Source organism: Chiloscyllium plagiosum, unplaced genomic scaffold (genome assembly GCF_037043375.1).
Source record: "Chiloscyllium plagiosum isolate Xiang-an unplaced genomic scaffold, Cpla_swu_hap1 HiC_scaffold_13, whole genome shotgun sequence".
Lineage (NCBI taxonomy): Eukaryota > Metazoa > Chordata > Chondrichthyes > Orectolobiformes > Hemiscylliidae > Chiloscyllium > Chiloscyllium plagiosum.
Genome location: NW_028270151.1, coordinates 34,699,312 through 34,821,207, shown reverse-complemented (window position 1 = coordinate 34,821,207; position 121,896 = coordinate 34,699,312). Strand labels below are relative to the sequence as shown.

The 121,896-nt window shown below is 40.6% G+C and overlaps 1 protein-coding gene across 1 annotated transcript; it reads left to right on the top strand.

Moving 5' to 3' along the window:
• The first annotated feature begins 225 nt into the window (after positions 1 to 225).
• Positions 226 to 62,540, top strand: LOC122556327 (uncharacterized). The gene is made up of 10 exons (XM_087993956.1): positions 226 to 304; positions 10,956 to 11,081; positions 16,026 to 16,133; positions 18,052 to 18,177; positions 20,047 to 20,295; positions 22,068 to 22,394; positions 24,180 to 24,359; positions 45,042 to 45,131; positions 51,635 to 51,724; positions 62,209 to 62,540. Exons 1-10 carry the CDS (start codon positions 226 to 228, stop codon positions 62,418 to 62,420), a joined length of 1,587 nt encoding a protein of 528 aa, XP_087850082.1. The 3' UTR covers positions 62,421 to 62,540.
• The last annotated feature ends 59,356 nt before the right edge of the window (positions 62,541 to 121,896 follow it).

The window sequence follows — 121,896 nt, the reverse complement described above, 5'->3', positions numbered from 1 at the left end:
AACGTACTGCGATGGTAGAAAAGATTGCCTCTGAAATACGAGAAGTTCACTTAACCCGGAAAAAAGTGTCAGAAAAAGAAATCACAACTGGAAAAATTCCAGAGGAGGGAGGAGTTTTCACAGAGACTGAAGGTTGTTAACAAACTAAAACTGAATCACTTGCTTTAAGAAAATTAATGAAGACTACAATAGCATTCTGTCCAAAGGTGCAAGGGAGCCAGCGCGATGGGGAGAGCAGCAGTGTGGACATATCCCTTTCTTTTGTTGGTAATCAGTGACTTGATTCATGGACAGAATACAACAGGTAAACAAACCGGGCATCTTTGTTGTCAGTGATCAGTTTTAGTGAGATATAAAAAAGTTTCACATGAAACTAAAAATCAAGGGTTGACTGTATTAGATGTTGAAAAATATGTTCTTTATATTTTATTGCACTTTTCTGGCAAGATGCGTGATTTTAGCTGGTTAAACTTTTGTGAACATTTGCAAAGGTCTCTTAAGTTTTGCTATTGCTAACCTGTGCCTGAAAGCTCCTAGGCTTGGATTATGTGTGTGTCTGAAGGAGAACATGCACTCTCTGTAAGGTGAACAGAAACTAAGTGGATTGAAAAATTAAATTGTAAATGTGTACATGTGGCAGTCAGTTTCTCAGCAAAAACATATCTTTGCTGTAAATATCATGTTGAAAACTTCCCCTTATTTGTTCGACAAAGTTGATTTCTTTCTGAGTTCCACCTTCACTATCTTTTACCCTTTCATGGGAGCGTGATCTTTGCTGGCAAGGCCAGAATTTGTTGTCCATCTCCATATATCCTTGAGAAGGTGATGGTGAGTTCCAGCAGCAGTTGCTTCAGACAATGGATTGACATGGATTTATTTTATCCACAATAGATTTATGAGGGGAAAAAATAGACTGTGGCCCGAACAGGTAACACGCCAGCAGTGGAATTGCTCAGTGAGCTGCATGAAGTTTCATTTGTATGGAAACCTTAAATAATGTGGCAAGCAAATAGAGCTTGTTGGTTTGGGTCTGAAATATATGATAGGGCTCCAACATCCAACCACTTTCAGGCTGGGCTCCCAGTGGTGTTTCGGGTTGTTGGCGTGGGATATGAAGCTAAAGGTTGTGAGCCCAGGTTTGGCACAACACACAATATTTTTCTGGAACCAGGAAGAGACAACAGAATCATTACTTTGACAATGTTTTACAGTTGTTTTCAAGGTTTCACCAGCAGTCACATCTGCATTTCACAGTGGTTCACTGACTCCTGAACCCCAGTTTTGTAAAGCAATATTATACATTCTTCAGGTACATGGGCTACTCATTCATTTAGAGACCTGCATATAATTGGACTCAGGTGGTCAATGAGCTTCCACAGCTCCGTAAGGTGTACACTATGTCCCCATCCTCAATTTTGAATTTCTATTTGCCCAAACAGCTCAAAGTATAATTTCTTCCCCCCAGTTCTTTGATGAACTGCCTATTTGTGCAAGACCTACCAATTCTGACATCTCAGGAAATTCCAGCATAACAATATTCTGGTATAACTTGCATTTACAACATTAGGTTCAACTAGCTTGTGAAGGAGATGCGATTTTGGGAGGGACGTGGGGAAAGGTGAGGATCCTTGTCATAGAGTCATAGAGATGTACAGCATAGATAGAGACCCTTCAGTCCAACTCATCCATGCTGACCAAATATCCTAAATTAATCTCCTCCCATTTGCTGGCACTTGGTCCATATCCCTCTAAACCTTTCCTATTCTTGTACCCATCTAGATGCCTTTTAAATGTCATAATTGTACCAGCTTCCACCATCTCCCCGGCATTAATTCAATACATGCACCACCCTCTGCAGGAAAAAGATAACCCTTAGGTCCCTTTTAAATCTTTCCCCTCTCAGTTTAAACATATGATCTTTAGTTTTCAACTCCCCTAACCTTGGCTATTCACAGTATCCATGCCCCTCATGACTTTTCAGGTTTCACAACATCTCTCCTATAGCAGGAAGACCAGAATTGCACACAGTATTGCAAGAGTGGCCTAAACAATGTGCTGTACAGTTGCAACAATGCCAGGAGAGTGTGTCAGGCTTGAGGGACCAGCTGGTGTTACCTTGCCGGTCAATTTTGCATGTTCACCATATTTTATTTGCCTTGATAGACCACTTCAGTTGTATCAATATAACTTGTTCAAGGTGAAATGAAGCCAGCTGCATGTGGGTTGCTGTATGTTATTCAGTGGGGAGTGCATTCAGTTCCTCCTGTTTATTCTGGACTTTCCTCTTTCTTGGTTTTCATCTCACACTCTCATTCCTTTAGAGGTGTGGAGCAGCCTATGAATTACATCAAAAGTTCCCTTGTTTGGGGGGCTTACTAATGGATGGGACAACTTTGATGTGGATTGTAGCTACTAAGTTGATTGACAACTGTAGGAGGTAGCACCTGACTGGGAATGCAGACTCAGGAGGCAGGCACGATTCATGCGAGTGAAAGACTTTAATTCATGTAGAAACTGGTTAATGCAGGGAGACGGCCAAAGGATCTTCCCTGAATCTGGCTTCAATGTACAAGCTTAATTATTCACCTAATCTTTAACTCACATTGGAAGAGAGATCAATGACACACTCTGATTTTACAGTAAAAAAAAGTATTCTTATACATTTTGAGTTACAATGATCACATGCAATTTGGTCACTATGTCCTTCCCTCTTAATCCATATACCCAATCCTATCAGACACCTAATCAATGATTGACATGCCAAAAGACAGCCCCAGGTCCCCCATGATTTTGTGGTGTTTAACAGACACTATCGTCTCTAGGCTTTGGGATCTTCTTATGCATTCTATTTATTCACATTACAAAGTGACTTGCTATTGTTCTTCAGGTCTGTCCTAGACATGCTTATCTCCAAGGACAGCTTGAATTCTGTTATTCATTGTATTCCATGTGCTGCCTTTATTACATTCAGTTACTCCTCATATTTCCCACTGTCCTAATTATATATGTAAAAGTGCAAAAGCAGTTACATAGATTACTTACAGCGTGGAAACAGGCCCTTTGGCCCAACAAGTCCACCCTGACCCTCTGAAGAGCAACCCACCCAGACCCATTCCCCTACATTTACCCCTTCTCCTAACACTATGGGCAATTTAGCATGGCCAATTCACCTAACCTGCACATTTTTGTATTGTGGGAGGAAATGGGAGCACCCAGAGGAAACTCACGCAGGCACGGGGAGAATGTGCAAACTCGGCATAGACAGTTGTCTGAGGTAGGAATTGAACCCGGGTCTCTGGCGCTGTGAGGCAGCAGTGCTAACCACTGTGCCACCGTGCCTTAACAGCACAGAAGAAACCCTGCATGTTATGGTTGTCTGCCATTCGTTGTGCTTCCAGAGCTTACTCCACCCCCACTAGTCCTTTATTTTTGACTTTTGTGTCGAGTTGCCTACAGGCCTGACTTTTCTCTTCTGTGTGTGGTTGTTGTTTTACTCTCAGACATTCCATGCTCTTCCAGCTTATCAGTTTTTGGATCTCCTGATCATTCTTGTCAAATCAGTTTGATGTTTCCTGGTTAGGTGTCTGACTGTATGTTGCAGGCAGTGATGATGGTGGGCTTGAGGGTGGACCAGAGACTATTGGAGGAATCCTGCGACTTGGTGTTGCCAAGGGTCGTTAAGGTTGGGGAAAGGGGCTGGTTGTATGACACTAACTTTTCCAAGCCTTTGACTGCCTCAATGTTGAACTTCTTGCGGCACTTGTTCTTTGTCTCTGTTGTGGCAGGGCTATCTTTATGTGGATTCTGGCTCGAATTAGGCAATGGTCCATCTAGCAGTCGTCAGCTCCTGTCATGGTGTGGGTGATTCTAAAATGTTTCCAATCCCTTGCTCTGATGATGACATTGTCAAGGAGGTGCCAGTGTTTGGAGCTCAGGTGTTGCCATGTTGACTTGTATTAGTCCTTTTGAGGGAACAGTTTGCTTGTCATAAGGAGGTTGTGTTCTCGGCATTCGGTCAGGAGCAGGGTGCCATTGGAGTTTTGCTTCCCTACCCCCTCTTCTCCGACTACATCATCCAAAAGTCTGCACTTTTGCTGACTCTGGCATTGAAGTCACCAAGAAAGATTAGTTTGTCCGCTGCAGGACCCGTGTGAGAGAGAGATTGGTCAAGGCTGGAGTAGAATTATTCTCAGCTGCTGCATCAAACATTACTGCATTTGCTCTGAATACTGTGACATCCAGGTTCCAAGCAAGTCAGAGAACGTGAGTGCTGCAGATGCTGGAGATGCTGGAGAGTCAGAGTTGAAAAGCAGGGCACTGGAAAATGCACAGCGGGTCAGGCAGAATCCCAGGAGCAGCAGAGTTGACGTTTCAGGCATAAGCCCTCAGATGCTGCTTGACCCACTGTGCTTTTTCCAGCACCATGCTTTTAGGTTCTGAACAAGGATGAGTCAGTGAGTCATGGGGCGTTCTGCAGGGGGAGTCTGTGTGTTGATTCATCAGTTTGTTTTTGATGGTGAAATCTCCAGGAATGTGGTGCTCTTCTTCAGCCTTGCATTTCCAGAAAAAGTGTAGCCCTCACGTTGCTTTCTGAGTTGCCCTTCCCCTGTCCACCGGGTTTCACTCAGGGAAGCAATGTCAATATCGTAGCAACTAAGTTCCCAGGCAACGATGGTAGAGCAGCGTTTTAGTCTGTCACTGACAGGATTATCCATAAGAGTCCTGACATTTCAGGTCCCAAACTTCATCCTGAGTGTGTGGACGTGGGGAAACCATTGCACACTTGCTACCTGATGGGTTCAGCAGCGCAAGGTTTTGCTCCAGTGATGAGGGGTTTCTAAGGTAACTGGAGACCAAGCACTACTGCTTGGCCTGGAATGGAATGCAAAGTGTGGCGCTGGGCAGCACCCCCTGCTGGGGCAGTGTGAGCTGTGCATAATGTTTGTTCAGTGACAGTTGGAGTACTCATGGAGTACTGTAGCGACACTATAGGAAGGATATGATTATCCTAAAGACAGTGATAATTATACCAGAGATGGAAGATTCAGCAGGACGTTGCTTGCCTACAATGATTCAGCTATGAAGAAAGACTAGATAAGTTGGCCATGATTTGGAGGTGCTGGTGTTGGACTCGGGTGGACAAAGTTAAAAATCATACAACACCAGGTTATGGTCCAACTATAAGCATTAGTTTTCAGAGCACTGCTTCTTCATCAGGTGGTTGTGAAGCAGGGCCATAAGACACAGAATGTATAACAAAAGATTACAGTGTCATGCAACTGAAATTATATAGTGAACAAACATAGGTTAAATCTTTCATCTTCGACAATGGATCTGCTGGCTTCAATCCTTTAATATGTAGATCCCAGAACTTCTTTTAAGTCACATTCTCAAGACAGCTCAAGGTTCTATAATAAAAGGTGCCATCTCAGCTCAGACAATGCATTAAATGTGTGAGGTTAAAGTCTGTCTGTATCCCAATTTTGAGTCAGAGTGGTTCTATTTCTAAAGTGAAACTTACATAATATTATATGGATTGACTGCCTGTAGGTTATGCATTTTTTCAGCAAAATAGAATATATCTGCGAACATAATTCTGCAAATACAAATTCACCCTACAAGTTTATATCTGTATGCGCATGCAGGAGAGAGACAGAGTACATGTGTGCATGTGAGTGTGTGCGTGAGTGCATGTGATGGAGTGTGTGTAAGCTTGGTAGAGTGCGTGTGTGTGTGTGTGAGTGTGATGGAGTATAAGCCTGTGAGAGGGTGCGTGCATGGGTGTGAGTGTGGCGGGTGTATGTGTGTGCATATGAGAGAAACCGTGTGTATGAGAGAGGGTCTGTGTTCGTGTATGAGTATGTAAGAGTGTGTGTGAGAGAGAGTATATAGTGCAGTGGGGTCACCTGTAGTGTGACATGAACCCAAGGTCCCAGTTGAGGCCATCCCTATGGGTACCGAACTTGGCTATCAGCCCCTGCTCAGCTACTTTGCGTTGTTGCCTGTCCTAGAGTCTGCCTTAGAGGATGGTCACCTGAAGATCCGAGGCCAAATGTCCCTGACTGCTGAAGTGTTCCCTGACTGGGAGAGAACAGCCCTGTCTGGTGATTATTGTGTTATGTATATTTATCCGTTGTTGTAGCATCTGCTTGGTCTTGCCAATGTACCATGCCTCAGGGCATCCTTGCTTGCAACGTAACATCTGAGCTACATATGAGATACACTGCAGGCAAGGTTGCCCTGTGGCATGATACATTGGCAAGACCAAGCAGACACTACGACAAATGTTGAATATACACCGCACAACAATCATCAGACAGGGGTGCTCCCTCCCAGTTGGGGAGCACTTCAGCGGTCAGGGACATTTGGCCTCGGATCTTTGGATGAGCATCCTCCAAGGCAGGCGTGGGGACAGGTACCCATGAGGATGGCCTCAACCTGGACCTTGGGTTCATGTCACATTACAGTGACCCCAACTGCACTATACACCCTCTCTCACACACACATACACACACACACACACATTTGTACATACTCACACAATGACACAGACCCTCTCTCATACACAAATTCTCTCTCATACACACATACATACACACCCCATACTCACCCCCATGTACATACCCTCTCACAGGCTTATATTCCATCACACTCACACACACACACACTCTACCAGCTTGCACACACGCAAATACACACTCTCTCATGCACTCAAACACACACGCACACACACACTCTGTCTCTTTCTCTCCTGCACGTGCACGCAGATATAAATTTATGGGGTGAATTTGCATTTGCAGATATAAACTAATTTGCTCAAAAATTCATAACAGACAGGCAGTCAATCCATATAATATTTCACATTTTAGAAATGGAACCGTCTGAATCAAGTTTGGGATACAGACCGACTTTTAACCTCACACCTTTAAAATATTGTCGGAGCTGAGCTGGCACTTTTTGTTATAGAACCTTGGGTTGTCTTGAGAATGTGACTTAAAAGAAGTTCTGGGATTTGCATATTAAAGAACCAAAACCAGCAGACCCAATGTAGAAGATAAAAGATTTAATCTATGTTTGTTCAGTATATCATTTCAGTAATCTTTCATTATAAATTCTGTGCTTTATGGTCCTGCTTCACAATCACCTGATGAAGAAGCAGTGCTTCGAAAGCTAGTGCTTCCAAATAAACCTGTTGGACTATAACTTGATGTTGGGTGATTTTTAACCAAATAGGCTGGGTTTGTTTTCCTTACAGCAGAGAAAGCTGAAGGGGATCTGTACAAAATTCTGAGGAGCATTGACAAGGTTAATAGGTAAAACTTTGCCCTTGAGTAGAGGATCAGTATTCCTGATGAAGGGCTTTTGCCCGAAACGTCGATTTTGAAGTTCCTTGGATGCTGCCTGAACTGCTGTGCTCTTCCAGCACCACTAATCCAGAATCTGGTTTCCAGCATCTGCAGTCATTGTTTTTACCTAGAGGATCGGTAATCAGGGGGGCACAGCTTTGATGTAAGGAACAAAAGGGTTAAAGGGGATTGGAAAAAAAATGTTTCCACCCAAAAGGCTATGGGTATGTGGAGGTGTCGGGGAACCTGCCTGACACAGAACCTCTCTACCCTCTCTACCTTCATTTCTGACTCCAATTCCACCTCTATTGGGCTGGTAAAATTTTACCCAGATATTCTTGCAATGGAGAAATATCAATTAATTCATCCTCTTGTTTTATTTTTCATAGTTTGACAAATTTTGGTTTGCCTTACTGTGGTTACTTTACACGGCATCACCAGATGGTAAACATGATGATGCTCATTTGAAGGGAGTACAGATAAATAGATTGCATGGCTTCTGTGATAGTTCTGTGGTTCTGCAATTCTATGAATGTCAGATGGCGAAGTTCACTTGATCGACCCAGAGAAACAAACCCATTGTGCAGCATCCATTTTTTTCTTAAATGAGGTTTTATATTCAAAACTGTATCTGGGAGGTTATGTTGCATTGAGGTCAGTATTTCAGTGAAGATGAATTTCCAAAAAAAGTTTTAAAATTACTTAGTTTAAATCTATTTGAAATTAAACTTTTTTAACAAAACCTGCCAAACTGGCTTCATATTCCAGCAAAGAGTCGGTCAAGTTTGTCGTGGTGGCGAAATAGTGTTCATCACTAAGTTACACCATGACCTGACTCCCTTCTCCTCAGGTATGCTCTCCTCCTTTGTACATCTCACTTATCTTATTCCTTTTTCTCATTTGTTTTTAAAAATCACAGTTTCCCAACACCCTCCCAACCGTATAAAATAAATCTTTATTTCTTCATTTAGCCTCTGTGCCAACAGCTCCTTCTCTTCAAGGATTTGAAACTCCAACTCAATTCCTCATGTTCTCCTCCTGGGTTCACTGCCTTCTTTCCTTCTCTATGGCTCTCCCTTCATGTAAACTTTCAAACTCCCTTGACTGTGCCAAACTGTGTCTTATTTCTAGTTCCATTGAATTAGTTTCAGATAAAGCCACCTCTAATTACTTTCTTCTATTACTCCATACTTATTTCCCCAAACCCAATCCCATCTTTTTCTGTACCTGTCTCTGCAAAAAAGTAAATTCAGTTACCATTACAAAATTATAGCCACATAGCCGGGCGGCACGGTGGCACAGTGGTTAGCACTGCTGCCTCACGGCGCCAGAGACCCGGGTTCAATTCCCGACTCAGGCGACTGACTGTGTGGAGTTTGCACATTCTCCCCGTGTCTGCGTGGGTTTCCTCCGGGTGCTCCGGTTTCCTCCCACAGTCCAAAGATGTGCAGGTCAGGTGAATTGGCCATGCCAAATTGCCCGTAGTGTTAGGTTAAAGGGGTAAATATAGGGGTATGGGTGGGTGGCGGGTCGGTGTGGACTTGTTGGGCCGAAGGGCCTGTTTCCACACTGTAAGTAATCTAATCTAGCCTCTGGCTCTTCACATGCCTCAACATTTCTGCAGCTATTGTTTTGCTCAACTGTACCTTCGCCTCCATTGATGCCCTCAATAAAAGCATTTCTCTCTCTCATCATTCCATTAGTACACCCTCATCTCTGCTTCTTAGTTCACATGACACAGACTGAAAAGGGTAATGTGGATGACAGATTTGACCAAAACCTCAGATCTGGATGAACCACCTGAAACAAAGTCTCACATGTTTTTCTTATTTACAAAATCTGCTCACTATTCTAGCATCACACTTAATCCAAACCATCTCCTGTAAACCCCCCATTCCCCCCCCCCCACCTCATCTCCAACAATAGTTGTGAGATGTTCACGGGCGACTTTGTGATCATCTCATTGGTTGCTTCGATCTCCTGTTCACTCACCTTCCTGGCCAAACCTCTCCTAAAAGTGACTATCTTCTCTAGTGCTGAACTCATTGCTTTGTTCTCTCAATCCCACTTCCACTGAACTGATTGCGCTTCAGAAGTTGATGATGGAGCACAATTTGGACTGCTGTAGTCTATGCCATATAAATGCACTCATAGTGCTGATAGGAAGTGAGTTCCCAAATGTTGAACCACTGACAATGAAGAAATGATGGTATATTTCTCAGCTAGATACTAACTACATTGTAAAGGAACTTACAGGTAATAGAAGATAGTTAGAATTTAGAATACCACGTCAGTGGTTCTTGTCCCTGTTGCACGCTGTTCTTTGTCCCCATTTTCCCTTCTCATTCTATAAAACTGTCTGTTCTTTATACTTGCAAACTTATTCTGTCTGAAGAAAATCAATGGTAAATGATGCATGAAGAGTTATATGTTTAAGTATAATTGTTCTTGACAGAGAATGTTGTATGGTACAGTCAATGTGATCCATTTAGTACTTGAAGCTGATGTGACAATCATAGACTTTCAGAATAATTCATTGCAGTGCAGAGTAAATAAACAAGAGAGTGTGCTTCATCATGGAAGTGCCCATTCAAAATTCTTTAAACTTCAAATAAAAAAAAACAGAAGGAGTAACTGGGTCACTCGAAGTCAGGTGGGTACTTTGGCCAGGGGCAATAAGATCAGGAAGAGTCATGTGGGAGTGGGTTGTGATGGTTGGATTGATAGCTGGCTCAAGTCAAGTCAGATTAGGCCGTAGTCAGTTTGAGGGGCTGTGCTTAGTCACATAAGGACTGTAGCTGAGTTACAGGCAATTATGAAGGGGTCAGTTGTTATTGGTAGTTGGCTGGCTAAATACTGAGTTGGAATTATCCTGGTTAAATACTGAGTTAACCCAATAAGGTTAACATTTCCAGGTCTTATATTCTGATTTTCCTTACTGAAGTGGATGATTGAATACTTATCCACATTTTCCTGCATCTGCCCCAATATTGGCCCACTCACTCAACTTATCTAAATCACCGCGAAGTTGTTTTAACACCACCCTGTCTGCTCACAGTCCCACCTTGTTTGGTGATGTCGGCAAAAATGGAAATATTACATCTGATTCCCTCATCAAATTCATTAATATGTTTTGTCCACGAGGATAAACATTTTCTATATGCAGGATTGGGATCTGGAATGTACTGCCTTGGAATGTCATAGAGGCAAGTTGAATTGTGGCATTCAAAAAGAAACTGGATATTTCAGCAAGGGAAAAGCAGCTTCAGGGTTTTGGGGGAAAAGGCACACCAGTGGGATTAGCTGACTTGCTTTTACTTCTTGACCTGCACTCATCAGCACAGGTATTGATAGGATAGCACATTGTTGTTTCTTTGGTGATTTGATGTTTTTTGTGATTCTGTCCTGATGAGTATAAGTTAGAAAAGCTTAACAGCATGCTTCCATTTCAGCAGTACATAACATCCTAACTATGGAAAGGGTTCTTGATTTGAAATGGCAATATTGTATCAGGATATTATGCCAGACTTAATATTACTTTTGGATAGAACAAGTAAAATGCAACCTCAGTTATAATTCAGGATTTAATTTTTGATTTTGTTTACACAGTTACATCAAATGTTTCTATAACTACTGTTGCTGAGACCTCAACAGTTGTACAATCAACGAGTGTGACACCAATCTCTATATCCATAATAGAACCAACAACTGACACCACAACTCAGCCAGTAACATGTGAGTTCACAACTACAACAGCAATAATTCAACTCATGCCAGAGTTTATAATTGAATTAAAAATGATTACATTTTCTTGCTTCATCGTCTGGAATACATAACAACTTAAGTACACAGGTCATTCTGATTGACAAAATACCATCACACCACATAGGAAGGGCATGAGTTAGATCATTTTGTACTTGAATGCTAATATTTAGTTTTGTTTAAGCAGCTTCATTAGATAATCTTATGAATTCAGATATCACATGGCTTATGAAACCAATACTTGCCTTGTTTAAAAATTTGTGGCAAAATCTTGTCATTGATTTAAATAAATCCAGGTATTCATTACTCTCAAAATTCAAGCCCACAAAGGTAATTAAATTTGCAGCCTTATATCATTTCCATGCTTAGCATAAAGAAACAGCATTTTCAAATGAATTTCTTCCCAAAGTTCTACATATTGAATCTTTACAGGGTGGAAACAGGCCATTTTCACCCAACATGTCCATACTGACCATCTGAAAAGTATCCTACCCAGACCCATTCCCCTACTCTATATTCGTTGAAAATGTGTTGCTGGAAAAGCGAAGCAAGTCAGGCAGCATGCTGCCTGACCTGCTGCGCTTTTCCAGCAACACATTTTCAGCTCTGATCTCCAGCATCTGCAGTCCTCACTTTCTCCCCTAATGCACCTAACCTACACATCCCTGAACACTATGCACAATTTAGCATAGCCAATTCACCTAACCTGCACGTCTTTGGATTGTGGGAGGAAACACAGACACAGGGAGAATGTGTAAACTCCACACAGACAGTTGCCCGAAGCTGGAATCAAACCGAGGTCACTGGTGCTATGAGGCAGCAGTGCTAACCACTGGGCCATTAAGACATCTGTACACACTCACCTTCATTTACTTCTTATTTCCTTGTTAATGATATAGCTATCCTAATTTTTGATGTTGATTCAGCTTTTTGGTGAAGTAGCCAGGCTTATTTACGCCTGGCTCATCTCCCTCTTAGATTGTATCCACCACAAAATCTTTGGGATTGCATGTAAGCTTGAAGGATTTAGTGTAATTAAAGTGAATTTCGACCCATCAAAAACTAATTGGTATTCCCTTAACTACACTACATTGGCTCTGTTTTGCCATGGCTAATGATTAACATTGTCCCATGACTAGTAAAGGAGGAAAGAGCAAGGAAGTTACCTCTGTGGTGGGAAATTTATTAGGAAGCTATTTTATTCTGATGGCGGGAAAAATAATTTTATTCTTGTTCAAGGTGTAATTGAATTTAAAGTATATTATGTTTTGTTGCCTCATAATCATTGTTTAAAAGTAGTCCTAATTATAAATCATAATGTAACATTGCTGTGTATGTCAAAGTCATTAACTTTGTAAGTATGCTGTAGCTTGCAGTCATGGCAAGTGGATACTATTGGAATTCCTTGGGTAGAATCATTGTTATCAATCGTTCCTATTGGTAACTGGGCTTGTTAATTTATTGCTGCAAAGTGAAGAGGGATGCCCCCCACAAAGTGTTCAAGAAAAGATAGGCTTAATCTTAAAATCAGAAGAGGTTGTTCCATCGTACTGGTTCAATGCAGAGAGTGCAGGAGGGCACATCAGGAGCAGTACAAACATACCTGAAGATGAGGTAGCAACCTGATGAAGCCACTAACCATGAGAGAAAGTGAGGACCATTGATGCTGGAGAGCCAGACTCGAAAAGTGTGGCACTGGAAAAGCATAGCAGGTCAGGCAGCATCCGAGGAGCAGTGGAGTCGTTGTTTTGGGTATAGGCCCTACATCAGGACTGGTTTTAAAAAGAAGTTGACAAACATGGCACTGCAGCTGAATTCGGCTTCAGAGTTAGGATGGCATGAAAGGAAGTGCATAGTAAGAAGGGACAGAAGGGAACACCGTACATTGGCTGGTGATCAAATCCGGATCTCCGTGTGCCAGGCGAGAATTCTATCACTGAATCACCAATGCAAATGAAACTTTTTCTTCCTGATGAAGGACTTATACCTGAAACGTCGACTTTCCTGCTCCTCGGATGCTGTCTGACCTGCTGTGCTTTTCCAGCACCACACTTATTGATTCAGGATTACTTGCATGCCAAGCAACATAAGCAGCAAGTAATAGTAAGACTTAAACGATCCCACAACCAACAAATCAGATCTAAGCTCTGCAGTTCTGCCACGCCCAGTCATAAATGGTGGTGGACGACGAAACAACTCACTGAAGGAGGAGGCTCCACAAATATTTCCCATCCTCAATGATGGAACAACCCTGCACATCAGTGCAAAAGATGAGGCTGAGCTTTCACAGTGATCTTCAGCCAGAAGTGCCAAATGGATGATCATTCTCACCCTCCTCCATTACAAGAAACATTTGGCACCATTGGATGCTGCAAAGACTACAGGCCCTGACAGTATTCTTGCAATAGTACTGAAGATTTTTTGTTCCAGAACTTGCCACTCCCCTAGCCAAGCTGTTCCAGTACAGATACAAAACTGGCATCTACCTGACAATGTGGAAAAGTGTCCAAGTATGTCCTGTGCATAAAAACAGGAAAAATCTAACCCGGACAATTACCGCCCCATCAGTCAACTCTCAATCATTACTAAAATGATGGAAAGTACCATCAACAGGGCTATCTAGCAGCACCTGCTCAGGAATAACCTGGTCAGTGATGCCCAGTTTAGTTTCCGCCACTCAGCTCCTGACCTCATTAAAGCCATGCTTCAAACATGGACAAAAGAGCTGAATTCCAGAGGTGGGGTTAGAGTGACGGTCCTTGATATCAATGCTGCATTCGACTGAGTGTGGCATCATGGAGCACTGGCAAAACTGGAATCAGTGGGTATCAGGGGCAAACTCTCTGCTGGTTAGAGTCATACTGACACAGGAAGATGGTCGTGGTGGTTGCAAGTCAGTCAGTGCAGCTGCAGGACACCTCTGCAGGAGTTTATCAGGGTAGTGTCCTCACTAAACTATCTTCAGCTGCTTCATCAATGACCTTCCCTTCATCATAAATTCAGAAATGAGGATGTTCATTGATGATTGCACAACGTTCGGCACCATTCGTGACTCCTCAGGCACTGAAGCAGTCCATGTCCAAATGCAAGAAGATCTGGACAATATCCAGGCTTGAGCTGACAAATTACATATAACATTTGTACCATACAAATGCCAGGCAATAACCATCACAAATAAGAGACAATCTAACCACTGCCCTTTGACACTCAATGGAGTTACCATCACTGAATCCCCCACAATCAACTTCCTGGGAGTTATCATTGACCAAATATTCAGCTGGACTCACCATATGAATGCAATGGATACCAGAGCAGGTATAGGCTAGTAACTCATCTCCTGACTCCCCAAAGCATGTCCACAATATACAAGGCACATGTCAGGAGTCTGATGGAATACTCCCCACTTGCTTGGATGAGTGCAGCCCCAACAACATTCAAGGAGCTTGGCACCATCCAGGACAAAGCATCCCATTTGATTGACACTGCATCGCCAAGCATCCACTCTCTCCAGCACCAATGCTAAGTAACAGCGGTGTGTACTATTTACAAGATTACTGCAGAAATTCATCAAAGTTCCTCAGCCAACACCTTTCAAACCCACAACCACTTCCACCTAGAAGGACAAGAGGAACAGATATATGGGAACACCAGTACATTTAAGGCCCCCTCCAAGCCACTCATCATCCTGACATGGAAATATATCACCGTTCCTTCACTGTCACTGGGTCAAAATCCTGGAATTCCCTCCCAAGTGGCATTGTGGGTCAATCCACAGCAGGTGGACTGCAGCTATTCAAGAAGGCAGTTCCCCACCACCTTTTCAAGGGCAATTATGGATGGGCAATAAATGCTGGCCCAGCCAGTGGCAACCCACACCCCACAACATGAATACATTTTTTAAAAACGCTTAATATTTCGTAGCTTTGGAGTTCCTGCCTTTTAGATGAGATGGTAACTGGAAAATTCTTTGCTTGCCTTTCTGAATGTAAAAACCTCCATGGCATGTTTGTGATGAAGTGTGGAGCATGTATCATGGCCAGTCTTTATCCCTCAACCAGCAGGCTGATGTAATCCTTGGTGTGAGCAAGCTGGTGTCAGTAACCTGGTCTGTAACCACCTGAGAACACAACTGCCTGCTTGCCCTCTGCCCTCCACCTTATGTTACCGTCTCATACTCTGCTCAAACTCTGCTGCTCACACAGCTGCTGGGGTCAAGTATCACAGCTCCCGTCTTCCGTCTGCCTCCGAACTGGGTCCTCTAGCACCCGGAGTGGGGCCTGGCTGTGACTGCAATGATGATTGATGATAATGCTGATGATGATGAATATTGTTTTCCAGTATTAACTGTCGTATGCATAATATATCTGTGAGATTTTAACTTCATGCTAGTAAGGTAGGGCAAACATTTTTCAGCACATCTTGAAAGACACAAAACTTAAATTTCGTTTGCACAGCTGCTTTGAGTGTTTTAACGGTTTATTTTCCTGAAACACCTACAGCTGTACATTCAACAACTACAGTACCAGTTTTTACATCACCAACAGCACTTACAAGTCCACCCGAACCACCAACTTCTCTGCTATAAACATGTGATTCCCTAACAACAACCTCAAGAACACTAATTGGGTCAATAACAACTAATGTTAGTAACTATAAGATGATTCATGTTTCTGATATTTTATACTGATTTTATTACAATTGATTGAACTCACATCAGTATTTATAATTGAAGTAAAAACTGATGATATCTTCTCACATCGGAGATACAGCTTGAAAAATGACACAGAGCAACTGCATTACACAAGCGCCTGGTGATCAGGTATTCATGATATTTCACAGGTCAGAATGTAAATGAAGGGTTAGTGAGGGACAACTAACGGCATAATTAATTATTATACTTTGAATTTGGTTTTACAGCTACAACTCCTGAGACACCTTCAACAGTTGAACAATCAACAACAACAACATCCATACGAGAATTGACCAGTACACCAGAACCAACAAGCTCCACCGAGCCATTAACAAGTGAGTCCTCATCAGCAACCTGGACAACAGTGACCAATGTGACTACAACAGGAAATACAAAGCATCGGTCTTTTTGCATCACAGCGATTCAAAAGAATCCAAGACATGAGAGAAAGGTTGATTAGTTTTTAATCAGTTTAGGTCCAGTTGCTTATAAATGGGTGGCACGATGGCTCAGTGGTTAGCACTGCTACCTCACAGTACCAGGGACCCAGGTTCGTTTCCCACTTTGGGCAACTGCCTGTGTGGAGTTTGTACATTCTCCCCGTGTTTGTGTGGGGTTCCTCCTACAGTCCAAAAGATGCTCAGGTCAGGTGAATTGGCCATGCTAAATTGTCCATAGTGTTAGATGCATTAGTCAGGGATAAACATAGAGTAGGGGAATGGGTCTGCATTGGTTATTCTTTGGAGGTGTGGACTTGTTGGGCCAAAGGGCCTGTTTACACACTGTAAGGAATTTAATCTAATAACATTGTCAAATTTTGTCAGTACACTGTAGCTTGCAGTCATGACAAGGGATACATTTGGAATACATTGGGGAGAATCAGTATCATGAGAATCCTTCTAACTTGGTTTGTTAAGTTATTGATACAAAGTGGAGAAGGATGTCCACACAAAGTGTTTCAGAAATGATAGACTCAAATGTAAAAAGCAGAAGAGGTTGTTGAGTTGTGCTTAATATGTAGTGCTTAAATTCATACCACACTTATTTAAGTTGGTTACATTGCTCTTAAATTACTTGTCAAATGGATAAGAGTCCTCTTGAAGACTATTATCCAAAACTAAGAGTCAGTGTATATTTCTGCTAATGATACCATTGAGATAAGAACTTAGAAACAACTGAGAAATTGGTTCACAGTTCGCAGGAAGAGTTCATTATATTGAGAAAGGTTTTCATTAATGTTTGGTGTCAGTTATAGGTTTCAGATATTCACTGTCCTACACAGAAAATATTAGTGAGCGTTTTACTTCTTGCCAGTAAGATAGGGGTAAGATGTTTCAACACATCTTGAAAGACACAAAAATTAAATTTTGTTTGCATGACTGTATTGAATGTTTTTACACATTATTTTGTTGAAACACTTTCTACAGCAGTACATTGAATAACTGCTATATCAGTTTTTACATCTACAATGCCACTAACAAGTACAAAGTGAGGTCTGCAGATGCTGGAGATCAAAGTTGAAACTTTATTGCTGGAACAGCACAGCAGGTCAGGTGTGCTTCATCCCCCCTCCCCCCACCTTGTCTCAGCCGGATCCCTCCAGCCCGGCACCGCCTTCCTGACCTACAGTCTTCTTCTTGACCTCTCCGCCTCCATCCTACTCCGACCTATCACCCTCACCTTGACCTCTTTCCACCTATCACATTTCCAACTCCCCTCCTCCAAGTCCCTCCTCCCTACCTTTTATCTTCTCCTGCTGAACACTCTCTGCTCATTCCTGAAGAAGGGCCTGTGCCCGAAACGTCGAATCTCCTGTTCCCTGGATGCTGCCTGACCTGCTGTGCTGTTCCAGCAATAAAGTTTCAACACTAACAAGTACACCAGAGTGAGTAACCTCACTGGTACTGGATGTGAGCTCCCAACAATAACCTGAAGAACAGTAATCAGGTCAATAATAACGATGGTAGAAACAATCAGATCATTCCTGTTGCTGGTGTTTTAGACTGGGTTGGATTATAAATTGTTGAACCCATACCAGAATTTATTACTGAACTTAAAAATAGATGGATGTCTTCTTGCCCCAGAGACACAGCTAGAAAGAAATGACACTGAATAACAGCATTACACAAAGGCCTCATAATCAGATATCACGATATTAAATTTGTCAGAATCTAAAACAAGACATTTCTGAAGGGAGAGTAAGAAACAATCCAGTGTAAAATTAATAATTATACTTTGATTTTGATTTTACAGCTACATCAACTGCATCAATCACTGAGACACCTTCAACATTTGACCAATCAATGACAACATCTACACAAGAAGTGATAACTACATCAGAACAAACAACGACACAGAGTTCCACTGAGCCATTCACAAGTAAGTACCAACCAACACCTTGAATAACAGTGAACAATGTGACAATAGAGGGGAACAGAAAGCGCCAGTCATTTTCTGTTGCAATACTTTGCTACTGATGGTATTCAAGAGAATTCAATGCATGCTAGAAATTGTGTTTAAATTAAGAGCACATAAGGTGTAGCTACCATACAATCCACAGTAGTAAAATAATGATTGTCAATATGTGCATCGAAAATAGATGCTGTTGGGAAAAGCAAAGTTGTATCCACTAGAATTAATAAAATGCAATAAAGAAAGGACAACTACGAGTTTGTTACTGTTGCTTTGACTATTTTTGCTGAAACATATCTTCCAAGGGTACATGCAGCATCTACCATAACGATGTTAACATCCACAACAACATGAACAAATACATCAGAACTAACAAACAGAGAGATTTCTGACAAGTACAATTGAAAGAGTTGTTTCAGCATGTTAACCTAATCTTGCATGTTAACAAGAAAGTAAACAGCTTCAATCCATTCAATAAGATTTGAAATTAATACTCACCAGACCTTTACTGCTAGAGCTGTTGTGTTGTGACAGTAGGGAAAGTAATTCCGGTCCTACCAAAGTTGTCAATGAATTTTAAGCATATCATGCAACAGATTTTTTCAGCAGCAGCTATTCTATTGTGATATTCAGGAAAATAGTTCTATTTCTGACTAAGCTGTCAATGAATTTTAAGCATTTAACATTTGGTTACCTCAGAGTTGCAGCTGGTAAAATAACAGTGAGTAACTTCATTCTTAAAAATATTCCTGATTGCAAATCATGATATAAACTGCTACATATGTTAAAATTATTAACTGTATCAGTACACTGTAGCTTACATGGCAAGTGGATACTTTTAGAATGCTGAGGATAGAATCAGTGTCATTATTTCATCTTATTGATAATTTGTTTTGTAAAGTTATTGACATGAAGTGGGGAAAGATGCACACACGAAGTGTTCAAGAACGGATAGGCTCAGTTATAAAAACAGAAAAGGTTGCTGCATTGTGCTCCAAATTTTGTGCTTAAATTAACATTCTTATTTCAATAGAAAACATTGCTCTTAAATTACTTGTCAAATGCACAAGAGTACATTTGAAGACACTTATTTAAAATTAAAAGTCAGTGTACATTACTGCTACTGATAACATTTGTATGACAACTTAAAAAGAAGTGAAAAATTTGATTGCTGTTTGAAGGAAGACTTCAGTTTAAGGTGAAAGGTACTCATTATCGTTTGATGTCAGTTGAAATTTTCAGGTATTTACTGTCGTATGCAGGAAATATCAATGAGATTTTAACCTCATGCCAGTGAGGTAGAGCAAATATGTTTCAGCACATCTTGAAATGCACAAAAATTAAACTGTTTTTGCACAGATGTATCAAGCATTTAAAGAATTTATTTTGCTGAAACAACTTCTATAGCTGTACATTCAACATCTATACTACCAAGTTTTACATCATCAACAGCACTTCCAAGTACAACAGAAGCACCAACCACTTTGCTGTAAACATGCCACTCCCTAATAACAACCTCAAGAACAATAATACGGGGCAATAACAACGAGTGGTAGTAACAACCAGATGACTTGTGTTGCCAATGTTTAGTATTGTTTTTATTATAACTTATTGAACTCACATCAGAATTTATAATTGAAGTAAATACAGATGATAGCTTCTCACCTCAGAGACACGGCTGGACAATGACACAGAGCAACCCCATTACACAAAGGCCTCGTGATCAGATATTATGATATCCCATTCATCAGATACTAAATCAAGACATTTATGAAGGGAGTGTAAGAAATGACTCATGGCATAATTAGTGACAATCCTTTGACTTTTATTTTACAGCTACAGTAAGTACATCAGCATCTGAGACGCCTTCAATGTTTGAACAATCAACAACGACAACATCCACACGAGTGCCGACAACTACAGCAGGGTCAACTACACCAGAACTGACAACTACAGCAGGGACAACTCCACCAGAACTGACAACTACAGCAGGGTCAACTCCACCAGAACTGACAACTACAGCAGGGTCAACTACACCAGAACCGACAACAACAACTACACAGAGTTCCACTGCGCCATTAACAAGTGAGTCATATTAACAACCTGAATACCAGTAAACAGTATGACAGCAACTGGAAATAGAAAGCATTGATTTTTTTTTGCAGCACTTTGGTACTGAGGATATTGAAAAGAATTGCATACATGCCCAAAATTACAATTAAATTGAGAGTAGATTCAGTGTAGTAGCTTCAGAGTCTGCTGTAGCAAAATGTCAATTGTCAATATGCGCACCCAAAAGAGATGGTGTTCCAAAAATAAATGTTGTATTCACCAGTATTGATAAAAAGTAATTTCTGTTGGACTTAAAAGCAACTTTTTCTTATACAGCCTACAATAAATGCTTTGAGCATTCCTGCTGAATCATGTATTTTAAGTGAAGAACTAGTGAGTTCCAAATCAATTTTAACATCCACAACAGCATGAACAAGCATATCAGAACCAAAAATAACATGGAAATTTGGGACTCGTACCTATGATAGAGATTTTTCAGCATGTTAACCTAATGGTGTATTTCAGTAGCATGGTTAATGGTATCAATCAGTTTAATGACATCAGAAATTAATGGGCAACAGATTGTTTCAATAGCAGAAACTGTATTGTGATATTCAGGAAAATAATTCTATTTCTATCAAAGCTATCAATGAATTTTAAGTCTTTCACTTTTAGTTATTGCAGAATCACAGCTGGTAAAATAACAGTGATCATCATCATTCTCAAAAACAGTTCAGATTGTGAATCATGATATTACATTGCCACATATGTTAAAATCATTAATCTTGTGTCAGTACACTGTAGCTTGCAGTCATGGCAAGTGGATACTTTTGGAATACCAGGGGTGGATTTAGTGTCATTAATTTTCTTAATGATAACTTGTTTTGTTAAGTTATTGATGTGAAGTGGAGAAAGATGCTCACACAAAGTGTCCAAGAAAGGATAGGCTCAGATGTAGAGACAGAAAAGGTTGTAACAGAAAAGTTTGTCCTTCATATTTAGTGCTTAAATTAACATTCCTATTTCTTATTTCAATTGCTAACAATGCTCTAAAGTACTTGTCAAATGCATTAGGGTCCATTTGAAGACTCTTATTTAAAAGTAAGAGTACATTTCTGCGACTGATAACGCATGTGTGACAACTTAGAAACAAGTGAAAAAATTGATTGCTGTTTGAAGGAAGTACTTATTTTAATGAGAAGAGTGCTCACTATCGTTTGATGTCAGTTGAAATTTTCAGGAATTGACTGTTGTATGCATGAAATACCAGTGAGATTTTAACTTCATGGCAGTAAGATAGAGCAAATATATTTCAGTACATCTTGAAAGACACAAAAATTAAACATTTTTTGCACAGCTGTCTTGAGTATATAAGTATTTCTTTTGTTGAAACAACTTCTATAGCTGTACATTCAACAACTACACTAAAAGTTTTAGATCATCAAATGCACTTACAAGTTCAACAGAATCACCAACCACTCTGCTGTAAACACACCCTAAAAACATCTCAAGAATAGTAATCCAGGGCAATAACAATGGGTTATAGTAACAATTAGATCATTCGTACTGCTGATGTTTAGTATTGAATTTATTATAACTTACAATTGAAGTGAGATCAGATAATATCTTCTCACCTCAGGGACACAGCTGGAAAATGACACTTGCAACCCTATTTCTCAACATATTACATTCATCAGATTCCACATATTACATTCATCAGATACTTAATCAAGACATTTATGAAGGGAGAGTAAGAAACGACTCATGGCATAATTAGTGACAATCCTTTGACTGTGATTTTACAGCTACATCTGGTACATCAGTGTCTGAGACACCTTCAATGTTTGAACAATCAGCAATGACAACATCCACAGGCGTGCTGACAATTACAGCAGGGACAACTACACCAGAACCGACAACAACTACAGCAGGGACAACTACACCAGAACCTACAACAGCTACAGCAGAGACAACTACACCAGAACCGACAACAACTACAGCAGGGACAACTACACCAAAATCAACAACAACTACAGCAGGGACAACTACACCAGAACCGACAACAGCTACAGTAGGGACAACTACACCAGAATCGACAACAACTACACAGAGTTCCACTGCGCCATTAACAAGTGAGTTCTGTTAATAACCTGAATAAAAGTAAACAGTATGACAACAACTGGAAATAGAAAGCACTGGTCCTTTCTTTTTCGCAGCGCTTTGCTCCTGATGATAATCAAAATAAACCAATACACGCCCAAAATTACAATTATGTTGAGATGAGATTTAGTGTAGCAGCTTCAGAGTCAGCTGTAGGGAAATGTCAATTCTCAATATGCGCACCCAAAAGAGATGCTGTTCCCCCCAGAAAATGTACTATCCACCAGTATTGATAAAAAGTGAATAAGAAAGGAGAATTCTGATTTAACTCCTGTTGGATTTAAAAGCAACATTTTATTATACACCCTGTAATAAATGCGTTGAGCATTGCTGCTGAATCATATATTTTAAGTGTAGAACTAATGAGTTCCAAATTAATTTTTACATACACAAAAGAATGGACAAGCATATCAGAACAAATTAAAAACACAGATATTTGTGACAAGTCCTGATGATAGAGATGTTTCAACATGTTAACCTAATCATGTATGTCAGCAGCATGGATAACGGTATCAAGCAGCTTAATGACATCAGAAATTAATGGGATTGTTTCAGTAGCAGCAACTCTATTGTGATATTCGGGAAAATAATTCTATTCATACCAAAGCTGTCAATGAATTTTAAGTCTTTCACTTTTAGTTATCGCAGAATCGCAGCTGGTAAAATAACAGTGAACATCATCATTCTTTAAACACAGTCCTGATTGTCAATCATGATTTATGTTCAAATCATTAACTTTGTTAGTATACTGTAGTTGCAGTCATGGCAAGTAGATGCTTTTGGAATGCCAAGGATAGAATCAGCTTCATCAATTTTTCTTTTTGATAGTTTGCTTTGTTGTTATTGATACAAAGTGGAAAAAGATGCCCACAAAAAGTGTTCAAGAAAGAATAGGCTCAGATGTAGAACAGAAAAGGTTGTTGCATTGTGCTTCATATTTAGCACTTAGATTTCAATTTCTTATTTCAATTGCTAACATTGTTCTAAATTACTTGTCAAATGCATTAGAGTCCATTTGAAGACTCTTATTTAAAAGTAAGAGTCAGTGTACATTTCTGCGACTGATAATACTTGTGTGACAAGTTAGAAACAAGTGAAAAAATTGATTACTGTTTGAAGGGAAAATTCATTTTAATGAGAAGGATGCTTGGTGTTGTTTGATGTCAGTTGAAATTTTCAGATATTAACTGTTGTATGCATGAAACATCAGTGAGATTTTAACTTCATGCCAGTAAGGTAGAGCAAATATATTTTAGTACATCTTGAATGACACAAAAATTAAGCTTTTTTGCACAGCTGTCTTGAGTCTTTTAATAATTTATTTTGTTGAAACAATTTCTATAACTGTACATTCAACAACTATACTACCTCATTTTACATCATCAACAGCACTTACAAGTACAACAGAATCACCAACCACTCTGCTGTAAACACTCCCGAAAAACATCCTCAAGAATAGTAATCCAGGGCAATAACAATGGGTTATAGTAACAATCAGATCACTTGTGTTTCACATTGATTTTATATAACTTATTGAATTCACATCAGAATTTACAATTTAAATGAGATCAGATGATATCTTCTCACCTCAGGGACACAGCTGGAAAATGACACTTGCAACCCCATTCCACAAAGGCCTGGTGATGAGATATCTGCACATTACATTCATCAGATACTTAATCAAGATATTTATGAAGGGAGAGTAAGAAATGACTCATGGCATAATGAGTGACAATCCTTTGACTGTGATTTTACAGCTACAGCAAGTACATCAGCGTCTGAGACACCTTCAACATTTGAACAATCAACTACGACAACATCCACAGGAGTGGCGACAACTACAACAGGGACAACTATACCAGAACCAACAGCTACAGCCGGGACAATTACACCAGAACCGGCACCAACTACACAGAGTTCCACTGCGCCATTAACAAGTGAGTCCTGTTAATAACCTGAATAAAAGTAAACAGTATGACAACAACTGGAAATAAAAGGCATTGGTCCTTTCTTTATTTCAGTGCTTTGCTCCTGTTGATATTCAAAATAATCCAATACACACCCAAAATTCCAATTAAATTGAGATGAGGTTTAGTGTAGCAGCTTCAGAGTCAGTTGTAGCAAAATGTCAATTGTCAATATGCGCACCCAAAAGAGATGGTGTTCCCCCAAAAATATACTATCCACCAGTATTGATAAAAAGCAATTAAGAAAGTAGAGTTGTGATTTAATTCCTGTTGGATTTAAAAGCAAGATTTTATTACACAGGCTATAATAAATACTTTGAGCATTCCTGCTGAATCATATATTTTAAGGGTAGAACTAATGAGTCACAATTAATTTTACACCCACAACAGCATGAACAAGCATGTCAAAACAAATAAAAAACACAGAAACTTGTGCCAAGTCCCAATGATAGAGATGTTTCAGCATGTTAACCTAATCATGTATGTCAGCAGCATGTTTAACAGTATCAATCAGTTTAATGACATCAGAAATTAATTGGCAACAGATTGTTTCAGCAGCAGCAACTCTATTGTGATATTCGGAAAAATAATTCTATTTCTACCAAAGCTGTCAATGAATTTTAAGTCTTTCACTTTTAGTTATTGCAGAATCGCAGCTGGAATAATAACAGTGAACATTATCATTCTTTAAACGCAGTCCTGATTGTCAATCATGATATATGTTCAAATCATTAACTTTGTTAGTATACTGTAGTCGCAGTTATGGCAAGTGGATACTTTTGGAATGCCAAGGATAGAAAAGGCGTCATCAATTTTTATTTTTGATAATTTGTTTTGTTAAGTTATTGATACAAAGTGGAATAAAATGCCCACAAAAGTGTTCAAGAAAGGATAGGCTCAGATGTAGAAACAGAAAAGGTTGTTCCAGAAACAGTTGTCCTTCATATATATTGCTTAGATTTCAAATTATTATTTCAATTGCTAACATTGTTCTAAATTACATGCCAAATGCATTGGAATCCATTTGAAGACGTTTATTTAAACGTAAAGTCAGTGTATTTTTCTGAGAGAGATAACACTTGCGTGACAACTTAGAAACAAGTGAAAAAATTGATTGCTGTTTGAAGGAAGAAATCATTTTAATGAGAAGGGTACTCACTATCATAGAGTCATAGAATCATAGAGATGTACAGCATGGAAACAGACCCTTCGGTCTAACCTGTCCATGCCGACCAGACATCCCAACCCAATCTAGTCCCACCTGCCAGCAGCTGGCCCATATCCCTCCAAATCCTTCCTATTTATATCCCTATCCAAATGCCTCTTAAATGTTGCAATCGTACCAGCCTCCACCACATCCTCTGGCAGCTCATTGCATACACGTATCATCCTCTGCGTGAAAACGTTGCCCCTAAGGTCTCTTTTATATCTTTCCCCTCTCACCTTAAACCTATGCCCTCTAGTTCTGGACTCCCCGACCCCAGGGAAAAGACTTTGTCTATTTATCCTATCCATGTCCCTCATAATTTTGTAAACCTCTATAAGGTCATCCCTCAGCCTCCGACGCTCCAGGGAAAACACCGCAGCCTGTTCAGCCTCTCACTGTAGCTCAGATCCTCCACCATTGGCAACATCCTTGTAGATCTTTTCTGAACCCTTTCAAGTTTCACAACATCTTTCCGATAGGAAGGAGACCAGAATTGCAATATTCCAATAGTGGCCTAACCAATGTCCTGTACAGCTGCAACATGACCTCCCAACTCCTGTACTAAATACTCTGACCAATAAAGGAAAGCATACCAAACACCTTCTTCACTATCTACCTGCGACTCCACTTTCAAGGAGCTATAAACCTCCACTCCAAGGTCTCTTTGTTCAGCAAAACTCCCTAGGACCTTACCATTAAATGTATAAGTCCTGCTAAGATTTGCTTTTCCAAAATGCAGCACCTCGCATTTATCTAAATTAAACTCCATCTGCCACTTCACAGCCCATTGGCCCATCTGGTCCAGATCCTGTTGTAATCTGAGGTAACCCTCTTTGCTGTCCACTACCCCTCCAATTTTGGTGTCATCTGCAAACTTACTAACTGTATATCTTATGCTCGGATCCAAATCATTTATGTAAATGACAAAAAGTAGAGGACCCAGCACCGATCCTTGTGGCACTCCACTGGTCACAGTCCTCCAGTCTGAAAAACAACCCTCCACCACCACCCTCTGTCTTCTACTTTTGAGTCAGTTCTGTATCCAAATGGCTAGTTCTCCCTGTATTCCATGAGTACTAACCTTGCTAATCAGTCTCCCATGTGGATCCTTGTCGAACGCCTTACTGAAGTCCACATCGATCTGCTCTGTCCTCATCAATCTTCTTTTTTACTTCTTGAAAAAACTCAATCAAGTTTGTGAGACATGATTTCCCATGCACAAAGCCATGTTGACCATCCCTAATCAGTCCTTGCCTTTCCAAATACATGTACATCCTGTCCCTCAGGATTCCATCCATCATCTTGCCCACCACCGAGGTCAGGCTCACCGGTCTATAGTTCCCTGGCTTGTCTTTACCGCCCTTCTTAAACAGTGGCACCACGTTTGCCAACCTCCAGTCTTCTGGCACCTCACCTGTGGCTATCCATGATATAAATATCTCAGCAAGAGGCCCCGCAATCACTTGTCTAGCTTCCCACAGAATTCTCGGGTACACCTGACCAGGTCCTGGGGATTTGAAATTTTCAGATATTAACTGTTGTATGCATGAAATATCAGTGAGATTTTAATTTCATGGCAGTAAGGTAGAGCAAATATATTTTAGTACATCTTGAATGACACAAAAATTAAACATTTTGCACAGCTGTCTTGAGTGCTTTAAGTATTTCTTTTGTTGAAACAACTTCTATAGCTGTACATTCAACAACTACACTAAAAGTTTTAGATCATCAAATGCACTTACAAGTTCAACAGAATCACCAACCACTCTGCTGTAAACACACCCTAAAAACACCTCAAGAATAGTAATCCAGGGCAATAACAATGGGTTATAGTAACAATCAGATCACTCGTGTTGCTGATGTTTAGTATTGAATTTATATAACTTATTGAATTCACATCAGAATTTACAATTTAAGTGAGATCAGATGATATCTTCTCAACTCAGGGACACAGCTGGAAAATGACACATTGCAACCCCATTCCACAAAGGCCTGGTGATGAGATATCCTGATATCACATTCATTAGATACTTAATCAAGATATTTATGAAGGGAGAGTAAGAGATGACTCATGGCATAATGAGTGACAATCCTTTGACTGTGATTTTACAGCTACAGCAAGTACATCAGCGTCTGAGACACCTTCAACATTTGAACAATCAACTGCGACAACATCCACAGGAGTGGCAACAACTACAGCCTGGCCAATTACACTAGAACCGGCAACAACTACAGCCGGGTCAACTACACCAGAACCGGCAACAACTACAACAGGGACAACTACACCAGAATCGACAACTACAGCCGGGCCAACTACACCAGAACCGGCAACAACTACAGCAGGGACAACTACACCAGAACCGACAACAACTACAGCAGGGACAACTACACCAGAATCGACAACAATTACAGCAGTGACAACTACAACAGAATCGACAACTACAGCCGGGGCAACTACACCAGAATCGACAACTACAGCTGGGTCAACTACACCAGAACCGACAAATACAGCAGGGACAACTACACCAGAATCGACAACAACTACAGCCGGGACAACTACACCAGAACCGACAACAACTACAGCCGGGCCAACTACACCAGAATCGACAACAACTACAGCAGGGACAACTACACCAGAACCGACAACTACAACAGGGACAACTACACCAGAATCGACAACAATTACAGCAGTGACAACTACAACAGAATCGACAACTACAGCCGGGCCAACTACACCAGAATCGACAACTACAGCAGGGACAACTACACCAGAATCGACAACAATTACAGCAGTGACAACTACAACAGAATCGACAACTACAGCTGGGTCAACTACACCAGAATCAACAACTACAGCCGGGTCAACTACACCAGAACCGACAACTGCAGCAGGGACAACTACACCAGAATCGACAACAACTACAGCCGGGACAACTACACCAGAACCGACAACAACTACAGCCGGGCCAACTACACCAGAATCGACAACTACAGCAGGGACAACTACACCAGAATCGACAACAATTACAGCAGTGACAACTACAACAGAATCGACAACTACAGCTGGGTCAACTACACCAGAATCAACAACTACAGCCGGGTCAACTACACCAGAATCAACAACTACAGCCGGGTCAACTACACCAGAATCAACAGCTACAGCCGGGTCAACTACACCAGAACCGACAACAACTACAGCCGGGACAACTACACCAGAACCGACAACTGCAGCAGGGACAACTACACCAGAATCGACAACTACAACAGGGACAACTACACCAGAATCAACAGCTACAGCCGGGTCAACTACACCAGAACCGACAACAACTGCAGCAGGGACAACTAAACCAGAACCGACAACAACTACAGCAGGGTCAACTACATCAGAATCGACAACTACAGCCGGGTCAACTACACCAGAATCGACAACTACAACAGGGACAACTACACCAGAATCAACAACAATTACAGCCGGGACAACTACACCAGAATCGACAACAATTACAGCAGGGACAACTACACCAGAATCGACAACAACTACAGCAGGGACAACTACACCAGAACCGACAACTACAACAGGGACAACTACACCAGAATCGACAACAATTACAGCCGGGACAACTACACCAGAATCGACAACAACTACAGCAGGGACAACTACACCAGAACCGACAACTACAACAGGGACAACTACACCAGAAACGATAACAACTACAGCAGGGACAACTACACCAGAACCGACAACTACAACAGGGACAACTACACCAGAATCGACAACAACTACAACAGGGACAACTACACCAGAACCGACAACTACAACAGGGACAACTACATCAGAACCGACAACAACAGCCGGGACAACTACACCAGAACCGACAACTACAGCAGGGACAACTACACCAGAACCGACAACTACAACAGGGACAACTACATCAGAACCGACAACAACAGCCGGGACAACTACACCAGAACCGACAACTACAACAGGGACAACTACACCAGAAACGATAACAACTACAGCAGGGACAACTACACCAGAATCGACAACTACAGCCAGGACAACTACACCAGAACCGACAACTATAACAGGGACAACTACACCAGAACCAACAACTACAACAGGGACAACTACACCAGAACTGACAACTACAACAGGGACAAATACACCAGAAACGACAACAACTACAGCCGGGACAACTACACCAGAACCGACAACTACAACAGGGACAACTATACCAGAACTGACAACTACAGCAGGGTCAACTACACCAGAACCGACAACAACTACAGCAGGGTCAACTATACCAGAACCGACTACAGCAGGGACAACTACACCAGAATCGACAACTACAGCAGGGTCAACTACACCAGAGGCAACAACAACTACAGCAGGGACAACTACACCAGAACCGACAACTACAGCAGGGTCAACTACACCAGAGGCAACAACAACTACAGCAGGGACAACTACACCAGAACCGACAACTACAACAGGGACAACTACACCAGAATTGACAACTACAGCAGGGTCAACTATACCAGAACCGACAACAACTACAGCAGGGTCAACTACACCAGAACTGACAACTACAGCCGGGTCAACTACACCAGAATCGACAACTACAGCTGGCACAACTACACCAGAATCGACAACAATTACAGCCGGGACAACTACACCAGAATCGACAACAACTACAGCAGGGACAACTACACCAGAATCGACAACTACAACAGAGACTACTACACCAGAATCGATAACAACTACAGTAGGGACAACTACACCAGAATCGACAACAACTACACAGAGATCCACTGCGCCATTAACAAGTGAGTCCTGTTAACAACCTAAATAAAAGTAAACAGTATGACAACAACTGGAAATAGAAAGCATTGGTCATTTTATTTTGCAGTGCTTTGCTTCTGATGACATTCAAAATAATCCAATACACGCCCAAAATTACAATTAAATTGAGATGAGATTTAATGTAGCAGCTTCAGAGTTGGCTGTAGTAAAATGTCAATTCTCAATATGCGCAACCTAAAGAGATGTTGTTCCAACCGGTAATGGTGTGTCCACCAACATTGATAAAAAGCAGTTAAGAAATGAGAATTTTGAGTTAATTCCTGTTGGATTTAAAAGCAACATTTTATTACACAGGCTATAATAAATGCTTTGAGCATTCCTGGTGAATCATATATTTAAAGTGTAGAACTAATGAGTTCTAAATCAATTTTTACATCCACAACAGCATGAACAAGCATATCAGAACAAATAAAAAACACAGAAATTTGTGACAAGTACCAATGATAGAGATGTTACAGCATGTAAACCTAACGGTGTTTGCCTGCAGCATAGTTAACAGTATCAATCAGTTTAATGACATCAGAAATTAATGGGCAACAGATTGTTTTAATAGCAGCAACTCTAATCCGATATTCGGAAAAATAATTCTATTTCTACCAAAGCTGTCAATGACTTTTAAGTCTTTTACTTTTAGTTATTGCAGAATTGCAGCTGGTATAATAAAAGTGAACATCATCATTCTTTAAACGCAGTCCTGATTGTCAATCATGATATATGTTCAAATCATTAACTTTGTTAGTATACTGTAGTTGCAGTTATGGCAAGTGGATACTTTTGGAATGCCAAGGATAGAAAAGGCGTCATCAATTTTTCCTTTTGGATAATTTGTTTTGTTAAGTTATTGTTACAAAGTGGAAAACAAATGCCCACACAAAGTGTTCAAGAAAGGATAGGCTCAGATGTAGAAACTGAAAAGGTTGTTGCATTGTCCTTCATGTTTAGTGCTTAAATTAACATTCTTATTTCAATTGCGAACATTGCTCTAAATTACTTGTCAAATGCATTAGAGTCCATTTGAAGACTCTTATTTAAAAGTAAGAGTCAGTGTACATTTCTGCGACTGATAACACTTGCATGACAACTTAGAAACAAGTGAAAAAATTGATTGCTGTTTGAAGGAAGAAATCATTTTAATGAGAAGGGTGCTCACTATTGTTTGATGTCAGTTGAAATTTTCTGATATTAACTATTGTATACATGAAATAACAATGAGATTTTAACTTCATGAAACTTTTCTTGGATGGTAGTGACCTGATCAAGATGGATGGATTGTGCCTGAATTGGAAGGGCACTAATATACTAGCCAGGAGATTTGCTGGAGCTGCTCAGGTGGATTTAAGCTAGTAAGTTGGTGGGGTGGTGGGACCCAGGGAAATAGTGACAAATGAGATCAAAATGAGACTGGTGCAGCTGAGAAAGAGAGCAAGTCAAACAGTCAGGGCAGGCAGGAATAAGGAAGAGAACAAGGTAGAATTGATAAATGAAACTGCATTTAGTTGAATGCAAGAGGCCGAACAGGGAAGGCAGATGAACTCAGGGCATGGTTAGGAACATGGAACTGGGATATCATTGCAAATACTGAAATGTGGCTCAGTGATGGACAGGACTGGCAACTTAATGTTCCAGAATGCAAATGCTACAGGAAGGACAGAAAGGGAGGCAGGAGAGGAGGGGGAGTGACATTTTTGATAAGGGATAGCATTACTGCTGTACTTAGGTCGGATATTCCTGGGAACACATCCATTGAAGTTACTTGGTGAAACTGAGAAATAAGAAAGGGATGATCACCTTATGGGGATTGTATTATAGACCACTTAATAGTCAGCAGGAAATTGAGAAACAAGTTTGTGAGGAGATCTCAGTTATCTGTAAGAATAATAGGGTGGTTATGGTAGGGGAGTTTTACTGTCCAAACATCAACTGGGACTGCCATAGTGTAAAGGGTTTAAGTGGAGAGGTATATGTTAAGTGTGTACAAGAGAATTATCTGCTTCAGTATCTGGATGTACCGACCAGAGAAGGTGCAATACTTGACCTACTGTTGGATAGTAAGGCAGGGCAGGTAGGGGGGAATGGCAAGGACAAGTCTCCCGGCCAGTACATTAGCCCACTTCCAATTCAGGTGCAATCCATCCTTCTTTTACAGCTCTCATCTACACCAGAAGAAATGCCAATGATCCAAAAATGTGAACTCTTTTGCCCTGCACCAGCTCTTCAGCCACACATCCATTTGCTTCATCCTCCTATTCCTACCCTCACTAGCTCATAGCACCAGGAGTAATCCAGATATTATTATTCTTGAGGAACTCCTTTTTAAATTTGTTCCTAACTTTCTATATTCACCCTTCATAATCTCATCTTTTTCCCCTCATATGTTGCTAGCTCCAATGTGTACAACAGCCTCTCCCCCTTTTGAGAATATTTTGCACTCTCTCTGAGATATCCTTGATCCTGGCACCAGGGAGGCAACACACTATTCTGATTTCTTGCTGTTGGCTACAGAATCATTTGTCTGTACCTCTGACTGGAGAGTCCCCTAACATAATCAATCGCTTGAAACCTGATGTACCCTTCATTACATTAGAGTCAGTCTTGATACCAGACTCTTGGCTGTTTGTGCTACATTCCCCTGAGAGTTCAACATCCCCTACAGGCTTGTTTGACATAGGGATAATGACAGGAGACTCATGCATGACCTGCCTCCCTCTCCTACCTTTCCAGGAGCTAACCCATTTACCTTCCTTTAACTGGCATTAATCACACTCTCTAGCTCCTGTAAATTCCTCATTTCATCTAACTGCCTCTCCAACCGATCCATGCAATTTGATCGGATTCGCAACCAAACACGCTTCCTGCAGACATAATCATCAGTAACATGGAAACTCTCCCTGATCTCCCACATCTGACAGGAAGAGCACATCGTTCTACCAAAGGCCATCTTTGCACCTCAACAATCTACAGACCCAGAAAATAACACAGTCCTTATGCTCTAAAAAACACTGCTCCAGGCTAACTTAGTCCATATGTTTATATAATTTTTAAATTTAATGAAGAGATAGATCTCAATGAAACAAATAATCAAGAAATAACCCACTCTACTCACTATTGCAGATTTACAAACAAAAGAACAGCATGGTTACACATAAAAATTAAGCACTTAACTGCTCCTGTGCAGTGACCCCTCTCACGCAGGTTCCTCCAAGGTCAGCTGTGAATGTTGCTGTTTGTTAATATTTCTTAGATGCACTCCGATACTTGAGATACTTGAACTCTCACAGCAAAAACAGTAGGTGTGCAGATTCACTGCTGGGTCAGGCAGCAGTGTACGTTTCTTTCTCCGTTTAAATCTCTGTCCATGTGATCACTATCTTTGTCTCTCTTCCTCAATCCTAAAGTGCTATTGTTTTGATCTTTCTTTTCCCCCAAAGTTCCAAAACAATGCAACAGCTTATAAAGCAGTAATTACTGCTCCTGGATTTTTTTTTTTGCACAGCCGTATCGTGTGAATACCTTCTAAGGCTGTACATTCAAGCACTTTGATACAAATCTTTACATCATCAACAGCACGAACTGTAAACCAGAAGAAACAGCCAGTCTGTTACTAACATGTGACTCCCCAACAACAATGTTAAGAACAGATACCAGATCGATAACAACGGGTGGTAGTAACAATTAGATCATTCCTGTTACTGATGTTTTATACTGATTTTAATATAACTGATAGAGTTCACAGCAGAATTTTTAATTGATGTAAAAACAGATGATATCTTCTTTGCTTCAGAGACACAGCTGGCAAAAATCACAATGAACAACACCATGACACCAAGAAATAATGACATTATTTTCCACGGAATCTAAATCAAGTCAGTTATGAAGGAAGAGTAAGGAAAAACGCATGGCATAATTAATGTTTATACTTTGACTTTGATTTTACAGCTATAGCAGGTACATCAACCTCTGAGACATCTTCAACAACGACAGCATCCACATCAGAGCTGATAAGTACACTAGAATCAACAACCACAGGTATCTCCCGCTATCAGAAAGTAAAGTGTTCCTGTGAAACCAAAATGGCATAAAACGAAGAAGAATTAATGTATATGGGAGAAATTTTGCATATTTTCCTAACAGCAAAAATCCTCTTTGGATTTCTTTTGGTGATCGAAAACAGGTGCTAATATAGGTCTTTCTTAAAAGCGATGTAGTGTAAAGCGAAGTAGTGTAAAAGCGAGGGATACCTCTACTCAGAGTTCCACTGAGTCATTAACAAGTGAGTCCCCATCTACAACCTGTACAACAGTGAACAATATGATAAGAACAGGAATTGGAAAGCATTGGTCATTGTGTGCCACAGCGCTTTGCTACTGATAATATTCAAAACATTCTCATACATGCCAGAAATTATGATTAAATTAAAATTAAATTCAGTATACCTGCCTCATAATCTGCTGTAGTAAATATCAAAATGCGCTCCCAAAAGAGATGCTGCTGGGAAAAGTAATGTTTTATCCACCAGAATTAATAAAATGCAAAAATGGAGAATTACGATTCAATTCCTGTTGGACTGAAAAGCATCCTTGTACGAAACAGCCACCAACAAATGCTTTCAGCCTTCCTGCTGAGTCATATCTTCCAAATGTAGAACTAACGAGTACAACATCAATGTTTATATCCACAACATCATGAACAAGCGTATCAGAACCAAAAGAAACATAGAGAACTCTGACAAGTACCTTTGATAGAGATGAAGTCATAGAGATGTACAGCATGAAAACAGACCCTTCGGTCCAACCCCTCCATGCCGACCAGATATTCCAACCCAATCTAGTCCCACCTGCCAGCACCCGGCCCATATCCCTCCAAACCCTTTCTATTCATATACCCATCCAAATCCCTGTTAAATGTTGCAATTGTACCAGCCTCCACCAATTCCTCTGGCAGCTCATTCCATACACGTACCACCCTCTACGTGAAAAAGTTGCTCTGTAGGTCTCTTTTATATCTTTCCCCTCTCATCTTAAACCGATGCCCTCTCGTTCTGGACACCCCGATCCCAGGGAAAAGACTTTGCCTATTTACCCGATCCATGCCCTTTGTAATGACCTCTATAAAGTCACCCCTCAGTCTCCGACGCTCCAGGGAAAACAGCCCCAGCCTGTTCAGCCTCTCCCTATAGCTCAAATCCTTCAACCCTGGCAACATCCTTGTAAATCTTTTCTGAACCCTTTCAAGTTTCACAACATTTTTCCAATAGGAAGGAGGCCAGAATTGCACGCAATATTCCAACAGTGGCCTAACCAATGTCCTGTACAGCTGCAACACGACCTCCCAACTCCTGTACTCAATACTCTGACCAATAAAGGAAAGCATACCAAACGCCTTCTCACTATCCTATCTACCAGCGACTCCACTTTCAAGGAGCTATGAACCTGCACCCCAAGGTCTCTTTGTTCAGCAACACTCCCTAGGACCTTACCATTAATTGTATAAGTCCTGCTAAGATTTATCTGAATTAAACTCCATCTGCCACTTCTCAGCCCATTGGCCAATCTGGTCAAGATCCTGTTGTAATCTGAGGTAACCCTCTTCACTGTCCACTACACCTCCAACTTTGGTGTCTCATGTTTTAGCATGTTACCCTAATCGTGTGTCAACAAAGTTAACAATTTCAATCAGATTAATAACATCAGAAATTAACAAGCACCATATATTTTCAGCCATAGCTATTCCGTTCTGATAATTCTATTTCTACCAAAGTTGCCAATGTATTATAAGCAGCAGATGTACGGTGCGGGAGGTGGTCATGGTTGGGTCTGTAAGACTGAATGAGGGAAGATGTTGTATGCAATGGTGAGAGCATGAGATTTGATGGAAGGTGGGTACAGTAGCAGAGACAGAGTGAGTATGAGGGAGCAGAGAGAATATGGTGGTGCTTATCCTTGCACAGTCGAGAATGTCATTCACCTTCTTCCTACGCTCCCATGTATCCCTACAAATAGCTGTGATTCATTTAATCACTTTGCAGTGTGAACCATTGTGCTTTAAGGTCTGCTGGAAGTTTCTAGTCCTAAGAAGTTTTATTTAAGCTTAGGAAAACATATATATGTCAGAGAGAGAGGCTTTGGTTTCAGTTTTACTTTGAATAGGCCTTGATTTCAGCCTGGGATCTGATTTGTACAGTAATTACATCAGCTGGGAGCAAAATTAGATGAACAGTGACAGAGCTTGGAAAAAAGGACTGTGTGGACAGATCCTGTCAATAGTACAGGACATTCAACACTCTGCTCATCTTGACTCAGAGGATGACCCTCAGTGACCGTCCATGAACAATGAACTTAACGACAAATGCATTTATAGGCACGGGAGAGGGAGTAGAATTTGGGAGACGTATGAAGAATTGATAGTTTCTACTAATCTCGAGTTCATTAATAAAGAAAAAAGTACACAAAAAATTGTGACAAGTTGCTTTGATAGAGATGTTTCAGCATGTTAACCTAAATTGCATATGTCAACAGCATGGTTAACAGTATAAATCACTTTAATGGCATCAGAAATCATTTAGCAACAGATTTTTTCAGTAGCAGCTATTCTGTTGTGATATTTGGAAAGTAGTTCTGTTTCTACCAAAGCTGTCAATGAATCTTAGGCTTTTCAGTTTTAGTTCTCTCAGAATTGCAGCTGGTAAAATAACAATGAGCAGCATCATACTTAAAAACAGTCCTGATACAACAATTCTACATATGTTAAAATCATTAACTTTGTCAGTACACTGTAGCATGCAGTAACAGCAAGTGGATACTTTTAGAATGCCGAGGGTATAATCAGTCTAATTAATTCTTCTTATTGATAATTTGGTTTATTAAGTTATTGATACGAAGTGGAAAAAGATAACCACACAAAGTGTTCAAGAAAGGATAGTTTCAGATGTAGATACAGAAAAGGTTGCTGCATCATGCTTCATATTTAGTGCTTAATTAACATTCTTATTTCAATAGCTAACATTGCTCTTAAATTACATGTCAAATGCATTAGAGTCCATTTGAAGACTCTTATGTAAAAGTAAGAGCAGTGTACATTTCTGCTCCTGATAATATTTGCGTGACAACTTAGAAACAAGTGAAAAGTTTGATTGCTGTTTGAAGGAAGAATTCATTTTAACAAGAAGGGTTCTCGTTATTGATTGAAGGCAGTTGCAATTTTCAGGTATTAACTGTCTTATGCATGAAATATCAGTGAGATTTTAACTTCACGCCAGTAAGGTAGTGCAAATATGTTATGGCACATCTTTAAACATCGAAGATTAATCGTTTGGTGAACTGCTGTGTCGAATGTTTTAAGAATTTCTTTTACTGAAACACCTTCTATAGCTGTACAACGACACTACCAAGTTTTACGTCATCAACAGCACTTCCAAATACAACAGAAGCACTAGACAGAGTTCCACTGAACCAATAACAAGTGAATCCTATTAACAACCTGAATAAAAGTAAACAGTATGACAACTGGAAATAGAAAACATTGGTCCTTATGTTTTGCAGGGCTTTGCTACTGATGGTATTTAAAACAATCCCATACATGCCGAAATTACAATTAAATTGAGATGAGATTCAGTGTAGGAGTTTCAGAGTCTGCTGTCGTAAAGTACCAATTGTCAATATGTGCACCCAAAAGGGATGCTTTTCTGAAACGTCATGTTGCATCCAGCAGTATTAATAAAAAACAATTAAGATAAGAGAAGTATGAATTGATTCCTGTTGGACTTAAAAGCATCCTTTTTGATACACAACTGACAACACATGCTTCAAGCATTCCTGCTCAAGCATAACTTCCAAATGTAGAACTAACAAGTATCACGTCAATTTCTACATCTGCAACAACATGAACATCAATAGACAATAGACAATAGATAATAGCTGCAGGAGTAGCCATTCAGCCCTTCGAGCCTGCACCGCCATTCAACATGATCATGGCTGATCATTCCTAGTCAGTATCCTGTTCCTGCCTTATCTCCATAACCCTTGATTCCACTATCTTTGAGAGCTCTATCCAACTCTTTCTTAAATGAATCCAGAGACTGGGCCTCCACTGCCCTCTGGGGCAGAGCATTCCACACAGCCACCACTCTCTGGGTGAAGAAGGTTCTCCTCATCTCTGTCCTAAATGGTCTACCCCGTATTTTTAAGCTGTGTCCTCTGGTTCGGCACTCACCCATCAGCGGAAACGTGTTTCCTGCTGCCAGAGTGTCCAATCCTTTAATAATCTTATATGTCTCAATCAGATTCCCTCTCAGTCTTCTAAACTCAAGGGTATACAAGCCCAGTCGCTTCAGTCTTTCAGTGTAAGGTAATCCCGCCATTCCAGGAATTGACCTCGTGAACCTACACTGTACTCCCTCAATAGCCAGAATGTCTTTCCTCAGATTTGGAGACCAGAACTGCACGCAGTACTCCAGGTGTGGTCTCACCAGGGCCCTGTACAGCTGCAGAAGCACCTCTTTGCTTCTATACTCAATTCCTCTTGTTATGAAGGCCAGCATGCTATTAGCTTTCTTCACTACCTGTTGTACCTGCATGCTTGCCTTCATTGACTGGTGTACAAGAACACCCAGATCTCTCTGTACTGCCTCTTTACCAAAATTGATTCCATTGAGGTAGTAATCTGCCTTCCTGTTTTTGCCACCAAAGTGGATAACCATACATTTATCCACATTAAACTGCATCTGCCATGCATCTTCCCACTCACCTAACTTGTCCAGGTTACCCTGTAATCTCCTAACATCCTCATCACATTTCACCCTGCCACCCAGCTTTGTCTCATCAGCAAATTTGTAAAAAGCTGCGGTCCCTGCACGGATCCCTGTGGTACCCTACTAGACACTGCCTGCCATTCTGAAATGGAGCCGTTTATCACTACCCTTTGTTTCCTATCAGCCAACCAATTTTCAATCCAATCTAGTACTTTGCCCCCAATACCATGCGCCCTAATTTTACTCACTAACCTCCTGTGTGGGACTTTATCAAAAGCTTTCTGAAAGTCCAGGTACACTACATCCACTTGATCTCCCTTGTCCATCTTCAGAGTTACATCCTCAAAAAATTCAAGAAGATTAGTCAAGCATGATTTCCCCTTCATAAATCCATGCTGACTCTGTCCTATCTGCTACTACTATCCAGATGTGCCGTAATTTCATCCTTTATAATAGACTCCAGCATCTTTCCCACAACTGAGGTCAGACTAACTGGTCTATAATTTCCTGCTTTCTCTCTCCCACCTTTCTTAAAAAGTGGTATAACATTAGCCACCCTCCAATCCATAGGAACCGACCCTGAATCTATCGAACTCTGGAAAATAATCACCAACGCATCCATGATTTCCCGAGCCACCTCCTTCAGTACCCTGGGATGCAGACCATCAGACCCCGGAGACTTATCAATCTTCAGACCTAACAGTCTCTCCAACACCAAATCCTGGCAAATATAAATTCCCTTAAGTTCAGGTCCTTCAGCCACTGTTACCTCAGGGAGATTGCTTGTGTCTTCCCCAGTGAACACAGATCTGAAGTGCCCATTTAATTCCTCTGCCATTTCTTTGTTCCCCGTAATATATTCCCCTGTTTCTGTCTTCAAGGGCCCAATTTTAGTCCTAACCATTTTTTTGCCTTGCACATACCTAAAAAAGCTTTTACTATCCTCCTTTATATTATTGGCCAATTTACCTTCGTACCTCATTTTTCCTCTGCATATTTCCTTCTTAGTAATCCTCTGTTGCTCTTTAAAAGCTTCCCAGTCCTCAGTTTTCTCACTTATCTTTGCTATGTTATACTTCTTCTCTTTTAACTTTATATGTTTCTTAACTTCCCTCGTCAGCCATGGCCGCCCATGCCTCCTCCTGGGATCTTTCTTCCTTTTAGGAATGAACTGACCCTGCAACTTCTGCATTATACACAGAAATATCCGCCATTGTTCCTCCACGGTCATCCCTGCTAAGGTATTGCACCATTGAACTTTGGCCAGCCCCTCTCTCATAGCTCCATAGTTCCCTTTATTCAACAGAAGTACTGTCACTTCCAACTGTATCCTCTCCCTCTCAAATTGCAGATTGAAGCTTAATGTATTATGGTCACTACTTCCCAATGGCTCCTTCACTTCGAGGTCTCTGACCAATTCTGGTTCGTTACACAATACCAGGTTCAGAATTGCCTTCTCCCTGGTCGGCTCCAGCACCAGCTGCTCTAAGAATCCTGTCATCATATCACATCCTAAACATCATATCAGAACCAAAACAAAAGTACAGAAAATTCTGACAAGTTCCATTGATAGAGATGTTTCAGCATGTTAACTTTAATGTGTATGCCAACAGGATGGTTAACAGTATCAATCAGTTTAATGACATCAGAAATTAACAAGCAACAGATTGTTTTTACTCTTTATTACCTCAGAAGCTCAGCTAGTAAAATAATTGTGAGCAACATCACTCTTAAAAATAGTCCTGATTGTAAATTCTCCAATCTTCCAAAACAATGCAACAGCATCTCAAACAGTAACTGTTGCTTCTGGAATTTGAGCAAATCACCTCCAACACCTAAAATACCTCAAAACATGTGCAGCTCCTGCAGCCACAAATTTATCCCATCCTCCATCTTGGTAAGCTTCCCTATGGGACACTGGTTTGCAATGTTAGATCTCATGGAATACAAGGAGAACTAGCCCTTTGCATGCAGAACTGGCTCAATGGTAGAAGACAGAGGGTTTTGGTGGAGGATTGCTTTTCAGATTGGAGGCCTCTGACCAGTGGAGTACCACAAGGATTGGTGCTGGGTCCACTACGTTTCATCATTTCTATAACTGATTTGGGTGTGAACATTGGAGGCATAGTTTGTAAGTTTGCAGATGACACTAAAATTGGAGGTGTAGTGGACAGCGAAGAAGGTTACCTCAGATTACAACGGGATCTTGATCAGATGGGCCAATGGGCTGAAAAGTGGCAGATGGAATTTAATTTAGATAAATGCGTGGCTCTGCATTTTGGAAAGGCAAATCAGAGCAGGACTTGCACACTTAATGGTAATGTCCAAGGAATGTTGCTAAACAAAAAGACCTTGGATTACAGGTTGATAGCTCCTTGAAAGTAGAGTCATAAGTAGATAGGATAGTGAAGAAGGCATTTTGTATGCTTTCCTTTATTGGTCAGAGCACTGAGTACAGGAGTTGGGAGGTCATGTTGCAGCAGTACAGGACCTTGGTAAGGCCACTTGTAGAATATTGCATGCAATTATGGTCTCCTTCCAATTGGAAGGATGTTATGCAACCTGAAAGGGTTCAGAAAAGATTTACAAGGATGTTGTCAGGGTTGGAGGATTTGAGCTGTAGGGAGAGACTGAATAGGGTGGGGCTGTTTTCCCTGGAGTATCGGAGGCTGAGGCATATAGAATCATAAGGGGCATAAAGTCTTTTCCATAGGGTGGGAAAGGGCATATGTTTAAGGTGATAAGGGAAAGATTTGAAAGGGACCTCAGGGGCAACTTTTTCATGTAGAGGGTGGTGTGTGTATGGAATGAGCTGCCAGAGGAAGTGGTGGAGGCTGGTCCAATTGCAACATTTAAAATGCATGTGAATGGATAAATGGATAGGAAGGGTTTGGAGGGATATGGGCTGAGTGCTGGCAAATGCGACTTGATTTGGTTGGGATATCTGGCCGGCATGGACGAGGTGGACCAAAGGGTCTGTTTCTGTTCTGTACATCCCCATGACTCTATGACTCTCAATCATGATGTAACATTGCTACATATGTTAAAATCATTAACTTTGACAGTACACTGCAGCTTGCGGTGACAGCAAGTGGATACTTTGGAATGCCAAGTACAGAATCAGTATCATTAATTATTCTTATTAATAATTTGTTTTGGTAAGTTATTGATACGAAGTGGGGAAAGATGCCCACACAAAGTGTTCAAGGAAGGATAGGCTCAGATGTAGAAACAGAAAAGGTTGTTACATTGACTTTCATATTTAGTGCTTAAATGAACATTCTTATTTCAACAGCAAACATTGCTCTTAAATTCATTGTCAAATGCATTAGAGTCCATTTGAAAACTAGTACCTAAAAAAGTCAGTGTACATTTCTGCTCCTGATAACATTTGCGTGAAAACTTTGAAACCAGTGAAAGGTTTGATTGTTGTTTGAAGAAAGAATTCATTTTAACAAGAAGGGTACTCGTTATTGTTTGACACCAATTGATATTTTGAGATGTTAACTGACGCATGCATGAACTATCAATGAGATTTTAACTCCATGAAACTCTTCTTGGGTAGAAGTGACCTGATCAAGATAGACGGTTTGCATCTGAATTGTAAGGGTACTAATATACCGGCAGGGAGATTTGTTAGAGCTCTTTGGAAGAACTTAAACTAGTAAGTCGGTGGGGTGGTGGGACCCAGGGAAATAGCGATGAATGAGATCAAACTGAGACTGGTGCAGCTGGAAAAGGGAGCAGGGAGGAACAAAGCAGAGATTAAGGTAGAACTGATAAATGAAACTGCATTTACTTGAATCCAAGAGGCCTAACAGGGAAGGCAGATGAACTCAGGGCATGGTTAGGAATATGGAACTGGGATATCATAGCAAATACTGAAATGTGGCTCAGGGATGGACAGGACTGGCAACTTAATGTTCCAGGATGCAAATATTCCAGGAAGGACAGAAGGGGAGGCAAGAGAGGAGGGGGAGAGGCATTTTTGATAAGGGATAGCATTACACAGACCTATTCTTGGGAAATAAGGCAGGGCAGGTTGGGGGGGAAGGGCAAGGGCAAGTCTCCCAGCCAGTATATTAGTCCACTTCCAATTCAGGTGCAATCTATCCTTCTTTTACAGCTCACGTCTACCCCAGAAGATCCAAAATGTGGCCAATGATCCAAAAATGTGAACCCTTCGGCCCTGCACCAGCTCCTCAGCGACACATTCATTGGCTCCATCCTCTTACTCTAACCCTCACCAGCTCATAGCACCGGGAGTGATCCAGATATTACTACTCTTGAGGACCTCCTTTTTAAATTCCTGCCTGACGTTTCTTTTCCCTCTTCAGAATCTCATCTTTTTCCCCTCAAATGTTGCTAGTTCCAATGTGTATAACAGCCTCCTGCTGGTCCCTCTCCCTTTTGAGAATACTTAGCACTCTCTCTGAGAGCCACAGAAACGTTTGTCTGTACCTTTGACTGGAGAGACCCGAACACAATCAATTGCTTGAAACCTGATGTACATTTCATTACATTAGAGTCAGTCTCGATACCAGACTCTTGGCTGTTTGTGTTACATTCCTCTGAGAGTTCAACACTCCCCTCAATGTTTGTTTGAGATAGGAATAGTGACAGGAGACTCATGCATGATCTGCCTCCCTCTCCTACCTTTCCAAGAGGTAACCCATCTACCTTCCTTTAACTCTCATTAATCACACTCTCTCACTCCTATAAATTCCTCATTTCCTCTAACTGCCTCTCCAACTGATCCATGCAATTTGATTAGCTTCACAACCAAACACGCTTCCTGCAGACATAATCATCAGTAACATGGAAACTCTCCCTGATCTCCCACATCTGACAGGAAGAGCACATCGTTCTACCAAAGGCCATCTTTGCACATTAACAATCTACCGACCCAGAAAATAGCACAGTCCGTATGCTCTAAAAAAACACTGCTCCAGGCTAACTTAGTCCATATGTTTATATAATTTTTTAATTTAATGAAGAGACAGATCTCAATGAAATAAATAATCAAGAAAGAACCCACTCTACTCACTATTGTAGATTTACAAACAAAAGAACAGCACGGCTACATTTAAAAACTAAGCACTTAACTGCTCCTGTGCTGTGAGCTCTCCCACACAGGTTCCTCCAAGCTGTGAATGTTGCTGTTTGTTAATACTTCTTAGATGCACTCCGATACTTGAGATACTTGAACTCTCACAGCAAAAACAGTAGGTGTGTAGATTCACTGCTGGGTCAGACAGCAGTGTAGGTTTTTTTCTCCATTTGAAACACTGTCCATGTGATCACTGTCTTTGTCTCTCTTCCTCCATTATAAAGTGCCAGTTTTGATTTTACTTTTCCCCCAAGTTCCAAAACAATTTTATTTTTGCACAGCTGTATCGTGTGAATACCTTCTAAGGCTGTACATTCAAGCATTTTGATACCAATCTTTACATCATCAACAGCACTTACTCGTAAACCAGAATCAACAGCCACTCTGTTACTAACATGTGACTCCCCAACAACAATGTTAAGAACAGATACCAGATCGATAACAACGGGTAGTAGTAACAATCAGATCATTCCTGTTACTGATGTTTTATACTGCTTTTATTATAAATGATAGAGTTCACAACAGAATTTATAATTGAAGTAGAAACAGATGATGTCTTCTTTGCTTCAGAGACACAGCTGGCAAAAATCACAATGAACAACACCATGACACCAAGAAATAATGACATTATTTTCCACGGAATCTAAATCAAGTCATTTATAAAGAGAGAGTAAGAAAGAACTCATGGCAAAATTAATGTTTATTCATTGACTTTGATTTTACAGCGATAACAAGTACATCAACCCCTGAGACATCTTCAACAATGACAACATCCACATCAGAGCTGACAAGTACGCTAGAATCAACAACCACAGGTAAATCCTGCTATCAGAAAGTAAAGTGTTCCTGTGAAACCTTTCATAAGCCAAAATGGCACAAAATGAAGAAGTATTAATGTATATGGGAGAAATTTTGCATTTTTTCAGAACAGCAAAAGTCCCCTTTGGATTTCTTTTGGTGATCGAAAACAGGTGCTAACATAGGTCTTTCATAAAAGCGATGTAGTGTAAAGTGAAGTAGTGTAAAAGCAGGGGATAACTCTACTCAGAGTTCCACTGAGTCATTAACAAGTGAGTCCCCATCTACAACCTGAATAACAGTGAACAATATGATAAGAACAGGAATTGGAAAGCATTGGTCATTGTGTGCCACAGCGCTTTGCTACTGATAATATTCAAAACATTCTCATACATGCCAGAAATTATGATTAAATTAAAATTAAATTCAGTATACCTGCCTCATAATCTGCTGTAGTAAATATCAATATGCGCTCCCAAAAGAGATGCTGCTGGGAAAAGTCATGTTTTATCCACCAGAATTAATAAAATGCAAGAAAGGAGAGTTACGATTCAATTCCTGTTGGACTGAAAAGCATCCTTGTACTAAACAGGCTCCAACAAATGCTTTCAGCCTTCCTGCTGAGTCATATCTTCCAAATGTAGAACTAACGAGTACAACATCAATGTTTACATCCACAACATCATGAACAAGCATATCAGAACCAAAACAAAACACAGAGAATTCTGACAAGTACCTTTGATAGAGATGTTTCAGCCTGTTACCCAATTGTGTATGTCAACAAAGTTAACAATTTCAATCAGATTAATAACATCAGAAATTAATAAGCACCAGAGTTGTTTAGTAGCAGCTACTCTATTGTGATATTCGGGTAAGTAATTCTATTTCTACCAAATTTGCCAATGAACTTTAAGCAGCAGATTTATGTTGTGAGAGGTGGTCATGGTTGGGTCTGTAAGACTGAATGAGGGAAGATGTTGTATGCAATGGTGAGAGCATGAGATTTGATGGAAGGTGGGTACAGTAGCAGAGACAGAGTGAGTATGAGGGAGAAGTGAGAATATGGTGGTGCTTATCCTTGCACAGTCAAGAATGTCATTCACCTTTTTCCTACGCTCCCATGTATCCCTACAAATAGCTGTGATTCATTTAATCACTTTGCAGTGTGAACCATTGTGCTTTAAGGTCTGCTGGACGTTTCTAGTCCTAAGGAGTTTTATTTAAGCTTAGGAAAACATATATATGTCAGAGAGAGAGGCTTTGGTTTCAGTTTTACTTTGAATAGGCCTTGATTTCAGCCTGCGATCTGATTTGTACAGTAATTACATCAGCTGGGAGCAAAATTAGATGAACAGTGACAGAGCTTGGAAAAAAGGACTGTGTGGACAGATCCTGTCAATAGTACGGACACTCAACACTCTGCTCATCCTCCCTTAGAGGATGACCATCAATGACCGTCCATGAACAATGAACTTAAGGACAGATGCGTTTATAGGCACGGGAGAGGGAGTAGAATTTGTGAGACATGTGAAGAATTGATATTTTCTACTAATCTCGAGTTCATTATTAGAGAAAAATGTACACAGAAAAATGTGACAAGTACCTTTAGTAGAGATGTTTCAGCATGTTAACCTAATCGTGTAAGTCAACAGCATGGTTAACAGTTTCAATTAGTTTAATGGCATCAGAAATCAATTAGCAACAGATTTTTTCAGTAGCAGCTACTCTGTTGTGATATAGAACATAGAACATAGAACATTACAGCGCAGTACAGGCCCTTCGGCCCTCGATGTTGCACCGACCTGTCATACCAATCTGAAGCCAATCTAACCTACACTATTCCATGGACGTCCATATGCTTGTCCAATGACAACTTAAATGTACTTAAAGTGATATTTGGAAAGTAATTCTATTTTTATCAAAGCCGTCAATGAATATTAGGCTTTTCAGTTTTGGTTATCTCAGATTCGCAGCTGATAAAATAACAATGAGCAACATCATTCTTAAAAACAGTCCTGATTGTCAATCGTGATAAACAATTCTACATATGTTAAAATCATTAACTTTGTCAGTACACTGTAGCATGCAGTCACAGCAAGTGGATACTTTGGAATGCCACAGATGGAATCAGTGTTATTACTTTTTCTTATTGATATTTGTTTTGATAAGTTATTGATACGAAGTGGAGAAAGATGCCCACACAAAGTGTTCAAGGAAGGATCGGTTCAGATGTAGAAACAGAAAAGGTTGTTGCATTGCGCTTAATATTCAGTGCTTAATGTTGTGGTTCTGTTCGCCGAGCTGGGAATTTGTGTTGCGTCCCCTGTCCCCTGTCCCCTGTCCCCTGTCCCCTGTCCCCTGTCTAGGTGACATCCTCAGTGCTTGGGAGCCTCCTGTGAAGCGCTTCTGTGATGTTTCCTCTGGCATTTATAGTGATTTGTACCTGCCGCTTCCGGTTGTCAGTTTCAGCTGTCCGCTGCAGTGGCCGGTATATTGGGTCCAGGTCGATGTGCTTATTGATTGAATCAGTGGATGAGTGCCATGCCTCTAGGAATTCCCTGGCTGTTCTCTGTTTGGCTTGTCCTATAATAGTAGTGTTTTCCCAGTCGAACTCATGCTGTTTGTCATGAGTGTGTGGCTACTAAGGATAGCTGGTCATGTCGTTTCGTGGCTAGTTGGTATTCATGGATGCGGACCGTTAGCTGTCTTCCTGTTTGTCCTATATAGTGTTTTGTGCAGTCCTTGCATGGGATTTTGTACACTACATTGGTTTTGCTCATGCTGGGTATTGGGTCCTTCATCCTGGTGAGTTGTTGTCTGAGAGTGGCTGTTAGTTTGTGTGCTGTTATGAGTCCTAGTGGTCACAGTAGTCCGGCTGTCAGTTCGGAAATTTTTTTGATGTATGGTAGTGTGGCTAGTCCTTTGGGTTGTAGCATGTCTTTATTCCAATGGAATGGTAGCCACACTACCATACATCAAAAACATTTCCGAACTGACAGCCAGACTACTGCGACCACTAGGACTCATAACAGCACACAAACCAACAGCCACTCTCAGACAACAACTCACCAGAAAGAAGGACCCGTTACCCAGCATGAACAAAACCAATGTAGTGTACAAAATCCCATGCAAGGACTGCACAAAACACTACATAGGACAAACAGGAAGACAGCTAATGATCCGCATCCATGAACACTAACTAGCTACGAAACGACACGACCAGCTATCCTTTGTAGCCACACACTCAGGTGACAAGCAACATGAGTTCGACTGAGACAACACTACTATTATAGGACAAGCCAAACAGAGAACAGCCAGGGAATTCCTAGAGGCATGGCACTCATCCACTGATTCAATCAACAAACACATCGACCTGGACCCAATATACCGGCCACTGCAGCAGACAGCTGGAACTGACAACCGGAAGCAGCAGGGACAAATCACTATAAATGCCAGAGGAAACACCACAGAAGCGCTTCACAGGAGGGTCCCAAGCACAGAGGATGTCACCTAGACAGGTGCCAAAACGTCTGCAACACAAATTCCCAGCTCGGCGAACAGAACCACAACAATGAGCACCCGAGCTACAACTCAGTGCTGAAATTAGCATTCTTATTTCAGTTGCAAACATTGCTCTTAAATTCATTGTCAAATGCATTAGAATCCATTTGAAGACTAGTATCTAAAAGAGTCAGAGTACATTTCTGCTCCAGATAGCATTTGTGTGAGAACTTTCAAGCAAATGAAAAGTTTGATTGTTGTTTGAAGGAAGAGTTCATTTTAACAAGAAGGGTGCTCATTATTGTTTGACACCAATTGATATTTTGAGATGTTAACTGCCGCATGCATGAAATATCAATGAGATTTTAACTCCATGAAACTCTTCTTGGGTAGAAGTGACCTGATCAAGATGGACGGTTTGCATCTGAATTGTAAGGGCACTAATATACCGGCAGGGAGATTTGCTAGAGCTCTTTGGAAGAATTTAAACTAGTAAGTTGGTGGGGTGGTGGGACCCAGGGAAATAGCGATGAATGAGATCAAACTGAGACTGGTGCAGCTGGGAAGGGAGCAAGTCAAACAGTCAGGGCAGGCAGGAACAAGGAAGAGAACAAGGTAGAACTGATAAATGAAACTGCATTTAGTTGAGTACAAGGGGCCTAACAGAGAAGGCAGATGAACCCAGGGCATGGTTAGGAACATGGAACTGGGATATCATCGCAAATACTGAAATGTGGCTCAGGGATGGACAGGACTGGCAACTTAATGTTCCAGGATGCAAATACTCCAGGAAGGACAGAAAGGGAGGCAAGAGAGGAGGGGGAGTGACATTTTTGATAAGGGATAGCATTACTGCTGTACTTAGGTTGGATATTCCTGGGAACACATCCATTGAAGTTACTTGGTGGAACTGAGAAATAAGAAAGGATGATCACCTTATGGGGATTGTATTATAGACCACTTAATAGTCAGCAGGAAATTGAGAAACAAGTTTGTGAGGAGATCTCAGTTATCTGTAAGAATAATAGGATGGTTATGGTAGGGGAGTTTTACTGTCCAAACATCAACTGGGACTGCCATAGTGTAAAGGGTTTAAGTGGAGAGGTATATGTTAAGTGTGTACAAGAGAATTATCTGCTTCAGTATCTGGATGTACCGACCAGAGAAGGTGCAATACTTGACCTACTGTTGGATAGTAAGGTAGGGGAGGTAGGGGGGAATGGCAAGGACAAGTCTCCCGGCCAGTACATTAGCCCACTTCCAATTCAGGTGCAATCCATCCTTCTTTTACAGCTCTCATCTACACCAGAAGAAATGCCAATGATCCAAAAATGTGCTCTGCGCCAGCTCCTCAGCCACACATCCATCTGCTCCATTCTCCATTCCTTATCCTCACTAGCTCGTAGCACTGGGAGTAATCCGGATATTACTACTCTCCTTTTTAAATTACTGCCTATCTTTCTATATTGTCCCTTCAGAATCTCATCATTTCCCCCTCCGATGTTGTTATTTCCAATGTGTACAACTGCCACCTGCTGGTCCCTCTCCCTTTTGAGAATATTTTGCACTCTGTCTGAGATATCCTTGATCCTAGCACCAGGGAGGCAACACGCTATTCTGATTTCTTGCAGTTGGCCACAGAAACGTTTGTGTGTACCTCTGACGAGAGAGTCCCCTGACATAATCAATCGTTTGAAACCTGATGTACCCTTCATTACATTAGAGTCAGTCTCGATACCAGAGAATTGGCTGTTTGTGTTACATTTCCCTGAGAGTTCAACACCCCCTCAATGTTTGCTTGAGATAGGAATAGTGACAGGAGACTCATGCATGATCTGCCTCCCTCTCCTACCTTTCCATGAGCTAACCCATCTACCTTCCTTTAACTGACATTAATCACACTCTCTAGCTCCTATAAATTCCCCATTTCATCTAACTGTCTCGCCAACTGATCCATTCAATTTGATGGGATTCGCAACCAAACACGTTTCCTGCAGACATAATCATCAGTAACATGAAGACTCTCCCTAATCTCTCACATCACTCTAGCAAAGGCCATCTTTGCACCTTAACAATCTACAGACCCAGAAAATAGCATAGTCCGTATGCTCTAAAAAAAACACTGCTCCTGGCTAACTTAGTCCATATGTTTATATAATTTTTTAATTTAATGAAGAGACAGATCTCAATGAAACAAATAATCAAGAAAGAACCCATTCTACTCACTATTGCAGATTTACAAACAAAAGAACAGCACGGCTACATTTAAAAACTAAGCACTTAACTGCTCCTGTGCAGTAACTCCTCTCACGCAGGTTCCTCCAAGGTCAGCTGTGAATGTTGCTGTTTGTTAATATTTCTTAGATGCACTCCGATACTTGAGATACTTGAACTCTCACAGCAAAAACAGTAGGTGTGTAGATTCACTGCTGGGTCAGACAGCAGTGTAGGTTTTTTTCTCCATTTGAAACACTGTCCATGTGATCACTGTCTTTGTCTCTCTTCCTCCATTATAAAGTGCCAGTTTTGATTTTACTTTTCCCCCAAGTTCCAAAACAATTTTATTTTTGCACAGCTGTATCGTGTGAATACCTTCTAAGGCTGTACATTCAAGCATTTTGATACCAATCTTTACATCATCAACAGCACTTACTCGTAAACCAGAATCAACAGCCACTCTGTTACTAACATGTGACTCCCCAACAACAATGTTAAGAACAGATACCAGATCGATAACAATGGGTGATAGTAACAATCTGATCATTCCTGTTACTGATGTTTTATACTGCTTTTATTATAAATGATAGAGTTCACAACAGAATTTATAATTGAAGTAGAAACAGATGATGTCTTCTTTGCTTCAGAGACACAGCTGGCAAAAATCACAATGAACAACACCATGACACCAAGAAATAATGACATTATTTTCCACGGAATCTAAATCAAGTCATTTATAAAGAGAGAGTAAGAAAGAACTCATGGCAAAATTAATGTTTATTCATTGACTTTGATTTTACAGCTATAACAAGTACATCAACCCCTGAGACATCTTCAACAATGACAACATCCACATCAGAGCTGACAAGTACGCTAGAATCAACAACCACAGGTAAATCCTGCTATCAGAAAGTAAAGTGTTCCTGTGAAACCTTTCATAAGCCAAAATGGCACAAAATGAAGAAGTATTAATGTATATGGGAGAAATTTTGCATTTTTTCAGAACAGCAAAAGCCCCCTTTGGATTTCTTTTGGTGATCGAAAACAGGTGCTAGCATAGGTCTTTCATAAAAGCGATGTAGTGTAAAGCGAAGTAGTGTAAAAGCAGGGGATAACTCTACTCAGAGTTCCACTGAGTCATTAACAAGTGAGTCCCCATCTACAACCTGAATAACAGTGAACAATATGATAAGAACAGGAATTGGAAAGCATTGGTCATTGTGTGCCACAGTGCTTTGCTACTGATAATATTCAAAACATTCTCATACATGCCAGAAATTATGATTAAATTAAAATTAAATTCAGTATACCTGCCTCATAATCTGCTGTAGTAAATATCAATATGCGCTCCCAAAAGAGATGCTGCTGGGAAAAGTAATGTTTTATCCACCAGAATTAATAAAATGCAAGAAAGGAGAGTTACGATTCAATTCCTGTTGGACTGAAAATCATCCTTGTACTAAACAGCCTCCAACAAATGCTTTGAGCCTTCCTGCTGAGTCATATCTTCCAAGTGTAGAACTAACGAGTACAACATCAATGTTTACATCCATAACAGCATGAACAAGCATATCAGAACCAAAACAAAACACAGAATTTTGAAAAGTACCTTTGATAGAGATGTTTCAGCCTGTTACCCTAATTGTGTATGTCAACAAAGTTAACAATTTCAATCTGATTAATAACATCAGACATTAATAAGTAGCCGCTCTATTGTGATACTCGGGAAAATAATAGGTCTTGGGCCTATTCCTGTGTTGGGCGGTCTACCAAATAAATTTTCAAATGGGCTAAGATTAGCTCTTCCTCTCCTTCTAGATCTCATATACATTAGCACAATCGGAAAAGCCTTTGTCCATGTCACACCTAGTTCCTCACAACATTTTGTCAATTTATTTTTTAGAGGAGCATTTTCTCTTTCCACTGCCCCACCACTCGCTGGGTTGTAGGCACAGTGTTGTCTCATGTTTATTTCCAAATAATCACTGATCTGCTGTAAGGCATTATTGACAAATGGTGTCCCATTGTTGCTACTCAGCCTTTCAGGGATGTCCCATCTCGGGATTATTTCAGTTAGCAAAGCCTTGGCTACTGCACTGGCATCCTGTTTAGACGTGGAAAATATTTGGAAAACATATCAACTATTGCCAGGTATCAGACAATTGTCTGTGTGGAGTTTGCACATTCTCCCCGTGTCTGCGTGGGTTTCCTCCCGGTGCTCCGGTTTCCTCCCACAGTCCAAAGATGTGCAGGTCAGGTGAACTGGCCATGCTAAATTGCCCATAGTGTTAGGTGCATTAGTCAGAGGGAACGGGTCTGGGTGGGTCAATGTGGACTTGTTGGGCCGAAGGGCCTGTTTCCACATTGTAGGTAATCTAATAAAAAAATACCATTTCCCTTCGCTGAGCGTTAGTTCAATAAAGTCCATCTGTAAATGTTCAAAGGGTTTTTGGGGGTGGGGATGTGCTGCCTGACTCATCTGTATTCCCCTGTCCACATTATTAGTGGCACAGATAACACATTGTTCACAATATTTCTGGGAGTAATCCCTCAGTGTACCAGTGTGCCGAAACACTGTCATACATCCCCCTTTTGATACATGGTCCTTACCATGTGTCAGTTTAGCATAGAATGGAAATAATGATCGTGGTAGACAGGGTTTACCATTGGGGCCGCACCATATTCCTTCTCTCACAGAGCACCTTGCTTTTGTCCATTTATACTTTTCTTCTGGCGTGGCCTGCGGCTGTAACTCCCGTACGTCTGCTGGTGGGGTACAAATTTGACATACACATGTCAAACTGATCACTTGTTGGCTGCTGGGCTGCCATTCTTGCTGCCTTGAGAAATCGTTATTTTTGGTGTGGGCTTCACACTTACACACAGCAATTAATTTAGGCCACAGGACCACTTCCAGGAGGTCAGATATCAGGCCACAGTGTGTGATGGGCTTTCCAGTGGAGGTCAAGAAGCCCTTGTGTTTCCACAGGGTTCCAAAATCATGTACAACTTCGAATATGTATCTACTACCAGTGTAGATATTCACTGTCTTTCCCTCAGCCAACTTACACACCTCAGTCAAGACAATCAGCTCTGCTGCTTGCGCTGACAGATGAGAAGGGAGTGATCCTGCTTTGACTACCTTGTGGGTAGTTACTACAGCATACCCAACACAATTCTGGCCTGTCTCCTTGCTCCTGAATGCTGACCCATCCACAAAAAACTCCATATCTGGATTCTGCAAATCTGGTCTGGGACTGCAAATTTCATTAGTTACAGCAACACAGTCATATGGGTCTCCATCTCCTTCTGTGGGGAGAAGGTTAGCAGGGTTAAGGACGTTACATCACTTTATTGTAATGTTAGGCATCTCCAATAACACAGTATTGTTTCTAGGCCAACATGCTGCCGATATGTCTGCTGTCCTTTGCTCAGAAAGCAGTATGGATACTGCATGTGGGACCAGAAGGGTTAATTCACCATAGCCAACTATGTCCCTGGTCACGGCTAGCAGGCATTTAGGCAATCCTGCCGCTATGGGGTCAAGTTCAGCCAAAACATAAGCTACCGGCCTCAATTTTCACCCATGACTATTGACTATCTGGTTGTACCGGTTACACTAAAGAAGGCATTTGCTGAATCCACAACAGAGAACCATATACTGTCTGGTAGAGTTTGAGCTAATATAGTATAGGGGTTGGGAACATTTGGGGGGCGTGGGACAACAGCGTTATTGACTGCCTGCAGGTCTTGAACACACCTCCATTCCTCCGGTTCACCTGGAATGTTTGCCTTTTTGACCGGAAAAATGGGGGTTCTCACTGGTGAGTTTTCACAGGGGATTATCACTCCAGCCTTTCGGAGGGATTCAAAGACTGGAGTAATTCCTTCTATAGCCTCGGGTTTAACGGGTATTGTGCTCTGCAAGGATGATACTCAGACTTCGGGGTTATTCTTATGGGCTCACAGCCCCATATGAGCCCCACATCATGTTTGCCTTTTGCCCACAACTCAGTAGGGACCATTTTTAATCTTGGGTCCGAAATTTCTATCTTAGGGAAACGTCAGGCTACCCTCCTGGGGTCTTCAGGGCTAGTGGGGGCTACCTGGACTGCCCTATCTGCCTGAGTTAGTCAATTTAATTTCTTCCTATATGTCTGCATATCTGCATTGAACCAGCCACCCACATCGTCCCTGAAGACCCAACCTTTCGTTCTTTGTGCCTTTAGTACCCATGGTCCCAAATCCTGCCACCTGTCACCTGACACCTTCGCCAGTGATACGTGAGGAAAAGAGCCTCCCACATCAAAAAGACAGGGTCTGCTTGCTGCTATAGAGACTTTAGATAAGTTCACACTGACTGCACATCTTTGATCTCTCCAATAAAATCCACACAATAACAACTGATCTGGCTTAACCAAACCCCTGAACTAATCCTTCTCATATAATTTGTCAGGAATGTTTGAGGATACTATCAAAGAAGCTTTTTTAAAAAAAGTACAGGAATCTTTAACTAACTCTGTGCTATTCATGTCTTGGGAGTGTTTGATGGAAGTATTTACAAATTCTGTGAGGAAGCATGTGTTCTTGTCCTCAGTCACCAAGGCAGCTTTTGCTGTCATGGGGGACAGAGTTGTGAAACAGTTGGCCTTGGTAATCAAGGCAATAATGAATAAAAAATGATTCGTCAGGATCTTCACGGTGTATATGTGCTGTGCAGTGTAGCATTTCTCCAGCAAGAAAATTGATGTTAATAGGATTAACATGGTTACTTGCTTCCAGGGTGAGTGAATCACTCACTGAACTTATTACTCTCTGGCTTAATTATCACTCATAGACATACATCAGGGGTCGTGGGTCGTATTTTACAGCCTGTAGGGGTAAATCTTCCCTTTGAATTACCTGCAACCCAGTCGGTGTACTGAGCAAATCCAACTCCAGTTTCACTATGAGATCCTGAGCCATCAGATTTAAAGGACAGAATTCCGATAACAAAAATGAGAATTGGAATGTTTCCCCATTACTGGTTTCGCACAATAGGGGTGCGGTAAATCTCTCTCGTATCATGACTCCTGATGCACCCATTGAGTTCAGGAACCTTCCACTCATCTTTATTTGCGTTGACTCTCTGAACTGGCTTGATTTAAGGACTGAATATGTTGCCCCTGTATCTACCAAAAAGGTAACTGGTGCACCTTCCACATACAACATAGAGGTAGGCATCGACTTACACGCATCATTGCCATATTGGACGTATAGTCCACTCTGATTGAGACTGTTTGTACGGGCACTGCCTTGCCCAGTGGTCCATTGCTCCGCAAACAAAGCACCCGCCAAATCTATATCTGCCAGAGCCTCTGCCTCTCTCTTTTCCCGCAGCACCTCCCTCCAATGGCTGGGTGATCATCTGCATCAGAGTAAGCTGAGCTTTATGTGCTTGCTGTTCCATCTTTGGTTTCCGCTTATCCTTCTCTTGGGCCAGCAATTTTTCAGCATGTATCGCGTGTTGTTCTATCAAATTCAGCTTTCCCATGTCCCAGGTAATACATGTGTCTTTGACCTTTTTCACTATTTCATCCTTCATTCCACTGATGAAGCTGTTCCTCAAGTGCCTCATATGACGTGATTTCTGCCACCATTATGTTGTTGGGTGGTCTCAGTCCACTATGGGCATTATGGACTTCAGTGAGGCAGGTAAGGTATTGGGACACTGTCTCACCTTCCCGTTGTTTGCACATTGCTATTTTGGTCATGTCCATTCGCACTGGGAATGCCTCCCTACAGGTGGTTGCCAGCGCTGCAACAAAATCATTAAAGTCTCCATTCTCTCCCTCTTGTGGGTTGGCTGCTCTGGCATAGACGTTTACGGCTGGCCATTTATACTTGATTTTGGTGACATCGGCACCTAGTTTTCATCCCAGGAGACTTCTCATCTCATGTGACATGGGATGGAACTCGACACAGAACTTTATCACTTCCTTGGCGAACTTATTACCTCCAACCTCGCGTGGATAGGCACTTTCCAAATCCTTCATGGTCCATGGTTGATGGGCGATGGGCCAGCACTGGGCGCCCTTCTGGACCTGCAACTTCAGCCATTGGTGCTTGCAGAACAACAGCACATCAGTTCTCTCGCTGTCTGACTCATTGTCTGTCGTGAAGTGATCGCAAGCAGGCCCTGGATGCCATTCCATCTTGGAGTGGCTGTCCTTCTTTTGGGTTTCTTGCTTCAATTGGTTGCGGGTACGATATGCTACCGGTGATCGAACAGACCCTGAGGCGGCGGCTACTCACTCGGATCCTTCACCAGGCGGATCTCATAGGGGGGCTGTAAGCCTCAGAGGGCAGTCATCAAGGTCAGGATCTGAAACAGACTTAAAACACTGTACAGCTTCATTAGGTTGGTTTCCACGCACGTCTGCATGTGCATTAGTGTTTGCACGTGTATTTGATCTATCTTTTACTTGAGATTTCCTTTCTCTGATAACAGCCTCAGCCTTCCACATGTTATAAGCACTCCAATTCACAGGTTCTATTTTTCCCTTCCCTCTCTTCTTCTCTCTCTTGCCTCCAACTGTGACCTCAGTATTTCCAACTGCCTTTTACTAAAACTTCCTCCCTCTGGAAAACCACATTCCTTAATGCACAATTCTAACTGCTTTACAGATTCTGGGATGTAATTGTTGAGCATGTATTGTATTTTTGGTTGACCATTCCAAGTCCTCTCTGGACTCTTTTTTTGTTTGCTCTTGCTGGAGTCCATTTTCAGCGTTACTGGAAAAGTGTTCAACTCTCTCTCTCGTTACCGTTATCTTTTTCCTTTGACTTGCTTTTACCTCTGGAGGTTCCCTCTCCTTTTGGGCAAGTCCAGCTCAATGCCTTGGTTTGCGTAAACCAAGAAACCACGTACCCGGTACGTCTTTGGCAAGTCCAACTCAACCAGTGGTGGTTCCAAGTCTAAAACCACCCTTAAACTTGCTGTCTCTTAAGGACTGTAGAGATGGCAATCCCTTCCCTTGGTTTTACTTGAATACCATGCGAGAGTTCACTGGACCCTCTTCCTGCTTTATTTATTCTCTTAGAATGAGTCCCTATGTAGGATTACTTAAGCCATGACTCTTACCCCAAGCCTATTTGGTTTGGACCCCAGCGCTGGGGCGATCCACAGATTCTCAGTCCTTTCACGCAAAGGGGCCAATTCAGCGCTCGAGATGAAGTGAAAGTCCTTCAAGGCACTGGCACCTATGCCTCCTGGGAATCTTCAGAATCTTACCCAGTCACAGAGTTCTGGGCAAGCCCCCAAGTTTACTGTCGTGGAAATTAAATCGACTCAACTCAACTGCTAGCAAGAGCAAAGAAAAAGCTTTATTTTTAACCTCTGCATGCAGAGGACCAATACACTTGGCAAAAACGCCATGTTGTAAGGGCCCTGAACAAATTTCACATATTCTTTTTATACTATTCTTATCACATGCTCAAGGACAAGAGCTGGGAAACATTTGAGTTCCTTATTTTCTCATTCACTTGCCGTGGATATAATTGCTTACTATCTTTATGTTTCCCTTAGTGTTTTTGCTGAATTCGACTGCTCTCAAGGACAGGTTGAATGTTTGCAAAGTTCAGCAAAGCCAAGCTGTCTCTTTGACTGCAAGATTCAGCAAAGCATTAAATTTAGCAAAGCATTCTCTTTCAGATTTCACAGTAAATGTTAATTTTGTTAATTTTCCATTACAGCTGTTTTTCCTGGGGCATTGGAAGCTGAGGGATGACCTTATAGAATTACGAGGGGAATAGATAAAGTCTTTTCCATAGGGTGGGGGATGTACAGAATCAAAGGGCATATGTTTAAGGTGAGAAGGGAAAGATTTGAAAGGGACCTCAGGGACAGCTTTTTCATGTAGAGGGTGGTGTGTGTATGGAATGAGCTGTCAGAGGAAGTGGTGGAGGCTAGTACAATTGCAACATTTAAAATGCATCTGGATAGATATATGAATAGGAAGGGTTTGGAGGGATATGGGCTGAGTGCTGGCAAATAGGACTTGATTTGGTTGGGATATCTGGTTGGCATGGACGAGGTGGACCAAAGGGTCTGTTTCTGTTCTGTACATCCCCATGACTCTATGGCTCTCAATCATGATGTAACATTGCTACATATGTTAAAATCATTAACTTTGTCAGTACACTGCAGCTCGCGGTCACAGCAAGTGGATACTTTGGAATGCCAACGATAGAATCAGTGTCATTAATTCTTCTTATTGATAATTTGTTTTGATAAGTTATTGATACGAAGTGGAAAAAGATGTCCACACAAAGTGTTCAAGGAAGGATAGGCTCAGATATAGAAACAGAAAAGGTTTCTATATTGTCCTTCATATTTAGTGCTTAAATGAACATTCTTATTTCAATAGCAAACATTGCTCTTAAGCTCATTGTCAAATGCATTAGAGTCCATTTGAAGACTAGTATCTAAAAGAGTCAGTGTACATTTCTGCTCCGGATAGCATTTATGTGAGAACTTTCAAACAAGTGAAAAGTTTGATTGTTGTTTGAAGAAAGAGTTCATTATTGTTTGACACCAATTGATATTTTGAGATGTTAACTGCCGCATGCATGAACTATCAATGAGATTTTAACTCCATGAAACTCTTCTTGGGTAGAAGTGACCTGATCAAGATGGACGGTTTGCATCTGAATTGTAAGGGCACTAATATACCGGCAGGGAGATTTGCTAGAGCTCTTTGGAAGAACTTAAACTTCCAAAGTAAGTTGGTGGGGTGGTGGGACCGAGGGAAATTGATTATTTTGATTGTATTCCCTACAGTGTGGAAACAGGCCCTTCGGCCCAACCAGTCCACACCGACCCTCTGAAGAGCAACCCACCCAGACCTATTTCCCTTCTGACTAATGTACCTAACACCATGGGCAATTTAGCATGGCCAATTCACCTGACCTGCACATCTTTGGACTGTGGGAGGAAACCAGAACACCCGGAGGAAACCCACGCAGACAGTGTGCAAACTCCACACAGTCAGTCGCCTGAGGTGGGAATTGAACCTGGGTCTCTGGCGCTGTGAGGCTGCAGTGCTAATCACTGAGCCACCGTGCCACTCTAAATATTGACGAATGAGATCAAACTGAGACTGGTGCAGCTGGGAAGGGAGCAAGTCAAACAGTCAGGGGAGGCAGGAACAAGGAAGAGAACAAGGTAGAACTGATACATGAAACTGCAATTAGTTGAATACTAGAGACCTAACAGAGAAGGCAGATGAGCCCAGGACATGGTTAGGGGGTTGGGGGGGAAGGACAAGGGCAAGTCCACTTCCAACTCAGGTGCAATCCATCAATCTTTTACAGCTCACATCTACACCAGAAGAAATGCCAATGATCCAAAAATGTGAACCCTTCTGCCCTGCACCAGCTCTTCAGCCACACACTTATCTGCTCCAGCAACATGAGTTTGACTGGGACAACACTACTATTATAGGACATGCCAAACAGAGAACAGCCAGGGAATTCCTAGAGTCATGGCATTCATCCACAGATTCAATCAATAAGCACATCGATCTGGACCCAATATACCGACCACTGCAACAGACAGCTGGAACTGACAACCGGAAGCGGCAGATTCAAACCACTACAAATGCCGGAGGAAAGATCACAGAAGCGCTTCACAGGAGGCTCCCAAGCACTGAGGATGTCACCTAGACAGGGGACGAAACGTCTGCAACACAAATTCCCAGCTCGGCGAACAGAGCCATAACAACGAGCACCTGAGCTACAAATCTTCTCACAAACTTTATTCACAATTGCTACTCATAATTCTGTTTTGTATATTTTCAGCATGCCATTAATTAAAGTTCTTGATATATCACGTAACTTGGAGGGAAACTGTAAGTTAGTGAGGACACATTGAATAAGTTCATGGTCACCTTCATCAAGATGCTTTATCGCAGTAAAGGAAAACAAATTTTGCACTGAGTGGAAATTTTTTTACAAGCTATTGATGTGAAATTACAGATGATGTTAACATAACAGAGTGTATTGGAATTGGAGTCAGCATGTGTCATAGATTGTCAAGACTTGCCTAACATCAAGCTACTGATGTCAATTTTCAAAGCATTTTAACAGAGCATAAAAGGTGCAGTCGACATGTGTGGTAGATTGGCAAGACTGGACTTACTGTAATGAAAATAAATGAAAAGATTGCACATTTTTTCAGCAGACATAAATGAATGTGCAAGCAACAAACCAAGCTGTCAAAAAATCTGCACTAATACAAATCGAAGCTTTATCCAGGTAGTTGCCATCATGGATTCAACGCTCACAAGAAAATCACTTCTTTTTGCATTGCAAGGAAATATTTAACTGCTTAGTTATTCTGCCATTGATGCTGTTGCAATTAGATTCTAATCAAGAACTGCCTATGCTCTGTCAATGTGGGTGACACAGTGGCACAGTGGTTAGCACTGCTGCCTCACAGCGCCAGAACCTGGGTTCAATTCCCACCTCAGGCGACTGACTGTGTGGAGTTTGCACATTCTCCCTGTGTCTGCGTGGGCTTCCTCCGGGTGCTCCGGTTTCCTCCCACAGTCCAAAAATGTGCAGGTTAGGTGAATTGGCCATGCTAAATTGCCCGTAGTGTTAGGTGAAGGGGTAAATGTAGGGGAATGGGTCTGGGTGGGTTGCGCTCTGACAGGTTGGTGTGGACTTGTTGGGCTGAAGGGCCTGTTTCCACGTTGTAAGTAGTCTAATCTTAAATACATGGATGGCAAGATGTTGCAGATCCTTATGAATGAAGGAACTGATTCTCTGCAAAGTAATCTCTAGCCATGATCATTTGAGTTATTTTGAAAGCAGAATACAATGTGTACAGGGAGAAATACGTCACCACTAGTTGCTGGTTTAAGTAATAACCAACATGGAACAAAAGCCATGTAGCTTGCACCTCTCAACTGTCATCAACCAATCTTGTCGTTCAACCTAAATTGGAGTTGGAGGATTGTATGTAAGAGAGGGAAACGTAGAATATCAAGGGACAGTATTACATTCGCAATGCACTATATGGCCATATGATATACTTGGGAGGAAAGCATATGGGTGTGTATTACAAAAGCTAAACTTTTCCCTGCGCTCAGGTATGTGTGACAACAATAAATCAAATAAACTCAAATTAAAAAAAATCAAGTGTCTGAGTCAGACTTGAGGAAGCGCAGTTTACATCTAATGAGAAGACAACACAAAATATATTATCAATTCACAAAAGACGTTTGCAGGAAAAATTGTAAGAAAGTGATGAAATCATTTGGTGGAGATTTTCAAGGTTTGGTCTAATGTTAAACAAAGTGAGCATTGAAGGATTGTGCTTACTTTCTCTAGATATCAACGAATGTACAGCCAACTCATCGAATTGTGAACAAGTCTGCACAATACAATTGGAAGCTTCACATGCAGCTGCCTTCCTGGCTACAGTATCAATTCAACAAACAGTGCACATCGTGATGGGAGAACATATTTATCCCTATATCTGCAATGCTATGAATGATTTTAGACTCGCACTCTGTGGAACATTTTTCCAATGGTTTCAGTAGAGACTTCAATGCATGCAAATAACAAGATAATCAGCATCTCGCTTCAATGTTCTGCACTTTTGTGTTTTGTGGACAGTTTCATGGCAGTATTATGGAACCAATTGTGGTAAAACAATTTATTCTAATGCATTTTGAGATTTCTGAAATTCTTTTCAAAGAAAGGTTTTTGTCAGGATTAAGATGGAAACATAAGTCAGGTATAGACAGCAGAGATTGAGTGAATTCATGGAAGTCTATAAAGGTAGTAGGAGTATATTTAAGAGGGAAATCAGGAGGACAAAAAGGAGACATGAAGTAGCTTTGGCAAATAAGGTTAAGGAGAATCCCAAATATGTTAAGGACAAAAGAGTAACGATGGGGAGAATAGGACCCTTAAAGATCAGCAAGGCCACCTAGGTATGGAACTGTATGAGATGAGGGAGGTAGTAAGCAAGTATTTCATACTAGTGTTTACTGTGGGGATGGATGTGGAAGATAGAGAACATGGGAAAATATTTGGAATATTTTTTAAAATGTCATATTACAGAGGAAGAGGTGCTCATAAAGCCATAGAGTCATAGAGATGTACAGCATGGAAACAGACGCTTCGGTCCAACCCATCCACACCGACCAGATATCCCAACCCAATCTAGTCCCACCTGCCAGCACCCGGCCCATATCCCTCCAAATCCTTCCTATTAATATACCCATCCAAATGCCTCTTAAATGTTGCAATTGTACCAGCCTCCACCACATCCTCTGGCAGCTCATTCCATACACGTACCATCCTCTGCGTGAAAAAGTTGCCCCTTAGGTCTCTTTTATATCTTTCCCCTCTCACTCTAAACTGATGCCCTCTAGTTCTGGACTCCCCCACCCCAGGGAAAAGACTTTGTCTATTTACCCAATCCATGCCCCTCATAATTTTGTAAACCTCTATAAAGTCACCCCTCAGCCTCCGACGCTCCAGGGAAAAAGCCCCAGCCTGTTCAGCCTCTCCCTATAGCTCAAATCCTCCAACCTTGGCAACATCCTTGTAAATCTTTTCTGAACCCTTTCAAGTTTCACAACATCTTTCTGATAGGAAGGAGACCAGAGTTGCACACAATATTCTAACAGTAGCCTAACCAATGTCCTGTACAGCTGCAACATGACCTCCCAACTCCTGTACTCCATACTCTGACCAATAAAGGAAAGCATACCAGACACCTTCTTCACTATCCTATCTACCTGCGACTCCACTTTCAAGGAGCTATGAACCTGCACTCCAAGGTCTCTTTGTTCAGCAACACTCCCTAGGACCTTACCATTAAGTGTATAAGTCCTGCTAAGATATGCTTTCCCAAAGTGCAGCACCTCACATTTATCTGAATTAAACTCCATCTGCCACTTCTCAGCCCATCTGATCACGATCCTGTTGTAATCTGAGGTAACCTATTTCACTGTCCACTACACCTCCAATTTTGGTGTCATCTGCAAACTTACTAACTATACCTCTTATGCTCTTTTCCAAATCATTTATATAAATGATAAAACGTAGAGGATCCAGCACCGATCCTTGTGGCACTCCACTGATCACAGGCCTCCAGTCTAAAAAACAACCCTCCACCACCATCCTCTGTCTTCTACCTTTGAGCCAGTTCTGTATCCAAATAGGTAGTTCTCACTGTATTCCGTGAGATCTAACCTTGCTAATCAGTCTCCCATGGGGAACCTTGTTGAATGCCTTTCTGAAGTCCATATAGATCACATCTACCACTCTGCCCTCATCAATCCTCTTTATTACTTCTTAAAAAAACTCAATCAAGTTTGTGAGACATGATTTCCCACGCACAAAGCCATGTTGACTATCCCTAATCAGTGCTTGCCTTTCCAAATACATGTGCATCCTGTCCCTCAGGATTCCCTCCAACAACTTGCCCACCACCGAGGTCAGGCTCACTGGTCTATAGTTCCCTGGCTTGTCCGTACCATCTTTCTTAAACAGTGGGACCACGTTAGCCAATCTCCAGTCTTCCGGCACCTCACCTGTGACTATCGATGATACAAATATCTCAGTAAGAGGCCCAGCAATCACTTCTCTAGCTTCCCACAGAGTTCTAGGGTACACCTGATCAGGTCCTGGGGATATATCCACCTTTATGCGTTTCAAGACAGTCAGCACTTTCTCCTCTGCAATATGGACATTTTTCAAGGTGTCACCATCTATTTCCCTACATTCTATATCTTCTGTATCCTTTTCTACAGTAAATACTGATACAAAATACTCATTTAGTATCTCCCCCATTTTCTGCGGCTCCACACAAAGGCCGCCTTGCTGATCTTTGAGGGGCCCTATTCTCTCCCTAGTTACCCTTTTGTCCTTAATGTATTTGTAAAAACCCATTGGATTCTCCTTAATTGTATTTGCCAAAGCTATCATATGTTCCCTTTTTGCCCTCCAGATTGCCCTCTTAAGTATACTCCTACTGCCTTTATACTCTTCTAAGGATTCACTCGACCCATCCTGTCTGTACCTGACATATGCTTCCTTCTTTTTCTTAACCAAACCCTCAATTTCTTTAGTCATCCAGCATTCCCTATACCTACCAGCCTTTCCTTTCACCCTGACAGGAATATACTTTCTCTGGATTCTCGTTATCTCATTTGAAGGCTTCTCATTTTCCAGCTGTCCCTTTACTTGCGAACATCTGCCCCCAGTCAACTTTCGAAAGTTCCTGCCAAATACCGTCAAAATTTGCCTCCCTCCAATTTAGATCTTCAACTTTTAGATCTGGTCTATCCTTTTCCATCACTATTTTAAATCTAATAGAATTTGTGGTCGCTGGCCCCAAAGTGCTCCCCCACTGACACCTCAGTCACCTTATTTCCCAAAAGTAGGTCAAGTTTTGCACCTTCTCTAATCGGTGCATCCACATACTGAATCAGAAAATTTTATTGTATACACTTAACAAATTCCTTTCCATCTAACCCTTTAACACTATGGTAGTCCCAGTCAATGTTTGGAAAGTTAAAATCCCCTGCCATAACAACCCTATTTTTCTTACAGATAGCTGAGATCTCCTTACAAGTTTGTTTCTCAATTTCCCTCTGACTATTGGGGAGTCTATAATACAATCCCCATCAGGTGATCATCCCTTTCTTATTTCTCAGTTCCACCCAAATAACTTCCCTGGAATATTTCTGGGAATATCCTTCCTCAGCACAGCTGTAATGCTATCCCTTTTCAAAAATGCCACTCCCCCTCCTCTCTTGCCTCCCTTTCTGTCCTTCCTGTAGCATTTGTATCCTGGCACATTAAGTTGCCAGTCCTGCCCGTTCCTAAGCCATGTTTCTGTAGTTGCTATGATATCCCATTCGCATGTTCCTAACCATGCCCTGGGTTCATCTGCCTTCCCTGTAAGGCCCCTTGCATTGAAATAAATGCAGTTTAATTTATTAGTCCTACCTTGTCCCTGCCTGCCCTGACTGTTTGACTCGTTCTCAGCTGTGTCCGTCCCAGATTGACCTCTTTCCTCACTATCTCCCTGTGTCCCCCTCACCTTACGAGTTTAAATCCTCCCGAGCAGCTCTAGCAAATGTCCCTGCCAGTTGCTTTGTCCCCTTCCAGTTTAAGTGCAATCCTGGAGGTATTAAAACTCATGAAGGTGGATAAATTCCTGAGATCTGATCAGGCATACCTAGAACTCTGTGGGAAGCTAGGGAAATGATTGTGGGACCCCTTGATGAGATATTTGTATAATCAATAACCACAGGTGAGGTGTTGGAAGACTGAAGATTGGCTAATGTGGTACCACTATTTAAGAAGTGTCGTAAGGGGAAGCCAGGGAACTGTAAACCAGTAGTGGCCAAATTGTTGGAGGGAATCCTGAGGGACAGGATTTACATGTATATGGAAAGGGAAGAACTGATTAAGGATAGTCAGCATGGCTTTGTGCGTGGGAAATCATGTCTCACAAATTTGATTGAGTTAAAAAAGCACACAACACCAGGTTACAGTCCAATAGGTTTATTTGGAAGCACTAGCTTTTGGAGCGCTGCTTCTTCATCAATTGGTTGTCAACCGCCTGATGAAGAAGCAGTGCTCTGAAAGCTAGTGCTTCCAAATAAACCTGGTGTTATGTGATTTTTAACTTTGCCCACCCCAGTCCAACACTGGCTCTCCACACCATAACTTAATTGAGGTTTTTGAAGAGGTAACAAAGAGGATTGATGGCACTGAGCAATGGACGTGATCTGTATGGACTTCAGTAAGATGTTCAACAAGGTTCCACATGGGAGACTAGTTAGCAAAGTTAGATCTCATGGAATACAGGGAGAGATAGCCATTTGGATACAGAGCTGGCTCAAAAGTAGAACACAGAGGGTAGTTGCGGTGGGTTGCTTTTCACACTGGAGGCCTGTGACCAGTGGTGTTCCACAAGGATCAGTACTGGGTCCACTACTTTTTGTCATTTATATAAGTGAGTTAGATCTGGGCATAGGAGTTGTCATTAGTAAGTTTGCAGATGACATCAAAATTGGAGGTGTTAATGGACAGCAAAGAAGGTTACCTCAGAATACAACGGGATGTTGATCAGATGGGCCAACGGACTGAGGAATGGCAGATGGAGTTTAATTTAGATAAATGTGAAGTGCTGCACTTTGGAAAGGCAAATCAGGGCAGGACTCATACACATAATGGTAAGGTCCTGGAGAGTGGTGCTGAAGAAAGAGCCCATAGTTCCTTGGAACTATGGAGAGTGAAGAAAGCATTTGTTATGCTTGCCTTTATTGGTTAGTGTTCTGAGTACATGAGTTAGGAGGTCAGGTTGTGGCTATACTGGACATTGGTTAGACCAGTTTTGCAGTAAATGCAATTCTGTTCTCTCTGTTATCAGAGGGATGTTATAAAACTTGAAAGAGTTGGGGTGGCATGGTGGCTCAGTGGTTGGCACTGCTACCTTACGGCGTCAGGGACCCGGGTTCAATTCCAGCCTTGGGCGACTGTGTGGAGTTTGCACATTATCTCCGTGTCTGCGTGGGTTTCCTCCCACAGTCCAAAGATGTACAGGTCAGGTGAATTGGTCATTCTAAATTGTCCGTAGAGTTAGGGGGAATGGGTATGGGTGGGTTACTCTTCGGAGGGTCGGTGTGGACATTTTAGGGAATCTAATCTAAAGACATTTACAAGGATGTTGCCAAGGTTCAAGAGTTTGAGCTCTTGGGAGAGACTGAATGAGCTGGAGCTATTTTTCCTGAAACATCAGAGGCTGACAGATGACCTTATAGAGGTTTATAAAATCATGAGGGACATGGATAGCGTGAAGAGACAAGATCTTTTTCCCCAGATTGGGGGAGTTCAAAATTGAGGGTGTAAGTTTAGAGTGAGAGGGGAAAGTTTAAAAAGGGACCTAACGGGCAACTTTTTCATGCAGAGGATGTTGTGTGTATGTAATGAGCTGCCAGAGAGAGTGGTGGAGGCTAATACAAAATTATAACATTTAAAGGGCATGTTGATGGATGAACGCATAGGAAGGCTTTAGAGGGATATGGACCAAGTGCTGGCAAATGGGAATAGATTTATATAGGATATCTGGTTGGCATGGACAAGTTAGAATGAAGGGTCTGTTTATAAGTTAGACAGCTCTATGACTGACTCGAAGTTTGTTTTGTACTTTTTCAGCATGCTATTAATTCATGCTTATGATATATTTCTTAACATGGAGAGAAAAATTGTACGTCTGTGAGGACACAATGACTTTTTATCACAGCAAAGGAAAGCAAATTTTGCAATTACTGAAAAGTTTTTGGTAAGCTACTGATGTTAATTCTCAAAGGATTTTAACAGAGCATTAGAGGTGCATGTGTGATAAGTTTTCCTTAAGAGAAATAAGTGAGAAAGCAATGCACATTTTTCTGCAGATATAGATAAATGTACAATCAACATATCAGGCTGAGAAAAAAATCTGCAAATGAGAACTTCATCCATGTAGTTGCCGACATGGAATCAACACTGAGATGAAAATCACTTTCCTTTGTGATGGAAGGAAATCTTTAATTGCACAGATATTCAGCCACTGATGATATGAATCAAGAACTGCCAATGCCTTGTAAATGTAAGTAGGTGGAAGGCAAGTCTTTACAACTCCTTATGATGAAGAAACCAATTCTGTCAAAAGTGATCTCTGGCCTTGATCATTTGATTTTTATGAAAGCAGAAAACAATGTGTACAGGGAAAGAAAAGTCACCAGTAGTTGATGCTCTAAACAGTTACCAACATGCATCAAAAGCCCATTTATTTTGCACGTTTCAACTAGCCATCAACCAATCCTGTCATTTAGTCCAAAATGCTGAAGGGGGCAAAGTTTGTGCGAAGATTTGTAGCTTGGGTGCTCGTTGTTGTGGTTCTGTTCGCCGAGCTGGAAGTTTTTGTTGCAAACGTTTCGTCCCCTGGCTAGGCGACATCATCAGTGCTCCTGCGAAGCGCTTCTTTGATGTTTCCTCCGGTGTTTATAGTGGTCTGTCCCTGCCGCTTCCGGTTGTCAGTTTCAGCTGTCCGCGGTAGTGGTTGGTATATTGGGTCCAGGTCGATGTGTTTGTTGATGGAGTTTGTGGATGAATGCCATGCCTCTAGGAATTCCCTGGCTGTTGTCTGTCTGGCTTGCCCTATGATAGTAGTGTTGTCCCAGTCGAATTCATGTTGCTTGTTGTCTGCGTGTAGAAGGGGGATTGTAGATAAGAGAGGGAAATGTAGATAATCAAAAGTGTTGTCAGTATTACGATCACATGGCACTATATGGCCATATGATATATGTGGGTAGAATGCAAAAGGCCATGTGCAGCTGTTCATGGTCAGTCTGGCCAATGTGTAATCTCCTAGCTTGCAATCAGTAATTTGCTGATTTTAGGTGGTTCTAATCACCCCTAGATCCCAGGTTCTCGACACTAGACTGACTTCGGAATGTGAAATGAAGAAGGCAGTGGACAGGTTTTGTGTTTATTTAAATACAAAAGGTAAGTATAATATAAGAGATACAGGTTAAAGCAATAAACAGTGAAATCACCGCAACCAGTTATACAGAGGACAGTAATTAAATACACCAATAAATTAAGCACTTTAAACATAATTAGAACTGAAATAGCAGTTTTAATCATAAAAACTTTAATCAGGGCTTCCTACCCTTGGAGTTCCACGCACTGTCACCACCCACCTTCCTTTCCCTGCTAGCTCGGTCGGAAACTTTGGGATCATGGGAGATTAAGCTTACTAGTGAGGAAAATGCGATTATGAAGTACAGCTGGCTGTTGAACCTTTTTCTGTCGATTCTATTGGGTCAGAAGATGCTTGTGTCTGGATGCTCTTTCTCTTTCTGGATAGCGCTTGGCTGGCTTCCCCATTTTGGATGTCCTTTGTTGCAATGATGCCCTGGGTTTGGCCTCCTGATTTAGCTTCTCTGTTCAGCCCCTGTGGTTCTTGGTATCAAAGCTGCTTGTTGGGGCTGGAAATCTGTGGGGAAACTGTTTCTGCAGAATCTTATTGTTGACAAAGGCTCTCTCCCAGGCGAGATCAGGGCTGGCAGTTATACAGACTGTGTGCCCTGTTATCTCCTCTCAAATCTGTGTTGTCCATTGTTTCTTTCTGAAGTTTACTGATAGTTAAGAGTATGTGTGAATGGATTTTGATTGAAGTTAAATGTTTGGTATCTCTGTGAAGGCCCCGTATTATCTATGCTGGGTAGCCTGAAGAGTAAAAGTTAATTTCAGTCAAGAGTGTTAAGTTTGGTTGATTGTTCTCCTCGAATGGAAGTGGAAATTGGAAATCCAGGGTGAAGAACAGCCCCAGACTAAAATCATTCTGGCTCTTTGTGTATTTATTGCAGTCCAAGCTCAGGACTTTTGTTTAGTATCTTAGATGTTAGATTTGATGATGGGGATTTTTGCTCAATCCAACAAATGGCACAAGGAATCTGAGTCAGACTTGGAAAACCATAGTTCATATTTAATGGAAAGACATAACAAAAGGTATTGTTGTCAAGGTACAGAAGATGTTTACATGAAAAGTTAAAAACAAGTGATGATATCATTTGACCTGGATTTTCAATGCATGGTCTAAAATCGAAGAAAGAAAGCATTAAAAGATTGCACTTTATTCTGTAGAAATCGATGAATGTGCAATCAACGCATCAAATTGTGAACAAAGCTGCATAAACACAATTGGAAGCTTCACATGCAGTTGCCTTCCTGGCTATAGCATCAATGCAGCAAACAGTTCACTTTGTGATGGTTGTGACATGCTTATCTCTACTGATACTATGCTATTAATGATTTTTGAATTGTGGAACATTTTTTCCAACCGCTTCACCAGAGACTTCAGTTCATATGAATAACAAGATAGTCAGCATCTCACAACAATATTCTGCACTTTTTTGCTTTGCGGGCTATTTCATGGCAGTATTGTGATAAAAGAATTTATTCTTATACATCTTGAAGACTTCTCAATTTCTGTTTGGAAATCTGTTTTGTACTTTTTCAGTATGTTGTTAATTCATGCTCACAACATATCATTTGACATGGGAAGAAGAATTGGAAGTTAGTGAGGACACATTGATCAAATTCATGACCAACTTCAATAAAGTACCCCTTCACAACAAAGGAAAACAAATTATACACTTAGTGGCAAGTTTTTGCAAGTTACTGATGTCAATTTACATCGGACATTCACAGAGCATTAGAGGCACATTAAGATGTGAGATGGATTGTCAACACTGATCTTACATCAAGGAATGTAAATGAAAAAGCATAGAACATTTTACTTTGGATGCTGATGAATGTGCAATATGTATGTCAAATTGTGAACAAATCTGCAGAAACTCAAATGGGAGCTTTGCCAAGATAGTTGCCAAAATGGATTCAGCACAAACATAACATACATTTCCCTTTGTGATGTTAGGAAATATTTAATTACACATTTGTTCATTCACTGTTGATTCAGGAATTACAATCGAAGCAGGAAACACCGATGCCCTATAAATGTACATTGGTTTGAGGAAGGTGTTTCAAGCTCCATTTGACTGAAATAAACAATTATTTCAAAAATTAAACCATGTCACTATGCAATTTAGTCAGTTTAAAACCAAAATGAGTTTTATTAAAGGTGAAAAGTTCATCAGTCGGTGATGGGTTCAAAAATTACCAAAAGTGATATATTTTGTGCCTATCAACATGCCACCAACTGATCTTATTGTTAAACACACATTTTATTAGGAGCATGGTAAATAAGAGAGGAAAATGTAGAAAATCAGAGATAATGCCACTAATACAGTGGCATATCACCAAATGGCCATATGGCATATTTGTGAGGAAAGCAAATGGGCATAAGCAAATATTCATGGCCATTTTCATCTCTTGTTGCCACAGAAAGGCTGGGAACATTATCAAAGACCAATGTCATCCTAGTAAAGCTCTCCTACAATCTCTTCCATCAGGCAGATGACATAGAAGCTTGAACACATGCACCAGCAGATTCAAGAATAACTTCTTCCCTGCCATCATTAGATTGACAAATGGGATCTCTAATTTCTAATAATGTTGTTCTTGCTATTGTTGATCTTGCGTTAGGCACATCCTGTGCAGTGTGACCTGTATGCTTTAGTCTGGTCCAAGTGTTTGTCACCCTATGATCTGTAGGTCCTTGCTTACAATGATCAACCTGTACAGTGAAGATTTTCACTGTACTTCAGTACATGTGACACTGAATCAAATCAAATCAAATCAAATCTCATGTCAAGGAAACAGAGGGGAAAAGAATAGCAGATGTTTCGATAGACATTGATGACTGTCCAAAAATCACATAATTTTGTGATGAAATCTTCAACAACACAAATGGATCCTTCATCCACATTGTTGCTGGAATGAATTCCACACCCACAAGACATACTTCCATTTGTGATGCTAGAAATATTTAATTGCACGTGTACTCAGCCACTGATGATTTTGGTATTCCAAAAAAAGCAGGAAACACCAACGCTCTTTCAACGTACATTGGTTGAAGTCAAGTCTTTTGAGATCCATCTGAATGAAATAACCAGGAGTTTCAAACTTAAACCCTGTCGCTGTGCAGTTGAGCTTGTCTAAATTCAGAGTCATATGTGGACAAGGTGAAAGAAGTTTCAGTATGGGATGGTTTCAAAGAATACTTTGACTCGGACCAAAAAAGCTATGCAGGTCTTCATGTCCCATCACAGCTACTTTCTCTAAAATTCTGAGTCTAGCTTGAAGAACCATAGTTTATGTTTCATTTAGAGAGATCAAAACAGGTATTGTTGTCTGTTTATAGAAGATGTTTACATGACAGAGTCCTGAGATAGTGATGAGATCATGTGATGTATTTTCCAACATATGGTCCAATGTCAAACAAAGTGAGTAATCACTTTTTTCTCATATAAGTGAATACACAACCAACACATCAAATTGTGAACAAGTCTGCACCAGTACAATTGGAAGCTTCACATGCAGCTGCGTCCCTGGGTACAGCATCAACGCAACAAATGCTTCACGTTGTGATGGTAGGACATTTTTGTCCAAATATTTCATGCATATCACGCTGATAATGATCGAAGATTACCAATTTACGGAATGTACATCAAACAGTTTCATTTGTGAGCTGTGAGCTTATGAGTTACAAGATAATCAGTGTCATTTCAAGTTTGCAGTCGGAGCCTTATAGGTGTGAGGGGGAAATGCAGAAAGTGAAAAGTTATGCTTCTAATACAGTCACATGACATCACATGATTAGATTAGATTAGATTATTTACAGTGTGTAAACTGGCCCTTCGGCCCAACAAGTCCACACCAACCTGCTTAAGCGCAACCCACCCAGACCGACCCACTACATTTGCCCCTTCACCTAACCCTACGGGAACCTTAGCATGGCCAATTCACCTAACCTGCACATTTTTGTATTGTGGGAGGAAACCGGCGCACCGGTCATGTGATACATTTGCGAGGAAAGGTAATGGAGATATGCAAGTGTTCATGTCATATCATGGCTACTTTCTCTAACAGACTGAGTCAAACTTGCAGAACCATATTTCATTTAGACAGATGATCAAAGTATTGTTGTCAGTTTACAGAAGATGTTTACATGAGAGAACATATTTACATGACACTGGCTGTGCAGTCAGCATGAGTAATAGATTGGGAGAAAGTGAGGACTGCAGATGCTGGAGTACCAGAGTTGAAAAATGTGGTGCTGTAAAAACACAGCAGGCCAGGCAGCATCCGAGGAGCAGGAGAATCGACGGTTCGGGCATAAGCCCTTCTTCGGGAATTCTCGTGCAAGTTGGATGCTGCCTGGCCTGTTGTGTTTTTCCAGCACAACATTTTTCAAACATGAGTAGTAGATTGGCAAGACTGGACTCATAGCGAGGGAGCAAAGGAAGGAAACATCAGAAAGGTTTCCTTAGACATCGATGAATGTTCAAAAATCACATAACTTTGCACTGACATCTTCAACAAGACAAATGGGTGCTTCATACCCCAAGTTTCTTCGAAATGAATGGCATAACCGCAGCACAGACTTCCGCTTGTGATGCTAGAAATATTTAATTGCACATTTACTCATCCATTGATGATTTTGGAATTTCAGGCAAAGCAGGAAAAACCAAAGCTCTGTCAATGATTATTGGTTGAAAAGAAATCTTTTGAGCTCCATCTGAATGTAATAAGAAGGAGGTTCAAACTTAAACCCTGTCGCTGTGCAGTTGAGTTTGTCGACATTCAGAGTCAGTTGTGGAAAATGTGAAAGAATACATCAGGATGTGATGCTTTCACAGATTATTGAATTGGACCAAAAAGGCTATGCATTTTGTGCCCATGAACTCGCCATTAACCAATCTTATTGTTGAGCAGAAATTGTAGTTAGAACCTTTGCATGTATGAGGGGGAAGTGTAGAAAATGAAATGTCATGCCACTGATACAATCGCATGGCCCCACATGGCCATGTGATATATTTGTGAGCAACCCCGTAGTAGGCATACGCAGGTGTACATGTCTAATCATGGCTACTTTCTCTAAAATTCTGGGTCAAGCTTGAAGAACCAGGGATTATACTTCATTTAGAGAAATCATAAAATGTATTGTTGTTAGTTCTCAGAAGATGATGACATGACAGAAAACTGAGAAACTGATGAGACCATGGGATGTAAATTTCTAGGGCACTGTCCAAAGTCAAACAAAGTCTGTCATGAAAAATTGGACTTTTTTCTGTAGATATAGATGAATGTGCAACCAACACATCGAATTGTGAACAAGTCTGCAATAATACAATTGGAGGCTTCACATGCAGCTGCCTTCCTGGGTACAGCATCAACGCAACAAACACTTCACGTTGTGATAGTAGGACATTTTTATCCAAATATTTCATGCATATTACGCTATTAATGGTTTACGATTAGCACTTTGTGAAATGGACATCAAATAGTTTCGATTGCAATGTGTGAGCTTATGACTTCCAAGATAATCAGTGTCTTGTTATAATGTTGTACACTTATGCGCTTTGCAGACAGGTTGATGCCAGTATGATGGCACCAAGTGCGGTGAAACAACGTATTCTTATACATTCTGAGGACTTCTCAATTAATGCTCATAATTGTGCTTTGTTCTTTATTGGCATACTGTTAATGCTAATCACATATTACTTAACTTGGTGAGAAATGTCCCTTCATGAGGACAGAATAACCACGTTTATGTGTACATTCAAGAAGTTTCTTAAGCACAGCGGTAGAAAACATATTACACAATTCTTAGAATGTCTTTGAAATCTATTGTTGCCAGTTTAGAGTGGATATGAACAAAACAGATTGCACTGGCTGCGCTGTCAGCATGAGTAAGAGATTGGCAAGACTGGTCTCATTGCGATGGAGCAAAGGGAGTAAGCATCGGAAAGGTTTCCTTAGGCATCGATGAATGTTCAAAAATCACATAAATTCGCAATGAAATCTTCATCAACACAAATGGATGCTTCATGCCCCTAGTTGTCAAAATGAATTCCACACCCACAGCACAGACTTCCATTGGTGATGCTAGAAATATTTAATTGCACGTTTACTCATCCATTGAGGATTATGGAATTTCAAGCAATGCAGGACACACCAACACTCTGTCAATGAAGATTGGTTGAAAAGAAATCTTTTCATCTGAATGAAATAAGAAGGAGGTTCAACCTTAAACCCTCTCTCAGTGCAGTTGAGTTTGTCAAAATTCACAGTCAGCTGTGTACAAGGTGAAAGAATTCATCAGTGTGTGATGGTTTCAAAGATTATCAACTTGTACCAAAAAAGCTTTGCATTTTGTGCCCATCGACCCACCATGAACCAATCCTATTTTTGCGCAGAAGTTGTAGTCGGAGCCTTGTAGGTGTGATGGCGGAGTGCAGAAAGTGAAAGGTTATGCCACTAATACAGTCGCATGGCATCACATGGTCATGTGAAATATTTGAGAGAAAACGTAATGGAAATATGCATCTGTTCATTTCCAATCATGGCTACTTTCTCTAACATTCTGAGTCAAGCTTGCAGAACCATAGTTCATATTTCATTTAGACAGATCATAAAAGTATTGTTGTCAGTTTACAGAAGATATTTACAAAACAGAGTCCTGAGAAACTGATGAGATCATGTGATGTAAATTTGTAAGGCACTGTCTAATGTCAAACAAAGACAGTAATCAAAAATTGGACTTTTTTGTGCAGATATAGATGAATGTGCAACCAACACATCGAATTGCGAACAAGTCTGCAATAATACAATTGGAAGCTTCACATGCAGCTGCTTTTCTGGGTACAGCATCAACGCAACAAATGCTTCACGTTGTGATGGTAGGACATTTTTGTCCAAATATTTCATGCATATCACGCTGTTAATGATCGAAGATTACCAATTTGCGGAATGTACATCAAACAGTTTCATTTGTGAGCTGTGAGCTTATGAGTTACAAGATAATCAGTGTCATTTCAAGTTTGTAGTCGGAGCCTTATAGGTGTGAGGGGGAAATGCAGAAAGTGAAAAGTTATGCTTCTAACACAGTCACATGACATCACATGATTAGATTAGATTAGATTATTTACAGTGTGTAAACTGGCCCTTCGGCCGAACAAGTCCACACCAACCTGCTTAAGCGCAACCCAGCCATACCGACCCTCTACATTTGCCCCTTCACCTAACCCTACGGGAACCTTAGCATGGCCAATTCACCTAACCTGCACATTTTTGTATTGTGAGAGGAAACCGGCGCACCGGTCATGTGATATATTTACGAGAAAAGGTAATGGAGATAGGCAAGTGTTCATGTCATATCATGGCTACTTTCTCTAACAGACTGAGTCAAACTTGCAGAACCATAGTTCATATTTCATTTAGACAGATGATCAAAGTATTGTTGTCAGTTTACAGAAGATATTTACATGAGAGAAGATATTTACATGACACTGGCTGTGCAGTCAGCATGAGTAGTAGATTGGGAGGAAGTGAGGACTGCAGATGCTGGAGTACCAGAGTTGAAAAATGTGGTGCTGTAAAAACACAGCAGGCCAGGCAGCATCCGCGGAGCAGGAGAATCGACGTTTCGGGCATAAGCCCTTCTTCAGGAATTCTCCTGCTCCTTGGATGCTGCCTGGCCTGTTGTGTTTTTCCAGCACAACATTTTTCAAACATGAGTAGTATGTTGGCAAGACTGGACTCATAGCGAGGGAGCAAAGGGAGGAAACTTCGGAGAGGTTTCCTTAGACATCGATGAATGTTCAAAAATCACGTAACTTTGCACTGACATCTTCAACAACACAAATGGGTGCTTCATACCCCAAGTTTCTTCGAAATGAATGGCATAACCGCAGCACAGGCTTCTGTTTGTGATGCTAGAAATATTTAATTGCACGTTTACTCATCCATTGATGATTTTGGAATTTCAGGCAAAGCAGGAAAAACCAAAGCTCTGTCAATGAATATTGGTTGAAAAGAAGTCTTTTGAGCTCCATCTGAATGTAATAAGAAGGAGGTTCAAATTTAAACCCTGTCGCTGTGCAGTTGAGTTTGTCGACATTCAGAGTCAGTTGTGGAAAATGTGAAAGAATACATCAGGATGTGATGCTTTCACAGATTATTGAATTGGACCAAAAAGGCTATGCATTTTGTGCCCATGAACTCACCATTAACCAATCTTATTGTTGAGCAGAAATTATAGTTAGAACCTTGCATGTATGAGGGGGAAGTGTAGAAAATGAAATGTCATGCCACTGATACAATCGCATGGCCCCACATGGCCATGTGATATATTTGTGAGCAACCCCGTAGTAGGTATACGCAGGTGTACATGTCTAATCATGGCTACTTTCTCTAAAATTCTGGGTCAAGCTTGAAGAACCAGGGATTATACTTCATTTAGAGAAATCATAAAATGTATTGTTGTTAGTTCTCAGAAGATGATGACATGACAGAAAACTGAGAAACTGATGAGACCATGGGATGTAAATTTCTTGGGCACTGTCCAACATCAAACAAAGTCTGTCATGAAAAATTGGACTTTTTTCTGTAGATATAGATGAATGTGCAACCAACACATCGAATTGTGAACAAGTCTGCAATAATACAATTGGAAGCTTCACATGCAGCTGCCTTCCTGGGTACAGCATCAACGCAACAAATACTTCACATTGTGATGGTAGGACATTTTTATCCAAATATTACATGCATATTACGCTATTAATGGTTTACGATTAGCACTTTGTGAAATGGACATCTAAATAGTTTCGATTGCGATCTGTGAGCTTATGACTTCCAAGATAATCAGTGTCTTGTTATAATGTTGTACACTTATGCGCTTTGCAGACAGGTTGATGCCAGTATGATGGCACCAAGTGCGGTGAAACAACGTATTCTTATACATTCTGAGGACTTCTCAATTAATGCTCATAATTGTGCTTTGTTCTTTATTGGCATACTGTTAATGCTAATCACATATTACTGAACTTGGTGAGAAATGTCCCTTCATGAGGACAGAATAACCACGTTTATGTGTACATTCAAGAAGTTTCTTAAGCACAGCGGAAGAAAACATATTTCACAATTCATAGAATGTCTTTGAAATCTATTGTTGCCAGTTTAGAGTGGATATGAACAAAACAGATTGCACTGGCTGCGCTGTCAGCATGAGTAAGAGATTGGCAAGACTGGTCTCATTGTGATGGAGCAAAGGGAGGAAGCATCGGAAAGGTTTCCTTAGACATCGATGAATGTTCAAAAATCACATAAATTCGCAATGAAATCTTCATCAACACAAATGGGTGCTTCATGCCCCTAGTTGTCAAAATGAATTCCACACCCACAGCACAGCCTTCCATTTGTGATGCTAGAAATATTTAATTGCACGTTTACTCATCCATTGAGGATTATGGAATTTCAAGCAATGCAGGACACACCAACGCTCTGTCAATGAAGATTGGTTGAAAAGAAGTCTTTTCATCTGAATGAAATTAGAAGGAGATTCAACCTTAAACCCTCTCTCAGTGCAGTTGAGTTTCTCAAAATTCACAGTCAGCTGTGTACAAGGTGAAAGAATTCATCAGTATGTGATGGTTTCAAAGATTATCAACTTGGACCAAAAAAACTTTCCATTTTGTGCCCATCGACCTACCATGAACCAATCCTATTTTTGCGCAGAAGTTGTAGTCGGAGCCTTGTAGGTGTGATGGCGGAGTGCAGAATATGAAAGGTTATGCCACTAATACAGTCGCATGGCATCACATGGTCATGTGAAATATTTGAGAAAAAAGGTAATGGAGATATGTAGCTGTTCATTCCCAATCATGGCTACCTTCTCGACCATTCTGAGTCAAGCTTGCAGAACCATAGTTCATATTTCATTTAGACAGTTCATAAAAGTATTGTCGTCAGTTTACAGAAGATATTTACATAACAGAGTCCTGAGAAACTGATGAGATCATGTGATGTAAATTTGTAAGGCACTGTCTAATGTCAAACAAAGACAGTAATCAAAAATTGGACTTTTTTGTGCAGATATAGATGAATGTGCAACCAACACATCGAATTGCGAACAAGTCTGCAATAATACAATTGGAAGCTTCACATGCAGCTGCTTTCCTGGGTACAGCATCAACGCAACAAATGCTTCACGTTGTGATGGTAGGACATTTTTGTCCAAATATTTCATGCATATCACGCTGTTAATGATCGAAGATTACCAATTTGCGGAATGTACATCAAACAGTTTCATTTGTGAGCTGTGAGCTTATGAGTTACAAGATAATCAGTGTCATTTCAAGTTTGTAGTCGGAGCCTTATAGGTGTGAGGGGGAAATGGAGAAAGTGAAAAGTTATGCTTCTAATACAGTCACATGACATTACATGGTTAGATTAGATTAGGTTATTTACAGTGTGAAAACAGGCCCTTCGGCCCAACAAGTCTACACTGACCTGCCGAAGCGCAAACCACCCAGACCCACCCCACTACATTTGCACCTTCACCTAACCCTACGGGAACCTTAGCATGGCCAATTCACCTAACCTGCACATTTTTGTATTGTGGGAGGAAACCGGTGCACCGGTCATGTGATATATTTACGAGAAAAGGTAATGGAGATATGCAAGTGTTCATGTCATATCATGGCTACTTTCTCTAACAGACTGAGTCAATCTTGCAGAACCATAGTTCATATTTCATTTAGACAGATGATCAAAGTATTGTTGTCAGTTTACAGAAGATATTTACATGAGAGAAGATATTTACATGACACTGGCTGTGCAGTCAGCATGAGTAGTAGATTGGGAGGAAGTGAGGACTGCAGATGCTGGAGTACCAGAGTTGAAAAATGTGGTGCTTTAAAAACACAGCAGGCCAGGCAGCATCCGAGGAGCAGGAGAATCGACGGTTCGGGCATAAGCCCTTCTTCGGGAATTCTCATGCAACTTGGATGCTGTCTGGCCTGTTGTGTTTTTCCAGCACAACATTTTTCAAACATGAGTAGTAGATTGGCAAGACTGGACTCATAGCGAGGGAGCAAAGGGAGGAAACTTCAGAGAGGTTTCCTTAGACATCGATGAATGTTCAAAAATCACATAACTTTGCGCTGACATCTTCAACAACACAAATGGGTGCTTCATACCCCAAGTTTCTTCGAAATGAATGGCACAACCGCAGCACAGACTTCCGTTTGTGATGCTAGAAATATTTAATTGCACATTTACTCATCCATTGATGATTTTGGAATTTCAGCAAAGCAGGAAAAACCAAAGCTCTGTCAATGAATATTGGTTGAAAAGAAGTCTTTTGAGCTCCATCTGAATGTAATAAGAAGGAGGTTCAAACTTAAACCCTGTCGCTGTGCAGTTGAGTTTGTCGACATTCAGAGTCAGTTGTGGAAAATGTGAAAGAATACATCAGGATGTGATGCTTTGACAGATTATTGAATTGGACCAAAAAGGCTATGCATTTTGTGCCCACGAACTCGCCATTAACCAATCTTATTGTTGAGCAGAAATTATAGTTAGAACCTTGCATGTATGAGGGGGAAGTGTAGAAAATGAAATGTCATGCCACTGATACAATCGCATGGCCCCACATGGCCATGTGATATATTTGTGAGCAACCCCGTAGTAGGTATACGCAGGTGTACATGTCTAATCATGGCTACTTTCTCTAAAATTCTGGGTCAAGCTTGAAGAACCAGGGATTATACTTCATTTAGAGAAATCATAAAATGTATTGTTGTTAGTTCTCAGAAGATGATGACATGACAGAAAACTGAGAAACTGATGAGACCATGCGATGTAAATTTCTAGGGCACTGTCCAACGTCAAACAAAGTCTGTCATGAAAAATTGGACTTTTTTCTGTAGATATAGATGAATGTGCAACCAACACATCGAATTGTGAACAAGTCTGCAATAATACAATTGGAAGCTTCACATGCAGCTGCTTTCCTGGGTACAGCATCAACGCAACAAATACTTCACATTGTGATGGTAGGACATTTTTATCCAAATATTACATGCATATTACGCTATTAATGGTTTACGATTAGCACTTTGTGAAATGGACATCTAAATGGTTTCGATTGCGATCTGTGAGCTTATGACTTCCAAGATAATCAGTGTCTTGTTATAATGTTGTACACTTATGCGCTTTGCAGACAGGTTGATGCCAGTATGATGGCACCAAGTGCGGTGAAACAACGTATTCTTATACATTCTGAGGACTTCTCAATTAATGCTCATAATTGTGCTTTGTTCTTTATTGGTATACTGTTAATGCTAATCACATATTACTTTACTTGGTGAGAAATGTCCCTTGATGAGGACAGAATAACCACGTTTATGTGTACGTTCAAGAAGTTTCTTAACCACAGCGGAAGAAAACCTATTTCACAGTTCATAGAATGTCTTTGAAATCTATTGTTGCCAGTTTAGAGTGGATATGAACGAAACAGATTGCACTGGCTGCGCTGTCAGCATGAGTAAGAGATTGGCAAGACTGGTCTCATTGTGATGGAGCAAAGGGAGGAAGCATCGGAAAGGTTTCCTTAGACATCGATGAATGTTCAAAAATCACATATATTCGCAATGAAATCTTCATCAACACAAATTGATGCTTCATGGCCATAGTTGTCAAAATGAATTCCACACCCACAGCACAGCCTTCCATTTGTGATGCTAGAAATATTTAATTGCACGTTTACTCATCCATTAAGGATTATGGAATTTCAAGCAATGCAGGACACACCAACGCTCTGTCAATGAAGATTGGTTGAAAAGAAGTCTTTTCATCTGAATGAAATAAGAAGGAGGTTCAACCTTAAACCCTCTCTCAGTGCAGTTGAGTTTGTCAAAATGCACAGTCAGCTGTGTACAAGGTGAAAGAATTCATCAGTATGTGATGGTTTCAAAGATTATCAACTTGGACCAAAAAAGCTTTGCATTTTGTGCCCATCGACCCAACATGAACCAATCCTATTTTTGCGCAGAAGTTGTAGTCGGAGCCTTGTAGGTGTCATGGCGGAGTGCAGAATGTGAAAGGTTATGCCACTAATACAGTCGCATGGCATCACATGGTCATGTGAAATATTTGAGAGAAAAGGTAATGGACATATGTAGCTGTTCATTCCCAATCATGGCTACTTTCTCGACCATTCTGAGTCAAGCTTGCAGAACCATAGTTCATATTTCATTTAGACAGATCATAAAAGTATTGTCGTCAGTTTACAGAAGATATTTACATAACAGAGTCCTGAGAAACTGATGAGATCATGTGATGTAAATTTGTAAGGCACTGTCTAATGTCAAACAAAGACAGTAATCAAAAATTGGACTTTTTTGTCCAGATATAGATGAATGTGCAACCAACACATCAAATTGCGAACAAGTCTGCAATAATACAATTGGAAGCTTCACGTGCAGCTGCTTTCCTGGGTACAGCATCGACGCAACAAATGCTTCTCGTTGTGATGGTAGGACATTTTTGTCCAAATATTTCATGCATATCACGCTGTTAATGATCGAAGATTACCAATTTGCGGAATGTACATCAAACAGTTTCATTTGTGAGCTGTGAGCTTATGAGTTACAAGATAATCAGTGTCATTTCAAGTTTGTAGTCGGAGCCTTATAGGTGTGAGGGGGAAATACAGAAAGTGAAAAGTTATGCTTCTAATACAGTCACATGACATTACATGGTTAGATTAGATTAGATTACTTACAGTGTGAAAACAGGCCCTTCGGCCCAACAAGTCTACACTGACCTGCCGAAGCGCAACCCACCCAGACCCACCCCAGTACATTTGCACCTTCACCTAACCCTACGGGAACCTTAGCATGGCCAATTCACCTAACCTCCACATTTTTGTATTGTGGGAGGAAACCGGCAGACCGGTCATGTGATATATTTACGTGAAAAGGTAATGGAGATTTGCAAGTGTTCATGTCATATCATGGCTACTTTCTCTAACAGACTGAGTCAAACTTGCAGAACCATAGTTCATATTTCATTTAGACAGATGATCAAAGTATTGTTGTCAGTTTACAGAAGATATTTACATGAGAGAAGATATTTACATGACACTGGCTGTGCAGTCAGCATGAGTAGTAGATTGGGAGGAAGTGAGGACTGCAGATGCTGGAGTACCAGAGTTGAAAAATGTGGTGCTGTAAAAACACAGCAGGCCAGGCAGCATCCGAGGAGCAGGAGAATCGACGGTTCGGGCATAAGTCCTTCTTCGGGAATTCTCGTGCAACTTGGATGCTGCCTGGCCTGCTGTGTTGTTCCAGCACAACATTTTTCAAACATGAGTAGTAGATTGGCAAGACTGGACTCATAGCGAGGGAGCAAAGGGAGGAAAATTCGGAGAGGTTTCCTTAGACATCGATGAATGTTCAAAAATCACGTAACTTTGCACTGACATCTTCAACAACAGAAATGGGTGCTTCATACCCCAAGTTTCTTTGAAATGAATGGCACAACCGCAGCACAGACTTCCGCTTGTGATGCTAGAAATATTTAATTGCACATTTACTCATCCATTGATGATTTTGGAATTTCAGCAAAGCAGGAAAAACCAAAGCTCTGTCAATGAATATTGGTTGAAAATAATTCTTTTGAGCTCCATCTGAATGTAATAAGAAGGAGGTTCAAACTTAAACCCTGTCGCTGTGCAGTTGAGTTTGTCGACATTCAGAGTCAGTTGTGGAAAATGTGAAAGAATACATCAGGATGTGATGCTTTCACAGATTATTGAATTGGACCAAAAAGGCTATGCATTTTGTGCCCATGAACTCGCCATTAACCAATCTTATTGTTGAGCAGAAATTATAGTTAGAACCTTGCATGTATGAGGGGGAAGTGTAGAAAATGAAATGTCATGCCACTGATACAATCGCATGGCCCCACATGGCCATGTGATATATTTGTGAGCAACCCTGTAGTAGGTATACGCAGGTGTACATGTCTAAGAATGGCTACTTTCTCTAAAATTCTGGGTCAAGCTTGAAGAACCAGGGATTATACTTCATTTAGAGAAATCATAAAATGTATTGTTGTTAGTTCTCAGAAGATGATGACATGACAGAAAACTGAGAAACTGATGAGACCATGGGATGTAAATTTCTAGGGCACTGTCCAACGCCAAACAAAGTCTGTCATGAAAAATTGGACTTTTTTCTGTAGATATAGATGAATGTGCAACCAACACATCGAATTGTGAACAAGTCTGCAATAATACAATTGGAAGCTTCACATGCAGCTGCCTTCCTGGGTACAGCACCAACGCAACAAATACTTCACATTGTGATGGTAGGACATTTTTATCCAAATATTACATGCATATTACACTATTAATGGTTTATGATTAGCACTTTGTGAAATGGACATCTAAATAGTTTCGATTGCGATCTGTGAGCTTATGACTTCCAAGATAATCAGTGTCTTGTTATAATGTTGTACACTTATGCGCTTTGCAGACAGGTTGATGCCAGTATGATGGCACCAAGTGCGGTGAAACAACGTATTCTTATACATTCTGAGGACTTCTCAATTAATGCTCATAATTGTGCTTTGTTCTTTATTGGCATTCTGTTAATGCTAATCACATATTACTTAACTTGGTGAGAAATGTCCCTTCATGAGGACAGAATAACCACGTTTATATGTACGTTCAAGAAGTTTCTTAAGCACAGCGGAAGAAAACATATTTCACAATTCATAGAATGTCTTTGAAATCTATTGTTGCCAGTTTAGAGTGGATATGAACGAAACAGATTGCACTGGCTGCGCTGTCAGCATGAGTAAGAGATTGGCAAGACTGGTCTCATTGTGATGGAGCAAAGGGAGTAAGCATCGGAAAGGTTTCCTTAGACATCGATGAATGTTCAAAAATCACATAAATTCGCAATGAAATCTTCATCAACACAAATGGATGCTTCATGCCCCTAGTTGTCAAAATGAATTCCACACCCACAGCACAGCCTTCCATTTGTGATGCTAGAAATATTTAATTCCACGTTTACTCATCCATTGAGGAGCATGGAATTTCAAGCAATACAGGACACACCAACGCTCTGTCAATGAAGATTGGTTGAAAAGAAGTCTTTTCATCTGAATGAAATAAGAAGGAGGTTCAACCTTAAACCCTCTCTCAGTGCAGTTGAGTTTCTCAAAATTCACAGTCAGCTGTGTACAAGGTGAAAGAATTCATCAGTATGTGATGGTTTCAAAGATTATCAACTTGGACCAAAAAAGCCTTGCATTTTGTGCCCAGCGACCCACCATGAACCAATCCTATTTTTGCGCAGAAGTTGTAGTCGGAGCCTTGTAGGTGTGATGGCGGAGTGCAGAATGTGAAAGGTTATGCCACTAATACAGTCGCATGGCATCACATGGTCATGTGAAATATTTGAGAGAAAAGGTAATGGAGATATGTAGCTGTTCATTTCCAATCATGGCTACTTTCTCGACCATTCTGAGTCAAGCTTGCAGAACCATAGTTCATATTTCATTTAGACAGATCATAAAAGTATTGTCGTCAATTTACAGAAGATATTTACATAACAGAGTCCTGAGAAAGTGATGAGATCATGTGATGTAAATTTGTAAGGCACTGTCTAATGTCAAACAAAGACAGTAATCAAAAATTGGACTTTTTTGTGCAGGTATAGATGAATGTGCAACCAACACATCGAATTGCGAACAAGTCTGCAATAATACAATTGGAAGCTTCACATGCAGCTGCTTTCCTGGGTACAGCATCAACGCAACAAATGCTTCACGTTGTGATGGTAGGACATTTTTGTCCAAATATTTCATGCATATCACGCTGTTAATGATCGAAGATTACCAATTTGCGGAATGTACATCAAACAGTTTCATTTGTGAGCTGTGAGCTTATGAGTTACAAGATAATCAGTGTCATTTCAAATTTGTAGTCGGAGCCTTATAGGTGTGAGGGGGAAATGCAGAAAGTGAAAAGTTATGCTTCTAATACAGTCACATGACATTACATGGTTAGATTAGATTAGACTACTTACAGTGTGAAAACAGGCCCTTCGGCCCAACAAGTCCACACCGACCTACCGAAGCGCAACCCACCCAGACCCACCCCACTACATTTGCACCTTCACCTAACCCTACGGGAACCTTAGCATGGCCAATTCACCTAACCTGCACATTTTTGTATTGTGGGAGGAAACCGGCGCACCGGTCATGTGATATATTTGCGAGAAAAGGTAATGGAGATATGCAAGTGTTCATGTCATATCATGGCTACTTTCTCTAACAGACTGAGTCAAACTTGCAGAACCAGATTTCATATTTCAATTTGACAGATGATCAAAGTATTGTTGTCAGTTTACAGAAGATATTTACATGAGAGAAGATATTTACATGACACTGGCTGTGCAGTCAGCATGAGTAGTAGATTGGGAGGAAGTGAGGACTGCAGATGCTGGAGTACCAGAGTTGAAAAATGTGGTGCTGTAAAAACACAGCAGGCCAGGCAGCATCCGAGGAGCAGGAGAATCGACCGTTCGGGCATAAGCCCTTCTTCGGGAATTCTCGTGCAACTTGGATGCTGCCTGACCTGTTGTGTTTTTCCAGCACAACATTTTTCAAACATGAGTAGTAGATTGGCAAGACTGGACTCATAGCGAGGGAGCAAAGGGAGGAAAATTCGGAGAGGTTTCCTTAGACATCGATGAATGTTCAAAAATCACATAACTTTGCACTGACATCTTCAACAACACAAATGGGTGCTTCATACCCCAAGTTTCTTTGAAATGAATGGCACAACCGAAGCACAGACTTCCGTTTGTGATGCTAGAAATATTTAATTGCACATTTACTCATCCATTGATGATTTTGGAATTTCAGCAAAGCAGGAAAAATCAAAGCTCTGTCAATGAATATTGGTTGAAAAGAAGTCTTTTGAGCTCCATCTGAATGTAATAAGAAGGAGGTTCAAACTTAAACCCTGTCGCTGTGCAGTTGAGTTTGTCGACATTCAGAGTCAGTTGTGGAAAATGTGAAAGAATACATCAGGATGTGATGCTTTCACAGATTATTGAATTGGACCAAAAAGGCTATGCATTTTGTGCCCATGAACTCGCCATTAACCAATCTTATTGTTGAGCAGAAATTATAGTTAGAACCTTGCATGTATGAGGGGGAAGTGTAGAAAATGAAATGTCATGCCACTGATACAATCGCATGGCCCCACATGGCCATGTGATATATTTGTGAGCAACCCCGTAGTAGGTATACGCAGGTGTACATGTCTAATAATGGCTACTTTCTCTAAAATTCTGGGTCAAGCTTGAAGAACCAGGGATTATACTTCATTTAGAGAAATCATAAAATGTATTGTTGTTAGTTCTCAGAAGATGATGACATGACAGAAAACTGAGAAACTGATGAGACCGTGGGATGTAAATTTCTAGGGCACTGTCCAACGTCAAACAAAGTCTGTCATGAAAAATTGGACTTTTTTCTGTAGATATAGATGAATGTGCAACCAACACATCGAATTGTGAACAAGTCTGCAATAATACAATTGGAAGCTTCACATGCAGCTGCCTTCCTGGGTACAGCACCAACGCAACAAATACTTCACATTGTGATGGTAGGACATTTTTATCCAAATATTACATGCATATTACGCTATTAATGGTTTACGATTAGCACTTTGTGAAATGGACATCTAAATAGTTTCGATTGCGATCTGTGAGCTTATGACTTCCAAGATAATCAGTGTCTTGTTATAATGTTGTACACTTATGCGCTTTGCAGACAGGTTGATGCCAGTATGATGGCACCAAGTGCGGTGAAACAACGTATTCTTATACATTCTGAGGACTTTTCAATTAATGCTCATAATTGTGCTTTGTTCTTTATTGGCATACTGTTAATGCTAATCACATATTACTTAACTTGGTGAGAAATGTCCCTTCATGAGGACAGAATAACCACGTTTATGTGTACGTTCAAGAAGTTTCTTAAGCACAGCGGAAGAAAACATATTTCACAATTCATAGAATGTCTTTGAAATCTATTGTTGCCAGTTTAGAGTGGTTATGAACGAAACAGATTGCACTGGCTGCGCTGTCAGCATGAGTAAGAGATTGGCAAGACTGGTCTCATTGTGATGGAGCAAAGGGAGGAAGCATCGGAAAGGTTTCCTGAGACATCGATGAATGTTCAAAAATCACATAAATTCGCAATGAAATCTTCATCAACACAAATGGATGCTTCATGCCCCTAGTTGTCAAAATGAATTCCACACCCCCAGCACAGCCTTCCATTTGTGATGCTAGAAATATTTAATTGCACGTTTACTCATCCATTGAGGATTATGGAATTTCAAGCCATGCAGGATACACCAACGCTCTGTCAATGAAGATTGGTTGAAAAGAAGTCTTTTCATCTGAATGAAATAAGAAGGAGGTTCAACCTTAAACCCTCTCTCAGTGCAGTTGAGTTTCTCAAAATTCACAGTCAGCTGTGTACAAGGTGAAAGAATTCATCAGTATGTGATGGTTTCAAAGATTATCAACTTGGACCAAAAAAGCTTTGCATTTTGTGCCCATCGACCCACCATGAACCAATCCTATTTTTGCGCAGAAGTTGTAGTCGGAGCCTTGTAGGTGTGATGGCGGAGTGCAGAAAGTGAAAGGTTATGCCACTAATACAGTCGCATGGCATCACATGGTCATGTGAAATATTTGAGAGAAAAGGTAATGGAGATATGTAGCTGTTCATTCCCAATCATGGCTACTTTCTCGACCATTCTGAGTCAAGCTTGCAGAACCATAGTTCATATTTCATTTAGACAGATCATAAAAGTATTGTCGTCAGTTTACAGAAGATATTTACATAACAGAGTCCTGAGAAAGTGATGAGATCATGTGATGTAAATTTGTAAGGCACTGTCTAATGTCAAACAAAGACAGTAATCAAAAATTGGACTTTTTTGTGCAGATATAGATGAATGTGCAACCAACACATCGAATTGCGAACAAGTCTGCAATAATACAATTGGAAGCTTCACATGCAGCTGCTTTCCTGGGTACAGCATCAACGCAACAAATGCTTCACGTTGTGATGGTAGGACATTTTTGTCCAAATATTTCATGCATATCACACTGTTAATGATCGAAGATTACCAATTTGCGGAATGTACATCAAACAGTTTCATTTGTGAGCTGTGAGCTTATGAGTTACAAGATAATCAGTGTCATTTCAAATTTGTAGTCGGAGCCTTATAGGTGTGAGGGGAAATGCAGAAAGTGAAAAGTTATGCTTCTAATACAGTCACATGACATTACATGGTTAGATTAGATTAGATTACTTACGGTGTGAAAACAGGCCCTTCGGCCCAACAAGTCCACAACGACCTGCCGAAGCGCAACCCACCCAGACCCACCCCACTACATTTGCACCTTCACCTAACCCCACGGGAACCTTAGCATGGCCAATTCACCTAACCTGCACATTTTTGTATTGTGGGAGGAAACCGGCGCAACGGTCATGTGATATATTTACGAGAAAAGGTAATGGAGTTATGCAAGTGTTCATGTCATATCATGGCTACTTTCTCTAACAGACTGAGTCAAACTTGCAGAACCATAGTTCATATTTCATTTAGACAGATGATCAAAGTATTGTTGTCAGTTTACAGAAGATATTTACATGAGAGAAGATATTTACATGACACTGGCTGTGCAGTCAGCATGAGTAGTAGATTGGGAGGAAGTGAGGACTGCAGATGCTGGAGTACCAGAGTTGAAAAATGTGGTGCTGTAAAAACACAGCAGGCCAGGCAGCATCCGAGGAGCAGGAGAATCGACGGTTTGGGCATAAGCCCTTCTTCGGGAATTCTCGTGCAACTTGGATGCTGCCTGGCCTGTTGTGTTTTTCCAGCACAACATTTTTCAAACATGAGTAGTAGATTGGCTAGGCTGGACTCATAGCGAGGGAGCAAAGGGAGGAAACTTCGGAGAGGTTTCCTTAGACATCGATGAATGTTCAAAAATCACATAACTTTGCACTGACATCTTCAACAACACAAATGGGTGCTTCATACCCCAAGTTTCTTTGAAATGAATGGCACAACCGCAGCACAGACTTCCGCTTGTGATGCTAGAAATATTTAATTGCACATTTACTCATCCATTGATGATTTTGGAATTTCAGCAAAGCAGGAAAAACCAAAGCTCTGTCAATGAATATTGGTTGAAAAGAAGTCTTATGAGCTCCATCTGAATGTAATAAGAAGGAGGTTCAAACTTAAACCCTGTCGCTGTGCAGTTGAGTTTGTCGACATTCAGAGTCAGTTGTGGAAAATGTGAAAGAATACATCAGGATGTGATGCTTTCACAGATTATTGAATTGGACCAAAAAGGCTATGCATTTTGTGCCCATGAACTCGCCATTAACCAATCTTATTGTTGAGCAGAAATTATAGTTAGAACCTTGCATGTATGAGGGGGAAGTGTAGAAAATGAAATGTCATGCCACTGATACAATCGCATGGCCCCACATGGCCATGTGATATATTTGTGAGCAACCCCGTAGTAGGTATATGCAGGTGTACATGTCTAAGAATGGCTACTTTCTCTAAAATTCTGGGTCAAGCTTGAAGAACCAGGGATTATACTTCATTTAGAGAAATCATAAAATGTATTGTTGTTAGTTCTCAGAAGATGATGACATGACAGAAAACTGAGAAACTGATGAGACCATGGGATGTAAATTTCTAGGGCACTGTCCAACGTCAAACAAAGTCTGTCATGAAAAATTGGACTTTTTTCTGTAGATATAGATGAATGTGCAACCAACACATCGAATTGTGAACAAGTCTGCAATAATACAATTGGAAGCTTCACATGCAGCTGCCTTCCTGGGTACAGCACCAACGCAACAAATACTTCACATTGTGATGGTAGGACATTTTTATCCAAATATTACATGCATATTACACTATTAATGGTTTATGATTAGCACTTTGTGAAATGGACATCTAAATAGTTTCGATTGCGATCTGTGAGCTTATGACTTCCAAGGTAATCAGTGTCTTGTTATAATGTGGTACACTTATGCGCTTTGCAGACAGGTTGATGCCAGTATGATGGCACCAAGTGCGGTGAAACAACGTATTCTTATACATTCTGAGGACTTCTCAATTAATGCTCATAATTGTGCTTTGTTCTTTATTGGCATACTGTTAATGCTAATCACATATTACTTAACTTGATGAGAAATGTCCCTTCATGAGGACAGAATAACCACGTTTATATGTACGTTCAAGAAGTTTCTTAAGCACAGCGGAAGAAAACATATTTCACAATTCATAGAATGTCTTTGAAATCTATTGTTGCCAGTTTAGAGTGGATATGAACGAAACAGATTGCACTGGCTGCGCTGTCAGCATGAGTAAGAGATTGGCAAGACTGGTCTCATTGTGATGGAGCAAAGGGAGTAAGCATCGGAAAGGTTTCCTTAGACATCGATGAATGTTCAAAAATCACATAAATTCGCAATGAAATCTTCATCAACACAAATGGATGCTTCATGCCCCTAGTTGTCAAAATGAATTCCACACCCACAGCACAGACTTCCATTTGTGATGCTAGAAATATTTAATTGCACGTTTACTCATCCATTGAGGAGCATGGAATTTCAAGCAATACAGGACACACCAACGCTCTGTCAATGAAGATTGGTTGAAAAGAAGTCTTTTCATCTGAATGAAATAAGAAGGAGGTTCAACCTTAAACCCTCTCTCAGTGCAGTTGAGTTTCTCAAAATTCACAGTCAGCTGTGTACAAGGTGAAAGAATTCATCAGTATGTGATGGTTTCAAAGATTATCAACTTGGACCAAAAAAGCTTTGCATTTTGTGCCCATCGACCCACCATGAACCAATCCTATTTTTGCGCAGAAGTTGTAGTCGGAGCCTTGTAGGTGTGATGGCGGAGTGCAAAATATGAAAGGTTATGCCACTAATACAGTCGCATGGCATCACATGGTCATGTGAAATATTTGAGAGAAAAGGTAATGGAGATATGTAGCTGTTCATTTCCAATCATGGCTACTTTCTCGACCATTCTGAGTCAAGCTTGCAGAACCATAGTTCATATTTCATTTAGACAGATCATAAAAGTATTGTCGTCAATTTACAGAAGATATTTACATAACAGAGTCCTGAGAAAGTGATGAGATCATGTGATGTAAATTTGTAAGGCACTGTCTAATGTCAAACAAAGACAGTAATCAAAAATTGGACTTTTTTGTGCAGATATAGATGAATGTGCAACCAACACATCGAATTGCGAACAAGTCTGCAATAATACAATTGGAAGCTTCACATGCAGCTGCTTTCCTGGGTACAGCATCAACGCAACAAATGCTTCACGTTGTGATGGTAGGACATTTTTGTCCAAATATTTCATGCATATCACGCTGTTAATGATCGAAGATTACCAATTTGCGGAATGTACATCAAACAGTTTCATTTGTGAGCTGTGAGCTTATGAGTTACAAGATAATCAGTGTCATTTCAAATTTGTAGTCGGAGCCTTATAGGTGTGAGGGGGAAATGCAGAAAGTGAAAAGTTATGCTTCTAATACAGTCACATGACATTACATGGTTAGATTAGATTAGACTACTTACAGTGTGAAAACAGGCCCTTCGGCCCAACAAGTCCACACCGACCTACCGAAGCGCAACCCACCCAGACCCACCCCACTACATTTGCACCTTCACCTAACCCTACGGGAACCTTAGCATGGCCAATTCACCTAACCTGCACATTTTTGTATTGTGGGAGGAAACCGGCGCACCGGTCATGTGATATATTTGCGAGAAAAGGTAATGGAGATATGCAAGTGTTCATGTCATATCATGGCTACTTTCTCTAACAGATTGAGTCAAACTTGCAGAACCATATTTCATATTTCAATTTGACAGATGATCAAAGTATTGTTGTCAGTTTACAGAAGATATTTACATGAGAGAAGATATTTACATGACACTGGCTGTGCAGTCAGCATGAGTAGTAGATTGGGAGGAAGTGAGGACTGCAGATGCTGGAGTACCAGAGTTGAAAAATGTGGTGCTGTAAAAACACAGCAGGCCAGGCAGCATCCGAGGAGCAGGAGAATCGACCGTTCGGGCATAAGCCCTTCTTCGGGAATTCTCGTGCAACTTGGATGCTGCCTGACCTGTTGTGTTTTTCCAGCACAACATTTTTCAAACATGAGTAGTAGATTGGCAAGACTGGACTCATAGCGAGGGAGCAAAGGGAGGAAAATTCGGAGAGGTTTCCTTAGACATCGATGAATGTTCAAAAATCACATAACTTTGCACTGACATCTTCAACAACACAAATGGGTGCTTCATACCCCAAGTTTCTTTGAAATGAATGGCACAACCGAAGCACAGACTTCCGTTTGTGATGCTAGAAATATTTAATTGCACATTTACTCATCCATTGATGATTTTGGAATTTCAGCAAAGCAGGAAAAATCAAAGCTCTGTCAATGAATATTGGTTGAAAAGAAGTCTTTTGAGCTCCATCTGAATGTAATAAGAAGGAGGTTCAAACTTAAACCCTGTCGCTGTGCAGTTGAGTTTGTCGACATTCAGAGTCAGTTGTGGAAAATGTGAAAGAATACATCAGGATGTGATGCTTTCACAGATTATTGAATTGGACCAAAAAGGCTATGCATTTTGTGCCCATGAACTCGCCATTAACCAATCTTATTGTTGAGCAGAAATTATAGTTAGAACCTTGCATGTATGAGGGGGAAGTGTAGAAAATGAAATGTCATGCCACTGATACAATCGCATGGCCCCACATGGCCATGTGATATATTTGTGAGCAACCCCGTAGTAGGTATACGCAGGTGTACATGTCTAATAATGGCTACTTTCTCTAAAATTCTGGGTCAAGCTTGAAGAACCAGGGATTATACTTCATTTAGAGAAATCATAAAATGTATTGTTGTTAGTTCTCAGAAGATGCTGACATGACAGAAAACTGAGAAACTGATGAGACCATGGGATGTAAATTTCTAGGGCACTGTCCAACGTCAAACAAAGTCTGTCATGAAAAATTGGACTTTTTTCTGTAGATATAGATGAATGTGCAACCAACACATCGAATTGTGAACAAGTTTGCAATAATACAATTGGAAGCTTCACATGCAGCTGCCTTCCTGGGTACAGCACCAACGCAACAAATACTTCACATTGTGATGGTAGGACATTTTTATCCAAATATTACATGCATATTACGCTATTAATGGTTTACGATTAGCACTTTGTGAAATGGACATCTAAATAGTTTCGATTGCGATCTGTGAGCTTATGACTTCCAAGATAATCAGTGTCTTGTTATAATGTTGTACACTTATGCGCTTTGCAGACAGGTTGATGCCAGTATGATGGCACCAAGTGCGGTGAAACAACGTATTCTTATACATTCTGAGGACTTTTCAATTAATGCTCATAATTGTGCTTTGTTCTTTATTGGCATACTGTTAATGCTAATCACATATTACTTAACTTGGTGAGAAATGTCCCTTCATGAGGACAGAATAACCACGTTTATGTGTACGTTCAAGAAGTTTCTTAAGCACAGCGGAAGAAAACATATTTCACAATTCATAGAATGTCTTTGAAATCTATTGTTGCCAGTTTAGAGTGGTTATGAACGAAACAGATTGCACTGGCTGCGCTGTCAGCATGAGTAAGAGATTGGCAAGACTGGTCTCATTGTGATGGAGCAAAGGGAGGAAGCATCGGAAAGGTTTCCTGAGACATCGATGAATGTTCAAAAATCACATAAATTCGCAATGAAATCTTCATCAACACAAATGGATGCTTCATGCCCCTAGTTGTCAAAATGAATTCCACACCCCCAGCACAGCCTTCCATTTGTGATGCTAGAAATATTTAATTGCACGTTTACTCATCCATTGAGGATTATGGAATTTCAAGCAATGCAGGACACACCAACGCTCTGTCAATGAAGATTGGTTGAAAAGAAGTCTTTTCATCTGAATGAAATAAGAAGGAGGTTCAACCTTAAACCCTCTCTCAGTGCAGTTGAGTTTCTCAAAATTCACAGTCAGCTGTGTACAAGGTGAAAGAATTCATCAGTATGTGATGGTTTCAAAGATTATCAACTTGGACCAAAAAAGCTTTGCATTTTGTGCCCATCGACCCACCATGAACCAATCCTATTTTTGCGCAGAAGTTGTAGTCGGAGCCTTGTAGGTGTGATGGCGGAGTGCAGAAAGTGAAAGGTTATGCCACTAATACAGTCGCATGGCATCACATGGTCATGTGAAATATTTGAGAGAAAAGGTAATGGAGATATGTAGCTGTTCATTCCCAATCATGGCTACTTTCTCGACCATTCTGAGTCAAGCTTGCAGAACCATAGTTCATATTTCATTTAGACAGATCATAAAAGTATTGTCGTCAGTTTACAGAAGATATTTACATAACAGAGTCCTGAGAAAGTGATGAGATCATGTGATGTAAATTTGTAAGGCACTGTCTAATGTCAAACAAAGACAGTAATCAAAAATTGGACTTTTTTGTGCAGATATAGATGAATGTGCAACCAACACATCGAATTGCGAACAAGTCTGCAATAATACAATTGGAAGCTTCACATGCAGCTGCTTTCCTGGGTACAGCATCAACGCAACAAATGCTTCACGTTGTGATGGTAGGACATTTTTGTCCAAATATTTCATGCATATCACGCTGTTAATGATCGAAGATTACCAATTTGCGGAATGTACATCAAACAGTTTCATTTGTGAGCTGTGAGCTTATGAGTTACAAGATAATCAGTGTCATTTCAAGTTTGTAGTTGGAGCCTTATAGGTGTGAGGGGAAATGCAGAAAGTGAAAAGTTATGCTTCTAATACAGTCACATGACATTACATGGTTAGATTAGATTAGATTACTTACAGTGTGAAAACAGGCCCTTCGGCCCAACAAGTCCACAATGACCTGCCGAAGCGCAACCCACCCAGACCCACCCCACTACATTTGCACCTTCACCTAACCCTACGGGAACCTTAGCATGGCCAATTCACCTAACCTGCACATTTTTGTATTGTGGGAGGAAACCGGCGCACCGGTCATGTGATATATTTGCGAGAAAAGGTAATGGAGTTATGCAAGTGTTCATGTCATATCATGGCTACTTTCTCTAACAGACTGAGTCAAACTTGCAGAACCATAGTTCATATTTCATTTAGACAGATGATCAAAGTATTGTTGTCAGTTTACAGAAGATATTTACATGAGAGAAGATATTTACATGACACTGGCTGTGCAGTCAGCATGAGTAGTAGATTGGGAGGAAGTGAGGACTGCAGTTGCTGGAGTACCAGAGTTGAAAAATGTGGTGCTGTAAAAACACAGCAGGCCAGGCAGCATCCGAGGAGCAGGAGAATCGACGGTTTGGCCATAAGCCCTTCTTCGGGAATTCTCGTGCAACTTGGATGCTGCCTGGCCTGTTGTGTTTTTCCAGCACAACATTTTTCAAACATGAGTAGTAGATTGGCAAGACTGGACTCATAGCGAGGGAGCAAAGGGAGGAAACTTTGGAGAGGTTTCCTTAGACATCGATGAATGTTCAAAAATCACATAACTTTGCACTGACATCTTCAACAACACAAATGGGTGCTTCATACCCCAAGTTTCTTTGAAATGAATGGCACAACCGCAGCACAGACTTCCGCTTGTGATGCTAGAAATATTTAATTGCACATTTACTCATCCATTGATGATTTTGGAATTTCAGCAAAGCAGGAAAAACCAAAGCTCTGTCAATGAATATTGGTTGAAAAGAAGTCTTTTGAGCTCCATCTGAATGTAATAAGAAGGAGGTTCAAACTTAAACCCTGTCGCTGTGCAGTTGAGTTGGTCGACATTCAGAGTCAGTTGTGGAAAATGTGAAAGAATACATCAGGATGTGATGCTTTCACAGATTATTGAATTGGACCAAAAAGGCTATGCATTTTGTGCCCATGAACTCGCCATTAACCAATCTTATTGTTGAGCAGAAATTATAGTTAGAACCTTGCATGTATGAGGGGGAAGTGTAGAAAATGAAATGTCATGCCACTGATACAATCGCATGGCCCCACATGGCCATGTGATATATTTGTGAGCAACCCCGTAGTAGGTATACGCAGGTGTACATGTCTAATAATGGCTACTTTCTCTAAAATTCTGGGTCAAGCTTGAAGAACCAGGGATTATACTTCATTTAGAGAAATCATAAAATGTATTGTTGTTAGTTCTCAGAAGATGATGACATGACAGAAAACTGAGAAACTGATGAGACCATGGGATGTAAATTTCTAGGGCACTGTCCAACATCAAACAAAGTCTGTCATGAAAAATTGGACTTTTTTCTGTAGATATAGATGAATGTGCAACCAACACATCGAATTGTGAACAAGTCTGCAATAATACAATTGGAAGCTTCACATGCAGCTGCCTTCCTGGGTACAGCATCAACGCAACAAATACTTCACATTGTGATGGTAGGACATTTTTATCCAAATATTACATGCATATTACGCTATTAATGGTTTACGATTAGCACTTTGTGAAATGGACATCTAAATAGTTTCGATTGCGATCTGTGAGCTTATGACTTCCAAGATAATCAGTGTCTTGTTATAATGTTGTACACTTATGCGCTTTGCAGACAGGTTGATGCCAGTATGATGGCACCAAGTGCGGTGAAACAACGTATTCTTATACATTCTGAGGACTTCTCAATTAATGCTCATAATTGTGCTTTGTTCTTTATTGGCATACTGTTAATGCTAATCACATATTACTTAACTTGGTGAGAAATGTCCCTTCATGAGGACAGAATAACCACGTTTATGTGTACGTTCAAGAAGTTTCTTAAGCACAGCGGAAGAAAACATATTTCACAATTCATAGAATGTCTTTGAAATCTATTGTTGCCAGTTTAGAGTGGATATGAACGAAACAGATTGCACTGGCTGCACTGTCAGCATGAGTAAGAGATTGGCAAGACTGGTCTCATTGTGATGGAGCAAAGGGAGGAAGCATCGGAAAGGTTTCCTTAGACATCGATGAATGTTCAAAAATCACATAAATTCGCAATGAAATCTTCATCAACACAAATGGGTGCTTCATGCCCCTAGTTGTCAAAATGAATTCCACACCCACAGCACAGCCTTCCATTTGTGATGCTAGAAATATTTAATTGCACGTTTACTCATCCATTGAGGATTATGGAATTTCAAGCAATGCAGGACACACCAACGCTCTGTCAATGAAGATTGGTTGAAAAGAAGTCTTTTCATCTGAATGAAATAAGAAGGAGATTCAACCTTAAACCCTCTCTCAGTGCAGTTGAGTTTCTCAAAATTCACAGTCAGCTGTGTACAAGGTGAAAGAATTCATCAGTATGTGATGGTTTCAAAGATTATCAACTTGGACCAAAAAAACTTTCCATTTTGTGCCCATCGACCTACCATGAACCAATCCTATTTTTGCGCAGAAGTTGTAGTCGGAGCCTTGTAGGTGTGATGGCGGAGTGCAGAATATGAAAGGTTATGCCACTAATACAGTCGCATGGCATCACATGGTCATGTGAAATATTTGAGAAAAAAGGTAATGGAGATATGTAGCTGTTCATTCCCAATCATGGCTACCTTCTCGACCATTCTGAGTCAAGCTTGCAGAACCATAGTTCATATTTCATTTAGACAGTTCATAAAAGTATTGTCGTCAGTTTACAGAAGATATTTACATAACAGAGTCCTGAGAAACTGATGAGATCATGTGATGTAAATTTGTAAGGCACTGTCTAATGTCAAACAAAGACAGTAATCAAAAATTGGACTTTTTTGTGCAGATATAGATGAATGTGCAACCAACACATCGAATTGCGAACAAGTCTGCAATAATACAATTGGAAGCTTCACATGCAGCTGCTTTCCTGGGTACAGCATCAACGCAACAAATGCTTCACGTTGTGATGGTAGGACATTTTTGTCCAAATATTTCATGCATATCACGCTGTTAATGATCGAAGATTACCAATTTGCGGAATGTACATCAAACAGTTTCATTTGTGAGCTGTGAGCTTATGAGTTACAAGATAATCAGTGTCATTTCAAGTTTGTAGTCGGAGCCTTATAGGTGTGAGGGGGAAATGGAGAAAGTGAAAAGTTATGCTTCTAATACAGTCACATGACATTACATGGTTAGATTAGATTAGGTTATTTACAGTGTGAAAACAGGCCCTTCGGCCCAACAAGTCTACACTGACCTGCCGAAGCGCAAACCACCCAGACCCACCCCACTACATTTGCACCTTCACCTAACCCTACGGGAACCTTAGCATGGCCAATTCACCTAACCTGCACATTTTTGTATTGTGGGAGGAAACCGGTGCACCGGTCATGTGATATATTTACGAGAAAAGGTAATGGAGATATGCAAGTGTTCATGTCATATCATGGCTACTTTCTCTAACAGACTGAGTCAATCTTGCAGAACCATAGTTCATATTTCATTTAGACAGATGATCAAAGTATTGTTGTCAGTTTACAGAAGATATTTACATGAGAGAAGATATTTACATGACACTGGCTGTGCAGTCAGCATGAGTAGTAGATTGGGAGGAAGTGAGGACTGCAGATGCTGGAGTACCAGAGTTGAAAAATGTGGTGCTTTAAAAACACAGCAGGCCAGGCAGCATCCGAGGAGCAGGAGAATCGACGGTTCGGGCATAAGCCCTTCTTCGGGAATTCTCATGCAACTTGGATGCTGTCTGGCCTGTTGTGTTTTTCCAGCACAACATTTTTCAAACATGAGTAGTAGATTGGCAAGACTGGACTCATAGCGAGGGAGCAAAGGGAGGAAACTTCAGAGAGGTTTCCTTAGACATCGATGAATGTTCAAAAATCACATAACTTTGCGCTGACATCTTCAACAACACAAATGGGTGCTTCATACCCCAAGTTTCTTCGAAATGAATGGCACAACCGCAGCACAGACTTCCGCTTGTGATGCTAGAAATATTTAATTGCACATTTACTCATCCATTGATGATTTTGGAATTTCAGCAAAGCAGGAAAAACCAAAGCTCTGTCAATGAATATTGGTTGAAAAGAAGTCTTTTGAGCTCCATCTGAATGTAATAAGAAGGAGGTTCAAACTTAAACCCTGTCGCTGTGCAGTTGAGTTTGTCGACATTCAGAGTCAGTTGTGGAAAATGTGAAAGAATACATCAGGATGTGATGCTTTGACAGATTATTGAATTGGACCAAAAAGGCTATGCATTTTGTGCCCACGAACTCGCCATTAACCAATCTTATTGTTGAGCAGAAATTATAGTTAGAACCTTGCATGTATGAGGGGGAAGTGTAGAAAATGAAATGTCATGCCACTGATACAATCGCATGGCCCCACATGGCCATGTGATATATTTGTGAGCAACCCCGTAGTAGGTATACGCAGGTGTACATGTCTAATCATGGCTACTTTCTCTAAAATTCTGGGTCAAGCTTGAAGAACCAGGGATTATACTTCATTTAGAGAAATCATAAAATGTATTGTTGTTAGTTCTCAGAAGATGATGACATGACAGAAAACTGAGAAACTGATGAGACCATGCGATGTAAATTTCTAGGGCACTGTCCAACGTCAAACAAAGTCTGTCATGAAAAATTGGACTTTTTTCTGTAGATATAGATGAATGTGCAACCAACACATCGAATTGTGAACAAGTCTGCAATAATACAATTGGAAGCTTCACATGCAGCTGCTTTCCTGGGTACAGCATCAACGCAACAAATACTTCACATTGTGATGGTAGGACATTTTTATCCAAATATTACATGCATATTACGCTATTAATGGTTTACGATTAGCACTTTGTGAAATGGACATCTAAATGGTTTCGATTGCGATCTGTGAGCTTATGACTTCCAAGATAATCAGTGTCTTGTTATAATGTTGTACACTTATGCGCTTTGCAGACAGGTTGATGCCAGTATGATGGCACCAAGTGCGGTGAAACAACGTATTCTTATACATTCTGAGGACTTCTCAATTAATGCTCATAATTGTGCTTTGTTCTTTATTGGTATACTGTTAATGCTAATCACATATTACTTTACTTGGTGAGAAATGTCCCTTGATGAGGACAGAATAACCACGTTTATGTGTACGTTCAAGAAGTTTCTTAACCACAGCGGAAGAAAACCTATTTCACAGTTCATAGAATGTCTTTGAAATCTATTGTTGCCAGTTTAGAGTGGATATGAACGAAACAGATTGCACTGGCTGCGCTGTCAGCATGAGTAAGAGATTGGCAAGACTGGTCTCATTGTGATGGAGCAAAGGGAGGAAGCATCGGAAAGGTTTCCTTAGACATCGATGAATGTTCAAAAATCACATATATTCGCAATGAAATCTTCATCAACACAAATTGATGCTTCATGGCCATAGTTGTCAAAATGAATTCCACACCCACAGCACAGCCTTCCATTTGTGATGCTAGAAATATTTAATTGCACGTTTACTCATCCATTAAGGATTATGGAATTTCAAGCAATGCAGGACACACCAACGCTCTGTCAATGAAGATTGGTTGAAAAGAAGTCTTTTCATCTGAATGAAATAAGAAGGAGGTTCAACCTTAAACCCTCTCTCAGTGCAGTTGAGTTTGTCAAAATGCACAGTCAGCTGTGTACAAGGTGAAAGAATTCATCAGTATGTGATGGTTTCAAAGATTATCAACTTGGACCAAAAAAGCTTTGCATTTTGTGCCCATCGACCCAACATGAACCAATCCTATTTTTGCGCAGAAGTTGTAGTCGGAGCCTTGTAGTTGTCATGGCGGAGTGCAGAATGTGAAAGGTTATGCCACTAATACAGTCGCATGGCATCACATGGTCATGTGAAATATTTGAGAGAAAAGGTAATGGACATATGTAGCTGTTCATTCCCAATCATGGCTACTTTCTCGACCATTCTGAGTCAAGCTTGCAGAACCATAGTTCATATTTCATTTAGACAGATCATAAAAGTATTGTCGTCAGTTTACAGAAGATATTTACATAACAGAGTCCTGAGAAACTGATGAGATCATGTGATGTAAATTTGTAAGGCACTGTCTAATGTCAAACAAAGACAGTAATCAAAAATTGGACTTTTTTGTCCAGATATAGATGAATGTGCAACCAACACATCAAATTGCGAACAAGTCTGCAATAATACAATTGGAAGCTTCACGTGCAGCTGCTTTCCTGGGTACAGCATCGACGCAACAAATGCTTCTCGTTGTGATGGTAGGACATTTTTGTCCAAATATTTCATGCATATCACGCTGTTAATGATCGAAGATTACCAATTTGCGGAATGTACATCAAACAGTTTCATTTGTGAGCTGTGAGCTTATGAGTTACAAGATAATCAGTGTCATTTCAAGTTTGTAGTCGGAGCCTTATAGGTGTGAGGGGGAAATACAGAAAGTGAAAAGTTATGCTTCTAATACAGTCACATGACATTACATGGTTAGATTAGATTAGATTACTTACAGTGTGAAAACAGGCCCTTCGGCCCAACAAGTCTACACTGACCTGCCGAAGCGCAACCCACCCAGACCCACCCCAGTACATTTGCACCTTCACCTAACCCTACGGGAACCTTAGCATGGCCAATTCACCTAACCTCCACATTTTTGTATTGTGGGAGGAAACCGGCAGACCGGTCATGTGATATATTTACGTGAAAAGGTAATGGAGATTTGCAAGTGTTCATGTCATATCATGGCTACTTTCTCTAACAGACTGAGTCAAACTTGCAGAACCATAGTTCATATTTCATTTAGACAGATGATCAAAGTATTGTTGTCAGTTTACAGAAGATATTTACATGAGAGAAGATATTTACATGACACTGGCTGTGCAGTCAGCATGAGTAGTAGATTGGGAGGAAGTGAGGACTGCAGATGCTGGAGTACCAGAGTTGAAAAATGTGGTGCTGTAAAAACACAGCAGGCCAGGCAGCATCCGAGGAGCAGGAGAATCGACGGTTCGGGCATAAGTCCTTCTTCGGGAATTCTCGTGCAACTTGGATGCTGCCTGGCCTGCTGTGTTGTTCCAGCACAACATTTTTCAAACATGAGTAGTAGATTGGCAAGACTGGACTCATAGCGAGGGAGCAAAGGGAGGAAAATTCGGAGAGGTTTCCTTAGACATCGATGAATGTTCAAAAATCACGTAACTTTGCACTGACATCTTCAACAACAGAAATGGGTGCTTCATACCCCAAGTTTCTTTGAAATGAATGGCACAACCGCAGCACAGACTTCCGCTTGTGATGCTAGAAATATTTAATTGCACATTTACTCATCCATTGATGATTTTGGAATTTCAGCAAAGCAGGAAAAACCAAAGCTCTGTCAATGAATATTGGTTGAAAATAATTCTTTTGAGCTCCATCTGAATGTAATAAGAAGGAGGTTCAAACTTAAACCCTGTCGCTGTGCAGTTGAGTTTGTCGACATTCAGAGTCAGTTGTGGAAAATGTGAAAGAATACATCAGGATGTGATGCTTTCACAGATTATTGAATTGGACCAAAAAGGCTATGCATTTTGTGCCCATGAACTCGCCATTAACCAATCTTATTGTTGAGCAGAAATTATAGTTAGAACCTTGCATGTATGAGGGGGAAGTGTAGAAAATGAAATGTCATGCCACTGATACAATCGCATGGCCCCACATGGCCATGTGATATATTTGTGAGCAACCCTGTAGTAGGTATACGCAGGTGTACATGTCTAAGAATGGCTACTTTCTCTAAAATTCTGGGTCAAGCTTGAAGAACCAGGGATTATACTTCATTTAGAGAAATCATAAAATGTATTGTTGTTAGTTCTCAGAAGATGATGACATGACAGAAAACTGAGAAACTGATGAGACCATGGGATGTAAATTTCTAGGGCACTGTCCAACGTCAAACAAAGTCTGTCATGAAAAATTGGACTTTTTTCTGTAGATATAGATGAATGTGCAACCAACACATCGAATTGTGAACAAGTCTGCAATAATACAATTGGAAGCTTCACATGCAGCTGCCTTCCTGGGTACAGCACCAACGCAACAAATACTTCACATTGTGATGGTAGGACATTTTTATCCAAATATTACATGCATATTACACTATTAATGGTTTATGATTAGCACTTTGTGAAATGGACATCTAAATAGTTTCGATTGCGATCTGTGAGCTTATGACTTCCAAGATAATCAGTGTCTTGTTATAATGTTGTACACTTATGCGCTTTGCAGACAGGTTGATGCCAGTATGATGGCACCAAGTGCGGTGAAACAACGTATTCTTATACATTCTGAGGACTTCTCAATTAATGCTCATAATTGTGCTTTGTTCTTTATTGGCATTCTGTTAATGCTAATCACATATTACTTAACTTGGTGAGAAATGTCCCTTCATGAGGACAGAATAACCACGTTTATATGTACGTTCAAGAAGTTTCTTAAGCACAGCGGAAGAAAACATATTTCACAATTCATAGAATGTCTTTGAAATCTATTGTTGCCAGTTTAGAGTGGATATGAACGAAACAGATTGCACTGGCTGCGCTGTCAGCATGAGTAAGAGATTGGCAAGACTGGTCTCATTGTGATGGAGCAAAGGGAGTAAGCATCGGAAAGGTTTCCTTAGACATCGATGAATGTTCAAAAATCACATAAATTCGCAATGAAATCTTCATCAACACAAATGGATGCTTCATGCCCCTAGTTGTCAAAATGAATTCCACACCCACAGCACAGCCTTCCATTTGTGATGCTAGAAATATTTAATTCCACGTTTACTCATCCATTGAGGAGCATGGAATTTCAAGCAATACAGGACACACCAACGCTCTGTCAATGAAGATTGGTTGAAAAGAAGTCTTTTCATCTGAATGAAATAAGAAGGAGGTTCAACCTTAAACCCTCTCTCAGTGCAGTTGAGTTTCTCAAAATTCACAGTCAGCTGTGTACAAGGTGAAAGAATTCATCAGTATGTGATGGTTTCAAAGATTATCAACTTGGACCAAAAAAGCCTTGCATTTTGTGCCCAGCGACCCACCATGAACCAATCCTATTTTTGCGCAGAAGTTGTAGTCGGAGCCTTGTAGGTGTGATGGCGGAGTGCAGAATGTGAAAGGTTATGCCACTAATACAGTCGCATGGCATCACATGGTCATGTGAAATATTTGAGAGAAAAGGTAATGGAGATATGTAGCTGTTCATTTCCAATCATGGCTACTTTCTCGACCATTCTGAGTCAAGCTTGCAGAACCATAGTTCATATTTCATTTAGACAGATCATAAAAGTATTGTCGTCAATTTACAGAAGATATTTACATAACAGAGTCCTGAGAAAGTGATGAGATCATGTGATGTAAATTTGTAAGGCACTGTCTAATGTCAAACAAAGACAGTAATCAAAAATTGGACTTTTTTGTGCAGGTATAGATGAATGTGCAACCAACACATCGAATTGCGAACAAGTCTGCAATAATACAATTGGAAGCTTCACATGCAGCTGCTTTCCTGGGTACAGCATCAACGCAACAAATGCTTCACGTTGTGATGGTAGGACATTTTTGTCCAAATATTTCATGCATATCACGCTGTTAATGATCGAAGATTACCAATTTGCGGAATGTACATCAAACAGTTTCATTTGTGAGCTGTGAGCTTATGAGTTACAAGATAATCAGTGTCATTTCAAATTTGTAGTCGGAGCCTTATAGGTGTGAGGGGGAAATGCAGAAAGTGAAAAGTTATGCTTCTAATACAGTCACATGACATTACATGGTTAGATTAGATTAGACTACTTACAGTGTGAAAACAGGCCCTTCGGCCCAACAAGTCCACACCGACCTACCGAAGCGCAACCCACCCAGACCCACCCCACTACATTTGCACCTTCACCTAACCCTACGGGAACCTTAGCATGGCCAATTCACCTAACCTGCACATTTTTGTATTGTGGGAGGAAACCGGCGCACCGGTCATGTGATATATTTGCGAGAAAAGGTAATGGAGATATGCAAGTGTTCATGTCATATCATGGCTACTTTCTCTAACAGATTGAGTCAAACTTGCAGAACCATATTTCATATTTCAATTTGACAGATGATCAAAGTATTGTTGTCAGTTTACAGAAGATATTTACATGAGAGAAGATATTTACATGACACTGGCTGTGCAGTCAGCATGAGTAGTAGATTGGGAGGAAGTGAGGACTGCAGATGCTGGAGTACCAGAGTTGAAAAATGTGGTGCTGTAAAAACACAGCAGGCCAGGCAGCATCCGAGGAGCAGGAGAATCGACCGTTCGGGCATAAGCCCTTCTTCGGGAATTCTCGTGCAACTTGGATGCTGCCTGACCTGTTGTGTTTTTCCAGCACAACATTTTTCAAACATGAGTAGTAGATTGGCAAGACTGGACTCATAGCGAGGGAGCAAAGGGAGGAAAATTCGGAGAGGTTTCCTTAGACATCGATGAATGTTCAAAAATCACATAACTTTGCACTGACATCTTCAACAACACAAATGGGTGCTTCATACCCCAAGTTTCTTTGAAATGAATGGCACAACCGAAGCACAGACTTCCGTTTGTGATGCTAGAAATATTTAATTGCACATTTACTCATCCATTGATGATTTTGGAATTTCAGCAAAGCAGGAAAAATCAAAGCTCTGTCAATGAATATTGGTTGAAAAGAAGTCTTTTGAGCTCCATCTGAATGTAATAAGAAGGAGGTTCAAACTTAAACCCTGTCGCTGTGCAGTTGAGTTTGTCGACATTCAGAGTCAGTTGTGGAAAATGTGAAAGAATACATCAGGATGTGATGCTTTCACAGATTATTGAATTGGACCAAAAAGGCTATGCATTTTGTGCCCATGAACTCGCCATTAACCAATCTTATTGTTGAGCAGAAATTATAGTTAGAACCTTGCATGTATGAGGGGGAAGTGTAGAAAATGAAATGTCATGCCACTGATACAATCGCATGGCCCCACATGGCCATGTGATATATTTGTGAGCAACCCCGTAGTAGGTATACGCAGGTGTACATGTCTAATAATGGCTACTTTCTCTAAAATTCTGGGTCAAGCTTGAAGAACCAGGGATTATACTTCATTTAGAGAAATCATAAAATGTATTGTTGTTAGTTCTCAGAAGATGCTGACATGACAGAAAACTGAGAAACTGATGAGACCATGGGATGTAAATTTCTAGGGCACTGTCCAACGTCAAACAAAGTCTGTCATGAAAAATTGGACTTTTTTCTGTAGATATAGATGAATGTGCAACCAACACATCGAATTGTGAACAAGTTTGCAATAATACAATTGGAAGCTTCACATGCAGCTGCCTTCCTGGGTACAGCACCAACGCAACAAATACTTCACATTGTGATGGTAGGACATTTTTATCCAAATATTACATGCATATTACGCTATTAATGGTTTACGATTAGCACTTTGTGAAATGGACATCTAAATAGTTTCGATTGCGATCTGTGAGCTTATGACTTCCAAGATAATCAGTGTCTTGTTATAATGTTGTACACTTATGCGCTTTGCAGACAGGTTGATGCCAGTATGATGGCACCAAGTGCGGTGAAACAACGTATTCTTATACATTCTGAGGACTTTTCAATTAATGCTCATAATTGTGCTTTGTTCTTTATTGGCATACTGTTAATGCTAATCACATATTACTTAACTTGGTGAGAAATGTCCCTTCATGAGGACAGAATAACCACGTTTATGTGTACGTTCAAGAAGTTTCTTAAGCACAGCGGAAGAAAACATATTTCACAATTCATAGAATGTCTTTGAAATCTATTGTTGCCAGTTTAGAGTGGTTATGAACGAAACAGATTGCACTGGCTGCGCTGTCAGCATGAGTAAGAGATTGGCAAGACTGGTCTCATTGTGATGGAGCAAAGGGAGGAAGCATCGGAAAGGTTTCCTGAGACATCGATGAATGTTCAAAAATCACATAAATTCGCAATGAAATCTTCATCAACACAAATGGATGCTTCATGCCCCTAGTTGTCAAAATGAATTCCACACCCCCAGCACAGCCTTCCATTTGTGATGCTAGAAATATTTAATTGCACGTTTACTCATCCATTGAGGATTATGGAATTTCAAGCAATGCAGGACACACCAACGCTCTGTCAATGAAGATTGGTTGAAAAGAAGTCTTTTCATCTGAATGAAATAAGAAGGAGGTTCAACCTTAAACCCTCTCTCAGTGCAGTTGAGTTTCTCAAAATTCACAGTCAGCTGTGTACAAGGTGAAAGAATTCATCAGTATGTGATGGTTTCAAAGATTATCAACTTGGACCAAAAAAGCTTTGCATTTTGTGCCCATCGACCCACCATGAACCAATCCTATTTTTGCGCAGAAGTTGTAGTCGGAGCCTTGTAGGTGTGATGGCGGAGTGCAGAAAGTGAAAGGTTATGCCACTAATACAGTCGCATGGCATCACATGGTCATGTGAAATATTTGAGAGAAAAGGTAATGGAGATATGTAGCTGTTCATTCCCAATCATGGCTACTTTCTCGACCATTCTGAGTCAAGCTTGCAGAACCATAGTTCATATTTCATTTAGACAGATCATAAAAGTATTGTCGTCAGTTTACAGAAGATATTTACATAACAGAGTCCTGAGAAAGTGATGAGATCATGTGATGTAAATTTGTAAGGCACTGTCTAATGTCAAACAAAGACAGTAATCAAAAATTGGACTTTTTTGTGCAGATATAGATGAATGTGCAACCAACACATCGAATTGCGAACAAGTCTGCAATAATACAATTGGAAGCTTCACATGCAGCTGCTTTCCTGGGTACAGCATCAACGCAACAAATGCTTCACGTTGTGATGGTAGGACATTTTTGTCCAAATATTTCATGCATATCACGCTGTTAATGATCGAAGATTACCAATTTGCGGAATGTACATCAAACAGTTTCATTTGTGAGCTGTGAGCTTATGAGTTACAAGATAATCAGTGTCATTTCAAGTTTGTAGTTGGAGCCTTATAGGTGTGAGGGGAAATGCAGAAAGTGAAAAGTTATGCTTCTAATACAGTCACATGACATTACATGGTTAGATTAGATTAGATTACTTACAGTGTGAAAACAGGCCCTTCGGCCCAACAAGTCCACAATGACCTGCCGAAGCGCAACCCACCCAGACCCACCCCACTACATTTGCACCTTCACCTAACCCTACGGGAACCTTAGCATGGCCAATTCACCTAACCTGCACATTTTTGTATTGTGGGAGGAAACCGGCGCACCGGTCATGTGATATATTTGCGAGAAAAGGTAATGGAGTTATGCAAGTGTTCATGTCATATCATGGCTACTTTCTCTAACAGACTGAGTCAAACTTGCAGAACCATAGTTCATATTTCATTTAGACAGATGATCAAAGTATTGTTGTCAGTTTACAGAAGATATTTACATGAGAGAAGATATTTACATGACACTGGCTGTGCAGTCAGCATGAGTAGTAGATTGGGAGGAAGTGAGGACTGCAGTTGCTGGAGTACCAGAGTTGAAAAATGTGGTGCTGTAAAAACACAGCAGGCCAGGCAGCATCCGAGGAGCAGGAGAATCGACGGTTTGGCCATAAGCCCTTCTTCGGGAATTCTCGTGCAACTTGGATGCTGCCTGGCCTGTTGTGTTTTTCCAGCACAACATTTTTCAAACATGAGTAGTAGATTGGCAAGACTGGACTCATAGCGAGGGAGCAAAGGGAGGAAACTTTGGAGAGGTTTCCTTAGACATCGATGAATGTTCAAAAATCACATAACTTTGCACTGACATCTTCAACAACACAAATGGGTGCTTCATACCCCAAGTTTCTTTGAAATGAATGGCACAACCGCAGCACAGACTTCCGCTTGTGATGCTAGAAATATTTAATTGCACATTTACTCATCCATTGATGATTTTGGAATTTCAGCAAAGCAGGAAAAACCAAAGCTCTGTCAATGAATATTGGTTGAAAAGAAGTCTTTTGAGCTCCATCTGAATGTAATAAGAAGGAGGTTCAAACTTAAACCCTGTCGCTGTGCAGTTGAGTTGGTCGACATTCAGAGTCAGTTGTGGAAAATGTGAAAGAATACATCAGGATGTGATGCTTTCACAGATTATTGAATTGGACCAAAAAGGCTATGCATTTTGTGCCCATGAACTCGCCATTAACCAATCTTATTGTTGAGCAGAAATTATAGTTAGAACCTTGCATGTATGAGGGGGAAGTGTAGAAAATGAAATGTCATGCCACTGATACAATCGCATGGCCCCACATGGCCATGTGATATATTTGTGAGCAACCCCGTAGTAGGTATACGCAGGTGTACATGTCTAATAATGGCTACTTTCTCTAAAATTCTGGGTCAAGCTTGAAGAACCAGGGATTATACTTCATTTAGAGAAATCATAAAATGTATTGTTGTTAGTTCTCAGAAGATGATGACATGACAGAAAACTGAGAAACTGATGAGACCATGGGATGTAAATTTCTAGGGCACTGTCCAACATCAAACAAAGTCTGTCATGAAAAATTGGACTTTTTTCTGTAGATATAGATGAATGTGCAACCAACACATCGAATTGTGAACAAGTCTGCAATAATACAATTGGAAGCTTCACATGCAGCTGCCTTCCTGGGTACAGCATCAACGCAACAAATACTTCACATTGTGATGGTAGGACATTTTTATCCAAATATTACATGCATATTACGCTATTAATGGTTTACGATTAGCACTTTGTGAAATGGACATCTAAATAGTTTCGATTGCGATCTGTGAGCTTATGACTTCCAAGATAATCAGTGTCTTGTTATAATGTTGTACACTTATGCGCTTTGCAGACAGGTTGATGCCAGTATGATGGCACCAAGTGCGGTGAAACAACGTATTCTTATACATTCTGAGGACTTCTCAATTAATGCTCATAATTGTGCTTTGTTCTTTATTGGCATACTGTTAATGCTAATCACATATTACTTAACTTGGTGAGAAATGTCCCTTCATGAGGACAGAATAACCACGTTTATGTGTACGTTCAAGAAGTTTCTTAAGCACAGCGGAAGAAAACATATTTCACAATTCATAGAATGTCTTTGAAATCTATTGTTGCCAGTTTAGAGTGGATATGAACGAAACAGATTGCACTGGCTGCACTGTCAGCATGAGTAAGAGATTGGCAAGACTGGTCTCATTGTGATGGAGCAAAGGGAGGAAGCATCGGAAAGGTTTCCTTAGACATCGATGAATGTTCAAAAATCACATAAATTCGCAATGAAATCTTCATCAACAAAAATGGATGCTTCATGCCCCTAGTTGTCAAAATGAATTCCACACCCACAGCACAGACTTCCATTTGTGATGCTAGAAATATTTAATTGCACGTTTACTCATCCATTGAGGATTATGGAATTTCAAGCAATGCAGGACACACCAACGCTCTGTCAATGAAGATTGGTTGAAAAGAAGTCTTTTCATCTGAATGAAATAAGAAGGAGGTTCAACCTTAAACCCTCTCTCAGTGCAGTTGAGTTTCTCAAAATTCACAGTCAGCTGTGTACAAGGTGAAAGAATTCATCAGTATGTGATGGTTTCAAAGATTATCAACTTGGACCAAAAAAGCCTTGCATTTTGTGCCCAGCGACCCACCATGAACCAATCCTATATTTGCGCAGAAGTTGTAGTCGGAGCCTTGTAGGTGTGATGGCGGAGTGCAGAATGTGAAAGGTTATGCCACTAATACAGTCGCATGGCATCACATGGTCATGTGAAATATTTGAGACAAAAGGTAATGGAGATATGTAGCTGTTCATTTCCAATCATGGCTACTTTCTCGACCATTCTGAGTCAAGCTTGCAGAACCATAGTTCATATTTCATTTAGACAGATCATAAAAGTATTGTCGTCAGTTTACAGAAGATATTTACATAACAGAGTCCTGAGAAACTGATAAGATCATGTGATGTAAATTTGTAAGGCACTGTCTAATGTCAAACAAAGACAGTAATCAAAAATTGGACTTTTTTGTGCAGATATAGATGAATGTGCAACCAACACATCGAATTGCGAACAAGTCTGCAATAATACAATTGGAAGCTTCACATGCAGCTGCTTTCCTGGGTACAGCATCAACGCAACAAATGCTTCACGTTGTGATGGTAGGACATTTTGTCCAAATATTTCATGCATATCACGCTGTTAATGATCGAAGATTACCAATTTGCGGAATGTACATCAAACAGTTTCATTTGTGAGCTGTGAGCTTATGAGTTACAAGATAATCAGTGTCATTTCAAGTTTATAGTCGGAGCCTTATAGGTGTGAGGGGGAAATGCAGAAAGTGAAAAGTTATGCTTCTAATACAGTCACATGACATTACATGGTTAGATTAGATTAGATTACTTACAGTGTGAAAACAGGCCCTTCGGCCCAACAAGTCCACACTGACCTTCCGAAGCGCAACTCACCCAGACCCACCCCACTACATTTGCAACTTCACCTAACCCTACGGGAACCTTAGCATGGCCAATTCACCTAACCTGCACATTTTTGTATTGTGGGAGGAAACCGGCGCACCGGCCATGTGATATATTTACGAGAAAAGGTAATGGAGATATGCAAGTGTTCATGTCATATCATGGCTACTTTCTCTAACAGACTGAGTCAAACTTGCTGAACCATAGTTCATATTTCATTTAGACAGATGATCAAAGTATTGTTGTCAGTTTACAGAAGATATTTACATGACACTGGCTTTGCAGTCAGCATGAGTAGTAGATTGGGAGGAAGTGAGGACTGCAGATGCTGGAGTACCAGAGTTGAAAAATGTGGTGCTGTAAAAACACAGCAGGCCAGGCAGCATCCGAGGAGCAGGAGAATCGACGTTTCGGGCATAAGCCCTTCTTCGGGAATTCTCGTGCAACTTGGATGCTGCCTGACCTGTTGTGTTTTTCCAGCACAACATTTTTCAAACATGAGTAGTAGATTGGCAAGACTGGACTCATAGCGAGGGAGCAAAGGGAGGAAACTTCGGAGAGGTTTCCTTAGACATCGATGAATGTTCAAAAATCACATAACTTTGCACTGACATCTTCAACAACACAAATGTGTGCTTCATACCCCAAGTTTCTTTGAAATGAATGGCACAACCGCAGCACAGACTTCCGCTTGTGATGCTAGAAATATTTAATTGCACATTTACTCATCCATTGATGATTTTGGAATTTCAGCAAAGCAGGAAAAACCAAAGCTCTGTCAATGAATATTGGTTGAAAAGAAGTCTTTTGAGCTCCATCTGAATGTAATAAGAAGGAGGTTCAAACATAAACCCTGTCGCTGTGCAGTTGAGTTTGTCGACATTCAGAGTCAGTTGTGGAAAATGTGAAAGAATACATCAGGATGTGATGCTTTCACAGATTATTGAATTGGACCAAAAAGGCTAAGCATTTTGTGCCCATGAACTCGCCATTAACCAATCTTATTGTTGAGCAGAAATTATAGTTAGAACCTTGCATGTATGAGGGGGAAGTGTAGAAAATGAAATGTCATGCCACTGATACAATCGCATGGCCCCACATGGCCATGTGATATAATTGTGAGCAACCCCGTAGTAGGTATACGCAGGTGTACATGTCTAATAATGGCTACTTTCTCTAAAATTCTGGGTCAAGCTTGAAGAACCAGGGATTATACTTCATTTAGAGAAATCATAAAATGTATTGTTGTTAGTTCTCAGAAGATGATGACATGACAGAAAACTGAGAAACTGATGAGACCATGGGATGTAAATTTCTAGGGCACTGTCCAACGTCAAACAAAGTCTGTCATGAAAAATTGGACTTTTTTCTGTAGATATAGATGAATGTGCAACCAACACATCGAATTGTGAACAAGTCTGCAATAATACAATTGGAAGCTTCACATGCAGCTGCCTTCCTGGGTACAGCACCAACGCAACAAATACTTCACATTGTGATGGTAGGACATTTTTATCCAAATATTACATGCATATTACGCTATTAATGGTTTACGATTAGCACTTTGTGAAATGGACATCTAAATAGTTTCGATTGCGATCTGTGAGCTTATGACTTCCAAGATAATCAGTGTCTTGTTATAACGTTGTACACTTATGCGCTTTGCAGACAGGTTGATGCCAGTATGATGGCACCAAGTGCGGTGAAACAACGTATTCTTATACATTCTGAGGACTTTTCAATTAATGCTCATAATTGTGCTTTGTTCTTTATTGGCATACTGTTAATGCTAATCACATATTACTTAACTTGGTGAGAAATGTCCCTTCATGAGGACAGAATAACCACGTTTATGTGTACGTTCAAGAAGTTTCTTAAGCACAGCGGAAGAAAACATATTTCACAATTCATAGAATGTCTTTGAAATCTATTGTTGCCAGTTTAGAGTGGTTATGAACGAAACAGATTGCACTGGCTGCGCTGTCAGCATGAGTAAGAGATTGGCAAGACTGGTCTCATTGTGATGGAGCAAAGGGAGGAAGCATCGGAAAGGTTTCCTTAGACATCGATGAATGTTCAAAAATCACATAAATTCACAATGAAATCTTCATCAACACAAATGGATGCTTCATGCCCCTAGTTGTCAAAATGAATTCCACACCCACAGCACAGCCTTCCATTTGTGATGCTAGAAATATTTAATTGCACGTTTACTCATCCATTGAGGATTATGGAATTTCAAGCAATGCAGGACACACCAACGCTCTGTCAATGAAGATTGGTTGAAAAGAAGTCTTTTCATCTGAATGAAATAAGAAGGAGGTTCAACCTTAAACCCTCTCTCAGTGCAGTTGGGTTTGTCAAAATTCACAGTCAGCTGTGTACAAGGTGAAAGAATTCATCAGTATGTGATGGTTTCAAAGATTATCAACTTGGACCAAAAAAGCCTTGCATTTTGTGCCCAGCGACCCACCATGAACCAATCCTATTTTTGCGCAGAAGTTGTAGTCGGAGCCTTGTAGGTGTGATGGCGGAGTGCAGAATATGAAAGGTTATGCCACTAATACAGTCGCATGGCATCACATGGTAATGTGAAATATTTGAGACAGAAGGTAATGGAGATATGTAGCTGTTCATTTCCAATCATGGCTACTTTCTCGACCATTCTGAGTCAAGCTTGCAGAACCATAGTTCATATTTCATTTAGACAGATCATAAAAGTATTGTCGTCAGTTTACAGAAGATATTTACATAACAGAGTCCTGAGAAACTGATAAGATCATGTGATGTAAATTTGTAAGGCACTGTCTAATGTCAAACAAAGACAGTAATCAAAAATTGGACTTTTTTGTGCAGATATAGATGAATGTGCAACCAACACATCGAATTGCGAACAAGTCTGCAATAATACAATTGGAAGCTTCACATGCAGCTGCTTTCCTGGGTACAGCATCAACGCAACAAATGCTTCACGTTGTGATGGTAGGACATTTTTGTCCAAATATTTCATGCATATCATGCTGTTAATGATCGAAGATTACCAATTTGCGGAATGTACATCAAACAGTTTCATTTGTGAGCTGTGAGCTTATGAGTTACAAGATAATCAGTGTCATTTCAAGTTTATAGTCGGAGCCTTATAGGTGTGAGGGGGAAATGCAGAAAGTGAAAAGTTATGCTTCTAATACAGTCACATGACATTACATGGTTAGATTAGATTAGATTACTTACAGTGTGAAAACAGGCCCTTCGGCCCAACAAGTCCACACTGACCTGCCGAAGCGCAACTCACCCAGACCCACCCCACTACATTTGCACCTTCACCTAACCCTACGGGAACCTTAGCATGGCCAATTCACCTAACCTGCACATTTTTGTATTGTGGGAGGAAACCGGCGCACCGGTCATGTGATATATTTACGAGAAAAGGTAATGGAGATATGCAAGTGTTCATGTCATATCATGGCTACTTTCTCTAACAGACTGAGTCAAACTTGCTGAACCATAGTTCATATTTCATTTAGACAGATGATCAAAGTATTGTTGTCAGTTTACAGAAGATATTTACATGACACTGGCTGTGCAGTCAGCATGAGTAGTAGATTGGGAGGAAGTGAGGACTGCAGATGCTGGAGTACCAGAGTTGAAAAATGTGGTGCTGTAAAAACACAGCAGGCCAGGCAGCATCCGAGGAGCAGGAGAATTGACGGTTCGGGCATCAGCCCTTCTTCGGGAATTCTCATGCAACTTGGATGCTGCCTGGCCTGTTGTGTTTTTCCAGCACAACATTTTTCAAACATGAGTAGTAGATTGGCAAGACTGGACTCATAGCGAGGGAGCAAAGGGAGGAAACTTCGGAGAGGTTTCCTTAGACATCGATGAATGTTCAAAAATCACATAACTTTGCACTGACATCTTCAACAACACAAATGTGTGCTTCATACCCCAAGTTTCTTTGAAATGAATGGCACAACCGCAGCACAGACTTCCGCTTGTGATGCTAGAAATATTTAATTGCACATTTACTCATCCATTGATGATTTTGGAATTTCAGCAAAGCAGGAAAAACCAAAGCTCTGTCAATGAATATTGGTTGAAAAGAAGTCTTTTGAGCTCCATCTGAATGTAATAAGAAGGAGGTTCAAACTTAAACCCTGTCGCTGTGCAGTTGAGTTTGTCGACATTCAGAGTCAGTTGTGGAAAATGTGAAAGAATACATCAGGATGTGATGCTTTCACAGATTATTGAATTGGACCAAAAAGGCTATGCATTTTGTGCCCATGAACTCGCCATTAACCAATCTTATTGTTGAGCAGAAATTATAGTTAGAACCTTGCATGGATGAGGGGGAAGTGTAGAAAATGAAATGTCATGCCACTGATACAATCGCATGGCCCCACATGGCCATGTGATATATTTGTGAGCAACCCCGTAGTAGGTATACGCAGGTGTACATGTCTAATAATGGCTACTTTCTCTAAAATTCTGGGTCAAGCTTGAAGAACCAGGGATTATACTTCATTTTGAGAAATCATAAAATGTATTGTTGTTAGTTCTCAGAAGATGATGACATGACAGAAAACTGAGAAACTGATGAGACCATGGGATGTAAATTTCTAGGGCACTGTCCAACGTCAAACAAAGTCTGTCATGAAAAATTGGACTTTTTTCTGTAGATATAGATGAATGTGCAACCAACACATCGAATTGTGAACAAGTCTGCAATAATACAATTGGAAGCTTCACATGCAGCTGCCTTCCTGGGTACAGCACCAACGCAACAAATACTTCACATTGTGATGGTAGGACATTTTTATCCAAATATTACATGCATATTACGCTATTAATGGTTTACGATTAGCACTTTGTGAAATGGACATCTAAATAGTTTCGATTGCGATCTGTGAGCTTATGACTTCCAAGATAATCAGTGTCTTGTTATAATGTTGTACACTTATGCGCTTTGCAGACAGGTTGATGCCAGTATGATGGCACCAAGTGCGGTGAAACAACGTATTCTTATACATTCTGAGGACTTTTCAATTAATGCTCATAATTGTGCTTTGTTCTTTATTGGCATACTGTTAATGCTAATCACATATTACTTAACTTGGTGAGAAATGTCCCTTCATGAGGACAGAATAACCACGTTTATGTGTACGTTCAAGAAGTTTCTTAAGCACAGCGGAAGAAAACATATTTCACAATTCATAGAATGTCTTTGAAATCTATTGTTGCCAGTTTAGAGTGGATATGAACGAAACAGATTGCACTGGCTGCACTGTCAGCATGAGTAAGAGATTGGCAAGACTGGTCTCATTGTGATGGAGCAAAGGGAGGAAGCATCGGAAAGGTTTCCTGAGACATCGATGAATGTTCAAAAATCACATAAATTCGCAATGAAATCTTCATCAACACAAATGGATGCTTCATGCCCCTAGTTGTCAAAATGAATTCCACACCCACAGCACCGCCTTCCATTTGTGATGCTAGAAATATTTAATTGCACGTTTACTCATCCATTGAGGATTATGGAATTTCAAGCAATGCAGGACACACCAACGCTCTGTCAATGAAGATTGGTTGAAAAGAAGTCTTTTCATCTGAATGAAATAAGAAGGAGGTTCAACCTTAAACCCTCTCTCAGTGCAGTTGAGTTTCTCAAAATTCACAGTCAGCTGTGTACAAGGTGAAAGAATTCATCAGTATGTGATGGTTTCAAAGATTATCAACTTGGACCAAAAAAGCTTTGCATTTTGTGCCCATCGACCCACCATGAACCAATCCTATTTTTGCGCAGAAGTTGTAGTCGGAGCCTTGTAGGTGTGATGGCGGAGTGCAGAATATGAAAGGTTATGCCACTAATACAGTCGCATGGCATCACATGGTCATGTGAAATATTTGAGAGAAAAGGTAATGGAGATATGTAGATGTTCATTCCCAATCATGGCTACTTTCTCGACCATTCTGAGTCAAGCTTGCAGAACCATAGTTCATATTTCATTTAGACAGATCATAAAAGTATTGTCGTCAGTTTACAGAAGATATTTACATAACAGAGTCCTGAGAAACTGATGAGATCATGTGATGTAAATTTGTAAGGCACTGTCTAATGTCAAACAAAGACAGTAATCAAAAATTGGACTTTTTTGTGCAGATATAGATGAATGTGCAACCAACACATCGAATTGCGAACAAGTCTGCAATAATACAATTGGAAGCTTCACATGCAGCTGCTTTCCTGGGTACAGCATCAACGCAACAAATGCTTCACGTTGTGATGGTAGGACATTTTTGTCCAAATATTTCATGCATATCACACTGTTAATGATCGAAGATTACCAATTTGCGGAATGTACATCAAACAGTTTCATTTGTGAGCTGAGAGCTTATGAGTTACAAGATAATCAATGTCATTTCAAGTTTGTAGTCGGAGCCTTATAGGTGTGAGGGGAAATGCAGAAAGTGAAAAGTTATGCTTCTAATACAGTCACATGACATTACATGGTTAGATTAGATTAGATTACTTACAGTGTGAAAACAGGCCCTTCGGCCCAACAAGTCCACAATGACCTGCCGAAGCGCAACCCACCCAGACCCACCCCACTACATTTGCACCTTCACCTAACCCTACGGGAACCTTAGCATGGCCAATTCACCTAACCTGCACATTTTTGTATTGTGGTAGGAAACCGGCGCACCGGTCATGTGATATATTTACGAGAAAAGGTAATGGAGTTATGCAAGTGTTCATGTCATATCATGGCTACTTTCTCTAACAGACTGAGTCAAACTTGCAGAACCATAGTTCATATTTCATTTAGACAGATGATCAAAGTATTGTTGTCAGTTTACAGAAGATATTTACATGAGAGAAGATATTTACATGACACTGGCTGTGCAGTCAGCATGAGTAGTAGATTGGGAGGAAGTGAGGACTGCAGATGCTGGAGTACCAGAGTTGAAAAATGTGGTGCTGTAAAAACACAGCAGGCCAGGCAGCATCCGAGGAGCAGGAGAATCGACGGTTTGGCCATAAGCCCTTCTTCGGGAATTCTCGTGCAACTTGGATGCTGCCTGGCCTGTTGTGTTTTTCCAGCACAACATTTTTCAAACATGAGTAGTAGATTGGCAAGACTGGACTCATAGCGAGGGAGCAAAGGGAGGAAACTTCGGAGAGGTTTCCTGAGACATCGATGAATGTTCAAAAATCACATAACTTTGCACTGACATCTTCAACAACACAAATGGGTGCTTCATACCCCAAGTTTCTTTGAAATGAATGGCACAACCGAAGCACAGACTTCCGTTTGTGATGCTAGAAATATTTAATTGCACATTTACTCATCCATTGATGATTTTGGAATTTCAGGCAGAGCAGGAAAAACCAAAGCTCTGTCAATGAATATTGGTTGAAAATAAATCTTTTGAGCTCCATCTGAATGTAATAAGAAGGAGGTTCAAACTTAAACCCTGTCGCTGTGCAGTTGAGTTTGTCGACATTCAGAGTCAGTTGTGGAAAATGTGGAAGAATACATCAGGATGTGATGCTTTCACAGATTATTGAATTGGACCAATAAGGCTATGCATTTTGTGCCCATGAACTCGCCATTAACCAATCTTATTGTTGACCAGAAATTATAGTTAGAACCTTGCATGTATGAGGGGGAAGTGTAGAAAATGAAATGTCATGCCACTGATACAATCGCATGGCCCCACATGGCCATGTGATATATTTGTGAGCAACCCCGTAGTAGGTATACGCAGGTGTACATGTCTAATCATGGCTACTTTCTCTAAAATTCTGGGTCAAGCTTGAAGAACCAGGGATTATACTTCATTTAGAGAAATCATAAAATGTATTGTTGTTAGTTCTCAGAAGATGATGACATGACAGAAAACTGAGAAACTGATGAGACCATGGGATGTAAATTTCTAGGGCACTGTCCAACGTCAAACAAAGTCTGTCATGAAAAATTGGACTTTTTTCTGTAGATATAGATGAATGTGCAACCAACACATCGAATTGTGAACAAGTCTGCAATAATACAATTGGAAGCTTCACATGCAGCTGCCTTCCTGGGTACAGCATCAACGCAACAAATACTTCACATTGTGATGGTAGGACATTTTTATCCAAATATTACATGCATATTACGCTATTAATGGTTTACGATTAGCACTTTGTGAAATGGACATCTAAATAGTTTCGATTGCGATCTGTGAGCTTATGACTTCCAAGATAATCAGTGTCTTGTTATAATGTTGTACACTTATGCGCTTTGCAGACAGGTTGATGCCAGTATGATGGCACCAAGTGCGGTGAAACAACGTATTCTTATACATTCTGAGGACTTTTCAATTAATGCTCATAATTGTGCTTTGTTCTTTATTGGCATACTGTTAATGCTAATCACATATTACTTAACTTGGTGAGAAATGTCCCTTCATGAGGACAGAATAACCACGTTTATGTGTACGTTCAAGAAGTTTCTTAAGCACAGCGGAAGAAAACATATTTCACAATTCATAGAATGTCTTTGAAATCTATTGTTGCCAGTTTAGAGTGGATATGAACGAAACAGATTGCACTGGCTGCGCTGTCAGCATGAGTAAGAGATTGGCAAGACTGGTCTCATTGTGATGGAGCAAAGGGAGGAAGCATCGGAAAGGTTTCCTTAGACATCGATGAATGTTCAAAAATCACATAAATTCGCAATGAAATCTTCATCAACACAAATGGATGCTTCATGCCCCTAGTTGTCAAAATGAATTCCACACCCACAGCACAGCCTTCCATTTGTGATGCTAGA

What these genes read in the sequence shown, in the direction of transcription:
- LOC122556327 (XM_087993956.1), top strand. Translation starts at nt 226, where the DNA reads ATGGGGAGAGCAGCAGTGTGGACATATCCCTTTCTTTTGTTGGTAATC. An exon ending in CTCCACCGAGCCATTAACAA is followed by an intron (nt 16,134 to 18,051) that starts GTGAGTCCTCAT and finishes TTGATTTTACAG; the next exon opens with CTACATCAACTGCATCAATC. An exon ending in GCTAGAATCAACAACCACAG is followed by an intron (nt 45,132 to 51,634) that starts GTAAATCCTGCT and finishes TTGATTTTACAG; the next exon opens with CTATAACAAGTACATCAACC.